This window comes from Amblyomma maculatum, chromosome 11 (assembly GCF_055883805.1).
Source record: "Amblyomma maculatum isolate TAMU_Amacu chromosome 11, ASM5588380v1, whole genome shotgun sequence".
In the NCBI taxonomy this organism is placed as follows: Eukaryota; Metazoa; Arthropoda; class Arachnida; order Ixodida; family Ixodidae; genus Amblyomma; species Amblyomma maculatum.
In genome coordinates this window covers 83,160,513-83,293,855 of record NC_139354.1, presented here as the reverse complement: position 1 = coordinate 83,293,855, position 133,343 = coordinate 83,160,513, and the positions used below count along the sequence as shown (strand labels likewise).

Here is a 133,343-nt window from a genome sequence, read left to right as displayed (position 1 = left end):
CTTCAGTACGCGCGGAAAGCAATTGACATCTACATGACAAACAGCGCTCGTTGTCTTCTACAAAAAGTAATTGCGCATGACCATTATATGTACAGAGTACCCTGATCATTTCCAGCCTGGGTGTATCGAATTCCGTACATGGTAATGGAAGATATTTAGAGAATTTCAAGAACTTTGAAAATGAAACAGGGCATTCCAAAATCAATGAAAGCAGATTCAACTGTTCCGGCATTTTTACACAACAGTTTAGCCATCGTGAGCGACTAACTGCTCGCTGTGTGGATACGCTGTGTGAATAGCCTCAAGCAGTTAAACTTGATTTCAATGATTTTGAGAGACCTGAAAATGTGTCCATAATTCTCCTTCATGAGGTCGCGAAAGGCTGTTGAGAAAAATTAAAGAAAACTAAAAACAGAAATAATGGTGAAAATAGATAAAAGTAAATTAAAAATCGCAAAAAAAAAATAAAGAGTGAAAGATAAAAAATTTATTGGAGAAATTAGGCGCGTCTACTCTCGCGACAGTAGCAGCAAGAAAGCCCGCTCATTCACATTTCTCTAGTGCAGGTTCCGCATTGCTCTCTAGCTTTAGCTGCTTTGTCCTCCAAACGTCTATGTGAACCAAGTAGAATCAAGAAAAGACTTTCACCGCCTTAGGTCTACATGAGAAGCGAAGACAGCAAGGGAAGGTCTAACAGCCCGAAGACTACTTTGTTCCCAAGAAGTGGTTCAAGATGGCACCGTTGTGGCCTCTCAATATTGGTCTAGTTGCCATTTTACCTTCTTAGTAGCAGGGCCAATTTAATGATTTTGTTTAAATGCAAACCGTACCAGGTGGAAAAAGATAAAATGGCAGTGTGGCGATAAAAGTATACCATAGAGAACTACACCCGCCTCTTATATCAAGCTAGGTGATCAGTTTCGGTACAATCTCACCGCGAAAATGGAAAAAGAACTTAGGCAAGCTTCAAAAATACATAACCGCCGATCTAGAATGCGTACGCGGTATACAAATTCGGTACGCGGTATACAAATGGAGCAGGTGTCAGACTCCGCATCGAATAGTAGACATGAGAATAAAGCCAATTTTCGAGCATCTTGCGAAAAATTAACTTCAAACAGGTCTGTCTATTCGGTGACGCTGCCTGCTTCTGCATGGAAAGGAGGACGCCACGCCACAAGAAATAACGAACGTTTTCCAGCGATAATTGTGCGTTAAGCAACAAATGAAGGAGAGAGAGAGAATAATGAGCACAAGAAATGTTGATAAATTGCCGTCCTGTAGTATTTTTGTGGGCTTTCGGCAGTACCAACACGGCTGGGTTGATTATCAATTTTGCAAAGAGAGCAGAACAGTATTTTTGAAATATTTAGTTTTACGTGAGTCTCCGAAAAAAAGCATGCCGAAGTATATGAGAATTTATTATCCAGAGTTCCAGAATTGTCACAAGCTTTGATGCTAACTGAAAGCCGTCACTCATGAAGGAGCAATTCTGAAGGAGCAAAGGTCAAATTATTATCGTTAGACGAATGTTACGAAGCCAATTAAAGTAAGGGGTAGCAATGCAATTATTATCCTCGATGGAAGAACAAAAAGTATGAAATTCAGACAACTTTACTTCTTCTATACAATCTTAATTTTATACAAATAAACCATTGCGGGCTTCCGCGCTGACGTAATAAAAACGTGCGCCGATTTTGTGACAATGCCCCTTCCTTAAAGAACATTGTCTTACAATATTCTCAATACAAACGAACATCAAGCGCACATACATGCGCTCGCAAACTCATGAGGCAAATGAAACATAACGCACATCAATTGCACAAGTTTCACAATCTAAACTAAATGTCTCAAAATATTGATATCAATACAATGATGTCCCTTAACGTAAGAGCTGACTGGTGTCACGATACACTTCAAGTCCCATCACAAATCGTGAACACGAACCCGATCTCACAAACTTGGACCAGATAAACAAAAGACATACTTTCGCCGATACTTCTCTGACCCAGTGTGATTTCCGGTTGGAGGTTCGACCCTAATATCTGGTGCGGCCAGTAGGACGCTTGCGAGAAGTAACGCTAGCATGCCTACTACAGATTCCAGTAGACCGTCTCATTTCTTCTAGGCCTATGCTGCTTTGTTTGCGCATGCGCTTCCAGTCTATCAGCCCCTTCTTCCTTTTCTTTCTTTGGGACATATCCCGGCCTGCTTAACCTCGCTTGGCAGGGCGGAACTCTTTTCTATTCATTTTACTCTCTTTCCACTGCTGGCCGAGGCACTTTTGCTACGGTTTCACTCGCATAATCAGAACATTGTTCTCTTGACGGAGCATCTCGCTGACAACCTCTTTGTTCTCCTTTAATTCATCCAATATTTTTTCTTTTCTTTACTACCTTCAGTCGTACCTTAGAACAGGGATCATTTCCTACTTGAGGTTCATTCTCCTCAATTTTAATCACTTATTGTTCCTTAAAATATTTCTTGAACTCTTTCATCGCAATGCAGTGCTCCATTTCCTCCATCTTTGAATTCTTTGTTTATGATCTGCATTGTTACCGTCATCCGAGCTTTCGCGCTCGCTGTTATTTTACAGCTCCTCTTCTAGCTCAGTAATGCACGCATATATGGTGCAATCTAACGTGAAACTGCCCTTCTTCGTCCTGCCCTAACGGGAATCCTGCCCTTCTTCGTCTCCAAACGAGGAGCACATGACTGATGTTTCTGACCTTCGCAGCTTCTGTGTAACCTGTCATCTCGGAAGGCACAGTGTTACCTGATCTGTTAAATTTCCAGAACGGTCTTCTCTTTTTGAAAGTTTTGTTGGAGAAACGGCATGTTCCACAATCTTACTCTGACCTCTGGAGCTAGTTCACTCTCTTCTGTGGTTATCAGGGAGTAAGGCGGAACATTTTCAAACGATATAGCCGCAGGCAGCGGCAGTTCCGCAGCCGGACTGTAAGCAGTAGAGCACTTTGCCACATTTTCTAGTTCGTCAACCTTGCTAGTCATGCAAATTTTTCTCCAAAGTCTGATAGTTGGAACTGCGTGTCGTGAGCCTTTCACTATTGTCTGCGTAGACATACGTAGTGTACACCATTCACCTGACAGAGTGTCTCCTGATTCGGGAGCGACCATCTCCTTAGCATCGCCGACGTCACAAATTTGGGATATTTTTGTTGATCCCGCTCCCTTGATGCTCACCGAGATGACGTCGATCAATACGTGTTGCATGCATAGCATATTCACAACGCCAATGAAGATCGGAGTTTTCACGTGCACTTTGGCTTAAGTAAACAGTGTAGCGGAGCCATCGAGGAATAGCACAGAAATCATTTCTACCGTAAATTCTTCATATAAAACCAATTCTCTTTTTATAAACAATGCAGTGCTTCCTGCGGTTGTCAGTACGAAAATTGATTTGCCTGGAATGTTCCCGGGGAGAACCGGCATTCCAGCACTCATGGACTCCGACGCGGAGCATGCAACTGTGCATAATGCTGGAGTTTTCTCTCAGCTTTTCTGCTTCACGTGGTCGGATCTGCTGTCTGCATCACAGCATTCGGATGGATAATTGTAGACACATGACGAATCTAGGCTTGGCTTCCATGGACAATGCACTTCTTTGTGTCCCTTACCATCAAAACTAAAATAATTATCCATTCCTTTGTTTGCAAAGTATTTACGGCAATCTGAGGCATAGTGGCCTAACAGCTTGAGCCTGTAGCATTTCACTGGGGCCGGAATAATCTTGCGCTGTTGCCCCTTTCTTTGGCTAGCGCTGTCGACTGCCCCTCCTCTTCTTTCGCGCTTCATTGACCTTCAAATGAAGCAATTTTTCCACTTGGTGAATTTTTTTTTCTTGCACCCTTTGATATTTTGCTGCTCTTCTTCGGGAGCCTTCATTTTCCTCTGTCCCAAAATGGGTTCTTTTGGTTAGTTCTTGGGCTCTTGCTCATTCTCTTGGCGCCCCTCCTTGGATTTCTGAGCAACTACTCGATAGTTTTCTGCCTTAAATATTAGCCTCTGTTTTTCATTTGCAGAGGCTTCTATATAAATTGGCCTTTGCCATTTATTTTCTCTTTGATGACTCTCTCTTTCCTTCTCAGCCTCTTCTCGAACGTCCTTTTTTTTTCGGTCCACCCATTTCCGCCGTTTTACTCCTTTCAGATCTTTCTGTATGTTTATCTCGATAACCTCAAGATTCGTCTTGAGCGAACTGCTCAAATGCTAACATATAGTAAGTACTACACATTGGATTCTACACAACCGCGTCGGCGCGGTAACTCTCGCTGTCATTCTGCTGTACAGAGTTTACTAACTGTTCGCAAACCCTTCCAACTCGTTCTCCGTCCTCTGAGCATGACTGCATCAAACGTCCTATCGTGGACACCAAAACTGTCAACCGTTAATAATTATGCTTTGTTAATGATGCGCCACTAATGGTGGGGATCGCTCTCCCGGTCTCAAAGGAGTTGCCCTCGACTTGCGTGGCACGCTCAGCCGGAAGTCAACAACATTGTAGGGATAAGTGGAGTGGCCGTTTGGTGCACAGCTTAGCCGGTTCAAGCCTTAGTGAGGGTCGGAGTCAGAAGTAACAAAAAGAACTTTATACACAGCAAGATGGGACACTGAGGAATTCATATTAACATTTAAAATACACAAACGAGAGGTTCACAAAAATCAGTGCTAAACATGCAACTAAAGAGCCATTCAATAACACAGAGGGGTTTACAAGACGGAACAATACACGAGAGAATCAGAACAAGTAACACCAAATTGTTCACCGGGCATTGTTTCTGACCGCCGCCTGGGGAGTCGCTATGTGGCCGCCATGAAGGATTAGCGTCGCTGCCTCGCCGTTCTATAGGTTTGCCAGCAGCAGGTGAACCCCGGGAGACGAGCCGTAGCACTTGCGAATTCGCCGCAATAATAGATGAAACGATAGCTGACTCACACTCCATAAACAGGGCGCGCCGCGTTTATCTGTTATGATGCGCCAAGGCTTGTTTATGCGTTGCCTTTTCTTTCCGCTTTTTCTCCCCGTGCATCGTCATTGGTTAGGCACGGCCGAAAATTCGAGGTGGGCTTGGTGGTGGGCTTGGTGGCTGTACCATGGCAAATACCACTAATCAGCTCCTCCTGACAATGCAGGTTGGTGCACAATATAGCCTATTCGCAAAGAAAACTAGTACCTACTTCTTAGTGCAGCTGCCAGGCCCACAGTGTCTGAGTGCTATCGTTGCCGATTTTGCCCGCTCCCTTCTGTTGTTGTGATCTGATGACATTGAAACTAACCCCGGTTCTGATTCTGACGCCATTCTTGCCGAGCTGCAAAAAATTTCAGCCAGTCAATCCCAATTCATCGCCGAGGTGGGCGAACTAAAAAAACCAACTGCTAACGACAGACCAAACCATCTCCAATCTGAACGAAAGAATGACCGACCTCGAGAACCACTACCAAACCCTAAAAACCTTACAAACGGAACTTCATACTGTCCGAACTAACACCGCCCAGACAGCCTGCTTAGTCTCTGAATTAGAAACACGTCTAGACGACGCTGAAAATCGATCGCGGCGGTACAATCTGATATCCTATGGCCTTGAAGACAGTAATACGACCGAAACTTAAGCTGCGGCTGAAGAAATAATCATTCTTCACTGCCAAGATCGTCTTAACACATCAGTCGACCATAATGAAATAAAACGCGCACATCGTCTTGGACGCCAGTCTGACGACGGCTATACCCGGATCATAGCCAAATTCACGTCCTACAAAACTAAAGACAATATTCTCTCAAGTGCCCGCAAACTAAAGAACACATCCTATAGTATCGGCGAAGATTTCTCTCGTTCTGTACAACCCGCGCGTAGTCACCTTGTAGCTGTCACCAAATCAAAAAACGTTAACTTTTCACTTCGCTACAAAACATTGCACATTGGTGCTAACAGTCATATGTACGATATCCCATCGCAGACCGTTAAAGAGATACCATAGCGGTCACTTCCCCCAAAAGTAATCAATACCCGTCCCCGTACTTTACCAAATAATCATCTGTCGTTCTCTGTAACCTTCACTAATATTCGCAGTTTTTTGCCGAAACGAGAACGCGTGTATAGCTTAGGCACATCATCTAACAGCAGTATGCTCTTGTTAACTGAAACCTGGCTTACTAATGATATCGCTGATGCAGCAGTTATTGCCGATTTGCCAAATTTTTCTGTTTATCGAAAGGATCACACAGATTCTCGAGGGCGTGTTGTACTGATCGCTGCTGCTGGACTGGAATTATCTCGTTCACCCATCGCCTACCATCTAACTTAGAGATACTGTGGCTTTTGTGCCGTACTTCACCGCATTCAGTCATAATCGGCCTGTGTTATAGGCCTCCGCATGCAAGCCCAAATGTTTCCTGCGAACTCAACAGTATGCTCAACCAGCTCATGACCTCTTATCCGAACGCGCATATTCTTCTATTTGGTGATTTTAATTATCCAGGAATAAACTGCCTCAACCGGTCTCATTCACAGCCAATCAGTGCAGAATCAAGAGATTTTCTAAATGTTTGCTTGAAACTTTAATCTTTACCAACTAGTAACGAGCCCAACACGCGTCGCAGGCGATTTGAGCAATATTTTAGATTTAATACTAAGCTCTCATCCTGACAATTTGTCATCCATTACATACTTAGAGCCCATTAGCGGCCATAAAGTCAATCAAGCAGATTTTTCCTTCCGCACCGAGCGCCATGAAATACAAAAGAAAACAATCACCCTCTATGATAACGGTAACTACAATGCCATTATTCATGAACTGAGCATTTTTTCCCACTATTCAAAGCCGGTTATAACCAGAGATCTGTTAACGGGAATTGGCTGATAATTAAAGATAAACTCCACGAAATAACATAAAAATTTATCCCTAGAATAATTTTTCGTGAAAATCGCTCTAAACCCTGGTTTTCTAAGACACTAAAAAGACTCTAGAATAAAAAGAAGCGGCTTTTTGGCGCTGCCAAATTCAAAAGCAGTTCCGAAGCGTGGGAGAAATATTTTTCAGCCGCAAAAGAATACTTGACTTCTGTCACCAATGCTAAACACGCATTTTTTAACCGCGACCTACCGCGCATGCTATGCGATAACCCCAAAAACGTTTGGCGCGTTATCAATCCTGCACCATCACACTCAATAACCCTCACTCATGTATCCGGTATTCAAGCCTTCGACACACAATGCGCTAACATCTTCAATACGGCATTCTCGTCAGTTTTCACCAAAGAGCGCCACCCGCCTCCAAGGATACCTCCTACTAATGCCACCTCATCGATGGACGCAATAACGTTTTCTTCAACTGGCATCGGGTCTTTAATTGAAAAAAGGAAACTTTCCTCGTTCGCCAACCTCGACGAGGTAAACACTAAACTACTGAAAAACACGAAGTGCACTAGTGCAGTGTGTCTAGAATTATTGTTCTCACAATCACTCTCTACAGGTCTGAATGTGGTTCCACTCTAAAAATCAGACAACAAAAATTCCGCCCTAAGCTACCATCCTATTTCTCTAACTAGCGTCCCCTGCAAGATCATGAAGCATGTCATATACTCGCATATAATTGACTTCTTAGACTCTAACAATTTTTCCCATCCATACCAACCCGCAAGGGGTATTCATGCGAAACACAACTAGCCATGTTCCTCAACGACTTACATGCTGACCTGCACGCTAACCTTCAAGTTGCCGCTATCTTTCTGGATTACGCTAAAGCATTTGATGAAGTTCCATACCAACGATTAATACAAAAGCTTTCTATTCTAAACTTACATCCTCACGTGCTAAAATGGATCAAGGCCTTCTTAACAAATCGTTTTCAGTCATTCATTGTAAACAACCACTCTTCCAACCCTCTCTCTGTAACATCCGGCGTCGTTCTTGCGCCCCTACTGTTTTTAATATATATTGCCGATCTCACACAGTATGTATCCTCCCAAATTCGAATGTTCGTTGACAACTGCGTAATTTGCCGCCAAGTAACAAACATAACTGATCAAGAAGCCCTCCAGCAGGACCTTAACCAAATTGAACAGTGGTGCGAAAATTGGCTTACTACCCTGAACCCTAGCAAATGCAAGCTTCTTTCCATTACCCGTCGCAAAAAGAGTCATGCCTTCCATTACAAAATCGCTAACGCGTCTATAGAATCTGTATCATATTTCAAGTACTTAGGCGACATTATCTAATGACCTAACATGGAATGCACATGTTGCTTACGTGATATCATCTGCTAACAAAACTGGATTTCTTAAACGTCACCTTCGCCTCACCTCGCATCACGGGAAATTGCTCGCCAACAAGTCACTCATTAGACCTAAACTTGAATATCCATCCGCCATAAGGGACCCGCATCATACTAACCTAATAAACGATCTAGAAGCCGTTCAAAACCAAGCTACAAGGTTCATTCTTTCTTCTTACTCGTACGACGTCAGTGTTTAAGCCCTAAAAGCTAAATCAGCACTATCGCCTCTTTCCGTTCATCATCGCATAGCCACGCTATCACTGTACCACAAGTTCTTTCACTCATCACTTAACCGTGCCCCCTAAATCATCTTACATTTCCCACCGCACTAGCCACACGCTTCAAGTTTTTTGCCCACGTGCCCGAACTGTTACTTTTTCAGCCTCCTGATTTCCACGTGCAGCTAAAGATTCGAACGGCTTTCCCTAGCATATCGTCGACTTCACCTGCCCTTTAGTTTGTTAGCAATCTAAACATTTTTTGTACATGATCACATATTGCATTATCTTGTACCTTTTCTGCTCATCCCACCCCTTATGTATTACTCCGCGAGGGGTCTTTAGGGTAATAAAATAAAATGAAATGAAAAGGCGAGAGAGAGAAAGCACTTTATTTGCACCGATTGGAGGGTATGGATGGTCGGGTGAGACGCAGCTCCCCTTTCACCATCTATCTCCCCCTTAGAGGTCGGCCGGAATCAGTTGGCTTAGTGGGCGGCCTGGGCTTGACGGATGACTTGTTTATGGATTTGTTCTTCCTGCCGTGAAGGAAGGATTCTCATGACTATTTATTTCCATGTATCTCGTTTAGCGCTAGGCACATACAGAGCATGTGATTTAGGGTAGCTATGCCTCCATAGCTTTTACATTTGGGAGAGTGCACCTAACGATGCCATTTGTGTAGGGTATACGGGTTTGGGAAGGTGCCCATCTGCAGGTTTTGCCAGTTTATTTCTTCCTTCTTTGTGAGAGATTTATGGGGGAGGGAGGGTTCTCCTCACCATTCTGTAGTGGATGCATGTGGATACAACATAATGGAAGAAACAGAAAAATTAACAAACTAGAAGCCTCGACCAAAGAAACATACAGGCTTCTCAAAACGATAGTAAACAAAAACGCGGAATTAAAGGAGGCGAACCTACTTAGGCTTTTCCACTCTCTCATCATTAGCCGAATCACCTACGCTATCCCATACTTATAGAAAACTAAAGCAGAAAGACAAGAAAGACCTCTTCATCAGCAAAGGTGTCAAAACATCCCTAGGTTTACCAGCAATGTACATCAAGCGAGAATATCCTCAAGCTAGGAGTGTCAAGCACCCTAGAGGAAATGTGCGAGGTGAAAGTCACAGCCCAATACGTCAGATTAACGGACAGCAAAATGGGCTACGAAAACCCAGAATCTTGATAGGAAGTAACCGCCATACCCCAAAAAATTGTCATCAAGTTAAGAATACCCCATCCCAAGGTACAATCACCCCATACACAATGAGCAACGAAGCAGAAGCAGAGTCCAAAGACTTCAACGCTCCCTCCTCAAAAACAAGGGGTAGCGTACACAATGCGGCAGAGTGCACATAATAGCACAGTAAACTTTGAGGGCTTCGCCCAGAAACGAAGAGTTCCCCGCGAGTCCACTGTCGCGGGGGAGATTCCCAAGAAGCGACAGGGTCAAGGGGCGGCTTGACGTTGGCTGATTTATGCGCAAGTGCCCGCTTTTCGGAAGTGATGCGAGAATACATTGCAGCGGCCGACGCTGCCGGTTCTGTCCGTCCCGATTCTCGGAAAAGTTGCGCTTCGACTGTGCCGCGAGGGAGGCAAAACAGTGCATTCAGAAAGCAGAGCGTAAGCGCAGTGGTTGTGGGTTCAGCGCTAACTGCTATGTCTCCCGGTTGGAGTGGAGAGGGCGTGGAGGCCATAAATCCTTAAACGCGGCGGAACACGGGCCTGGGAGAATGCGCTGCAGAGGAAGCCGCTATTGACATGTCTGCTCGGGAAGACGCCTGGACGTGCCTTTGAGTCCGCCACCCGCGCGCAACCGACCAGAAGCAGCGGGAATGTTTGTGCCTGAGGTTTGCGTGTATGCGTTTATATGTGCGTGTTTTCGGAAGTGTAACCGTCGACGCCGTTTGTCTTTGCGACTGCTTGGCGCCACTTGCGTCAACTAAGGGAAGACCTCGGGAGAGAGTGTAAATCGCAGATGTGTGCGTTTGCGTGTGCAACCACTAGCTGCCAAGTTCGTACGTTGTGTTCGTTTTACTTGACTATGCGTAGGAGAGGGGTATATGTGGCACAGTGATTACCCAGCTCATTTTGCAACACTGTATGTTATTGGCCACAGATTGACTAGTCGTTGATTGGTCAACGGACTAGACTCGAATTTGGGTATTGCTAAGGAAGGATGTTGAACAGTTAGGCTCGGAAAAGAGTTGGATCCGGACGAAAGTCGAGGGAACACTGACGGAGGTCTCAGGGAACTCCGGCCTAAAGTGTAGCAGAAGGCCAAGGCTTTATTCTGCTAGCCTCTGACCTCCGATCGTTCACCCATATGCAGTTAGCCTTCTATGTTTTTATGTCGCATCTGACGACGTTGAGGTAAAGAAGTTGTAAAAATATGTAAATAAACCTGCTCGGTCCATCAACTTTTCTCATACCGTTTGCGCCGAGGCTGAAACTCATCATCAGCCGCGCAGAAGAATCCTGTTTAACTGGCGCAGTCGAGACAGGACCGGGCCTTCGACTTCCCACGGAGTGGTGAGAGGTCGACACGCAGAGACTGATGTACACAGAGGGTGGCACACTTATCGGTGAGCCAAGGCTGACCAAGTAGAAGTTTGAAGTCGGGGTGCCCCGTGAATCGACGCTACCGAAGAAGAGAGGCAGCGACAGTGAGGCGATACCAAGCGAGAGGCCTCAGGAGCCAAGGCTTCATTCACGACAACGCCGGCGAGCAAGAAGCTGCCGAGAAAGTGTACGGAGCGCTGCGGCAACAATGCGACGGAACTTGTTCTGTGCGGCACCTACGTGTGGCACTTCGCAAGCTCCGTAATCGAAAGCCCGACAACTGAGTGAGTTTTTGCGCTCTCAATTTACTTGCCTCAGCGTTTGCGCATGAGCCCCAGGGTTAATGTAAAGTATCTCGCAATGGTTGCATTTTGTTTTTGGACGGAGTATGACGCTGTGCACGACGCTTGGTATGCGCCAATGTCAGCGTCTGAGCTAGCCAAGGAAAAAGAGGAAAAGGAGAGAAGCGAAGCGCACATCCTCCTGCGGCAGATAGCCATAGCCGAGTAAGAGCTCAGGCCTGAAAGGAAACGGTTTGAAGAAGAGCGCTCACGGAGAGTGGCGCGTGAGCTACCGGAGTCGGTGCAGATTCAGGCGCACACTAGCGTAAATTACCCTGATCAAACGCTGGTCGAGACAGTTGGTGAGGTTAGCAGCAGCAGCTGCATTAAATCCGTTCTTGCAGAGAACGTAAAAGAGAAATGCCAGATTCCTGCAGAAAGTGCTGTTATTTCCAGTGATCCGGACAGCGCAGTTGAAGTTTGCGTCGAGGAACCTCGGGTTGTACAAACAACCAATGGTGAGAGAGAGGAGCAGTCTCCTATCCCTGAGGTAGAGGTGTGCTTTTCGGAGGCGCCTGTCACATTGAATGTCATTGATCAAAATGTGCAGGCGGAGTCGTGAGAAGTAGCGGAAAGGGCTCACGATCCTAATGACGCCAAAGAGAGCAGAGATGCGAATTGTATGGCGGGCGCGAGTAGTGAACTTGTGTTCCTGACCGAAGTGGCAAAGTGTCAGGCAGGCTGTGTCGAGGGCGCCACAGTCCAGACAGTGATCGCGTCATTAAGAGTAGCATCTGAAGAGCCAGCCGCACAGCTGTTTAGATGAGGCGATCCCGAACCGGAAAACAGGGGTTCGTGTGAAGATATAGATGAGCGCAGTCAGAGGCATGGTCTGAGCGATGGCGACGAAAATTGCGTCCCACTCTTTGAAAACAGCAATGTGACATTGCCACAGGCAGCGATGGACCATGACCAGCGTTGGGACCTCAGTGCGCATCTGCGTAAAGGAAGGATCGCTAAGGCGGAGCTTCCTGAGAATGAGCGTTTTGAGACAGGCACGATAATCTCAGAGCCACCTTTTGGGTTCATTCTTGTTCGGGCTTCCGAAGAAGCGCGTGTGTCGTGCACGTAGGCAGCTAGTGCTTTGTGCGATGCAGGAAAGTGGCACAGCCAAAAAGCACGGCGCGTGCTATTATCTTGCATGCTGCGGCTCGTCTGTGCCGTGCGAGCAGTTAAGCCGTTTGATCCCGGTGGTTAGCGCTGAGTACTGTTCAGTCTTCATCCACTCTGCCACTGCCAGTTGTGCGAGGCATAAAGATCCCCTGTGGCTCGACCAAGAGCTGAGGCAGTGATTGGGAGTGGGAGAACGTTGACTGATCCAAGAGACTTAGAGCAGGGAGTGGGCAATCATCTCTGTGCGGAGCTATGTGACTTGTGTGGACTTCTGCTTAGTGCTTTATAATGCTGTGTTTATTACTTGGTTTGGTGTTTTGTATGTCAGGTTTTGTCGCCTTGTATGGCGTATGATTTATTTATCGTTTGAGAATGTTCACACGGAGCATTGTTGTCCAGGGCGCGTACGCCTCTGCACGGAGTGTAGCACTATCGTTTTGCATGCCGCGTCTGTTTCTGTTTGTTTGGTGTACGAGACACCACAATGCCCCCTCCCCCCCCCCCCCCCCACCGCTTTAGAGGAGTTTTATGTTGAGCGTACAGCAAGTGCACGCGCAACATTCTCGATGGGAAGAGCTGTGTTTGCGGGCTTCGCCCAGAAACAAAGAGTTCCCCGCGGGTCTAATTTCGCGGGGGAGATTCTGAAGGGGCGACAAGGTCAAGGATCAGCTTGACGCTGGCTGATTTTTGACGGTCGCGCAGGCGGCCGCTTTTCGGAAGTGATGCCAGAACACATGGCAGCGGGAGACGCTGCCGGTTCTGTCCGTCCCGATTCTCGGAAAAGTTGCGCGTCGACTGTGCCGCGAGGGAGGCAAAACAGTGCATTTAGAAAGCAGAGCGTAAGCGCAGTGATTGTGGGTTCAGCGCTAACTGCTATGTCTCCCGGTTGGAGTGGAGAGGGCGTGGAGGCCATAAATCCTTAAACGCGGCGGAACACGGGCCAGGGAGAATGCGCTGCAGAGGAAGCCGCTATTGACATGTCTGCTCGGGAAGACGCCTGGACGTCCCTTTGTATCCGCCGCCCGCGCGCAACCGACCAGAAGCAGCGGGAATGTTTGTGCCTGAGGTTTGTGTGTATGCGTTTATATGTGCGTGTTTTCGGAAGTGTAACCGTCGACGCCGTTTGTCTTAGCGACTGCTTGGCGCCACTTGCGTCAACTAAGGGAAGACCTCGGGAGAGAGTGTAAATCGCAGATGTGTGCGTTTGCGTGTGCAACCACTAGCTGCCAAGTTCGTACGTTGTGTTCGTTTTACTTGACTATGCGTAGGAGAGGGGTATATGTGGCACAGTGATTACCCAGCTCATTTTGCAACACTGTATGTTATTGGCCACAGATTGACTAGTCGTTGATTGGTCAACAGACTAGACTCGAATTTGGGTATTGCTAAGGAAGGATGTTGAACAGTTAGGCTCGGAAAAGAGTTGGATCCGGACGAAAGTCGAGGGAACACTGACGGAGGTCTCAGGGAACTCCGGCCTAAAGTGTAGCAGAAGGCCAAGGCTTTATTCTGCTAGCCTCTGACCTCCGATCGTTCACCCGTATGCAGTTAGCCTTCTATGTTTTTATGTCGCATCTGACGACGTTGAGGTAAAGAAGTTGTAAAAATATGTAAATAAACCTGCTCGGTCCATCAACTTTTCTCATACCGTTTGCGCCGAGGCTGAAACTCATCATCAGCCGCGCAGAAGAATCCTGTTTAACTGGCGCAGTCGAGACAGGACCGGGCCTTCGACTTCCCACGGAGTGGTGAGAGGTCGACACGCAGAGACTGATGTACACAGAGGGTGGCACACTTATCGGTGAGCCAAGGCTGACCAAGTAGAAGTTTGAAGTCGGGGTGCCCCGTGAATCGACGCTACCGAAGAAGAGAGGCAGCGACAGTGAGGCGATACCAAGCGCGAGGCCTCAGGAGCCAAGGCTTCATTCACGACAACGCCGGCGAGCAAGAAGCTGCCGAGAAAGTGTACGGAGCGCTGCGGCAACAATGCGACGGAACTTGTTCTGTGCGGCACCTACGTGTGGCACTTCGCAAGCTCCGTAATCGAAAGCCCGACAACTGAGTGAGTTTTTGCGCTCTCAATTTACTTGCCTCAGCGTTTGCGCATGAGCCCCAGGGTTAATGTAAAGTATCTCGCAATGGTTGCATTTTGTTTTTGGGCGGAGTATGACGCTGTGCACGACGCTTGGTATGCGCCAATGTCAGCGTCTGAGCTAGCCAAGGAAAAAGAGGAAAAGGAGAGAAGCGAAGCGCACATCCTCCTGCGGCAGATAGCCATAGCCGAGTAAGAGCTCAGGCCTGAAAGGAAACGGTTTGAAGAAGAGCGCTCACGGAGAGTGGCGCGTGAGCTACCGGAGTCGGTGCAGATTCAGGCGCACACTAGCGTAAATTACCCTGATCAAACGCTGGTGGAGACAGTTGGTGAGGTTAGCAGCAGCAGCTGCATTAAATCCGTTCTTGCAGAGAACGTAAAAGAGAAATGCCAGATTCCTGCAGAAAGTGCTGTTATTTCCAGTGATCCGGACAGCGCAGTTGAAGTTTGCGTCGAGGAACCTCGGGTTGTACAAACAACCAATGGTGAGAGAGAGGAGCAGTCTCCTATCCCTGAGGTAGAGGTGTGCTTTTCGGAGGCGCCTGTCACATTGAATGTCATTGATCAAAATGTGCAGGCGGAGTCGTGAGAAGTAGCGGAAAGGGCTCACGATCCTAATGACGCCAAAGAGAGCAGAGATGCGAATTGTATGGCGGGCGCGAGTAGTGAACTTGTGTTCCTGACCGAAGTGGCAAAGTGTCAGGCAGGCTGTGTCGAGGGCGCCACAGTCCAGACAGTGATCGCGTCATTAAGAGTAGCATCTGAAGAGCCAGCCGCACAGCTGTTTAGATGAGGCGATCCCGAACCGGAAAACAGGGGTTCGTGTGAAGATATAGATGAGCGCAGTCAGAGTCATGGTCTGAGCGATGGCGACGAAAATTGCGTCCCACTCTTTGAAAACAGCAATGTGACATTGCCACAGGCAGCGATGGACCATGACCAGCGTTGGGACCTCAGTGCGCATCTGCGTAAAGGAAGGATCGCTAAGGCGGAGCTTCCTGAGAATGAGCGTTTTGAGACAGGCACGATAATCTCAGAGCCACCTTTTGGGTTCATTCTTGTTCGGGCTTCCGAAGAAGCGCGTGTGTCGTGCACGTAGGCAGCTAGTGCTTTGTGCGATGCAGGAAAGTGGCACAGCCAAAAAGCACGGCGCGTGCTATTATCTTGCATGCTGCGGCTCGTCTGTGCCGTGCGAGCAGTTAAGCCGTTTGATCCCGGTGGTTAGCGCTGAGTACTGTTCAGTCTTCATCCACTCTGCCACTGCCAGTTGTGCGAGGCATAAAGATCCCCTGTGGCTCGACCAAGAGCTGAGGCAGTGATTGGGAGTGGGAGAACGTTGACTGATCCAAGAGACTTAGAGCAGGGAGTGGGCAATCATCTCTGTGCGGAGCTATGTGACTTGTGTGGACTTCTGCTTAGTGCTTTATAATGCTGTGTTTATTACTTGGTTTGGTGTTTTGTATGTCAGGTTTTGTCGCCTTGTATGGCGTATGATTTATTTATCGTTTGAGAATGTTCACACGGAGCATTGTTGTCCAGGGCGCGTACGCCTCTGCACGGAGTGTAGCACTATCGTTTTGCATGCCGCGTCTGTTTCTGTTTGTTTGGTGTACGAGACACCACAATGCCCCCTCCCCCCCCCCCCCCCCCCACCGCTTTAGAGGAGTTTTATGTTGAGCGTACAGCAAGTGCACGCGCAACATTCTCGATGGGAAGAGCTGTGTTTGCGGGCTTCGCCCAGAAACAAAGAGTTCCCCGCGGGTCTAATTTCGCGGGGGAGATTCTGAAGGGGCGACAAGGTCAAGGATCAGCTTGACGCTGGCTGATTTTTGACGGTCGCGCAGGCGGCCGCTTTTCGGAAGTGATGCCAGAACACATGGCAGCGGGAGACGCTGCCGGTTCTGTCCGTCCCGACTCTCGGAAAAGTTGCGCCTCGACCGTGCCGCGAGGGAGGCAAAATCGTGCATTTGGAAAGCACAGTGTAAGCGCAGGGTTTGTGGGTTCGGCGCTAACTGCGAAGTCTCCCGGTTGGAGTGGAGAGGGCGTGGAGGCCATAAATCCTTAAACGCGGCGGAACACGGGTCTGGGGGAATGTGCTGCGGAGGAAGCCGCTGGTGACATGTCTACTCGGGAAGACGCCTGGAAATCCGTTTGAATCCGCCGCCCGCGTGCAACCGACCAGGAGCAGCGATCGGAATGTTTCTGCCTGAGGTTTGCGTGTATGCGTTTATATGCGTGTGTTTTCGGAAGTGTAACCATCGACGCGGTCTGTCTTTGCGACTGCTTGGCGCCTCTTGCGTGAACTGAGGGAGGGCCTCGAGATAGAGTGTAAATCGCAGACGTTTGTGTTTGCGTGCGCAGCCACTTGCTGCTGAATTCTTGCGTTTTGTTTGTTTTCTTGACATGCGTAGGAGAGGGGTATATGAGGCACAGTGATTGGCCAGCTCATTTTGAAGCACTGCGTGTTATTGGCCACAGAGTGACTAGTCGTTGATTGGTCAAGGGACAAGACTCGAATTTGGCTAACTCTAAGGAAGGAGGTTGAACTGTTGGGCTCGGAGGAGAGTTGGGTCCGGACGAAAGTCAAGGGCAGACGGGTTGGTCGTGGAGCGCGGCTAGGCTGACGGCGGTCTCAAGGGACTCCAGCCTAAACTGTAGCAGATGGCCAAGGTCTGATTCTGCTAGCTTCTGACCTCCGGTCGTTGAAATATTTGCAGGTAGCCCTCTATGTTTTGATGTCGCATCTGACGACGTTGATGTAAATAAGTTATAAAAAGTGTAAATAAATGTGTGTAGTCTGAGAAGGGAAGTTCTCGTCTCCGCACCGCAATGTGTCCTTGAGCCACGGACGCAGCCGTGGTCACCAACACCACTTTGTACGAGCGAAGGCAGAAGAATATAGCAAAAATACATGCCGTATAGGGAAGCTCATCCATTCCCCACGCCTTCACTCGAATTGTTTATATGGCACTGCACTGCAGCAGCAGTCAGCGACTAAGGCGGGGCTAATCTCGAGCTGTAGAATAAGACACTCTTCATCAGAGAAGGCATAATGGCGGCTATGACCCTGGCAATCACAAATCCATCTAGCAGAACAATCATCTCCAATTCTAAAACTGCAATCAAAGCCTATTCCAACGGTAAGGTGACCAAAGTGGCCGGCGAAATTCTGCAAGCAGGCAAGGAGAACGTACCCAATGACCCAATTAAAATATTATGGGCACGCGCCCATAGTAGGCTCAGAGGGAACGAGATCGCCAACGAGGTCGCTTGAAATCCCTCAAACTGGGCCCCAGGGAGGGCAGAGTAATCCCTGTCCAAAAAGAAAAACTTAACCACATGCGAAGAAATTCTAGAACACTACAGAACGGCCAGGGGAACCCCCCCCCCCCCCATAGATCTCTCACAATCTGGCGAAAACTGCACAATCGCACCTTCCAAAACCCATATATTCTACACAAATGACATCCTGATGTGCACTCTTCCAAATACAAAACCTGTGAAGACATAGCGGCCCTTAATCAAATGCTCTGAATTTGCCCAGCGCTAAACGGGATACATCCAAATAAAGAGTCATGGGAATCCTCTCTTCACAGCCTGGACGAACAAACCTATAAAAAGTAATTCGTCAAGTCAGGCTGCCGCCGGAAGCCAACTTATTCCTGCCGACATCTAGGGGGAGAGCCGGTGAAAGGGGGAGCTGCATCTTACCTGATCATCCATACTCTAGAATGTTTGTAAATAAAGTGCTTGCTTTCTGTCTTTTATGAAATCTGAAGTTCCATTACCACTACATAAAATGATTGCAAAGAAACGTTCAAGTATACATAAAATCCTGTCGCTGCATGCTCCCTTTCAGTGCACTTGTTTATCCTAAAGTCGATGCAATATCAGATTTTGGCATTTTATTTTGCGAACAGTCATGGGAGAATTCATCATGTGTGTCGGTTCTTCGATCTCAGTTTTGATTCTACCCCGTACTCCCCATTTTCATTTTCTCACAGTATTACTAGTAGAAGGACGCCATGCGTCGTGATTTCTCACGGCCAGATGGCAATGTTTCACGTATTGCCTTTCTGTCGAATGCAACTTGTTCTACTGAAAGTGTCGAATGTCATTCTTAACTTTATTGGAATAGTTAACGATACGGTGTGAATTTTCTTAGCTAGGAATAACAGCCCTTTTCACGCTTCCAGTCTTAAATTTATCAATCTCACTTTGCGCAACATGCAATTGTTTAGAACAGTCATCTATTTATTCACCTCATTTACCAACTTCAGGCGATGGGCATACCTCCGCCATGAGATCATGAAATCACACTATTTAGCTTTAGGTATGCCTTTCCGTGCATTTTTGTGTGCAAATCACGAGGCAAAATTTTGGCTCGGGCCCTGCAGACTACTTTATACTTCTCCCGCGTACATTTTAGGCGTGTCCTCACCTACATTTTTGAATATTACTGGTATACTATTGGCCCTTGTAATTTACATGTCGCAAAAATTAACCTCATAGCATTTTTGCCGGCTAGCCTGTCTGGTTACTCGTTTTCTTTTAAAGAGCGAGATGGATGTTTACTGAAACCTTAACTAAACTTATCCCCACTGCATTGTAAAATTTTGTTTTCCTTTTTCTTTTTGCGCATGTTTTTTGTGTACTTGTACTGTATTTTTTCTTTAACATTGCTGTACTTTCATATACTTTTATGTATCCCGCTCCCCTCTGTAATGCCCCGGGCCTCGAGGGTAAATAAATAAATAAACCTTAATATGTGCACAGCCACAGTATGCGAATCTCTTCTATACAGTGGTTTACCACATTTTATTCTAATATTTTCACATTTAGTGACTGTCTACACGAAAGAGGTTTTAATAGCTTTTGTTCCTGCTGCTTGTATTCTCCCCTTGCATTTCGTATCCTGGGATATTTTGCAGCCTTACAGATTTGCCAAGCTTTCCCAACAGTTCATTTTGTTTTTGGCAGCAAATCTAGCATTCATTTTATTTTTAGCGGCATGGTTATTTTGCCTCTGTTCAAGTATCCAGTCTATGTTCCAAACTATACTCCTGAGCCTGCGACCTCTTGTCGGGCTGAGAAATTTATGAAATGATAATATTCTTGGATGTCATCGTTTTCGGCGGCGTAATAGTTACGAGACACAGTAAATGGTGAAAAGATAGTATAAAATCTAACTTTTGGTCAGCGGTGGTACACATGTGTAGAGTGCTGATTGCCCAAGAGGGCCACAACATCACAGTAACAAGACCGTACTCGAGAATGGGTTGGCACACACCGTGAATTTGGTGTGGAAAGAATATCCAAGTTTTTCAAGCAGGGGACGAGTCAGCTATTGTGTTATTATCCGGACACGCGGCCATCAAAGTGACACGAAGGGCTACTCTGTAGAATGGGCGGCATTGAATATTCATCTCTGCTATGCGGTCTTTCAGGGGAAATGGTACATGTTCTTGTGAAATTAGAATAGCCAAGATTGGTGCTTTAGCGTCATAGTGATAGGACGAAGATTCTGCCTAAGTCATTGTTTTTAAACATTTTAACTACTATGTATTCAAGATTGATGTCACCTTGTGCAAACGCAACGATATCTGTCCAGGCCTTACACATATAAATTCATTAAAAACAGGACATATTTTTCACTCTCTGTTATTGGTTTGCTTTGCGTCTGAAGTAAACTAAATCACGTGTTTCTGAGATGCCAGTTTTTGCTGTATCTCCTCTAATACACATCATGACAGTTTGAGGAGTTACATCTCATAGTTTTGTTTGTAATTCTGAAATGTATCATACGCTTCGGACGCGGGAACAGATACAGGCACCGGGAGAACAAGATATTTATATATTTCAGCTCCAGGTCAATCTAACTGCCGCCCCTCTTTCAGCAGCCGCTACTACAGATGCAACTTATTCTAGAGGGTTGCTGAACGCTGCCATCAATTGGCTGTGGGTGCCCGTCTCTGCGCCCGTTCCCAGAGTTGCAAGTTTTATGAAAGTCAAGAGTATAACGAACTGTAGGCAATCGGTGCACATAATCAAAGAGAACAGAAAAAGGCATGAGGAAGAGGTGCAGTTCGTCAGAAACGTTTCAACGAATCGAATGTTTTGGTTTCGCCCTGTCCAATGGATTAGACTTCCGCGTAGAATAAACGCGTCACACTAAACATCTTAGAAACTAGCCACCCACGATTCTCAACATTTCCAATGGCTGCACGTGTGTGGTGATTGTGGTGGTGGTGATGAGAGGTAGTATTTTAAAAGAGGGAGTTTATGAAGGTTGCCCTGCAGGGGTCGCGGTTAATTCGGTCCTAAAAAAACACAAGGTGGAGTCCCTAACACGGGACCCCAGTGTTCAGCTGTGGCCATTGCTGGTTTGGCAAATGCCTTTTGGGCATTAAAAGTCGGTGCAGGCGAACAGAGCCGTCCCCAATCCTCCCGGGTGGAGTTTGGGTTGGGTGTTAAGGCAGAGTTAGAAAAAGGTCATTCAACGGAGACATTTGAGACTGCTTACGAGACGTAATGCGAAGCGTGCTGATCATAATGAAAGTTTCGCGTTGGATGTCTCGAGAGCGTAAACTTTCTACTGCAATGGCATACCCTATGCATGTACCCTGGTCACCTTAACGCATCATACCCTCATGCTTGGTAGCAGTCAGGTTGGCAGAGGCAGCATGCGGTTCGTAGCATGCCCTAACCTGAGATATGGACACGGTGACCTGGCTGTCAATTTGCAGAAGCACAAAGCCAACAGTGAAGAAGCCTGATGTGCGTAAAGCAGCGTTCTCAATAATACCCACTTGGCGTAGTGTCTTCTGGTTTCAATTTTAGACTAGAAATCGCGTGCCCTTGGCCCCGACAAAACCATTAGGGCTTTGGCATATTCCCATTCCTTGACGTCTGATGCATTGCGATCTTCCCTTTTCTCATCCGCTTGCTGCTTGCGCCACACGGTCATTAAGGATGTCTTTCATTGTAATATGAAGCCCTAGCTGGATGTTTCTAGGATAGCCAATTTTGTAAGGTTCGTGGTCTCTAAACTGGAAGCGTCGAGCGGCATCCATGCCCTCTCGGTCTCGCCTGGACAAGTACATTGGCATCCGAGACAGTATCTCGTTCGAACGATACATCGGAGGCAACTTTTAAACAGCGCAGCTGACGCTTTCTCTCTTTATACTCAAGTTTGAGTAGGATTAACACTTGGCAGCCTTTAATGCTATAACGGTAATGCTTGGTTAAACAAAACGTTTGGCGTTAGCGTAGCGAGTGAAAATTCACTGCCATGGCTCTGGCTGCTTTTAGTTGGTGCCTGACATGGCCGGGCACTATTTCGATGCAGGGTTGTCTGACTTCACGCCACTACACGACACGGCTAATTTTGGAGCAACTGCAAAATAGGGCTTCTCCTTTCAGAAGGGCGCTTAAGGTGATAATCAGCCGTTCAACACCCGTACATTCTGAGTCTGGCATGCTATTCAAGGACTCGCTTAGGCGTTCATACGAAGTAGTTGCGCAGGGGGTTATATTTATGTCCATGCCATTTCACATACCATTCTATGGTAAAGGAATGCTTGAGATATGTGAGGAGAAAATGAAATGATTACTAATCAACCGAGTAGCTAATCTATGTCGGCGAACAATGATCCGCAAGACCAATTGGCGAACAGGAGCCTTTATCAAAATCGCATCACATTCTATATGACGGAGAATAAGTGCTCTTCCGAATTTCCCGTTACAGGCTCAGGATCACGACAACATGCCCTCTTTTGCGATAATGAGTAAAAAAACTACTATATTATATGAAAAAATATTCTGTTAGTTTTTTATATCTGTTAGTTTTTAGTATCAGGCTTTTCTGTACAACTTTTCTGCGGTTAAGCAGCTTTTCTGTACTTCTACAGTCTCTCGTTGTGTGTTACTTTTTTGATGTAACAATAGAAAATTCTGATATCAGTACTGAAATGCCTGCAGTCACACTAGGTTCCCTGTCGAAAATGGCACAAAAGTTCTGCTATTACAACAGAAGAGCTTATGTACGTTTTCTGACCGGGACAACGCTTTTGTCGTAATTAGCGCGTTCGCTCGAAGCGATAGTTACTGAACTCTATTCAATGCCTGCGAAGACAACCGTGCTTCTCTGAAATAGTACACAAGCGTATGTTTATTTTTTCAAGTTTGTATCCCCGTATAGGTAACAAAATGAGTTAAATTGATGCCAAGAAAGACTGGACACGTCGCAGCAGTAGATAAGATAGTTGAGCAAGTCGGTCTGCACAGAACACAGGTTACAAGCTCAAACACAGAAATTAAGGAACACAGAACAAGCGCCCACACGTGCTAAAATCTTTATTGCAGGAAACACATGTTCCACAACAGGCTTATAAGATACAAGAAAACACGAAGAGCAAAAAAAGACTCAGCATGCTACAGTCAGTAGATCCCTCCTGTAAAGCTTAAGACCAATGTTTCCAGCCTCTGAGCTTTGGGTCCGAACTACACTATGTAGCTCGTAGTTCTTCGGCTATGAACCAAAAGTTCCTGAAGTTAATACCCTCTTTGGCCCTGCTCTTCGTGATGGGTAACACTTCCATAAATAATAGACGTCACCCACCACTGGGCATAGAGTAGAACCTCTCGGAGTCTAAACGTTTTTAAAGTGCTGTACATATCCAGACAAATAATTATCAGCCCCACACACAGATGAGACGAGCGTCAGAGCTCTATGAGCTAGGAAGGTGGCCAGGGAAAAAATATTTACAAGTGTGCGTGCGGCATTTTCTGATTGTGACAAATGACAACTTTTCAGAACAACTGGTAATGGCACGCTCACGACAGAACAATATTGTGTCTAACTTGGATCAAGAGTTCTGGTTGTGACAGCGAGCCTACTTGCGAACTTAAACTGAAAACGATGATTTGCCTGTGATGGGTTCGCTTTATTGCGCATGATTTCAAAATATTGTGGTGCTTCTACAGATAACCTTTAACTTTAAAAATGGCTAAATGGCCAAAAAAAGGCTAAATAAAAATGACTACTGGCTACGTTTTTCACAATCACTGATCACTTTTATTGCGACCTATGTTTCATGGAATTCTAGCAGTATAAAGCACAACATATTCACTTCCTATTTTCTGCCATTGTCTGCTCTTTAGTCATCATATGAGGCCAATTACGCTTGATTTGCCGTGTCAGATGGAAATCGTCAGGTCTGTATTGAATATTCTCCTCAGTATTATTACAGTGACAACGGTATCAAAGATTACAAACTCAGCTGCAGTCATCTCACTTTCTGAACAAACACTTTCATCCGTTTAGTAATTTGCTGAATGTGTGTAGTGCGAACGCTGCAAAGTAGCTAAGGTTATGAGAGCAGCTGCAGTGAAGAGCTCCGAAAACGCGTACCCTCTGGAGACTTTGAAGACCTTTGATATCACACATTAGACGCGTGTCTTAGTTTTCCCTTTTATCATAGGCGGCCGCCACAGACTAGATGCAGGCTCATACTTGAGTTCAGTTGCCGCGAACCATTACCCCTGCGTCTCCCATTCATGGGTCACTTTTTTGGAGCGTAAAACCTCGTGATATGTACCAGAAGCCGGTGCTACTAATAATGATCATCAAAGGCATGAGCCGAAACTTCTGCAAAGAGGATCTGGAGGCCCAATCACAGTTTTTTCTTCCTCAACATCATAAGAGAACTTTGGAGTTGAAGGAACGAAGGGGTCGTAAGCACTAAGCTAAAACAGTAGCACCGTATCGTCGTCCGCCTTTTTCGTCTTGCGCTATCTGTCCGTCTTCGAGTCTTTCCAGTTTACCCGAAAAGAAATAACAGTATGCAGAAGGAAAATTTATTTAGGCCTCTTCAGAACATGGCATTCGTGACTCGTCCTTTTTTCTTTGCTCCCACATACGTGAATATTTTATTCACTGCGGTAATTTGAAGGTTTCTTCCTGCCCCCCAGACCAGTGGACTCGATCGCAGCTGCTATCCCACAACCGCTTCACTGAAACAATAAGGTGCTCTCCGTATTAGTTGCAGTTATTTGAAGGTTATACCGTGCAGCATGGCATCCACAGTGAAAATGTAGTTGGCGCTATTCCGAATAAATATGCATTGCACTAAAAGGTCATAAAACCGGGACTCAAGACTGCGTTAATTGCCGGTTGGCCAGGCTGCCCTCCGTGCTTTCTTCAGTCGTGATCATCATGAATTTGGCCTCACGACACTGGACCGCGAATAAGGTTGATAGACACAATCCGCTGACTCCCGACCGATATTAAGCAGCCAAACAAAAGAAGAAACGGAATCAAACGACCATACGCGCATGCACACAGCAACATGCTTATAAATAAGACAGGCCGCAATTGAAGGTAACAATAACTCAGACCAGTTTTTCTGTTACAGTACTATTGGGAGCAACTATTATGTGAACTGTAACGGTGCTGGATGGCAAACTCACATGATTAAGTTCAATAAAACCCTTTTTAGGGAGATGTGGATAACGTGAAAAAAAAGTACTGTTTCACGTTGAATACGCAGGCGTAAGTTCCATGGTTAAACTACTGCTGCACTAGTCGTAATTTCATGTCTTCCCCAGTTTCCTGTGCAAACGAATTGCAGCAAATAAATATTTTCTGCCTTTGTGCCTTTTTTAATATAGAGCAGTACGTGGCCTGCAGCTTGATTAGAGAGAACTTAAGATTCGGATACTCCCCCACGCTTCAGGCTTTTTGTATTACCTATTTGGGGTTTTTCAAGTCTATACAAATTGACCATAGTTTTGGGGCTAACCGAGACCCAATGCAGGATACTAACTTTGATAACTGCGGAAAATATATAATTTTGCACAAGAAAAACCGTTTTTTGCTGTATAGTATTTATAGCAAGAGTAATATTTGACCATTAATTTTCTTTTATAGTAATTATTGAATTGTCCAATGTCCATTTTTTTCTAATCTTGTTTCAAATGACGTCAGTAACGTAGTAGCAGCTGAAATTAAGTTACGCGGTTCACACTCTGTGAGAGATCCATTATTCTAAATTGTGTTTCTGTATTGACGTCCCCACCAGTTTATATCTCAAAAGCACCACCACATCACCAAAACTCAACTCACTAAACATAACGTCCTACACCGCTCAGCCAAAGCTGCCCTCTATTTACCTCGTCATACCAGTACGACTCGGCTTCTTCAATTAGACATACATAACAATGTTCAGAAGATAATAGAAGCGCAACCCTCCAGCCAGCAACTTCGACTCCGCACAACACCTACAGGCACCTATCTCCTGCGCTCAGTGGGCTACAATACTCCTAATCCCTCACCTCACACTCAAAAAGCCATCCCCCCCGCCTCAACGGAACCTCCTCGAGCTTAAGCCCCTCCCTCGAAATATGAATCTTGAACAACACAAATGCCATCACGCAGCCCGTGCCTAATATTTTGCCAAGCAGTACTCTACACTCCAGGACGTAATCTACCCGGATGCTTGTCACAACTGCACTGCTGTGTGCAAGACCATTCGCCCCTCAACGTTCATTGCCGCCTCCATCCAATGCACTAGCATCGCCAAGGCTCACTGCCTGGTCATTGCACTCGCTATTGCAGACATCAGTAGGTTGCAGACTCAACACAGCACGATATGCAGAGACTGCCAAACAGCCTACGGCTATATCCTGCCAAGACCCCCCCCCCCCCCAATCATCCGCTAGAATATAATCTATTCTACCTACCCCTCCCGATCCCATCGCCATCCCAAAGGTATGTACCTAGGCACCCTCTCCTCCTGGGTGGCTGCCCTCCTATCCGAAAACCCGCAGATCAGTTACAGCTGGTCGAGCTAACCTAGAACGAACAGCCAGAATCTCCTGGACTAAAGGGGTCCTCCTGGGAGTGTTTACATAATTTTATTTAAACAAAATTTCTCCCTCCTCCTTCTCCTCAAAGTCACCACCCTCTTCCTTACTATAAAATTCATTCTCAGAAATTCCTTGTGATTATTTCAGTGCGTTATGAACTCTCTATTTTAAAGCTTTCTCCTCAGCCTGTACGCATGGATTCAAACACGATAAATGAAAGATACGACTGTAAAACTGTACTATGATTATAAAATCGTTTATATTTTAACTGTATAAAATACGCAGACTGAGAATCCCCGCCTGAAAAGTTTCCAAGAAAATAAAATAATCGATATAATTGCGGTGAGCAAAACAGCTCTTTTCTCATCTTCCTGCTTTTGCAGCAAATTGAACTACTTCTGTGTGATCTCAGAAAAGCTGCAAATATATTCCCAGCATAAATGTTGCCGAGTTATGTAGAGCAGCATTTTGAAAGCAAATCCTAAGGGCGGGCTATGCGTGAAATATGACCAGACTCCCATATAAACGACCGCCTCCCCTTCGCATTCAGTACTCAATACGAGATGGCACGAGCGCTATAAGCCAGTAATCCACGTTACAAAGAAATAGTGTACACTAAGTTCGGTGTATATTTGAAGAATATAGTGAGGGTCTCAAATATAAAAACAACTACGGCGAGGGCCAACAATGCCACGAAAATGCGAAAAAACGATGCTAGCTCAATTAGCCGGAGGGGCTGCAGCTCCTTTCTTTGTTGCAGGTGAGGTCTGGCTGAAATGAAGTTCATCTCCTCTACAAGTCGACTGAAATGGGATCCTTCGAAAACTCTTCTGATGAAATCGCTTAAGGCTTCCAGGTGAGGGTAATTCTTCCTTACACCTATGGTAACAAAAAGGGTACATAGATGGTCTCGAGATTCGATGACATGGCGCCTCGCATTCGGTAAAAACCACGAAGGCAAAGCGAAGGTGTAGCAGATGCGATCAGTTCGGCGAGCACGACGTAGACAGTCCGGATAACTTTTAGTCAAAAGAGTTTTTTTTCACTATTTTTTTTAAATGCTGAGCTCAACTTGCTTCGTATTTGGCTGTCGAGATGAGTGCTAAGACGATGAGTATGCTGAAGCGTTCCTTTAACAACACAGGGGGCGACGCGGTTTTCATCGAGGGCATTCTCTAGCTTTTCGAGCGTGTCAAGCCCGGCCGGGGCAGCATAAATGGTCAGCCTCGATGTCAGCTCACTTCGAAAGTAGTTGGAAAATGGAAGTATACCCACCAACCAGAAGCCACAAACAATTCTACTAACCAAAACTGGTCTCAGATGAGGCACGGGCGATGATGAGCCAAAAAAAGAAGCTAGGAGAAACATGAGTATATCACCGGGTGTGCCTGGTGGCCGAGATGCGCGTTCTAGAAAGTCAGAGAGCAGTAAAAATAAGAAACAGCAGAAGATTGATGTGGCAACAAGAAGAAACCCTATCCTACCTTCATTCAAGATGTCCGAGAGAGACCATGGTTCAGGATAGTTGCGCTTGGCGTAAAATGTTTCGTGCCAGTACTCTAAAAGGCCGGGAATCGCAACATCCCTTGCCCCGAAAGGGCCCGCCACGGCCAGGTTTCCATGGACATCAACGTAACCGGAAAACATATCTTCAGCTAGGGTCGATGCTTGAGTATAAAATGTTTGAACAACAGTCACATTGTATAGTGAGATGGCACTCCAAATTATATCCATACGCCAAGAATTGCAGTTAGGTTTTTGGCCTCTTAGGTGCGGAATGTCAACGCAGGCGTTGTAGACGACACTGTTGCGTAGTGGTGACTGCCTCTTAAGAGTAGGACCACGTTCCCCGTTGTTCTCACTGCAGCCTCTCGAGAACAGTGAGAAGGAAGCCGAAGAAAGCTTTTCCTGTGTCCCATTTAGCACAAATGAGCTTTTAGGTAATTCACATGTGAAGCTTCTGATCGGGGATTCCGACACGGTGCGCGTTAGCAAAAGGTTTCCTTCCTCACTCTCTCCTATTAGTATCCAGTCAACTAAATACAATAAAATCCAGTGTTGTAGGGTTTCATTCAGGCATCCTGATGAGTGTTCTCCAAAACTCGGTATCAGCACATTCGTTTTAGTGCCAATTTCAGTGCTGTCTCTCACTAACTTCAATAGTGCGTGTATGCCTGGGTAGAGCATAGTAAACTGGGTGACAGGGCGCTCCAAATGTTGCATCAAGAAACGATCCGAAATATCCCAGTGTCCCTTGCACGTTATCAGTACCACTTCATCTCGATTTTTGATGTGTGAAGCCAAACTGCTGAATATGTGATCAGTTTGTCCTTTAAAGTGTGGCCTTGATTGCGTTGAACTGCTCAGAACACCATAAAGCACACACAGTAGTGATTTCACACGGAGAGCCATTTTTAAACCCTCCTGTTAGCACAGGTGTGCTTTGTTGCTTGTTAGAGAAAATATTCTGGTAAATAACAGGGTTTTATACAGCGGTAATATGCTTGTTTTAGATATAATGTGTCGGTTTAATGCTTTCAAGAATAAGGCCCTAAAGAAATAATAAACAAAAATGAGGTGTTGCCGCCAGATCATAAAGCAACGCAAACTTAAGTTTGAATATTTTCTATTATCTACGACCCGCAGTCTTTGATTATAGCTTTTAGATATTGGATTGAAAACCGATGTTCAAATGAGATATAAACGATATCTTGTTCTTTAAACAGAATACGGGCAGTTTCAACGAACGTGAAGTAGGTTACTCTAGGCTACAGCCAGTGAAAGCATGCTTAATCCGTCCAATTTCTTTTCTGAGTACGACAGCGAGATATCAGTACAAACAAGTAATCCACGAGAAGTAGAAGGTTGAAGGCGCCAGAGTCTTCTCAAATTCCAGTGGCGGAAAAGAACTGGCCCATAAGCGCTTGCGGGTGTGGTACGCCTCGATATGCCTGCACATTGCACATACCGGAATCACATATTGCATTGCACATACACACAGCAAATATGCTAAAAATAACTCAAATAAAATCAAACAACGTCATTTTGTTTTATGGTAGCGAGTTTTCTCACTTTAGAAATTTTCCGTAAATAGATGGTCGGGTCCTACACCTCCCCGACCATCTATTTACCCAACCGAGGCACACCGCAGGGCTCAGTCCTCTCACCCATCCTCTTTAACATCGCCCTAACTCCCTTAGCCCGGATACTCGAGACTATACCTGACCTTCAGCACGCAATATACGCAGACGACATCACACTATGGACTACTAAGGGTTGCCCTGGCCAAGTTGAACAAACTTTGCAATTCGCTACAGATGCCATCCACACATATACAAAGGCTATAGGTCTTGCGTGTGCACCGCAGAAATCTGAGCTCCTAGTCATCAAGCCTTCCCCACGTGCCCCAACCATCACCGTACTCCTTGACAACGCTCCGATTCCCAAAGTACCACGGCTCCGACTGCTAGGTCTCCACATTCAACAGGACACTAGAGCCACCTACACCATACACCTCCTGCAGCGCCAAATCAACCAGATAACACATCTCATTCGTCGCATTTCAAGCCGCAATCATGGCCTCAAGGAAAAAGACACTTTAAGACTCGTAGATGCCCTTATCGTTAGTCGACTAGCTTACCACCTCCCCTACCATCACATCACCAAAACCCAACTCAATAAACTTAACGTCCTACACCGCTCAGCCGTTAAAGCAGCCCTCCATTTACCTCGTCATACCAGTACAATTAGGCTCCTTCAATTAGGCATTCATAACAATGTTGAGGAGATCATAGAGGCGCACCTCTCCAGCCAGCAACGTCGACTCCGCACAACATCTACAGGCACTCATCTCTTGCGCTCAATGGGCTACAATACCCCTGATCCCTCACCTCATACTCATATACCCATCCCTCCGCATCTGCGGAGCCTCCTCGAGCTCAAACCCCTCCCACAAAATATGGATCCCGAACACCACAAAGGTCGTCGCGCAGCCCGTGCCTCATATTTTTCCAAACAGTACTCCACACGCCAAGACATCATCTACACGGATGCTTCACACAATCCGGACATTCCACACATCTGCACTGCTGTATTCACGGACATTCGCCGCTCAACATTCAATGCCGCCTCCATCCACTGCACTAGCATCGCCGAGGCCGAATGCTTGGCCATTACACTTGCAATTGCACACATCAGTCAGTTGCAGACTCAGCACACCACAATATGCACAGACTCCCAAACAGCATACAGATATCTACTGCGAGGAACCCTCCCACACTCATCTGCTAAAATATTATCTACTCTACCTACCCCTCCCGATACCATCACCATCACATGGGTTCCTGGGCATGAGGACATCCTCGGAAATGAGCGCGCTCATGCGTTTGCCCGAGAACTAAGCTTCCGGGCGCCGGTGGATGTCCTCCCCAAACCTTCATTATACACCACCATCGAACCTCTTGACTACACTACAATTGTTCAGTACTATCGTCGCTGCCGTGCCACGTTCCCGCCACCACATCCCACGCTTTCTCACATCGACAGCACGTACTGGCGACAACTCCAAACACATTCGTTTCCATCTCCTCAATTTGCCCACATATTTCACCCCACGGACTTCCCACCGTACTGCACCACATGCAACGCCACCCCACCCACTCTCTATCATTACTTATGGGAATGCCCACATCCAATCCGCGTTCCTCCCGTCAAAAACCCCACCCCCTCCTCCTGGGAGGCTGCCCTTCTAGCCACGCAACCTGCAGATCAGTTACGGCTGGTCGAGCGGGCTAAGCTAGAAGGAACAGCCAGAGGGCTCCTGGACTAAGAGGTCCTCCTGGGAGTGTTTACATTTTTTTTTAATAAAGTTTTTTCCTCCTCCTCCTCCTCCGTGTGATATCGAATGAAGATTGAAAGCTGTCCTGAAGGCATTGTTTTCTACCTGTATTTGGCGCTGTCTCATGTTCGCTGTTTTTACATTATAAAATTATTCATAACTTTCGAAGCGTAGCCTCAAGGGAATGTTTCGGAACTCTGTTTCTCTTCATAGTGCGGGACTTGGAGCAAATTGCAAGACACAAAAGCTGAACAAGGAAAATATTATTACCACGAACCTTATGCAACAACAGCGTTTCTTCGTACAGACGAATTTTTATTCGCGACGCAGTATTTTGGGGAGAATGCACAATACGGATTTTCGTTCTGCTGTTGTTGGTCAAGAATTGGTAATTTACTAGGCCTGCAAAAATAATTGAGCTCCAACACTATATCGGCACTACAGGCATGTCGCTTCAGATGTCAATACGAGATATTGTGGCAGTCGATCGATATTTTAGTATGAAAAGAATAAATAAAATTTGGTTATTGTCAGCGTGTTTACTGGCCCATGTGATGTTGTGGGTGGTGTTTTTCCTTGAGTTTTGATGCAAATTTTAAGCAATGTGTCACAAACAGGAGTGCTGCGGTAAAGGCTCCATGATGAAAATTTCAGGATTGCTAAACAACAGGCGCTTTTTATTATCAACTGGACGACATCATCGAGTGGTAGGAATAGTAGCACAAAACCAACTGCCCCAAGCTAAACTGCATGCGGGCTAACTCAGCGCGACGCCAAAAATGGAGCATAAAAATGGCGGCAAACATGTTCGGCGAGTTCAAGATTTTCCTATTCACTTAAGCGATAATATCACTTTTAGAGCAGAACTAGACACTGATCTATAGTGCCAATGCCAGTTTATCGCTGAAACCTGACCTTCATTCAACCTCGCGAGTAAAGGACAGCATCGGCACGTTTTACAGTTAAACTATTGTATCGCGTGTTGTGCCATTTTCACTAAGGGTCTACAAAATTTGCCTTTAGCCATTTACGGTTGTGCTGGAAACCTTAAATTTGCTTTTGGACACCAACCAGCGTATCTACACCAAATTGCTCCAAGTTGTGTGGCGCTCCTAAGCTCATCTTGCGCTCGGAGGCAGCGTAGTTTTGCATCTGTGGCATTACCGCGTCGCAAAACGTGTTCTTAACGCAGTGAAGGAGGAGGGCATAACTTTTATTGATGTACTAAATTATTTATGGTTGGGGTGCTTGGTGGCTGTTCCTATTCAGCAACATCATTACCCATCACAACTGCCTTTGGTCACTGGAGACGAGGCCACTGGGCCTGCAGGTCTGAGTTTAAAACGGCCTCTTAGTTGGCTGACTTAGAATTTAGGTATTTCTATTTTTCTGGCAGGCCCACACTATTTAGTAAACGGCAGAATGTTTCCTGCAGACTTTTCACCTACCCTATTTGGAGCAGTTAACTTGGCGCAACTCGGATCTGTGAAAACCGTTGGTGGATCCCGGGAGTGCACTCCTGCCGAGGCGTAAACCATTTGTACTCTCCGCACAAGCGGCTAGAGGGATTGTTATGATTGCCGCTGTAGAACCAGACCAACGTTGCGGGAGGACTGTGACTGTAGACTCCAAACTAAATTCTGTAGAACCAGGCAGTGACTCGCGATCATTAGTTGATGCGGGTGGAGTCCTTTGGCCTCCATTTTATCAATGTAGAGCCAGAGAATCGAGCGGAACCCCGGGAGAGGAACGCTCGGTCACCCGCATAAGCGGCCTTATTACCCTTCGCCCCATGGTGACCGAAATCTATAGAACCAGTTTTTTAATATTAGTCTAATCTGAAGCTCCCATCTGCCAATAATGTGCTATAGGCGGGGGTGTTATCCTTCCCCACGTGTAATTTCGGCAGGCGTGCTCAGAGTTCGACATTATGTACGCTGCTTCGGAGTGGCTACCGGCCAGTGCAATCGCCACTTCATCAAACATTAGCGCGTCTCTAGTTTCTGACGAGAGCCAGTTCACCTGCTTTCCCTCGAACACTATTGCAATTGCGCAGATGTCCTTCATGGTTAGAGCCGCTGCATCTATGTGATATGTGCCTTTGTTATTGTTATAGTACAGTCGTGTAACATTTCCCTTGCGGCACACCTCCCTTGATTATACCCCAAAATCGTGTTTTGGAGAGCCGCTTAACCGCAAGACACTGTTCCTCGCTTCCGTGATGTCCACTTTGAATTCGATTTTGAGATGTAGTGCGAGATTAGGGTCTCAGAGGACTTGCCTGCCTGCGCATGTCACCGACACCCTACCAACTAAGACATTCGGTTTGTTCTGTGATTTTCAATCAGGTACACTGCTGTGCTGCGGATCTCAATTTGGAGCAAGTACACTGTAGACTTAAGTAGAACCCTCTTGGTTAACCTGTACGTTTCAGCCCCATAGCTGAGTGCAGGTAAGATGCAACTGTTGTATACCTTTCTCTTGAGCGATACCGGTAAGCTGCTAGTCATGATCTGCGAGTGCTTGCCAAATGCTTTCCGTCCCAATAGTATTCTTCTTGTTATTTGCTTTTCATGGTCCGGATCTGCGGTTACAACCCGTCCCAAGTAGACATATTCGCCTACTACGTCCTGTGCTTCGCTACCTAACGTAAAATGCTGTTCCTTCCCGAGGCTGTTGAGCATTACCTTAGTCTTCTGCATATTGATTTTCAAGCCTACCGTTCTACTTTTCCTGTCAAGGTCAGCAATCATTATTTGCAGTTCATCCCCAGAGTTACTTAGCAAGGCAATGTCATCAGCAAATCGCAGGTTACTGAGGTATTCCTCATCTACCCTTATCACTAACTGCTCCCATTCCCAGACTTCAGTTGAGAACAACGCAGAGGGCTATGGAACGACAAACGGTAGGGGTAGCATTAGGAGATGGGAAGCGTCAAAGTGGGTCAGAGAAATAACTCAAGTTACTGACATTCTAGTGGAAATCAAGAAGAAATGGACATCGGTAGGGCATGTAGTGAGAAGAGAGGTTCACGATGGTCGCTCGGGGTAACAATGTGAATTCCAAGGGGAGGAAACTGTAGCACGGGGCGGCAGAACGTTAGGTGGGCGGATGAGGTTAATAAGTTCGCAGGGGTCAAGTGGATGCAGCTAGCACTGAAATGGGTTAATTGGAGAAATAAGGGAGACGCCTTCGCCCTGCAGTGGATATAGTCAGGCTGATGATAATGATGATGATGATAACGACACTGTAGACGCTCTGGATCTAGCGCTCTTTTTTCCTCAGCTTGAGGCAGGGCACCACGTACACCACAGGACTTGCGACAAAAGCCTGAACAAGGCGAACGGTTGCTTATTCGAGAAGTGTACCATGCTTGACCAGATATCCTGCCAATCCTGCTACCACTTTTCCCGTAGCTGGACTTTATTTTTGAGGCCATGGCATTGCTTCTTGCGTCTTTCTTTATAATTCTAATACCCGACGTGTGCTCCCCTGTATTGTCAGGCGGTTGTTAACGTAAATGAGTATGTTTGGTTGTAAGTGTTTTAAGTTTGTAACGTTCAAAAGTACTGATTTGTTCAGAGCGCTGTCACAGCGCTGTTCCAAGCTTAATTTTGTGCTGCCGCGGCAGCTTGCTGGAGGGTTCCTTTTCATCTGCCATACTTTGCACCGTGAACAGATGGTAATGTCATCTGCGTAGATTGTGTGGGATGAACGAGAAGGAAGACGAGATTTTGGATGCGGAGGCGCGCGGAAGAGACAGAGCCATTGACCATATTAAACAGCCGGCGGACAGCTGGTGAATAAACACGTTCAGAAGCATCCTGGTGCCTGCCCTTCTACATTTTATGGTGCCGAAATCCGGGATCGAACTAGGGATCTCGACCCTTCGAAATTAGAGGTGTTGATTTTGTCGAACCAATAATCGCTAAAGGCAGTCGCACGAGCATTGTGTGCATCGCATTGGTCACTTGAGCCGCGGTGAGAGCTGTTGAATTCGAACTCAAACTGTAAATGCGACCTGGTGTTTGCCCTGCTTCTTCTACATCAGGTACTCCATCTACGGCGCTGAGCATCTCTGGGAATGGGATGAGAGCAATGTTAAAAAGCAGCAGAGGGAGAACCGCTCCTTGAGGCGTCCCTCGGCGTGAGCCTACTGGTGCAAGACGCGAGTGCGATGGGTCTTGAATGTTTCATGTTTATCACTATGAATAATGCTATGGATGTTTACCAGTCCTTCGGTAGCACCAGCGACTCAAAGCATTCGTAATTGTAACTGGTAAAATCTTTTATAGCTTCATCATTGAGGTTTGCCAGGAGGCTGACTGTACCTCACTCAGCCTGATAAAGCCAAATGCAGACAGAACCGATACTTCTATGTAGTGCTCTATGTATTCAAAGCTACGGTTTCTAAGCAACTTGCCCTTGCCGACAAATAGATACTTATGAATGGTCGTAGTTGAAAACGAGAAATTTAGAAGGTATACTATAGTGAAAAACTCTCAATTGCACACGAAGTTTGAAGAAAGAGACATCGAAACCGCACTATTATTTATGAGGAGAAGAGCGGCACCAGGACTTTTAGAGCAATCAGGCAATTGCAGAGACACAACCTTCCATGAATGTCTGCATTCGGATTGTCGTCTGAGCAATCGTCCGTGTTTGTATACTCCGGAGAAAATAAGGATGTTTGAAGGAATGTTATCCCTGGCACAGCAGTATTTTTGGCATCGTGGAAGAGGAACGCTCTGGAGAGGACGCTCGGGGAGGAAAGAAGGCGGAATTTGTGTGTTGCGAAGGCTGCAATTCCACCAACAGCGCTGAAAGGATAAATTTTTGTGTCGCCTCTAGATGTGTGCATGACTGTGCTTATTGGTTGGCGTTTGCGGCAATCTCTAGCCGCCGATATGAGAAGCTGCGATGCGGATCTTCGTCATCGAGGTTTAGCGGCCGGGATTTGAACATGACGGCGTCGTCTGGTGATATTGAGCTCAGAGATAGATCGAAAACGAGGTTTTTCTCAGAAGATGCATCCTCAAACAACATCGATTGCTATCAACCGTACTCAACTATGCCTAAACAATAGCGAAATTATTAAAGGCCTTGGAGCCATTTGCTGTTCTTATATAAGCATGGTTCCTTTTTTTGCCTAGAAACCGGATTGTATCCGGCACGCGCTGCTGTCAACTGTAAATGAGCCCACTAGTGCTTAGAAGCAATGTTTGGCGTATATAATGAGCTCTGTACACTTTTCCGTGAATACACAAAGGTCAACATCTATTATCATTCATTTTCGAGTTAATACTCTATTACAAAATGAATTTTCTTCAAAAACAATCTTTTTTGTGCTCTTGTAAACACGAAGTAGGTAAAGCAATTATACCTGTATTACACTATAAACGTGGCTCTTGTCGTTAAATGTTATGCCTTGTCGTTTGATGATGTTCACGTTGTCGTCTCCTCAGATGCAATTATACGTCATTGCCTGTAAAAGAGAATTGACTTTGGCATCATATTATCATTTCTCCACTCGAGTACACGTGTTGGTGCAGCGGAGCGTTGAAGGCACGAGCGGTGCCTTCTGAACGTGTTTTTTTCCGGGATTTGACGCCAAGCGGGACACAACATACTTCGTATCGCTCTGAAGCCGCTCGCTATACATCCTCGCCCTATCAGCACCCCGCCATGGGTTATCTTTCTCGTTTTGAAGCACTGCCCCTTTCTTTTCTAATTAAAGCATTGCACTTTCATCAGCCTAAATCGCATGCTTTGCATCACAGTAACGTGCAATGTTGTACATTTGTAAAATATGTTTTTTTCTTGACATGCACGCAAACCGGCATTTTAATAAGACTAGCGGATTTGTGACACGGCGCTCAAGAACATAGATTGTGAACCCATAACCTAGAAAACGAGGCCCTCCATTAGTATCGAAATGTAATAGAATTCTCTGAGTTAGATATTCTCAAACACTGTTGATCCGGGTATCGGAAAACTGACATGAACTAAGGGGGGCCAAACCTGAGATCCGATTAAATGTAAAGGATTGGAGTGGAGCGATTTGAGCATCAGTTTCAAATCAGAGACCGACCTTTAGGGGGGGGGGGGGTTAGTCGAGAAATGGAAGCAGGCACAAAAATGTGAGGAACGTAATCATCAAATCTCTCAAACATATCAAAGAAGCATTGGACGCATACAAAGGTAGAAATTCCACGCGGTATCTGGCCGTCCTCTCCCTCAACGATGTACGTGGTTGGACCATCACGTTTTCCGGTTTATGGTAGGTCTGCTGCGTGAGCCAGTGAGGAACTGAGGCAATGGTTGTCTCTAACATTCGCCGCCGTGCCACAGTGCTGTACATTTTCGTGTGCACTTTCTCGTCTACTGCGCAAGCTGGCTTGTTTGCAGCGGTAACTTGAAACAGTCACTGTATTAAACTCAAAACGAAACAATAGAAAATACGGGTTTTAATTTAATATATTTCATTCAAACTTTCTCGTTTTCTGAAATGCGTTGAATGAAAGATTGCGTGCCGCCAAATGTCTGGACTGAGACTCAGAGGTATAGCGCTCAATAAGACTGGGAAGTGAAAAGAACGCGCTTTGAAGGTATGGGAGCAAAGGGCCGCTTTCGCGAAAACGGTGGCGCGGCGACGCAACTAGCTACTGGGGCGTCAGCCGGGTGGTCCTCCGCGTATGCGCGGTCTACAATGGGACGCAAGCCTTTCAAGATGTGCGTTCTTCTTTTCCCTTGAATCGTCTCAAGTTGTTGATCTCTCTTTTATGAATATAGGGTTAACAAGGCTCACTTGTGTTTTCATTCACATCATTTTCATTATGGGCGATCGGCAGCATCTCGGGAAAGCAACATGGCAGGACAGGAAATGAATACGAATTCAGAGTCCCATAGTGCGCTTCAGTCGCTCTTTGTAACATGGAAACATATATTGCTTGCTTCCGGACTCTCAAAGCACATACTTCTCACGTCGAATGCGCGTGTTTTGAAAAGAGCGCAGGGTGGAGTGTGGAGACAGGACGTACGAAAGAAAAAGATGCAATACGTGCGTTAGACCCCTTACTAATGTTGGCTATCTGCGCGCCCTTCTTTGACATTGCCCAGCATCTACGATCCTTTCTTTCACATGCAAATAATGCTCATTACGGTGCGTCCCCTATAGCCGCAAGAAAATCGGCATCAGCACGAATAAAATGTGGACTAGTTTGCTTGGAGTAGAGATTTTGGGATGTTAACCGAACGACACAACTTTAAGTGAACAAAACTAATGAGTAACTGAACACCCTGTGTCAGAAAAGGTGTTTTTCAAGGGAGAAAACGCGTCGCCAACAATGGAGCATATTGCAAAGCCCCACTAGAATTACGTGATAAACCAATGTAATGAAGGCTGCTGCCTGCTCTTGCCAAAACTAGAGCGTGTGTTACCAAACATGACGTATTTTTACAATGGGACGGATAACAATATAATGCAGGAAGAATGTATCATCACATACAAATTTGCATGACTCGAATGCCTAATCTAGCCTCACATTGGCGCAAAACGTGAAGGCCCGGGATGATTTCATGCGAGAGGACACGCCAAAACATATCTGCCCTGAAATTTTGCTGCACAGCTCCACAGCTGCAGAGGAAAAGCCGAGATAAATTACTTAGCCCTACATCAGTCCCTATCGTGCTACAGGAAAAGGTTCAATTTCACTGCAAAAAAACTGTCTCCACCAAGATGTAAATTTTATTGTAATTTACAGCATACAGTGTACATTGCGATGCTGTGGGAAAAAATCTGAAGTGATTCGTGCCGAACGTAAAATTACAGCTCCTAAACCTACATCTAACTTCAGCTTCAAGAACTCATCCCAGAAGTATCACTTCTCCAAATACTTGGCATGCGTTGTAATCTAACTGCAAGGTCACACGTGCCATTGAAATACTAAATAAATTGGCCACCTAAGTATCGCGCATGATACGGCGTGTTGCAAGAGGCCGCAGAAGAATCGAAGAAGAGAGCACAAGTTTTTTTGCAAGCGCTAATCATCAGCCGGGTTTCCTAGGCCTGCCTATCTTTCTTTTTCTCTTTCATCTTTATATATTTTTAATATTATCTCGGAAAAATGTTGGTGGCATCTGGGTTTTTAAGGGTGGCTTGTTCGGATCCATTACGAGGAGGCTATATTTTTAAGCTGTTCATCCTGATTTCAACATGTGAACATTTCAAAAGCTTGGAAGTGGTGTGCTCTATTAAGTATATCTTTAGATCCTATACGATGATCGAAAACGACTTTTTCTGCATGAAATAACTTTCCAAACACTAGAGCTGGCAATTACTACTATGCGACATCCCTATATAATTCGTATTTTAGGCAGATTGAGGTAGCCGCTATCAGTGTGTCTACAGTGCTGAAGGTAAGTTAACAGTAGAATTTTAAGTGCATTTGCATAAAGTACACTTGATGGGACATCATCTTCAAAAATTCACAACTCTTTGCAAAGGGGCTGCGATGACATTCACCATACTAACATGGAGATGCTACCAACTGCTCCGTTAGTTTAATCGCTGATTCGCAGGTGACCTGTCAGCTTCATTTGCCAGGCAGCCTTTCATAAAAACTTTTTCACGCTCCTCCAAGCCGCCAAGGATCGAACGGTCTTTTTAAGCACCATATCATTCCTACCCTGCCACACAAAAGATTGAAAGGAACCGAGATAGTCACCGATTTAGCTCGTGGTCACGCTAGCCAAGAGATTCAAGCCACAGTATCTCCCGACCACTCATTTCTTGTGATCTATGTCGACAATCTGCAATACTTGTCTCAATCACCAACGTAGCACATCCCAGCTCCTATCACACCCAAAAAGGCAAATTACTGCGCAGGTAGCCCGTAACTCGAGTCAGTTTCCCAAACCATATAAATAACAGATATCTTTCCAGAAAGATATCTACTTGTGTATGCGCGACGGTAACCCTCACTTATTTCATACTGCAACGGGTTGCATGGTGTCTTACATATACATTTTGAAACATTTCAAACGAACAAGCAGCGGGAGGCCTCTTTTTGCAGTTCTCAAATGACAACGCAATGCAACTCGGTACAACAGCCCAAAGCAGCTGCAGATGCCACAGGGACTATGTATGACTGCACAAAATGGTACTCAAATCATCGAAGGCTAATTTAGTTTTTGAAGTAAGCCTGTTACTAGCATTACTATTATCAGACATCCTAGGTAGGATATTGCGCCCCTTCGCCCTCAGAGTTTGTTCTCAGCTTGGCTCTGTTATTCTTACTTTCCTTTCCGATGTCACATTAGCTGGAATTTATATTGCTAAATGCGCCGCCCTCCCATTTAGCTGAAATTTAACCTTTTCTTTGTGTTGAAATGCTATCTGGCTAGGATTAATAGTTTATGGCATTTTGATTAGACTTCCGCATTTGGTTGCCTTGTGAGAAAAGACGAGTGAAGGGTTGCAAATTATTCTTATATTTAACAGTGCTAGTTCACGCTAATATGCATGAAGAAAGTACTAATTACCCAAAGTCATAGTATAAACCAAACAAATTGGACCCAAACTTTCAGTTTACATAAGTCTGCACCGTAGCATAACCGTTTCACGTTATCAATAGCGCAAAGACTGTTGGAGCTTCACTTAGTAAAAATACAATATATACATGATTGAAACGTGTCGCAAAAGCTCTTGAAACAAAAGCTACGGAAAAATGCCCCGTGTGGCTAGCTCAGCATGATAACAACATGATGAGAATAGAAGTCGCAAAAAAAGAATTATTCTCCGAATATACATAAGAGATCGGCGCTATAAATACTGGTCAGTACGCTAGGCTACAAAAAAATGCCGTGAACAGAAGTTATCCTTTCCTCTAATAACATAGTATCCCAAAAAGCAGCCAAGCAGCGCAACAGCCATATTGTGTTGTTTTCTGGACACACATAGTATTGTGCCGATATGGCTGGAAGTGAAAAAAGACAGGCTTCAGACTTTCCTGACCAAATTGATCAAATCGCTCAAACACTTGTATAAAGAACGCTTTTGGTTGAAAGTATGCGGTAAATGGGTGCTATACTTCCTAGAACCCTGGCGGGGAGCAGACATTATACAAGACGCAGCCAGTTTGGTGCACGCAGAACAGACCTAAACGTGCCTTTCCCGTTTCGACTTCCCTGCAGTACTTCTCTAGAAACAATGAGCTCAACATTCTGAGAATAGTCATGACCAATGAATTTGAAGTTTAATTATGAACCTTTATTCTGAATATTCTCATGTTTTTTGCAGTATTTTGTTTTGTTTTATTCTGATTTATCCTTCAGTGCCTATAGTACTTACTTTTTGTTCTTGCTTTTGCTGAATTGAATTATCAACGCCTGCCTAAGGCTTGGTAACAATGCTGGCAGTACCTGTAAACTAAATAAATAAACATTCTTTAGTCTGAGATTCAGAAAATAGAAACCTGTAATATCAACAGCGAGAACTGTAGAATGGCCAAACTTGAAAGCCCCGCCGGGGTGGTGCAGTGGTGAGACGCCCGACTACTGTCCGGAGTTCCCGGGTTCGAACCCGACCACGGCGGCGGCGTTTCGATGGAGGCGAAATGAAGTGGCGTCCGTGTGCTGTGCGATGTCAGCGCACGATAAAGATTCCCAGGTGGTCGAAATTACTCCGTAGCCCTCCTCTACGGCTCCCCTCTCTCTCTTTCCACTTTCACTCAAATCTTCATTCCTTCCCTTACGGCGCGGTTGAGGTGTCCACATAGCAAGTGTGACAGATACGGCGCCTTTCCCTTCCTGTGAACCAATTATTATTTTTATTATTATTACCTCGAAAGTTTTGCGGGGAATGCGGAAGGCTAGTTTATTGAAACTATTTGGCAGAAGTGGGTGAAAAATGTATTCTGTAAGCCTAATTCTGTAACAACAACTCCAAAGCAGAAACCCGACAAAAAAATATAAAGAACGATGTGCAAAAGAAAGAAGGCTGTAAAAGCATTAGCTCATCAAATTTAACATCGGCAACATAGGTGATCGTTTGTAATGGCAAATGACGTACAAACAGAAAACAAAAGATGCACGTGCAATTGAAACACCTACCTGCTTTGTTAGATTCCTCATGCGGGCACTAGTACCGGTAGTTGCCTTTAGAATACAGGCTTTTGTGTCAATACGTTTTGGAGCCGCAAATACCTTGTCCTAATAGCTTACGGCTAGGCTGCATCTTCGTGCACGCCGAATTAACCATAAAGCCGAATACCCTAATGTAGACAAAGAAATGGCTTCCGACTTTGAATCCGAGCTCACGCTACAAATTATGTGAAGGCCATCCTTCGTTCCAATCATGCTAAGGGAATGGAACTATGCTAAGGGAAAGACCGTTAATTCTACATATAGGGTGCGAACTACCGCCACGTTCCACCGCAAATTGGCAGCTCAGTTTATGTTATCTTTAAAAATGTTGCAATGAGGTTTGTCAGCCATTAAACATACAAACGCTGTATATGAAGCTACACATAAAATGAACACGTAATAGAAGCAGACAACGCGAGCCTTGAACTTCTGAGTGCACAATCTTGTCTGTCTGTCATCACGCATTTTTATGTACAGAAAGGTATGCTTCAGCTGTCTTGCCTTCATACTTTTGGGAAGGTATTTCAAGCCTAAGATGAGGAATTTGAATCCACTCGCTTATTTGATGGCGTTTAATTAGGTCCTATTAGGTGCTCAACTGATACCTCACTTACAATTCTGCTGCGATGTCCAGAAAAATGGTTCAATTCTTCGCTTTCATGTGGTATTATCCACCGAGAAACTTCACAAAAAGCAGGCAGACGATGTTGCCATTCAAAAATTCTAAAACCTTTTCTTCAATGCGCGGTTTGAGCACACGTGTTTCCAGACTATTATAGAAGCTCGAACACACCACCATAAGCGCATGCATAAGCGCATGCGCGCTTATGCTTCGCTGAGTCAGTGTCCACCGAGTAAAATTAAAGTGCAATGTTCCCATCAAGAAGTATTCGCAAAGTCACTGTGAAGCTTCGGAGTTTTGCAATGCTAATTGAGCTCTCTATTGTAGAAATTAAAATGGTATTAAGATGGTTTCTCTTTGAGGGCTGGCGTATATGTCGTTCAAGAGCTCACTATGCGATAATGTTGCAATTATTATTAATTTTGCATGAAGAGCCTTTCTCGAGGTTACTGGTAGAATTTCAGTATTCCCTTTTTCTTTGGTTCAAATTATCCTTCAAGTCAGTAGAAATTACCCATCAGTACCAAGATCAAATATTTATGTTTCCGCAAAGTGATATGTATGGCATATGTAGTACCCATATTGCAAGCTAAATGCTTAATGCGATGGAAACGAGAAATTCTGTGCTTCACTAACGCCTCGTATAATTCAGAGGTCATGTTTTTAAGCAACGTCTGTGTGGGGTAGTTAACTAAAGCTACAGAGCAAAGGCTTCGCAAGCGATGATGTGTGAACGTATCTGTATTTAACTTGTCCTTGCGGTGCCATCAATGCAATGTCAAATGCGCAATATCAAAAAATCAATATCCATTGTATCAATGTTCAAAATGTTGCTTAACTTACCAGATTTTTTTTGTGCACAATTCAAAACACATGAGCATAAAGGGGTCTTGCAGCAGGTGAGTAATTTCGCAAATTAGGCTCGTTGTCCCTGGCGCAGGGACGAAACAAGAACGTGCCCTGGAATTCTACGCCTTTATGCAGTGGCTTGTCGCACAAAAAAGTTTTAAACTGGTAAAAACTCTAAACTGTTAGTAACAAATTATGCATAACAAGTAACAAACTTTCACAAGTTGATAATCAGCATTACATCCTCTAGTCACCTTTCTCTCTGCTAAAAAGTTTATATTTACACGCCAAGTTGCACCACGTTTGAAACAAACTTGCTACTGGAACCGAAGCTAGATCACTCCTTATCTTGAGAAGCATTTAGTCTTGTTCATTTTATGTTATTGTCCAAAATCGACATCTGTCGTTTCCTGTGGAATAAGCGTTTCCTAGCACAGCTGCTCCAGGCGGAAAAGCAGTTCATTGCATAAATCGACATCTCGCTCGCAGTGCCGCGCAGTCTCTTATCAAACTGCCAAGCCGCAGAGACCTACAACGTGGACGCGATCCGCCTTTTAATGTACCAATACTAAAGTATCCTAAATTAGAGTCCTTCTAATGCAGATATCGATATACCAATCGCTGCCTTTTGATAATGTAGACCAAATGCAAGGGCAATGCAAAATCTCAGAAACGAGCGACGTGCATTATGGAAATTTTGAATAGTGAATTGTTTTTGCTAATAAAACTCAACTGCGCTTGTTTTGCCACCTAGTGACACCGATTTCCTGCTGAATAGAAGTTAAGCCGCCGCTTATCTCCAGGTGCTATTGCCTAAAAACTTCTCTACGGGCCTGTCCAAAAGCAAGATTTCCTATGCCCCGAGCAACAAGGCATCGTATCTGAAAGAAATTGATCCAGGCAGAGAACTAATCTTCATAAAAGACATGCCACACCCGACTACCATGTTATCGCATTCAGAAAGGGCGAAATAAAGTATGCATGTATAATGGAAATGAAGTGGCTTCTAATATCATCCTCAACTTTTAAAGTTAGTAATAGTTATATCACGCAGCGAAAAGCTTTTTCTGTGCTTTTTCAGCCCAGTGTTGCTGACGCAGTGAACATACCAAGTCTCGATAAAGGGCGATAAAGAACTTCAGCAAAATGAAGTTTTTTCGCCTTAAAAACTAACTGCGTGTTGTGCCGTCACCAGCGGCTCTTTTATTTTCTGAAAACACGAGCGCCCTCATTTCTCTTTAGGCGATTTTCTTGGAAAAAAAAACGTCCAGCAATATAAAAGAACAAGGCGTTTTGTTGCCTGGGCGTTGAGGCCGTTATCGGCATTTGGCCGTTTGGCATTTGGCTTGGTTGAACTGGAATACATAAATAAATGCGCAATCAGCGGCTCCAAGCTGGCTCAGTTCGAATTGCCTGCGGAAAGCGACGTGGAAAGTGATGTAGTCATGGCTCAATAAATCTGTAATTCTGATATTTGCGAAGTTAGTAATTATTCTATTAAAAAACTCGAAGTAGCAGTTCATTTTGTTTTGGCAGGGTGTAGCTTATGCATAGGTACAGTGAAGTGGCAAGATGACCACGTTTAACAGATTGATTGATTGATTGATTGATTGATTGATTGATTGATAACAGAATATACCGGGTTAAGTGGAGAGATACGGGAGAGGCCTTCGCCCTGCAGTGGGTATAATCAGGCTCATGATGATAATGATGATGAACAGGTTGATAGTTTTTTTACACTAACTGAAGTCAATATTTTAGACAGACAAGTGATATCCATTCTTCGTCTAAAGAAATTATTGCCACATCCTATGTTCATGACTTCTTACTAAAACCTTCTCCAGCCTTGTTCAAATGCAAGGTTTGCAATTGCCGGAATGCCGACATAGCGTTTCTGATAGAGGTTACTTCAGGCAAAATGGGGAGCTGTTCATTCTTCATTTAGAAGTTTTCAGCAGCCCTGGACTGCAGGTGGAAGCTATCTGGCTTCTAAGGTATAAAGAGCAATTGTTTATAGTTGGCACTTTTCTAGAAAAGAGCTCGAGTTTGGTGCAGTGCAGCACATGCAGTGACAATGCAGGCTATCAAAAAACATCGATATGTTAATTGAGCACATGTATTAAAATGAAATCGTTTTTAGTTTAGAAAAAAGTAGCCTGTGTCTGCGCTCTACCAACGAGTGACAAACATTTCCTCCTTGAACAGAACTACTGCATAGATCTCTTTCAGGGAAATTTACTTAAAAGCAACTTCATTATGCCCTGTTTGAAAATAAGCTTTTCACGCTTCCGCGACGAGACAGTTTGTTAGAGGAGGAGGAGGAGGAGGAGGAAAAACTTTATTCTGCGAAGCATTCGAGGCACGCAGGCCTCCTGGGTCTCCGCACGACCCCACTCCCGGTCTAAACGTTCATGTGATGTTGATCCATGACGTATGCGGCCCGGCTAACGACAATCTTCTGCCTAACCGAATGCACTGACCGAAGCAAAGTCTCCCAGTGTTGCCAGGTTCGAAGAGGCACCGCCCCGGCGGGGGAAAAGACGCCGGGCAGGATAAAAAAAAATATGAGTAAGGTTGGCCTTGGGGTGGGAACACAAAGTGCATATGGGGGATACCGGTTCAAATTTGGAAAGTAGAGCTGGTGTCGTCAGCGTTCGTGTCTGCAGGCGACGCCAGTTTGACTGTTCTCTGGTATTGGGGAAAGGATGGGCTAATGTATAGATGAGGCGCTCAGCGCGAGAGTTTGCAGTGACCTCAGCAAACGAGTGCATACGCTCCTTCGAGAAATCGCCCACGAGGTCCGCCTCTGCCCGGTTTCTAGACCCTCATGCTAAGGAGTTGGCGGCCTCATTGCATGGCGGGATTTCCCGAGTGCGCAGGCACCCAGATGAGCTCAACACGTCGGGAGAGGTGGGGGGTGTTTATATGCAGCAGGCGGTGCGCCGGAGCATGAACCCGGCTTCTGGCATATTCCAGGGCTCGCGAGCATAACGTACGTTACAAGATAAGTGTCATGTTTGGGAAGATGCTGACCCAATAGAGGAATATAACAAACTAGCCTGCAGAATAATACATAGTTGCCTTCTAAAGCATCACTCGCCAAGAGGGATGTGAATCCCGTACAGGGCTTACACGCAATTTAAACAAGTAAGAAGTGTGATATTGTTGACTCACAATATACCGTTTATTCACGCGGCGAATTGAAATTCAAGTTGCGAGAATGTATTTCAATCTTTACGCATGGAAATCTTATGATTTTAGAGTCAGTACTGGCCTCAAGGAGAAATTCTGCTTGAAGTGTCTCCCCTCAGAAAGTTTTCCTCTCGTCCCAATCAAACATTTTCAAACTGCAACACAACTGCCTGGATTTGATAGTACGGAGTGTTTTAGCCTCGAAGCTATCTTCCCTTTAGCCCCCGTACAGTAACGGTATCGTCTAAAAACTTTCCATTTTTCGCGATTGGACAAGTAGGTTATGATGTTGTGATCAAGTAGACCAATCAGGGTTCGGGCTTAACGACAGTTTTCAAGATCCTTGCTCATGTATGGTGTCCGTATGAGTGCCTTCGCGGAGTATTATTGGTTGCGAGCATATCATAAAACGAAATGTGTTTATTTTACAAATGCAAATTTTTCTGTGGTAGTATCAACAAATACAAATTTATTGTCTATCTTTTATTATTTTTTATTGTCTATATATTACTTGTCCCCATGTCCTTGGGCTAATATCTCCTACAGATTTGTCCAAAGGCACGTTGTTTTCATCTCTAGGATGCCTGACACCGTTTTTCTTTCAGAAGTTTCTTCGTGCCGAGTATGACGCAAACGCATATACTTAGATGTAATTAGTGGTGTCCTTCTCCCCGTCTGACAAAACTGACGTGTAAAATGGAAGCTTTCTGGCTTGTAAATATCAACTGCCAATGCATGAAGTTAGCAGCATTTGTAGTAATTTGCTGGAGCTACAAATTCCGACTTTACAGTGGCGTGCACGTCATGCAATGACAATACGAATTCTCGAGGGCTACGCATATGACACTCACTTGAGAGAGAGCAAATTCTGAATTCACTGTTTAAATCTGTGAATTCAAGAAAATATGTCTTCTTTTCTCCTGACTAGAACGTCTCGTGCAGTGCAGTTGTTGGATCTTTCCCTGCAGTAATATATGCCAGCATTAATTACAATACCCACCCGACAAATACTAAGAACTCCGAGCATAGAGTAGTTTCTTGGAGCAGAACATTTTCCCAGATATAACGACTATTCTTAGCCTGTCTTATGAAAATCATTTAAAAAACCAAAGCGCCTCCAACAGTCAGTCAATAATGAAGCGAATTACCAATTTTTTTCCAGCTGCCTTGACAATAAAACGCAACAAGCAAGAAGACCTCGAACAGAAATGGCAGTTTGGGAACGCTACTGGTTTTAAATCACAAACAGCTAATACACAGCATACCATTGCCTGCCCTTATGGAAGGCATAAAAACGGTCAACCAAATGAGTTCTATCGCTTCACCTTGTGCAAATACCTAACACTTAGTGAGTAACATTAGAAATTCCTCAAATAATAAAATGAGCAAAGACGTCTTTTTAACCTACGTTGAAACTCCCATACGGTTACCAAAAAAGCTGTTGCAGTAGGCATTCCGGAAAGCGCATCCGCTTTTAAGATAGCAGGTCAACAGAAAAGCTGTAAATATTCTTACTTCATGCACACGAGTGGCTGTGCGCTTTATTATTACCATCGATAGAGGTATCAATGTCTTCTGTCGAGTAATAATAAAAATGAGCAGTTCGCCGCTGTTGAACATGGGTATCGAGCATTAGTTGCATGCATGTGTGTTGTAAATAAGGTCACATGCTCATTATATCCGAAGTCACGTGGTATGCATGCGTATTCGTTATAACTGAGGTTAAGTGTTCACCTGGTATGCATGCATCTGCATTATGACAGGTTCGGACAGAGTTTCAACTGTCTTTGAATTATGTTTCACGAGCGTTAGGCATCAGCCGCTGCCGCTTCGATCTTGGATCGCTACTGTGCTTCGTAAGATTCTCCTCCACAGGCTAGTCTGGCTTCTCTTTGTTCGATTTTCTCTGCATCCTACCTGGTGCGGCTGCAGTCTCTGTCATTATCGAGATGGCGTATCTGTATGGCATATTTACGAAAGGTGGGGCGGCGCCCGTGCAACTTCCTGCCGATAACAATATTTAATGCATAGCGCGAAATGAAATGATTATGATGATAATTGTACAGCAAGAGATTTAACAATATGTGACGCACGAGCACAAGACGCAATCTTTGGAGTGTATTAGGCCAGGAATAAAGCGAAACTCTCCAACGAATACAGTAGAGCAAACGCTCTAAAATGTTCACTCGCCAAATACGGAAGCATATAGCTCCTCCAACTAGTCCTCAAATTAAGCATACACACATTCGTTAATGAAACCATATGCAGATATTTATGAATATAATAGACACGTTTTGCGCTTACTTGCAGAAACACATTCACGACAGCTTTGAAATGGAAGTTGACACATATATTCTGTGGAATACAAATCATGTACTGACATATTTAATTGCAACAATTCCGATGAGAAAAGCTTCCATCGCCTCTGGTTGTAATATGTATTACAGCAGCATTACATTCAGTTTTCAGTTTTCCGGCTTAGAAATCAGTTTTGTCTACACCACGCTGTTTAAACAAAATCAAAGACAAGAACCCACATGGTGCACCAAGCCAACAGATTGATAAAGAGGGTTTTATTTAGATTCAGGAAAAGAGGCGTATTGTTTGATCACAGAGCACAGAGAAGGCGATGTAGGTAAGGGCGCACTCAACGAGCTATATTTTTTGCAATTTTAAGAGTTACGGGTGCATTGCGGATAATATTTAACTTGTCCTGGTATGATAAAATTGGGGAGAAAAAAACGTTTGATCATACTTTTATCCTTTTTGCAGACCTGTACGATGGCTGTGGGCTACAAGAAGCAGTGTTAGCACAAGTTCTGAAATTATAAAAGAATATCCACAAATGTTTAAAATGTTCGCGAACCTCAGAGAACTGTTCCAGTGTTCGCTACAGCGACACACTGCGTCACCCTTGCCCTTAAAAAGGCAAATCGAAGCTTCAACCTTCTAGATGAACTGGCCGGGCGATTCACTCTGAGATGTATCCCTATTCGGGGCCTCTCCCTGCTGAATAAATTGGCTTCCACGTCTCATATTGCTGATGCACTTGCTTGTTGAATTTGTTTCGCGAATAAAAAATAATTCAAGCAAACATCGCGACCAACAACTTCGTTTTATGTTGTAGCGCCCCACCACGGAGAGCTGAAAGAGTGGAACAGGAAAATGCCTGTGCACTGGAAAAAAAAAAGGGAAAGCTCTATTCTACGTAAAAAACCGCTGGTATTGCGCTGCCGAAGAGGTTTTCGTATGTTAATTACGTACTATATGTGCAGAACATACATTATTTTCTGCGTACTTGGTAATGAGAGGTTTCATGTAGTAGTCCCAGAATGAGATTGTTTCTCCAAAGACAGGTGCTTAGGTTTCATTGTTTTTGGAAAGGCACGTAAATTGCGTATGACGAATTCTCTATGCTTGGTACTGAAGGGCTTCATATAGCATGCAATGGAGAAAATGTGTTTTTCTGGAGACAGGTGCTTCGGTTTTCTTAACACTGAAAATTTCATAGCGCGCATTTGTATTACCTGCGTAACAGTCATTTCAGCGGAAGCAGAAATGACCTGAATATTAATATGTTAACTACAACTATTTCTCACCAGTGAGTTATAAAATTTATTCATTCTGTGTAGCCACATATGTTAGGCATTATGAATAAGATATAGGATAGATTATAGACATGTATACAAAAAGACTTCAAATGCAGTCTGCCCAAAGCTTCATAACATGATCCAGTACTGTGGCAACATGGCATCAACAAATGACATGACCCACTAACGGACCAAGGTGCAGTGCACTTGCAAAAATGCAGGCTATTTCCGACCCAGCTCAAACAACTTTTTTACAGATGCAATTCACAAACACATTATGTAACCTTCAGTAACTATAAGCAGAAGAACGTGTCCCCACAAACGCTGCTGAGTGCATGCACACATCATATAAACGTGTTCTGTTTCCAATAATAACTTCCAAATCATGAATGGTTATAGGATAAATGTCACATGGTATATCAAAGGCCTGCACATAGAGAGCAACATGGTGAAATAACAAACGTCCTTATTTCTGAAGACGGCATGCAATAGATATGTATCGTGTCTTGTACTCTTCCAAATGGCCAGGCTAGAAAAGAGCAGAAATTATAGGAATATTACTGGCATCATTTCATAAAGGCAATGTAAAAGAGCGCAGTGATATCCAGTGCAATAAAAACCCAGCACATACAATTCACTTGGTATAGATCAAAGAGCCCTCAGTATATGAATGTTCAGTTACCTGTAACGCTTGTTTATGCCATCTATTTCAACATGGCTTGAAGGCAAATATGAATATTGCACGCATAAGTATAGTAGGGAGTGTGCAATTGTCTACACCAAGAGTGTACTGTTCGCAGAAAAGAGAGAAATTAATCCATGATAATAAGGCGTTATCTAAGCACATGCATCATAGATTTTCTGAAGTGAATCAGGAACATGGCTAACAGGTTTTACGAAATCAACGTAAAGAATATCAATCTACAATGAAAAACGCATGCGAAAACTTGTGAATTTAGAGTTGAATTTTTTTCACAAGCAGAATGGTAACTGCGAAAAGAAAAAGATAAGTTAGAATTATCATGGGAAGAGTTATGCAGATAGATGATATCCTGAAATTATCCATGCGAAATGCACGTTAAAGAAATATAACTGATGGATCGAACAGCTCTGAGCATTAATCGCACCACTTTGCATAGCTGCAAGGAGTCGTCAGAAAAAATAAAGATCGGCTGAAAATTAAAATTTAAAAAACATATTTTAGCCCTATTAAGCGGCTCAGGTTCATAATGACAGCCCACAATGCACGAGCTCGCATTTAGTTCATGAGCTTGGATATACCATGAAAAATATTAATCGCCAGCATCTGAGAACACGAGGCCTAGTCAATAAGTAATTATGCAAAGTTAGTTAAATCCATGAGCACATACAAATTAGGTATTCATTGAAGAGCTTGTCGGTCAGACGGAAATTAGAAACTAAAATGATTAGAGAAAGAAAAATACACATGAGTACATATCAGTGGTTAGCAGATACAAATATTTCGAGAGGTATGTCAAATTTTGGCTAGCATGTCCTGATGAATAAATTTTGTTGCAAAGCACAACAGTCAAAAATGTATTTTTAAAGCATCTGAGATAATCTTGTCATTACGGAACTTCCTTGCATGTTGGATGTTTAACCTTTATCCCTGATAGTGCTCACCACCCCTCTGCCTCAGCAGCGAGTTTCGACAGACGTCTCTGTTCCTGTTCTCTCAAACACTATTAATCCAAACCTCACGCCTAACCAACGCCAAGAACTGCTGATATTGCTTCGACATCACTAAGCCATTTTTGATGTCACTTCCCCACCACTGGGACGGACTAGTGTTGCACCCCACCGCATTTTTACTGAAGGTAAGTCTATCGCTCGCCGACGGCCTTATCGAGTTTCTCGCTCTGAAAGAAAGGTTATCGAAGAAAGTGTAAATGACATACTCCGTCGCAATATTATTCGTCCCTCAACAAGCGCATGGTCCTCTCCAGTAGTATTAATTGAAAAAAAGGACGGGGTGGTACGCTTTTGTGTTGACTACCGTGCACTCAACAAAATTACCAGCAAAGATGTATACCCGATGCCGCTAATTGATCACGCCCTTGACTCTCCAAGGCGCTGTATATTTCTCGACCTTTGACCTCCGCTCAGGTTTTTGGCAAATACCTATGCATGAGGGCGACAAAGAAAAAACCGCTTTCGCAGCTCCCGATGGCCTTTACGAGTTTGATGTTATGCCCTTCGGCCTGTATAACGCACCAGCGACATTTGAAAGAATGATCGAAACGGTACTTCGTGGCCTAAAATGAAGAACCTGTTTATGTTACCTGGACGACATTGTTATCTTTTCGGCAGCTCTTAACGACCATCTCACGCGCCTGAATGAAGTCCTGACGTGTCTTGCTTCAGCGGGCCTTCAGCTCAACACCAAAAATTGCCACTTTGACCAGAATGAAATTAAAATATTGGTACATCTGGTTAGTCATGATGGCCACACCGCTATACTGACGTATATTAATGCAAAAGCAATTCTTGCCTCGTGAGAGGCGTCATTAGAGCTTGTCAGCTGAGAGGGTTGTCATGAATTGAGATATAAGAACAAAATCATTTCCACAACTGAACACGAACCAGCATCACTCCGTATCCCAGCCGAGCACAACTACTACTCAACGAAGACGTTTTTCTTTATAGCCTGCCTATATAGGCAACACCACACAAATACGGAACTATATGTATACTGCGATTCATCAATGCCTATAATGAATACGGGTTGTTATTAAAATTTTTTCAGCCGTGCCAAGCGATCAAGAAAGCTCACTCACTCGGGAGGTTCGCTTTGAGCTTGATGCATTTCTCTCATATACAGAAGGTTTCCAATAAACTTTCAAAACAAGCTTAAAGCAATTTCACATTTACATGACGAACAGCGCCTGTTGTCTTCTAGAAAAAGTAATTGCACAGGACCATAATATGTATACGGAATGCCCTGATCATTTCCAGCCTGGATGTATCCAATTCGGTACAGGGCCATGGAAGATATTTAGGGAAGTTCTAGAACTTTGCAAATAAAATGAGGCCTTCCAAAATCACTGAAACCACATACAACTGTTCCGGCATTTTTACACGAGAGTTTGGCCATCGTGAGCGACTAACTGCTCGCTGTGTGAATTGACTGAAGTAGTTAAACTTGATTTTATTGACTTTTGGGAGACCTGAACATTTGTCCATAATTCTCTGTGTATAACATCAGGACGCGGAAGGCTGTTCAGAACATTAAAAAAAAAAACTAAAAACAGAGAGAATAGTAAAAATACACAAAAGTGAAATTAAAAATCATAAGAAAAGAAAACTAAACAGTGAAAGATGAAAAAATAATAAGCGCAATAAGACGCGTCTACTCTCGCGACATTAACAGCAAGAAATCCCGTTCATTCACATTTCTCTAGTGCAGGTTCCGCAGTGCTATCTACCTTTAGCTGCTTTATCCTGCAAACTTCTATGTGAAGCAAGTAGGATCAAGAAAATACTTTCACCGCCTTAAGTCTACATGAGAAGCGAAGAAAGCAAGGGAAGGTCTAACAGCCCGAAAAATACTTTGTTCCCAAGAAGTGGTTCAAGATGGCACCCTTGTGGACTCTGAATGTTGGTCTAGTTGCCATTTTACCTTCTTAGATAGCAGGGCCAATTTAATGATTTTGTAAAATGCAAACCGTACGAGATGGAAAAAAATAAAATGGCCGTGTGGCGATAAAAGTATGCCATAGAGAATTAAACCTGCCCCTTATATCTAGCTAGGTGATCAGTTTCGGTACAATCTCAGCGCGAAAATGGAAAAAGAACTTAGGCAAGCTTCAAAAAGACATAACCGCCGATCTAGAATGCGTACGCGGTATACAAATTCGAGGAATAGATCAGGTGTTAGACTCCGCATCGAATACCAGACACGAGAATAAAGCCAATTTTCGAGCAGCTTGCGAAAAATTAACTTCAAACAGATCTGAATATTCGGTGACGTTGCCTGCTTCTGCATGGAAAGGAGGCCGCCACGCCACAAGTAATAACGAACGTTTCGAAGCGATAATCGTACGTTAAGCAACAAATGAAGGAGAGAGAGAGAGAATAATGAGCACGAGAAATGTTGATAAAATGCCACCCTATAGTATTTTCTGGGCTTTCGGCAGTACCAACACGACTGGATTAATTATCGAATTTCCAAAAAGAGCGGAACAGTATTCTTGAAATATTTAGTTTTACGTGAGTCTCTGAAAAAAGCATGCCGAACTATCTTAGAATTTATTATCCAGAGTACCAGCATTGTAACGAAAGTGATGCTTACTGAAAGCCGTCACTAATGAAGGAGCAATTCTGATAGAGCATAGCTCAAATTATTATTGTTGGACGAATGTTACGAAGCCAATTAGAGTAAGGGGAACCAATGCAATTATTATCTTCGATGGAAGAACAAAAAAGTACGAAATTCATACAACTTTGCTTCTTCTACACAATCTAAATTCTATATAATTAAGCAAGCGCGGGCTTTCGTGCTGACTTAATAAAAACGTGCGCCGAATTTGTGACAATGCCCCTTCCTTAAAGATTATTGTCGTAGAATTCTCAATACACACGAACATCGCGTGCACATACATGCGCTCACAAATTCATGAGGCAAATGAAACAGAACGCACAAGTTTCACAAACTGAACGAAAAGTCTCAAAATATCCATATCAATACAATGATGTCCCTTAACGTAAGAGCTGACTGGTGTCACGATACACCTCAAGTCACATCACAAATCGTGAACACAAACATGATCTCACAAACTTGGTTCAAATACACGCAAGACATACCTTCGCCGATACTTCCATACACGACTAGCGCTTCCCGCTTGGAACACACTAGTTCCTCTCAACGTTTTTAGACCGCTAATTCACTTTCTCACGAAGCATTGGATCTTTCTGACGCTTGTCCCGAATCCTTTTCCTACACCCTTTGAGCTTTTCTTACGAGCGCGTTTCTCACTTGTCTTGCTACTCAGACCTTGGTGAGATTTCCGGTTGGAGGTTTGACCCTAATATCTGGTGCTGCCAGCAGGACGCTTGCGAGAAGTAACGCTTGCATGCCTAGTACAGATTCGTGCAGGCTGTCTCATTTCTTCTCGGCCTATGCTGCTTTGTTTGCGCATGCACTTCCAGTCTATCAGCCGCTTCTTCCTTTTCTTTCTTTGGGACATATCCCGGCCTGCTTAACCTCCCTTGGCAGGGCGGAACTCTTTTCTATTCATTTTCACTTTCTTTCCACTGCTGGTCGAGGCACGTTTGCTACGGTTTCACTCGCATAATGAGAACATTGTTCTCTTGATGGAGCATCTCGTTGAGAACCTCTTTATTCTCCATTAATTCTTTCAATTGTTTTTCTTTACTACCATCAGTCGTACCTTAGAACAGGGCTCATTTCCTACTGGAGGTTCATTCTCCTCACTTTTAATCCCTTATTCTTCCTTAAAATATTTCTTGGACTCTTTCATCGCATTGGAGTCCTCCATTTCTTCCATCTCTGAATTATTAATTTTGTGATATGCATTGTCACCATCATCCGAGCTTTAGAGCTCACTAATATTCGACAGCTCCTCATCTAGCTCAGTCATGCACACAGATATGGTGCAATCTAACGTGCGGCTAGAATCCTGCCATTCTTCATCTCCAAGCCTGACATGACTGAGGTTTTTGACCTTCGCAGCTTCTGTGCAACCTGCCATTTTGGAAGGCACCAGTGTCACCTTCCTGAGTAATTTTATATGCAGAACGTGCTTCTCTTTCTGAATTTTTTTTTTTTTGCAGAAACGGCATGTTCAACAATCTTACTCTGACCTCTGGAGCTAGTTCACCCTCTTCTGTGGTTATCAGGGAGTAAGGCGAAACATCTTCAAATAATATAGCCGCAGGCAGCGGCAGTTCTGCAGCCGGACCGTAAGCACTAGAGCACTTTGCCACATTTTCTAGTTCGTCAACCACGCTAGTCATGGAAATTTTTCTCCAAAGTCTGATAGTTGAAACTGCGTGTTGTGAGCCTTCACTATTTTCTGCGTAGACATACCTAGTGTACACCATTCACCTAACGGAGTGTCTTCTCCTTTGGGAGCGACCATCTCCTTAGCATCGCCGCCGTCACAAATGTCGGATATATTTGTTGATCCCGCGCCCTTGATGCTCACAGAGATGACGTCGTACAATAAGTGTTGCATGCATAACATATTCACAACGCCGGTGAAGATCGGAGGTTTCACGTGCACTTTGACTTAAGTAAGCAGTGTAGCGGAGCCATCGAGGAATAGCACAGAAACCATTTATGCCGTAAATTCTTCATAATAAACCAATTCTCTTTTTATAAACACTGCAGTGCTTCCTGCGGTTGTCAGTACGAAAATCGATTTGCCTGGAATTTTTCCGGTGAGAACCGGCATTCCAGCACTCATGGAGTCCGGCGCGGAGCATGCAACTGTGCATAATGCTGGAGTTTTCTCTTACCTTTTCTGCTTCACGTGGTCGGCTCTGCTGTCTGCATCAAAGCATTCTGATGGATAATTGTAGACACATGACGAATCTAGGGTTGGCTTCCACGGACAATGCACTGCTTTGTGTCCCTTACCATCACAACTAAAATAATTATCCATTCCTTTGTTTGCAAAGTATTTACGGCAATCTGAGGCATAGTGGCCTAACAACGTGCGCCTGTAGCATTTCACTGGGGCCGGAATAATCTTGCGCTGTTGTCCCTTTCTTTGGCTAGCGCTGTCGATTGCCCATCCTCTTCTTTCGCGCTTCCTTGACCTTCAAATGAAGCATTTTCTCCACTTGGTGAATTTTTTTTTCCTTGCAATCTTTGATATTTTGCTGCCCTTCTTCGGGCGCCTTCATTTTCCTCTCTCCTAAAATGGGTTCTTTTGGTTACTTCTTGGGCTTTTGCCCATTCTCTTGGCGCCCCTCCTTGAGTTTCTGAGCAACTACTCGAGAGTTTTCTGCCTTAAATATTAGCCTCTGTTTTTCATTTGCAGAGGCTTCTTTATAAATTGGCCTTTGCCATTCATTTACTTTTTGCTGACTCTCTCTTTCCTTCTCAGCCTCTTCTTGAACCTCCTTTTCTTTTCAGTCCACCCATTTCCAATATTTTACTCCTCTCAGACCTTTCCGTAGGCCCATCTCGATAACCTCGAGATTCGTCTTGAGTGAACTGCTCAAATGCTAACATATAGCACTACTCAGTGGACCCTACACAACCCCGTCCGCGCGGTAACTCTCGCTGTCGTTCTGCTGCTACACAGTTTACTAACTGTTCGCAAACCTTTCCAACTCGTTCTCCTTCCTCTGAGCTTGACTGCATCAAACGTCCTGTCGTGAACGCCAAAACTGTCAACTGTTAATAATTATGCTTCGTTAATGATGCGCCACTAATGGTGGGGGCGCTCTCCCGGCCTCAAAGGAGATGCCCTCGACTTGCTTGGCACGCTGAGCCGGAAGTCAACTACCTTGTATGGATAGGTGGGGTGGCCGTTTGGTGCATAGCGTTCAAGCCAAAGTAAGGGTCGGAGTCAGCAGCAACAAAAATTTTATACACAGCAAGATGAGACACAGAGGAATTCATAATAAACTTAAAATGCACGGACGAGAGGTTCACAAAAAATCAATGCCAAACACGCAACTAAAGAGCCATTCAGTACCACAGGGATTACAAGACTGAACAATACACGAGAAAGTAAAAAAAAAAAACTAACCAAATTGTTCAACAGGCACTGTTTCTGACCACCACCTAGGCAGTCGCTATGTGGCCGCCATGTAAGACAAGCGCCGCTCCCTCGCTGTTCTGTGGGCTTACCAGCAGCAGGTGAACCCCGGGAGCCGAGCCAAAGCACTTGTGAAATCGCCGCAATACAAGATCAAACAATGGCTGACTCACACAAGCGACGCGACTCAATAAATAGTGCGCGCCGCGTTTATCTGTTATGGTGCGCCAAGGCATTGTTATGCGTTGCCTTTTCTTCCCACCTTTTCTCTTCCCGTGCATCTTTATTGGTTAGGCACGGCCGAAAATTCGAGAAAAGGCGAGAGAGCGAAAGCACTATATTTGCACCCATCGGAGAGTATGGATGCTTGGGCGAGATGCAGCTGCCCCTTTCACCGTCTATCTCCCCCCTAGAGGTCGGCCGGGATCGGTTGGCTTCCGGCGGCGGCCTGGGCTTGAGGGGTGACTTGTTTATGGATTTGGTCTTCCTGCCGTGAAGGGAGGATTCCTACGACTCTTAATTTCCATGTATCACGTTTAGCGCTAGGCAAGCTCAGATCATGTGAGTTAGCGTTGCTATGCCTTCACAGCTTTTACATTTGGAGGAGTGCACCTCACGACGCCATTTGTGTAGGGTATACGGGTTTGGGAAGGTGCCCGTCTGCAGTTTTTGCTAGATTACTTCTTCCTTCTTTGTGAGAGATATATGGGGGGAGGAAGGGTTTGCCTGGCCATTCTGTAGTGGATGTATATGGATACAACAAAATGGAAGAAACAGAAAAAATCAACAAACTAGAAGCCTCGACCTACCAACCTTACAGGCTTCTCAAAAAGAAAGTAAACAAAACCGCGGAAATAAAGGATGCGAACTTACTTAGTCTTTTCCACTCTCTCATCCTTACCCGAATCCCCTACTCTATCCCCTACTTATAGACAACTAAAGCAGAGAGACCGCGTAAACATCTTCATCGGGAAAGTTGTCAAAATATCCCTAGGTTTACCAGCATGTACATCAACTGAGACGATCCTCAAGCTAGGAGTGTCAAACACCATACCAAAACCCGGAATCTTGATAGGCAGTAACCACTAAACAGGCAGCGGTGGCGTAGCGGTAGAACATCCGCCTCGCATGCAAGAGCACCGGGGTTCAAATCCCGATGCCGCGCAAATCTCCACCGGATGAAAATACAAAAAAAAAGAAAAAAAATCCGCGTGCCGATGGAAGTGCATAAACAGGTTTGGGGTGCGACCTGATGCCGGTGAACATCTCCGGCAACGCACTCCCTCACCACAACAGGAGTTGGCCACCCTGGTGCAGTAATTGGCCTCAACCTCTTATGATAAGCTCCACAAAATGCCGGCCTTCAGTCACCAGCGGCTGCGGAACAACTGACCACGGCGGCGGTCACACCTGTGACGCAGCAGGGGGTGCTAAGAATACCTGGCTCCGCTGGACAGGCCGCCTTTGGAAACTGACCCTAGCAACGTTTAATGCTAGAACCCTAGCTAGTGAAGCTAGTTTAGCAGGGCTGCTAGAGGAACTAGAGGGCATTAAATGGGATGTCATAGGGCTTAGTGAGGTTAGAAGGCCGAATGAGGCATATACTGTACTGAAGGACGGGCATGTACTGTGTTATCGAGGTTTACTTGTCAATAAGTATATAGCGGGTAATATAGATGAATTCTATAGTATTAATGAGAGGGTTGCAGGCATCGTAATTAGGTCTAATAAGCGGTATAAACTGAAGGTTCTACAGGCCTATGCACCTACATGTAGTTATGATGACCAGGCAGTTGAAGGCTTCTACGAAGATGTAGAATCTGCAATGCAAAAAATAAAGACGCAGTATACTGTACTAATGGGCGACTTCAATGCCATCATCATCATCATCATCATCAGCCTGATTATACCCACTGCAGGGCGAAGGCCTCTCCCATATTTCTCCACTTAACCCGGTTCTGTGCTAGCTGCATCCACTTGACCCCTGCGAACTTCTTAATCTCATCCGCCCACCTAACTTTCTGCCGCCCCCTGCTACGCATTCCTTCCCTTGGAATCCAGTTTGTTACCCTCAGCGACCATCAATGCCAAGGTAGGGAAAAAGCATGCAGGAGACAAGGCAGTAGGTGATTATGGCATTGGTTCTAGGAATAGCAGGGGGGAGTCACTAGTTGAGTTTGCAGAGCGCAATAACTTACACATCATGAATACCTTCTTCAGCAAACGGAAGAACCGGAAATGGACGTGGAAACGTCCTAACGGAGAGACTAAAAATGAAATCGACTTCATAATGTGTTCAGCCCCCGCCATTATACAAGATGTAGAGGTAATTGGGAAAGTGCGATGCAGTGACCACAAGATGGTGAGGTCCCGAATTAGCCTAAATCCGAAGAAGGAACGCAACAGATTAGTAAGAAGGAAACCCATGAACGAATTAGCGGTGAGGGGGAGGGCAGAAGACTTCAAGATCTCGCTACAGAATAGGTATTCAGCTCTAACTGAGGATGGCGACATTACTCTGGAGGCAAGGAACAATAATTTCATTGATATCATTACTGAGTGGGCGGTAGAAGTAGGCAGGACAGCTAGAGAGGATACCGGTAAGCTATCTAAGGAGACGAAAAATTTGATTAAGAAACGCCAGAGTAAGAATGCTTCCAATAACAGACCAGATCGAATTGGCCGAGTTATCAAAGCTAATCAATAAGCGCAAGGTGGCCGATATAAGGAAGTATAACATGGAGAAAATTAAGCATGCTGTAAAGAACGGGTGAAGCCTTAAAGCGGTAAAGAAGAAATTGGGCATAGGCAAAAACCAGATTATGCGATAAGGGACAAGGCGGGCAACGTCACCACCAATATGCACAAGATAGTGAAAGTAGCCGAGGCGTTCTATACAGATCTCTACAGTAGCCAAAGCAGTCAGGACCGTAATGAGATTGGCGGTAGAGAAAAATAGTCAGACGTTCCACCAGTGACGCAGGACGAGGTCAAGAAAGCATTAGCAACTATGAAAAGGGGGAATCAGCTGAAGATGATCAGATAACTGCAGATTTGCTGAAGGACGGGGGGGGGGGGGGGGGATATCGTGCTAGAAACACTCGCCACCCTGTATACGCAGTACATGGTGTTATCTACGGTACCGGAACCATGGAAGAATGCGAACATTATCCTCATTCATAAGAAAGGGGACTCTAAGGACCTTAAATATTACAGACCAATCAGCTTAATGTCTGTTACGTATAAGGTATTTAATAAGGTAATCGCCAATAGAATCAGGACAACCTTAGACTGCAATCAAGTGCTTTCTCTCTCTCTCTCATGAAATCTCTAATTCCATTACCACTACATAAAACGATTGCAAAGAAAGTTTCAAGTATACATAAAATCCTGTCGCTGCATGCTCCCTTTCAGTGCATTTGTTTATCTTAAAGTCGATGCAATATCGGATTTTTGCATTTTATTTTGCGATCTGTCATGGGAGAGTTCATCAAGTATGTGTAGCTTCTTCGATCTTATTTTTGATTCTAACCCATACTCCCCATTTCCATTTTTTCACAGTATTAATAGCAGAAGAACGCAATGAGTCGTGATTTTTCGCGGCCAGCTGGCAATCTTTCACTTAATGCCTTTCTGTCGAATGCAACTTGTTCTACTGAAATTGTCGTATGTCATTCTTAACTTTATTGGAATAGTTCACGATACGGTGTGAATTTTAGGAGCTAGGAATAACAACCCTTTTCACTCTTCCAGACTTAAGTTTAGCAATCTCACTTTGCACAATATGCAAATGTTTAGAATGGTCATCTATTTATTCTCTTCATTTACCAACTTCAGGCGATGGGCCTACCTCCGCCATACGACTATGAAAGCACACTATTTATCTTTATTTATCTACACGAAAAAATTTTTAATAGCTTTCGTTCCTGCTGCGTGTATTCTCTCCTTGCATTTCGTATCCTAACAGATTTTAATAATAATAATAATAGTAATGGAAAACAGGAAGGGAAAGGCGCAGTATCTGTCACACTTTCTATGTGGACACCTGAACCGCAAAGATTTTCCCAGCTTTCCTAACAGTTCATTTTGTTTTCGTTAGCAAATCCAGCATACATTTTATTTATAGTAACAATGATATTTTGCCTCTGTTCACGTATCCAGTCTACGTTCCAAAACTGTACTAATGAGCCTGCGACTTCTTGTCGCGCTGAAAAATTTATGAAATGATAATATTCTTGGATGTCGTCGTTTTCGGCGGCGCAATAGTTACGGAACACAGTTAACGGTCCAAACATGGCAAAAACTCCAACATTTAGTCAGCTGTGGTAGAAATGTGTAGACTACTGATTGCCCAAGAGGGTCACGGCATCACAGCAACAAAACCGTACTCGAGAATGTGTAAGCACTCACCGTGAATTTGGTGCTGAAAGAGTATCCAAGTCTTTCATGCAGAGGGCGAGTCAGCTATCGTATTGTTATGCAGACACACGGTCATCTAGGCAACAAAAAGTGCTACTCTATAGAATGGATGGATTTAAATATTTATCTCTGCTATGCGGTCTTCCAGGGGAAATGGTGCAATATTTGAAATTAGAATAGTCGACATTGGTGCTTTAGCATCATAGTGATAAGGCGAAGATTTTGTCCAGGTCATTGTTTTTAAACACTTTAACCAATATGTATTCAAGATTAATGTCATCTTGTGCAAACGCAACGATATCTGTCCAGGCCTTACGCATATAAATTCATTAAAAACAGGACAGAGGTTTCACACTCCGCTATTGGTTTACTATGCGTCTGAAGTAAATTGAAGCACGTGTTAATGGCATGCCAGTTTCTGCTGTATCTCCTCTAATACACGTCATGACAGTTTCAGGAACTACATCTAATAGTTTAGTTTGTAATTCTGAAATCTATCATACGCTTCGGACGCGGGAACAGAGACAGCACCGGGAGAACAAGATATTTATATATTTCAGCTCCAGGTCAATGTAACTGCTGCCCCTCTTTCAGCAGCCGCTACTACAGACACAACTTAATCTGGAGGGTTACGGAAAGCTGCCATCAATTGCCTGCGGGTGCCCGTCTCTACACCCGTTCCCAGAGTTCCATGTTTTATGAAGGTCAAGAGTATAACGACTTGTAGGCGATCAGCGCACACAATCAAAGAGAACAGAACAAGAGATGAGGAAGAGGTGCAGTCCGCCAGAAACGTTTCAACGAATCGAATGTTTTGGTCTTGCCCTGCCCAATGCGTTAGACTTCCGCGAAGGCTAAACGCGTCACACTATGCATCTTAGAAACTAGCCACTCACGATTCTCAACACTTCCAATGGCCGCACGTGTGTGGTGACTGTGGTGGTGGTGATGATAGGTAGTAGAAATGTTTATTGCCTTTTAAACGAGGGAGTTTATGAAGGTTGCCCTGGAGGGGTAAGGCTTTGTGTTCATTTTCAAAAAAACAAAAAGTGGAGTCCCTAACACGGTATCGCAGTGTTCATCTGCGGCCATTGCTGGTTTGGCAAATGCCTTTTTGGTATTCAAAGTCGGAGTAGGCGAATAGAGCCATCCCCAATCGTCTCGGGTGGGTTTTGGGTTAGGGGTAAAGGCAGGGTTAGAAAGAGGTCATTCAACGGAGACGTTTGAGGCTCCTTACGAGGTGTAATACGATGCATTGCAGACCATAATGAATGTTTCGCGCTTGATGTCTCGGAAGCGCAAACTTTCTACTGCAATGGCATACCCTATGCATGTACCCTGGTCACCTCAACGCATCATACCCTCATGCTTGGTAGCAGTCAGGTTGGCAGAGGCAGCATGCGGTTCGTAGCATGCCCTAACCTGAGATATGGACACGGTGACCTCGCAGTCAATTTCGAAAGGCACAAAGCCAACAGTGAAGAGAACTGATGTGCGGAAAGGAGCGCTCTCAATAATACCCGCTTGGCGTAGCGTCATCTGGTTCCAATTTTAGGCTAGAAATGGCGCGCCCTTGGGCCCGACAAAACCATTAGCACTTTGCCATGTTCCCGTCCCTTGACATCTAATGCATTACTATATTCCCTTTTCTCATCCGCTTGCTGTTTGCGCCCCACGGTCATTGAGGATGTCTTTCATTGTAATATGAAGCCCTAGCTGGATGTTTCTAGGATAGCCAATTGTGTAAAGTTTGCGGTCCACAAACTGGAAGCGCCGAACGGCATCCATGCCCTCTCGGTATCACGTCCGAACGGTATATCGGAGGCAACTTTTAAACACCGCAGCTGACGCTCTCTGTCTTTATACTCAAGTGTGAGTAGGATTAACACTTGGCAGCCTTTAATGCGATAGCGTTAAAAGCTTGGTTAAACGGAACCTTTGAGGTTAGCATTGTGAGTGAAAATTCACTGCCAGGGCTCTGGCTGCTTTTAGTTGGTGGCTGACATGGCCGCGCACTATTTGGATGTAGGATTGTCTTACATCATGCCCCTACACGACACGGCCAATTAGGCAGGAACTGCCAAATAGGGTTTCTCCTTTCAAAATGGCGCTTAAGGTTATAATCAGCCGTCCAACATCCGTAAATTCTGAATCTAGCATGCTATTCGAAGCCTCGCAGAGGCGTTCCATACGAAGTAGTTGCGCAGGGCTTTATATTTATATCCCAGAGCATTTCTCATACCATTATATGCTAAAGGCATGCTTGAGATAGGAGAGGAGGAAATTAAAGGATTACTAATCAACTGAGTAGCTAATCCATGTCAGCGAACAATGATCCGCAAGAACAATTGGAGAACAGAAGCTTTTATCAAAATTGCATCCCATTCTATATGACGGAGATTAAGTGCTCTTCCGAATTTCCGAATTTTTTGTTACAAGCTCTGGATCACGACAACATGCCCTCTTTTGCGATAATGAGTTAAAACACTACTCATATTATATGAAAACATATTCTGTTAGTTTTTTATAGTGTCAGGCTTTTCTGTACAACTTTTCTGCGGTTAAGTAGCTTTTCATTACTACCTTTCTACAGTCTCTTGTTGTGTGTTACTTTTTTGATGTAACAAAAGAAAATCCTGATAGCAGTACTGAAATGCCTGCAGTCACACTAAGTTCCCTGTCAAACATGCCACAAAATTTCTGCTATTACAACAAAAGAGCTTATGTATGTTTTCTGACCGGGACCACGCTTTCGCCGTAATTAGCGCGTTTGCTCGAACCGTTAGTAACTGAACTCTATTCAATGCCCGCGAAGACAACCTTGCTTCTCTGAGATGGTACACAAACATATGTTTATTTTTTCAAGTTTTTATCCCCGTATAGGTAACAAAATGAATTAAATTGCTGCCAATAAAGATTCGACACGTCGCAGGAGTAAATGAGATAGTTGAGCAAGTCGGTCTGAACAGAGCACAGGTTACCAGCTCAAACACAGAAATGAATTAACACAGAACAAGCGCCCACACGTGCTAAAATCTTTATTGCAGGAAACACATGTTCCACAACAGGCTTATAAGATACAAGAAAATACAAAGAGCAAAAAAGACTCAGCAGGCTACAGTGAGTAGATCGCTCCTGTAAAGCGTTTGACAAATGTTCACAGCCTCTGAGCTTTGGTTCCGAACTACACTATGTAGCTAGTAGTTCTTCCGCTATGAACCAAAAGTTCCTGAAGTTAATACTCTCTGTGGCCCTGCTCTTCGTGATGGGTAACACTTCCATAAATATTAGACGTGACCCACCATTGGGCAGAGAATAGAACCTCTCCTTGTCTAAACGTTTTTAACGTGCTGTACATATCCAGGCAAATAATTATCAGCCCCACACACAGAAGAGACGAGCGGCAGAGCTCTATGACCTAGGAAGGTAGCCAGGGATAAAAATATTTACAAGTGTGTGTGCGGCATTTTCTGCTTGAGACAGATGACAACGTTTCAGAACAACTGGTAGTGGCACGCACACGACAGAAAAATTATTGTGTCTAACTTGGATCAAGAGTTAGTGTTGTGACAGCGAGCCTACTTCCGAAATTAAACTGGAAAAGATGGTTTGCCTGTGATGGGTTAGCTTTATTGCGCATGAATTCAAACTATTGTGGTGTGGCTACAGATAACCTTTAAATTCAAAAATGGCTAAATGGCCAAAAAAAGGCCAAATAAAATTGACTACTGGCTAAAAGTGAAGAGAAAGCCTACATCGGCTTTTCACAATCACTGATCACTTTTATTGCGACCTATGTTTCATGGAATTCTAGCAGTATACAGCACAACATAACCCCTTCCTATTTTCTGCCATGTCCTACTCTTTAGTCATCATATGAGGCCAATTACGCTTGATTTGCCGTGTCAGATGGAAATCGTCAGGTCTGTATTGGATATTCTCCTCAGTGTTATGACAGTGACAACGGTAAGAAAGATTATAAACTCAGCTGCAGTCATCTCACTTTATGAACAAACATTTTCATCCGTTTAGTAATTTCCTGAATGTGTGTAGTGCGAACGCTGCAAAGTAGCTAAGGTTATGAGAGAAGTTGCAGTTAAGAACTCCGAAAACTCGTGCCCTCTGGAGACTTTGAAGGCCTTTGATATCACACATTAGACGCGTGTCTTAGTTTTCACTTGTATCATAGGCGGCCGTCACAGACTAGATGAAGGCTCATACTTGAGGTCAGTTGTCGCGAACCGTTACCCCTGCGTCTCCCGTTCATGGGTTACTTTTTTTGGAGAGCAAAACCTCGTGATGGCGGCACTCATGTACCAGAAGCCGGTGCTACTAATAATGATCATCAAAGGCATGAGCCGAAACTGCTGCAAAGAGGATCTGGTGGCCCAATCACAATTTTTTCTTCCTCAACAGCATACGAGTACTTTGGAGTTGAAGGAACGAGGGGTCGTACGCACTAAGCTATAAACAGAGCACCGTATCGTCGTCCGCCTTTTTCGTCTTGCGCTATCTGTCCGTCTTGAGTCTTTCCTCTTTACCCGAAAAGAAATAACAGTATGCAGAAGGATAATTTATTTATGCCTCTTCAGAACATGGCATTCGTGACTCGTCCTTTTTTCTTTGCTCCCACATACGTGAATACTTTATTCACTGCGGTAATTTGAAGGTTTCTTCCTGCCCCCCAGACCAGTGGACTCGATCGCAGCTGCTATCCCACAACCACTTCACTGAAACAATAAGGTGCTCTCCGTATTGGTTGCAGTTATTTGAATGTTATACCATGCAGCATGATATCTACAATGAAAATGTAGTTGGCGCTGTTCCGAATACATATGCATTGCACTAAAACGTCATAAAACCGGGACTCATGACTGCGTTAATTGCCGGTTGACCAGGCTGCCCTCCGTGCTTTCTTCAGTCGTGATCATCATGAATTTGGCCTCACGACACTGGACCGCGAATAAGGTTGATAGACACAATCCGCTGACTCCCGACCGATATTAAGCAGCCAAGCAAAACGAGAAAAAGAATCAGAAACGACCATACGCGCATGCACAGAGCAACATGCTTATAAATAAGACAGGCCGCAATTGAAGGTAACAATAACTCAGACCACATTTTCTGTTACAGTACTATTGGGAGCAACTATTATGTGAATTGTAACGGTGCTGGATGGCAAGCTCACATGATGAATTTCAATAAAACCCCTTGTAGGGAGATGTGGATAACTTGGAAACAAAGTACTGTTTCACGTTGAATACACAGGAGTATGTTCCATGATTAAACGACTGCTGCACTAGTCGTAACAGATTTTTTAATGTCGTGTCTTTCCTAGTTTCCTGTGCAAACGAATTGCAGCAAATAAATATTTTCTCTATTTGTGCCTTTTTCGATATAGAACAGTACGTGGCCTGCGGCTGGATTAGAGAGATATTATGATTCGGATAATTCCCCATGCTGCAGGCTTTTTGTATTACCTATTTGGGGTTTTTCATGTCTATACAACTTGACCATAGTTTTGGGGCCAACCGAGACCCAATGCAGGATACTGACCTTGATAACTGCCGAAAATATATAATTGTGCACAAGAAAAAACGTTTTTTGCTGTATCGTATTTATAGCAAGAGTAATCTTTGACCATTAATTTTCTTTTATAGTAATTATTGAAATATCCAATGGCCATTTTTACCAATAATTTTTCTGATCTTGTTTCAAATGACGTCAGTAACGTAGTAGCAGCTGCAATTTAGTTACTCGGTTCACACTCTGTGAGAGATTCATTATTCTAAATTGTGTTTCTAGATTGACGTCCCCACCAGTTCATATCTCAAAAGCCCCAACACATCACCAAAACTCAACTCACTAAACATAACGTCCTACACCGCTCAGCCAAAGCTGCCCTCTATTTACCTCGTCATACCAGTATGATTCGGCTTCTTCAAATAGGCACACATAATAACGTTCAGGAGATTATAGAGGCGCACCCCTCCAGCCAACAACTTCGACTCCGCACAACACCTACAGGCACCTATCTCCTGCGCTGAGTGGGCTACAATACTCCTGATCCCTCACCTCACACTCATATAGCCATCACCCCGCCTCAGCGGAACCTCCTCGAGCTCAAGCCCCTCCCTCGAAATATGGATCTTGAACACCACAAAGGCCATCACGCATCCCGTGCCTAATATTTTTCCAAGCAGTACTCTACACTCCAGGACATAATCTACACGGATGCTTCATGTAATCCGGACAATCATCACAACTGCACTGCTGTGTGCAAGGTCATTCGCCCCTCAACGTTCATTGCCGCCTCCACCCAATGCACTAGCATCGCCAAGGCTCACTGCCTGGCCGTTGCTCCCGCTATTGCAGACATCAGTCAGTTGCAGACTCAACTCATCAGACATCAGTCAGTTGCAGACGCTATATCCAGTCAGGACCCCCCCCCCCAATCATCCGCTAGAATATAATCTATTCTACCTACCCCTCCCGATCCCATCACCATCATAAAGGTATGTACCTAAGCACCCTCTCCTCCTGGGAAGCTGCCCTTCTGTCCGAAAACCCGCAGATCAGTTACAGCTGGTCGCGCGGGCTAAGCTAGAACGAACAGCCAGAATCTCCTGGACTAAAGGGGTCCTCCTGGGAGCGTGTACATAATTTTATTTAAACAAAATTTTTCCCTCCTCCTCCTCCTCAAAGTCACCGCCCTCTTCCTTACTATAAAGTTCATTCTCAGAAATTCCTATTGATTATTTCAGTGCGTTGTGAACTGTCTATTTTAAAGCTTTCTCCTCAGCCTCAACGTATGGATCCAAACACGATAAATTAAAGATACGACTGTAAAACTGCACTATGATTATAAAATGGTTCATATTTTACCTATATAAAATACGCAGACTGAGAATCCCCGCCTGAAAGGTCTCCAAGAATATAAAATTATAGATATAATTGCGGTGACCAAAACACCTCTTTTCTCATCTTCCTGTTTTTGCAGCAAATCGAATTACTTCAGAGTCGTCTCAGAAAAGCTTCGAGTATTTCCCAGTAGAAATGTTGCCGAGTTATGTAGAGCAGCATTTTGAAAGCAAATCCTAAGTGCGGGCTTTGCGTGAAATATGACCAGACTCCCATAAAAACGACCGCCTCCCCTTCGCATTCAATACTCAATACGAGACGGCACCTGAGCTATAAGCCAGTAATCTACATTACAAGGAAATTGTGCACACTCAGTTCGGTGTATATTTGAAGAATATAGTGAGGGTCTCAAATATGAAAACAACTACGGCGAGAGCCAACAATGCCACGAATATGCGAAAAAACGATGCTAGCTCATTTAGCCGGAGAGGCTGCAGCTCGTTTCTTTGTTGCAGGTCAGCTCTGGCTGAATTGTTGTTGGTGTCCTCTACACGTCGACGGAAATGGGATCCTTCGAAAACTCTTCTGATGAAATCGCTTAACGATTCCAGGTGAGGGTAATTCTTCCTTACACCTATAGTAATAAAAAGGGTACTTAGATGGTCTTGAGATTCGATGACATGGCGCCTCGCATTCGGTAAAAACCCCGGTGGCAAAGCGTAGGTATAGCAGATGCGATCAGTTCGGTGAGCACAACGTAGACAGTCCCGATAACTTTTAGTCAAAAGAGTTTCTCTTTCATCAATTTTTTGAAATGCTGAGCTCAACTTGCTTCGTAGTGGGCTCTCGAAATGAATGCTAGTAACAGTAGTAGTATGCTGAAACGTTCCTTTAACAACACAGGGGGCGACGCGGTTCTCGTCGAGGGCATTTTCTAGCTTTTCGAGCGTGTCAAGCCCGGCCGGGGCAGCATGAATGGTCAGCCTCGATGTCAGCTCACTTCTAAAGTAGTTGGAAAATGGAAGTATACACACCAACCAGAAGCCACAAACAATGCTACTAACCAGAAGTGGTCTCAGGTGAGGCACGGGCGATGATGAGGCAAAAAAAGAAGCTAGGAGAAACATGAATATATCACCGGGTGTGCCTGGTGGACGAGATGCCCGCTCTTTAAAGTCAGAGAGGAGTAAAAATAATAAACAGCAAAATAGTGCGGCGGCAACAAGAAGAAACCCTATCCTACCTTCATTCAAGATGTCCGAGAAGGAAACTGGTTCAGGATAGTGGCGCTTGGCGTAAAAGGTTTCGTGCCAGTACTCTAAAAGGCCGGGAATCGCAACAAACCTTGCCCCGGCAGGGCTCGCCACGGCCAGGTTTCCATGGACATCAACGTAACTGGAAAAAATATCTTCAGATAGGGTCGATGCTTGAGTATAAAAAGTTTGAACTACAGTCACATTGTATAGTGAGATGGCGCTCCAAATTATATCCATATGCCGAGAATTGCAGTTAGGTTTCTCGCCTCTTAGGTGCGGAATGTCAATGCAGGCGTTGTAGATGACACTGTTGCGTAGCGGTGACTGCCTCTTAAGAGTAGGACCACGTTCCCCGTTGTTCACACTGCAGCCTCTCGAGAACAGTGAGAAGGAAGCCGAAGAAAGCTTTTCCTGTGTCCCATTTAGCACAAATGTGCTTTTAGGGAAGTCACATGTGAAATTCCTGATCGGGGATTCCGACACGGTGCGCGTTAGCAAAAGGTTTCCTTCCTCACTCTCTCCTATTAGTATCCAGTCAACTAAATACAATAAAGTCATGTGTTGTAGGGTTGCATTCAGGCATCCTGATGAGTGTTCTCCAAAACTCGGTATCAGCACATTCGTTTTAGTGCCAATATCGGTGCTGTCTCTCACTAACTTCAATAGTCCGTGGATGCCTGGGTAGAGCATAGTCCACTGGGTGACAGGGCGCTCCAAATGCTGCATCAAGAAACGATCCGAACTATCCCAGTGTCCCTTGCACGTTATCAGTACCACTTCGTCTCGCTTTTTTATGTGTGAAGCCAAACTGCTGAATATATGATCAGTTTGTCCTTTAAAGAGTGGCCTTGATTGCATTGAACTGCTCAGAACGCCATAAAGCACACACAGTAGCGATTTCACACGAAGAGCCATTTTTAAACCCTCCTGTTAGCACAGGTATGCTTTGGTGCTAATTAGAGAAAATATTCTGATAAATAACAGGGTTTTATACAGCGGTAATATGATAGTTTTAGATTTAATGTGTCTGTTTAATGCGTTCAAGAATAAGGCCCTAAAGAAATAATAAACAAAAAGTGCGGTCTTGCTGCCAGATCATAAAGAAACATAAAGTTATGTTTGAATATTATCTATTATCTACGACCCGCAGTCGTTCATTATAGCTTTTAGATGGTGAAATGAAAACCGATATTCAAATGAGATATAAACGATATCTTGTTCTTTAAACAGAATACGGGCAGTTTCAATGAACGTGAAGTAGGTTACTCTAGGCTTTGCCCAGTGAAAACATGCCTTATCCGTCCAATTTCTGGATACAACCGCAAAATATCAGTACAAAACAAGTCTGCCACAAGAAGTAGAAGCTTGAAGGCGTCAGAGTCTTCTCAAATTTCAGTGGCGGAAAAGAGCTGGCCCACAAGCGCTTGCGAGTGTGGTATGCCTCGATATGCCTGCACATTGGACATGCAGGAATCACATATTGCATTGCACATATAACCAGCAATTATGCTAAACATAAGTCAAATAAAATAAAACGTAGCGAGTTTTCTCACGTTGGAAATTTTCCGTATTATATCGAATGAAGATTGCAAGCTTTCCTCAAGGCAACGTTTCCTACCCGTATTTGGCGCTGTCTCATGTTCGCCGTTTTTACATTATAAAAGTATGCTTAACTTTCCGAAGCGGAGCCTCAAGGGGATATTTTAGAACTCCGTTTCTCGTCATAGTGCGGGACTTGGAGGAAATTGCCAGACACAAAAGCTGAACAAGGGAAATATTATTACCAGGAACCTTAAGCAACAACAACTTTTTTTCCTAAAAACAAATTTTTTTAGCGACGCAGTATTTTGGGGCGAATGCACAACACGAATTTTCGTTCTGCTGCTGTTGGTAAGGAATTGGTATTTACTAGACCTGCAAAAAAATTGAGCTCCAACATTATATCGACATTACAGGCATGTAGCTTATGAGGTCAATACGAGATATTGTAGAAGTCGATCAATGCTTCTTTAGTATGAAAGGAATAAGTTAAATTTTGATATTCTCAGCGTGCATACTGGCCCAAGTGATGTGGTGGGAAGTGTTTTTCCTTAGGTTTTGATGCAAATTTTAGCAATGTGTCACAAACAGGAGTGCTGTGGTAAAGGCTCCGTAATCAAAAATTTCAGGATTGCTGAACAACACGCGCTTTTTATTTTCCACTGGACAGCATCATCGAGAGGTAGGAATAATAGCACAAAAACAACTGCCGCAAGCTAAACTGTATGTGGGCTTACTCAGCGCGACGAACAAAATGGAAAATGAAAATGGCGGCAAACACGTTGCGCAAGTTCAGGATTTTTTTATTCACTTGAGCGATAATATCACTTTTAGAGCAGAACTAGACACTCCGATCAAAAGTGCCAGCGCCAGCTTATTGCTGAAACGTGACCTTCATTCAACCTCGCGAGCCAAGCATAGCATCGGCATGTTTTAGAGCTGAACGATTGTTTCGCGTGTTGTACCATGTTCACTGAGGGTCTACAAAATTTGCCTTTAGCCATTTACTGTTGGCCAGGCAACTACCATACCTGCCTTTGGGCCCCAGAAAACTCACCTACACCACATTCCTCTCAATTGTGTGGGGCTGCTAAGCTCATCTTGGGCTCGGAAGCAGCGTAATGTCGCATATGTGGTTGTGGTGCTTGGTGGCAGTCCTATTCAGGAACATCACTACCCGTCACCGCTGCCCGAGCTCACTGGAGACGAGGTCACTGGGTCTGCAGGTCTGAGTTTAAAATGGCCGCCTTCCAGCCCTAATTAGTTGGCTGACTTAGAATTTCGGTATGAGTATTTTTCTGGTAGGCCAGCACTATGTAGTAAAAGGCAGCACGTTTCCGGCAGATTTTGCACCTACCCAATTTGGAGCAGTTAATGTGGCACTACTCGGATCTTTGAAAACCATTGGCGGGTCCCAGGAGTGCACTCCTGCCAATGCGTAAATCATTTGTAATCTTCGCGCAAGCGGCTAGAGGGATTGGTATAATTGCCGCTGTAGAACCAGTGAGCACCCACGATACATTATTTTTGCGGGAATAGTCTATCCTTGGACTCCATCTTACCTCATAACCAGAGAGTGACACGCGATACATTACTGATGTGGGCGGAGTCCGTCTTTGGAGTCCATCTTACTCAATGTAGAACCAGAGAATGGAGCGGATCGAACCCCGGGGGAGGAACACTCGGTCACCCGCATAAGCGGCCTTGTTCCCCTTCACCCCCTGGTGAACGAAAAGCTATAGAACCAGCTGTTTAATATTAGTCGAATCTGAAGCTCCCATGTGCCAATAATGTTCTATGGCGGGGGGGGGGGGGGGGGTTATCCTTCCCCGCATGTAATTTCGGCAGGCCTGCTCAGAATTCGAAATTATGTACGCTGCATAGGAATGTCTGCCGGCCAGTGCAATCGCCACTTCATCCAACGTTAGTGCGTCTCTAGTTTCTGCCGAGAGCCAGTTGACCTGCTCTCCCTCGAGCACAATAGCAATTGTGCAGATGCCCTCCATGGTTGGAGCCGCTGCATCCATGTAATATGTGCCTTTGTTATTGTTATAGTACAATCGTGTAACATTTGCCCTTCCTGCACACCTCCCCTGATTATAACCCAAAATCGTGTTTTGGAGAGCCGCAACCGTAAGACACTGTTCCTCGCCTCCGTGATGGCCACTTTGAATTCGGTTTTGAGATGTAGTACGAGATTAAGGTCTTAGAGGACTTGCCTGCCTGCGCATGTCACCGACAGCCTACCAACTTAGCAATTTGGTTTGTTCTGTGGTTTTTCAATCAGTTAGTCTACTGTGCTGCGGATCTCAATTTGGAGCAAGTACACTGTAGACGTTCTGGCCAAGAGTCCAATCGCCAGTTCGTTCGCCGCCCCAGTAATCGAATTAAGGATCTCGCGCTCTTTTGTCCTCAGCTATTAGCTTATCCAAGAAGTGTGCCATGCTTAACCAGATATCCTGCCAATCCTCCTACGGATTTTCCTGTAGCTTGAATTTATTTTTTGAGGCCGTGGCATTGCTTGTAGCGTCTTTCTTTATAATCTCAATACCCGAAGTGTGCCCGCCTCTATCGTCAGGGGGTCTTTAACGTAAATGTGTATGTTTGGTTGTAGTTTTTTTAAGTCTGTAATGTTGACAAGTACTGATTTATTTAGAGCGAAGTCAGACCACTGTTTCTAGCTTAATTTTGTACTTCCGCGACAGCTTTCTGGATGGCTCCTTTCATCTTCCCTACTTTGCCCCGTCACCACATGGTAATGTCATCCGCGTAAATTGTGTGGGGTGAACAAGAAGGAAGAGAAGCTTTTGGAAGCGGGGGCACGTGGAAGAGGCTGAGAGCAATTGACCATATTAAACAGCCGGCGAACAGCTTGGGATTCAACGCGCTCAGAGGCGTCCTGAAATATGCCCTTCTTCTATATTTTATAGTGCCGAACCCCGGGATCGAACTAGGAACCTCGATCCTTCGAAATTAAAGGTGTTGATTTTACAGCACCAATGTTCGCTAAAGACAATCGCACGAGGATTGTGGGCATCGCAGTGTTTACTTGAGCCGCAGTGAGGGCTGTTCAATATGAACGCAAAATGTAGATGCGATCTGGTGTTTGCCCTGCTTCTTCTACATTAGACACTCCATCTACGGCGCTGAGCATCCCTGGAAATGGCATGAGGGCAATGTAAAAAGCAGCAGAGGGGTAACTGCTCCTTGATGCGTCCCTTGGCTTGAGCCTACTGGGGCAAGACGCGAGTGCAATCGCTCTTGAATATTTCATGTTTATCGCTATCAACAATACTTTGGATGTTTACAGTCCTTCAATTGCACCAGCGACTCCCAGCGTTCGTAATTGTAGGTGGTAAAATCTTCTGTAGCTTCATCATTAAGATTGGCCAGGAGGCCGACTATTCTCAAGGACCTCACTGAGCCTGATAAGGACAAATTCAGACTGAACCGATACTTGTAGATAGTGCTCTATGCGTTCAAAGCTACGGATTCTAAGCAACTTGCCCTTGCCGGCAAATAGACACTTATAAGCAGCGCCAGGACGTTTAAGAGCAATGGAGCAGTTGCAGAGACACAACCTTAGATGAGTGTCGGCTTTTGGATCGTCGTCTCAGCAATCGTCCGTGTTTGTATACCACGGAGAAATAGCGATGTTTGAAGGAATGTTATCTCTGGCACGGCAGTAGTTTTGGCATCCTGGGGGTGAAAGAAGAAGGACTTTTGTGTTGCGATGGCTGCAACTCCACTAAACGCACTGAAAGGATAACGTTTTCTGTTGTCTCTAGATGTGTGCATGACTGTGCTTAATCGTTCGCGTTTGCGGCAATCTCTAGCCGCAGATTTGAGTAGCTGAGGTACGGATCTTCGCCATCGAGATTTAGGGGCCGGCCCTTGAACATGATAGCTTCGTCGGCTGATATTGAACTCAAAGACAGATCGAAAACAAGGTTATTCTCTGAAGATGTAAACTCAGACAACATCGATTGCTTAAGTCATACTCAACTGTGCCTAAACAATAGCGGAATTATTAGGGCTTTGGAGCCATGTGCTGTTCCTACATGAGCATAGTTCTTTCTTTGCCTAGTAACCGGATTGTATCCGGCACGCGCTGCTGTCAACTGTAAATGAGCCCCACTAGCATTTAGAAGTAATATTTTGCGTATAATATGAGATATGTACTTTTTTCCGTGAATACATAAAGATCAACATGTATTATCATTCATTTTCGGATTAATAATCTATTACAAAATGAATTTTTTTTCAAAAACAATCTTTTCGTGCTCTTGTTAACACAAAGAAAGCAAAGCAATAATACCTGTATTATACTATACCAGTGGCTCTGGCCGTTAAATGTCACGCCTTGCCGTTGATGATGTTCACGTTGTCGTCTCCTCAGATGCAATTATACGTCACCGCCTGTAAAAGAGAATTGACTTTGGCATCATTTTATCATTTCTCCACTCTAGTACACGGTGGTGAAGCGTATTGTTGAAGGGGCGAGCGGTACCTCCTGAACGTGTTTTTTCCGGGATTTGACGCCACGCGGGACGCAATGTACATTGTACCGCTCAGAAGCCGTTCGCTGTGTCACATCGCCCTATCCGCACCCCGTTATGTGCTATCTTGTTGTGTAGAAGCCCTGCCCCCTTTCTTTTGTAATCAAAGAGTTGCACTTTCATCAGCCTAAACCGCATGCTTTGCATCGCAGTGACCTGCAATGTTGTACCTTTGCAAAATGTTTTTTGTTGACATGCACATAAACCAGTGTTTTAATAAGACTAGCCGATTTGTAACTCGGCGCGCAAGAACATAGATTGTGAACCTATATTCTAGAAAACAAGGCACTCTATTCGTATCGAAATGTAATAGAATACTCTCAGTTAGATAAGCTCAAACACTGTTGGTCCGGATATTAGAAAATTGACATGAACCAAGTGGGGCCAAACCTGAGATCCGATTAAATGTAAAGGATTGGAGTGGAGCGAATTGAGCATCAGTTCCAAATCAGAGACCGACCTTTAGGGTGGGCATAGTCGAGAACTCGAAGCAGGCACTAAAATGTTAGCAACGGAATCATTATATCTCTCAAACTAAAAACCATATGAAAGGAGCAATGACCGAAAGGCAGAAATGCGACACGGTATCTTGCCGTCCTCTCCCTCCATCATGTACGTGGTGGGACCATCACGTTTTCCGGTTTACGGTAGCTCTGCTGCGTGGGCCAGTGAGGAACTGAGGCAATGGTTCTCTCTAACATTCGCCGCCGTGCCACAGTGCTGTACATTTCCGTGTGCACTTTCTCGTCTACTGCGCAAGCTGGCTTGTTTGCAGCGGGAACTTGAAACAGTCATTGTATTAAACTCAAAACGAAACAATAGAAAAAAAGGGTTTTAATTTAATCTATTTCATTCAAACCTTCTCGTTTTCTGAAATGCGTTGAATGAAAGATTGCGTGCCGCCAAATGCCATGGACTGAAACTCAGAGGTATAGCGCTCAATAAGACTGGGAAGTGAAAAGAACGCGCTTTGAAAGTATGGGAACAGAGGGCCGCTTTCGCAATGACGGTGGCGCGGCGACGCAACTAGCTACTGGGGCGTCAGCCGGGTTGCCGCCCGCGTATGCGCGCTCTACAATGCGACGCAAACCGCTCAAGATGTGCGTTCTTCTTTTCCCTTGCATCGTCTCAAATTTTTGACCTCTTTTTTATGAATATAGGGTTAACGAGGCTCACTTGTGTTTTCATTCATATATTTTTCATTATGGGCGATCGGCAGCATCTTGGGAAAGCAACATGGCAGGACAGGAGATAAATACGAATTCGGACTAACATAGCGCGCTTCGCTCGCTATTTGTAACATGGACACATTCATTGCTTGGTTCCGGATTCCCAAAGCACATACTTCTCATTTCGAATGTGCGTGTATTGAAAAGAGAGCATGGTGGAGTGTGGAGACAGGTCGTACGAAAGAAAAGATGCAATGCGTGCGTTCGAACGGTTATCAATGCTGGCTATCTGCGCACCCTTCTTTGACACTACCCAGCATGTACCTTCTTTGCCAAAAGTAACCAGGCTGCAGGATCTGCTTCTCAAACATGTGGTAGCGGATTCATGCCACTTTTGATGCTCTAAATCTGTACAATGTAAAGGTGAGCACCCGTCCTCACTTCTTAACTAGTTCTGATAGGGTGGGAATCAATATTGGCTTTATAATACAAGTTAGAAGCAAAACGTGCTGTCTGGTTACTTTTGGCAAAGGCGGTACGTTCCTTTCTTTCACATGTAAACAATGCTCACTACAGTGCGTCCCCTATAGCCGCAAAAAAATAGGCATCCAGCACGAATAAAATATGGACTAGCTTGCTTGGAGTAGCGATTGTGAGATGTTAATCGAATGACACACCTTCAAGTAAACAAAGGTAATGAGTAACTTAACACCCTGGGTCAGAAAAGGTGGGAGGGGTGGCAAGTAAAGATTTCAAGGGAGAAAACGTGCCGCCAACAATGGAGCATATTGCAAAGCCCCACTAGAATTACCTTATAAACCAATGTAATGAAGGCTGCTGGCTGCTCTTGCCAAAAATAGATCATGTGTTACCAAATTTGAGGTATTTCTGCCCTGAAATTTGTCTGCGCAGTTCCACAGGTGCAGAGGAAAAGCCGTGAGGGTTTACTTAGCTCAACATCCCTCCCTATCATGCTGCAGGAAAAGGTTCAATTTCACGGCAAAAAAACTATCTCCACCAAGATGTAAATTTTATTGTAATTTACCTCACACAGTGTACCTTGAGATGCTCTAGGAAAAATTCGGAAATGATTTGTGCCCAACGTAAAACTACAGCACTTAAGCCAACATCTAACTTCAGCTTCAAGAATTTATCCCAGAAGTATCACTTCTCCAAATACTTGGCATGTGCTGCAATCTAACTGCAAGGTCACACGTGCCATTGAAATACTAAATATACAGACCACCTAAGTATCGCGCATGATACGGCGTGTTGCAAGAGGCCGCAGAAGAATCGAAGAGAGCAGATTTTTCCAAACGCTATTCATAAGACGGGTTTCCTATGGCCTCCCTATCTTTCTTTCTCTCTTTCATCTTTCTTTATGTTTTAATATTTTCTTGGAAAAATGGTGGTGGCATCTTGGATTTTACAGGGTGGCTAGTTCGGATCCATTACTATGAGGCTATATTTCTAGACTGTTAATCTTGACTGCAACTTGTGACCATTTCAAAAGCTTGGGAAGTGGTGTGCTCTGATAAGTATATTTTTAGATCCTATACGATCTTCGAAAAGGACTTAATGCTGTATGAAATGACTTTCCAAACACTAGAGCAGGCAATTACTGCTGTGCGCCATCCCTAGATATTTCGTGTTTTAGGAAGATTGAGGTAGCCGCTATCAACGTGTCTACAGTGCTGAAGGTAACAGTAAGTGCATTTGCATAAAGTACACTTGATCTTCATCAAAAATTTACACCTTTTTACCAAGTGGCCGCGATGACATTCACCATACTAACATGGAGAGTCTGCACCGTAACATAACCTTTGCACGTTATCAATAGCGCAAAGACTGCTGGAGCTTCACTAAGTAAAAATATAATATATAAATGATTGAAACATGTCGCAAAAGCTCTTGAAAGAAAAAAGCTGCGGAAAATGCCCGCTAAGGCTCGCTCAGCATGATAACAGCATGATAAGAATAGAAGGCACAAAAAAAAAAGGATTATTCTCCGAATATACATAAGAGATCGCCACTACAAATACTGGTCGGTACGCTAGGCTATAAAGAAACGCTGTGAGCAGAAGTTATTCATTCCTCTAATATCATAGTATCCCAAAAAAAGCAGGCACGCAGCGCTACAGTCACATTGTGTTGTTTTCTGAACGCATATAGTGTCGTGCCGATATGGCTGGAAGTGAAAAAACACAGGCTTCAGACTTTCCTGATGGTATTGATCAAACCGTCTGTGAAGAACGCTTTTGAAATTATGCCGAGAAAATAGGTGCTATATTTCCTAAAACCCTGGCGGGCTGCAGACATTATACCAGACTCAGCTTGTTTGGTGCACGCAGAATAGACCTAACCGTGTATTTTTTTTCTCGCCTTCTCTGCAGTACTTCTCTAGAAACAATGAGCTAAAAACTCTGCAAATACTGTCATGACCAATGAATTTAAAATTTTATTTCGAATCTTTATTCTGAATATTCTCAAGTTTTTTGCAGTATTCTCTTGTGTTTTGTTCTGATTCATCTTTCAGTGCCTATAGTACTTATTTTCTGTTCTTGCTTTTGCAGCGGGAGCGCCAGCAGCAATTCCAACATTTGCAGGAACAGCAGCGGAACCGGAACCTGAACCAAGAGCGCCGAACCAGGTGGCTGAGCGCGGAGCGGGACCACGGCCGCTCCTTCAGCCAAGGCCGTAGCATAGCGCAAGATCGCCGCCAGAGCCGATCCAGGGATCACTCTTTCCCGCCGCTAAACTGGTCAACGGCCAAGCTGAAGCGGCAACAGCAGCAGTCGCAGAAGCAACAACAGAAGAAGGGCGGCGTTAAGGTGAGCTGGTGAGCGGGCCCTCCAGACTCACTGTTGACGCAATCGGATCAGAAGAATATTACGCGTAACCCAGAGGAGATTAAAGCTCCAAGAGAGGAGAATGCATCAGTTCAGTTCAGTCGTTCAGTCGTGTCCGACTCTTCATGACCTTATGGACAATGTCACAACACGCTTTCCGGTCTCTCACTCTCTTCCTAACATCATATAACTTTATCTGCAGCGCCTCGAGGATGCCATCTAACCATCGTGTTCGTTGCCTACGCCTTCTCCGGCGACCCTCAACTTTTCCCAGCATCAAATCTTTCTCCAGCGACTTCACTCTTCTCATCAGATGACCAAAGTAGCTGAGCTTTAACTTTAGAATTTGACCCTCCAATGAGCAGTCAGGGTTTATGGTCGACAATATCGACTGATTTGATCTTCTGGCCATCCAAGGAACTCACAAGTCTCCGCCAACACCACAATTTAAACGCGTCAATTTTTCGGCGGTCAGCCTTCTTCACGGTCCAACTCTCGCCTCCATACATCACAACTGGAAAGACTATAGCACGAGTTATATGGATCTTAGTTGGCAGACTAATGTCTCTGCTCTTTACTAGGTGGTCAATGCTAGCCATGGCTCTCTTTCCCAGAAGCAGGCGTCTACTAATTTAATGGCTGCAGTCTCCTTCCGGGGTAATCTCGGAGACCAAGAAGAGAAAATCGTCACAGCTTCCACTTCTTGTCCCTTGATGCTCCAGGACTTGAAAGGGAAAGACGCCATGATCTTTGTCTTTTTAATGTTCACTTTAAGCCCAAACTTTTAACTCTCTTGTACGCGCATCAGAAGTCTCTTGAGTTCCACTTCACTTTCTGCCATTAAAGTGATATCATCCGCATATCTAAGGTTGTTCATACGTGTTCCAGCAATCTTCACTCCAGCTGAAGACTCGTCCAGACCGGCCTTCCTCATGATGCACTCTGCATATAGGTTAAAAAGGCAGGGCGACAGTATGCAGCTTTGCCTCACTCCTTTCTCCATCGGAAACCAATCAGTAAGACCATGCCCAGTTCTGACTGTGGCCTCTTGCCCTTCATACAAGTTCCTGAGGAAACAGATGAGATGAATTGGAATTCCCATCTCTTGGACAGCTTGCCACAATCTGCTGTGATCTACGCAGTCAAACGCTTTCGCATAATCAATAGAGCAGAAGTAGATGGGTTTCTGGAACTCTCTTGATTTTTCCATGATCCAACGAAGGTTGGCAATTTGGTCCCTAGTTCCTCTGCCCTTGCGAAACTCAGCTTGCATGTCCGGAAGCTCCCAATCCACATACTGCTGCCGCCTACCTTCGAGGATTTTCAACATCACCTTGCTAGCATGCACAATAAGCGCTATCGTGCGGTAGTTGGAACAATCTTTGGCACTGCCTTTCTTTGGAATGGGGATGTAAACTGATCTCCTCCAAACCTGTGGCCACTGCAATGTTGTCCAAATATTCTGACAATGTATGCAGAATGTTAACAGCGTCATGGTTGAAGTTTTGAAGCAACGCATCTGAAATGCCATCAATTCCGCTAGCTTTGTTCTTAGCAAGGCTGGCTAAGGCCCATTTAACTTTCCTCTTCCGGATGCCCAGCTCGAGATCAGTAATCATAACCGTCGTATGTTGGGTAAAAACGTCGATGACCTCATTAGAAAGATGCAGGCTCAGAGAAGACGGTAGTTACCGTGGCTGCCGATCCCGCCGGTCGAAATGCAACCCCCGTCCCGCTTAGGCGTGAGCCCCGAGGGATTAAGAGCTTTCATGCAGCACGTGGAGGATTTCACGGTTCGCATCAGAGAACAGTTTCGCCAAACTCATGCAAGATTAGATGCTATGTATGTCAAAACCAACCTATTAGAACAGAAAGTCAGGTTAATACAGCAAAAAGTTGCGTGGCAGGACCACGTCAAAAGCCAAAATGCGCGACGAATAACAAAACGAAGCCCGAGACAGGCTCATACAAGAGCGCCGTTTCGGCACTGAAGGCTCCAATCTGAACAATTTCCAAAGCAATGGCTAAACAAACACCACTAGAAATCTGGCAATGGAACTGCGGGGGGTGCCGCCAAAAGCAGGGACTGCTAATGCAGTTTCTACACACGCAAGACTCCACACTCGATATAATAGCTTTACAGGAAACTAACACGACACCGACACTCAGGGGATATACGTGCTACGATACCGGACGCACGGCAACCCTGGGGAGCAAAACGTTGGTAACCATAGCCCATGACCCTATTCCCAACACAAAAATTGCACTTAGTGACAGAAATTGTTCCCAAAAAGAAGCATAGAAGAAACCTCTATAGCCCGCCAAGCCAGCGCGACGCGAATTTTCACAAACCTTTTCTAGGGGCCAGCAAACTTGCTAAAAGCAGCACGCTGCGCATTGTAGGCGACTTTACCGCTCGCGGACAGCAATGGAGATACCCCACAAATAATCAGAAAGGTATAGAAGTCGAGGATGCGGCGGAAGCGATCCAATATACCCTCTTAACAGACGAAACTCAACCCGCGCGCCTTGGCAATTCTGTCTGCCAGAATACGTGTCCGGACTTTACTTTTTCCAGGGCTCACCAAGCGCTGGAAGAAGCAGCGCTTTAACAGGAAACTGAAGCTGAAGATTGCAGAAGTCACCAAGATAGCGGAGGATTACGCAGCCCAACTGGCCAGGCAGAGCTGGCAGCAGTTCAGTACCTCGCTGGACGGCACTCTCAGCAAGGCCAAAACGTGGCGTATACTCAAGACCCTCCTCGACCCTATCCAAACCAGGGCCGAAAGCGGGAAAGCTATCTGCAGACTCATCCACACCTTCGAGGGTACGCAGGAGGAACTGCTAGATAAAGTAAAAGATAAATGCTGCGGCACGACCTTGCCTGCAGCATAGGCAAAACCATACCTGGGGAGACCGAACACCCACCTGGACAGGCCGATCAGCAGGGAAGAAGTGTTCGCTGCCATAAAGGTATGCACGCGCAACATTGCAGCGGATGCAGACAAGATCCAGAATGCACTCATACGCAACCTCAGTGACGAGGCAGTCGACCAATTGGCCACCTTCTTCAACGGGCACTGGGCCGCAGGAACGGTTCCTGAAGAGTGGAAGCATGCAGAAGTCGTAATGATCCCAAAACCGGGTAAGAAACTCCAGATCGAAAACATCCGACCTATCTCACTCACCTCCTGCCTAGGCAAGCCATACGAGCATGTCGTTACTCGGAGGCTCCAAAATTACATTCAGGACGAAGACCTGTACTCCCACAGCATGTTCGGCTTCCGAGCTCACCTCTCCACCCAGCACATCCTCATACAACTCAAAGAGGAAGTCCTCACCAATGTCCCGAGTGTAGGCGAGAACGCGATCATGGACCTCGATATTAAAGGGGCCGTTGACTACGTTAGCAACGCGGCTGTAATAGAAGGCCTCGACAACCTCCACTGGGGCGAGAAGATTCACAGCTATGTGAAGGCCTTTCTCTCCAACCGAACTGGAACGGTTGGGCTCGGAGACCTTCGCAGCGATAAATTTTCGACCCCCAACAAAGGCACACCTCAAGGGTGCGTCATCTCACCACTACTTTTCAACGTGGCTATGATCGGACTCGCTAGACAACTCGAGAAGATCGAAGGCATACAGCACGCCGTGTACGCTGACGACTTCACGGTATGGGTTACCTCCAGGTCGCTCGGCCAGAAAGAAGAACGACTGCAAGCAGCGGCTACCTGCGTGGAAGAATATGTCCGTGCACGAAATCTCGTCTGCTCCACAGATAAATCCGAACTTCTGCGAGTTCGCAAAGGGAAACACAAAGAAGGGACCCTCAAGGTCTCCCTCGAAGGACAGCTACTTCCCGAACAAGACAAGATACGAGTCTTAGGAATGTGGCTCCAGAGCAATCAGTGATGTGGCCATACGCTCGGGCTTCTCGAGCAATCTACCACTCAGGTGGCCAGGATGATCACGCGCGTGTCGCAAAGCGGAGCGGCGTGCAAAAGGGGGATACTCTGCGCCTCGTTCAGAGCCTGGTACTCAGTCGCGTGGGCTACGCCCTCCCGTATTTCAACTTCAACAAAAGAGAAGTGGAAAGTGCAGATATCATCATCCGCAAAGCTTACAATACAGCCCTGCACCTACCAATGAGCAGCTCCAACGCAAAATTACTAGCTCTTGGCGTTCACAACACCTTCTAAGAGATCAAACAAGCCCAACTGGTCACGTAGATAGCCAGGCTCCAGCAGACTCCTACGGAGCGCTCGCTTTTTAGGCGACTGGGACTAAGTGGAACTGCGGAAATCGAGAATCGTACTGCGAGCATACCGCATGCAATTCGCGAACCGCTAAACGTTAGCTCCCTTCCCTAGAACATGGACCCCAACTTGCATGTGGCCCGTAGGGAGCCCGCGCGAAGTATGTACAACAAAATCTAGCTACAGAATCCACAACGGTATACACGGACGCGGCTGCGTGTACAGGAAGCTGACATAACAGCGCAGTGGCGGTAGCTATTGATTCCAACCTAAAGGAAGTAGCTAGCGCCTCAGTCAGTGATTGCACGGTAACCGAAGGGGAGGAGCTGGGCGTTTCTCTTGCTGTGGTAGCCGGGTATCGAAGCAACACGTTCCTTACTATTCTTACAGATTCGAGAGAAGCGTGCCGTAACTACATGAACGCCCGCATAGGTCGCACCGCGCTCAGGCTCTTTCAGAGTGCGACCCCATCAAACGTCACACACAAAATCTACTTGGTGCCAGGACACACCGACATATAGCGGAGAACGAACGCGCCGACGAGGTGGCTCGAGGGTAAACGAACCTTGCTTCCTCCCAATCGGACGATCTACCCGAGCGAGTCGGCCCTACGTACTCAGACATTCTGAACTACTATAAGGTGGTACGAATCCGCTATCCGCCGCCTCATCGGGATCTAAAACAACTAGAGGCAGTGTACTGGCGAAGACTGCAGACAGAAACATTCCCAAACCTGCAAATCCTGAGCATGATTTACCAGTCGCAATATCGGGACACCTGCGCATGGTGTCGTAGCAAACCTTCCTTATACCACATCACGTGGGAATGTAGAAATAAGGATAGCTTTCGTAAAGACCCGAATGCGGAACAGTGGGAGAGCCGGCTCTTCTATGGCGATCTGGGTTGCCAACAAGGTATAATCCAGCACGCCCAGCGAGCAGCGAAGCTAGGCGGAGCCCTGGAATAGGGGCACCGACCCTGTGAGAAGACGGAAGATGTACCTGTTCTTCTACTGGCACGAGACCTTCCTAGAAAAAACGTATTTCCTATCCTATTTTATGTTCTTGCTTTTGCTTATTTGAATTATCCACACCTTCCTAAGGCTTGATAACAATGCTGGCAGTGCCTGTGAAATAAATAAATAAAAATTCTTTACTTTCAGATTCAGAAAAGAGAAACGCCTGATTTCTACGGCGGCAACTGTAGGATGGCGAAACTCGAAAGTTTTGCGGGGAACGCGGATGGCATGTTTATTGAAACCATTTGGCAGAAGTGGGTGAAAAATGTATTCTATGAACCTCTACTGTGCAAACAACTCCAAAGCCAAAACCCGATAAAACAAAAGGATAAAGAACAATCTGAAAAAAAAAAGGACGGCTAGAAAAGCATTAGCTTATAAAATTTAACGTCGGCAACCCAGGTGATCGTAGGTGATACAAAGAGGAAACAAAAGATGCAAGTGCCATTGAAAGAAACAGCCACCTTGATGCGTTAGAGATTCCTCACGCAATCACTAGTACGGGTAGTTGCCTTTCGGGTACATGCTTTTGTGTCAATACGTTTTGGAGCCGCATGCTTGAAATACTTTGTCGTAATAGCTTACGGATAGGCTGCATCTTAGTGCACGCCGCTTTACCCATAAAGCCGAATACCCTAGATTTAGACCAAGGAATGGCTTCTTACTTTAAATCCGAGCTCACGCAGCAAATTCATGTGAAGGTCCTCCTTCGTGGCAATCATGCTAAGGAAATTGAATTATGCTAAGGGAAAGACCGTTATTTCTACATAGGCGGTGTGAACTACCGGTACTTTGCACCGCGAATTGGCAGCTAAATTTGTCTTTTTTTTAATGCAATGAGGCTTGTCAGCCATTAAATATACAAACTTTGTAAATCAAGCTACACAGAATATGAACATATAATAGAAGCAGAGAAAGCACATCTCGCACGTTTGAGTGCACAATCTTGTCTGTCTGTCATCACGCATTTTTATGTACAGAAAGGTATGCCTCAGCTATCTCGCCACCATACTTTTGTGAAGTTATTTCAAGCTTAAGATGAGGAATTTGAATGAACTCGCTTATTTGATGGCGTTTTATTACGTCCTATTAAGTCCACAGGTTGCCCAACTGATACCTCGCAAATATATATGCTGCGATTTCAGAAAACGGTTCAATTCTTCGCTTTCATGTGTAATTATCCACCAAGAAACTTCACAAAAAGCCGGCAGACGATAGGGTCATTCAAACATTTTTAAAACGTTCCTTCAATGCGCGGTTTGAGCAAACGTGTTTCCAGACTATTATAAAAGCTCGATGGCATCACCTCCAGGCATGCGCGCGAATTCTTCGCCTGAGTCAGTGTCCACAGAGTAAGATAGAAGTACTTTTTCCCTCAAGAAGTATTCGCAAACTCACTGTGAAGCTTGGGAGTTTTAAAATGAAAATTTAACTCTCTACTGCAGAAATTAAAACGGTATTTACATGGTTTTTCTTTGAGGGCTGCCGTACATGTCATTAAAGAGCTCACTATGCCATATGTCGCAATGATTATTATTTTGCATCAAGAGCCTTTTCTCGAGGTTACTTAGTATTCCCATTTCCTTTGAATGAAATTCTCCAACAAGTCAGTATTTAACCTTCAGTACCAGTTCCAAATATATTTACGTTTCCACAAGGTCGTATGACATATGTAGGCCCCATAATGCAAGCTAAATACTTAATTAGATGTAAATGAGAAAATATAATTTTTTTCTGTGCTTCACTAACGCCTCGTATAATTCAGAGGTCATGTTTTAAGCAACTTCTGTGTGGTTTAGTTAACTAGTGCTACGGAGCAAAGGCTTGTCAAGCGATGATGGGTAAAGTTATCTATATTTAACTTGTCCTTGCGCTCGCATAATTGCAATGTCTAATGCGCAATTTAAAAAAAATTCAATATCCTTTGTACGAATGTTCAAAATGTTGCTTAACTTACCAGATTTCTTTCGTGCACAATTCAAAACACATGACCATAAAGGGGTCTTGCAGCAGGTGTGCGGATTTCGCAAATTAGGCTCGTTGTCCCTGGCGCAGGGACGAAACAAGTACGTGGCCTGGAACCCTACGGTTTTATGCAGTGGCTTGCCGCAAAAAATGTTTTAAACTGGTAAAACTCTAAACTGTTAGTAACAAATTATTCATAAGAAGTAACAACCTCTCATAGCCTGATAATCAGCATTACATCCTCTAGTCGCGTTCCTCTACGCTAAAAAGTTTATATTTACACGACAAGTTGCACCACGTGTGAAACAAATTTGCTACTGGAACCGAAGCTAGACCACTCCTTATCTTGAGAGGCTTTTATTATTGTTCATATCATGTTATTCTCCAAAATCGACATCATTCGTTTCCTGTGGAATCAGCGCTTCCTAGCACAGCTGCTCCAGGCGGAGAAGCAGTTCATTACATAAATCGACATCTCACTCGCAGTGCCGCGCAGTGCCGCGCAGTCTCCTATCAAACTGCAAAGCGGTAGCGACCTGCCAAGTGGACGCGATCCGGCTTTTAATGTACCTATACTAAAGTGTCCTATATTAGAGTCCTTCTAGTGCAGATATTGATATACCAAACACTGCCTTTTTTATAATGTAGACCAAATGAAAACTCAAGAAAGAGCGACGTGCATTATGGAAATTTCGAATAATGAAATGTTTTTGCTAATAAAATTCAACTGCGCTTGTTTTGCCACCTAGTGACACCGATTTCCTGCTGACTAGAAGTTAAGCCGCAGTTTATCTCCAGGTGCTGTTGCCTAAAAACTCTTTTACGGGCCTGTCCAAAAGCAAGATTTCCCATGCCCCGACCGACAAGGCATCGTATCTGAAAGAAATAGCTCCAGCAGAGAACTAATCTTCATAAAAGACATGCCATACCCGACTACAATGTTATCGCATTTAGAAAGGGCGAAATAAAATAGACATGTATAGTGGAAATGAAGTGGCTTCTAATATTATCCTGAACATTTAAAGCTAGTAATGATTATATCCCGCAGCGAAAAGTTTTTTCTCTGCTTTTTCAGCCCAGTGTTGCTGACGCAGTGAACATACCAAGCCTAGATAAAGGGCGATAAAGAGCTTCAGCAAAATGAAATTTTTTCGCTTTATTTACCAACTGCGTGTTGTGCCGTCACGAGCGGCTCTGTTGTTTTATGAAAACACGCGCGCCCTCATTTTTCTTTAGGCGATTTTGTTGAAAAAAAAAACGTGCAGCAATATCAAAGAGCAAGGCGTTTTGTTGTCTGGGCGATGAGGCCGTAATAGCCATTTGGCTACTCCAGACAGAGTTGAACTGGAATGCTTATATCAACGCACCATCAGCGGCGCCAAATTGGCTAAGTTCGAATTGTCTGCGGAAAGCGAAGCGGAAAGTGATATTGTCACGTAGTGGTGACGAGGTCGACGACACAAATGAAGGGTCGATGATTGCACTGAAGAAACTCTTTATTTGGGCTGACTTGCGCCCGCAAAAGAACTAAGCAACTCGGCGGCGGCGATAGCAACAAACGCGCTCGTCGGTCGTCGGACAAAGAATGCCCGTCACACTCGTCAACGCTCAATTTAAAGGGTGCACAGAACAATCTAGATAACGTCGCAAACAGCTACCAGCACAGGCTGGAACATTGTGGAAAGACACCCGAGTGGCCGGAACCTTCGAGACAGATCTCGGTGCATCTTGCGCTACAACGAAACTGATAAAGGTGTGACTCGTGACATCGAGCAATAAGAAACAAAGAATACAGAACTGATACGCGATCCGGAATCAGAGTGATAAGCCTGTATGCCGGCGGCTGTTAAAAAACAACGAATACTGTTTGAAGGTTTCGCGGCATTACTCCCCCCTAAAAAAAAAACATCGCCTCGATGTTCCAAAACAAAGAAACTTAAACATAAACACTACCACGGATTTTTTAACGCGCGTAATATGGCTTCAGTCGTACAACATGTACAATTTCTGGGCGTGCGCGTCGCCTTTGTGATGCTGACGTTCCGTCGGGAATGACTTCATAGTCCAGTGGTCCGACACGGCGAATGATTTTGTATGGCCCAAAGTATCGACGCAACAACTTTTCACTTAATCTGCGACGGCGAATTGGTGTCCAAACCCACACTTGGTCTCCTGGATTGTACTCTGCGTGGCGTCGTCGTAAATTGTATCGTCGTCTGTCGGTGCGCTGTTGGTCTTTAATACGCAGCCGTGCGAGTCGTCGGGCTTCCTCCGCACGCTGCAGGTAGGCGGCGACGTCAAGGTTGTCTTCGCTGGTTACGTGCGGCAGCATTGCGTCGAGCGTCGTCGTGGGCTCCCTGCCGTACACAAGCTTAAACGGGGTCGCTCTGGTCGTCTCCTGGACTGCCGTGTTATACGCGAAGATCACGTACGGCAAGATGGTGTCCCAGGTCTTGTGTTCAGCGTCGACGTACATAGCGATCATGTCCGCGATCGTTTTGTTCAGGCGCTCCGTGAGGCCATTGGTCTGGGGATGGTACGCAGTTGTTCGTGGATGGCTTGTGTGACTGTATTCCAGGATGGCTTGCGTCAACTCTGCCGTAAACGCCGTTCCCCTGTCCGTGATGAGCACTTCTGGGGCGCCGTGTCGCAAGAGAATTTGTTCGACAAAAAATTTGGCGACTTCTGCCGCGGTACCATTTGGTAGTGCTCTTGCTTCGGCGTAACGGGTAAGGTAGTCAGTGGCCACGATGATCCACTTGTTACCCATAGACGAAGATGGAAAGGGGCCGAGGAGATCCATCCCAATTTGCTGAAAGAGCAGGATTGGGGGCGGAATCGGGTTTAGTAGTCCTGCTGGTCTGATCGGTGGCGTCTTGCGTCGTTGGCACTCACGACACGTCTTCACGTAGTGGGCAACTTCGGCAGGCTGTCGTGGCCAGTAATACTTCTCTTGGATTCGACGCAACGTGCGCGCAAATCCGAGAGGCCTGCTGTGGGCTCATCGTGCAACGCCTGCAGAATTTCTTGCCGAAGGGTTTTAGGCACTACGAGAAGCTGCGCGGTCTTGTTGGGTGCGAAGTTCTTCTTCACGAGGAGGCCATTGCTTAACGTGAAGGATGATAAATGTCGCCTGAACACACCAGGAGGGTAAGCGGTCTTTCCTTCCAAGTAATCGGCTAGCGCTTTCAGCTCAGGGTCTGATCGCTGTTGTTCTGCGAAACTGCTGGCGCTTACCGGTCCCAAAAAGGCGTCGTCGTCATCGTCCTTCGGGGGAGCATCGACGGGAGCTCGGGATAAGCAGTCTGCGTCGGAATGCTTTCGGCCCGACTTATAGACTACAGTCATGTCAAATTCTTGAAGTCGTAGGCTCCATCTGGCAAGGCGGCCGGAAGGATCTTTCAAATTAGCCAGCCAGCAGAGCGCGTGATGGTCGCTTACCACCTTGAATGGTCGGCCGTATAGGTATGGACGAAACTTAGAAGTGGCCCAGATGATTGCAAGGCACTCCTTCTCGGTCGTCGAGTAATTGACTTCGGCTTTTGTGAGTGACCTGCTAGCATAGGCGATTACTTTCTCCTGTCCGGCACTCTTCTGGACGAGAACGGCTCCTAGGCCCACACTGCTCGCGTCGGTGTGAATTTCGGTCTCGGCGTTTTCATCAAAGTGGCCAAGTACAGGAGGGCATTGCAGGCGGCGCTTGAGTTCCTCGAAGGCTTCTCCTTGCGGTGCTTCCCATTTAAAAGGTACGTCAGCCTTTGTAAGCTGCGTCAACGGTTCGGCGATCCGCGAAAAGTTTCTGACAAATCGTCGTATAATAAGCGCACAGCTTTCTTGTCGGCAGGCGGTGGGAATTGTGCGATTGCAGCTGTTTTCTCCGGGTCTGGGCGAAAACCGTCCTTGCTAACGATGTGACCTAAGAACCGGAGTTCTTCGTAGGCGAAGTGACACTTCTCTGCTTTTAGCGTTAGTCCCGAGGACTTGATGGCTTCCAACACTGTCTGTAGTCGTTTTAGGTGGTCTTCAAAGTTTGACGAGAAGACAACAACGTCGTCCAAATATACCAAACAAATTTGCCACTTCAACCCTGCCAGGACTGTGTCCATTACGCGTTGAAACGTGGCTGGTGCGGAGCAGAGGCCAAATGGCATCACCTTGAACTCATAAAGGCCGTCCGGTGTGATGAATGCGGTCTTCTCGCGATCTCTTTCGTCGACCTCAATTTGCCAATATCCGCTCTTCAGGTCCATCGATGAGAAGTACCTTGCATTGCAGAGTCGGTCGAGAGTGTCGTCGATGCGGGGAAGCGGGTAGACATCCTTCTTCGTTATGCTATTCAAGAGGCGGTAATCAACGCAGAAGCGAAGTGTGCTGTCTTTCTTCTTGACCAAAACGACTGGTGCCGCCCAGGGGCTGTTCGATGGCTGAATTACGTCATCACGCAGCATTTCCTCAACTTGATCGCGAATGGCCTGCCGTTCTCGGGGCGATACACGATAAGGGCTTTGGCGCAGAGGTCGGGCGTGTTCGTCCGTTATAATGCGGTGCTTGGCCAGTGGTGTTTGTCGTACCTTCGATGATGACGAGAAGCACTCCCCGTAGCTTCGAAGAAGACTGAGAATCAGGTCTTTCCTGCTGTAGGTCAATGCCGGGTTGATGTCAAATTTGGGCTGACGGAATTGGTCCGGTGCGTCTTCCAGCGTTTGGTCGTGGAGGGCGAATACATCTCTGAGGTCGGCTAATTCGTCGAGAAAAGCGATCGTCGTGCCCTTGTTGAGATGCCGGTATTCTTCGGTGAAGTTTGTTACCAGTACCTGAGCTTGACCTCTCCGGAATTTCGCGATGCCTCTTGCGATGCCGACCCCTCGTTCTAAGAGCAATTGGATATTTCCTTCGACGATGCCTTCAGCGGTTTCGATGTTTGCTCTACCTACACAGACTGCGATGCTTGATCGGGGCGGGACGGTCAATTCTTCATCGAGGACGTTTAGAGCGATGTGTTGCATCGACGTCGTCGTAGCAGGAATGGCTTTGTCTGCAGAGAGCTTGATGAGCTTGGATCGCAGGTCGATGATAGCTCTATGTTCATTTAGGAAGTCTATACCTAAAATCACGTCGCGGGAGCACTGCTGCAAGACCACAAAGTTGGTGGGGTAAGTACGCCCATTTACGGTTATTCTTGCAGTGCATCGTCCCGATGGAGTAATCAGGTTGCCACCTGCGGTGCGAATCAGCGGGCCATCCCAAGCGGTGGTAACTTTTCTGAGCTGAGAGGCTAACGGTCCACTAATGACTGAATAGTCAGCTCCGGTGTCTACTAGGGCAGTGACTCTGCGACCGTCGATATCAACTTCAAGGTCACTTGTTCGCGTCCTCGCATTGCACGTGGGCCTTAGTGTCCGATCTCGGCTCCGTCGTTTCTTCAGGTCATGGCCGGGGCATACCGTTGTTACTTCGCTGGGCGGCGGTGTTTGCTTGCAGTCTGGTCGTGTTGTCGTCGATGACGTCATGTGGAGCGGCAGTGAAATGGCTGCGTCGTCGTTAGTGGTCGTCGGCGGCGGAGGATGTTCGTCTTTTCGCCGTTGAGCAACCTCACCTCCAAAGGTTGCTTTGTTTAGTTTCCCCTGCGCGGGCTTGGGGACCTTCCGCGCATACTCTCATCATAGGTACGGCCTGGCGACACAAAGCGGGCCCTGTACGGCGATGGAGATCTGAACCGACGGCTTGGTGGCGCAATCTCACCGCTACGCAGGTAGTTGTCAATTTCTTGTGGTCGTTCACCTGGGCGTGGTCGTGGAGCGTCGACTGCAAATCCGCGGAGACCGATTCGTCGGTACGGGCAGTGGCGCAGAATGTGGCCGGCCTCACCGCAGTGGAAGCATAATGGCCGGTTGTTTGCAGTCCTCCAGGCGTCGCACTTCCTGGGGTTTGGGGGTCGTTGGTAGGCTTGGCGGGCGGGGGCCAAGGGGCGGTTTTCAGGAACAGGACGGTAGCAGCGAGAGCTGGGGAAGTCATCACGTCGGGGCGGAGGGCGACGTAATGCACCAGCGTAGTTCATCGCTGTCGCTTCTTGTGCTGGAACAGTCGCAGCCGACGCTTCAGGAACGCCTAGCGCCTGCTGAACTTCTTCACGGACGACGTCCGTGAGCGTCGCCACCTGGGGTTGTTGCGATGATGGCAGCATTCGGCGGAGCTCCTCTCGCACGATCTCCCGTATGAGGGCCCGAAGGTTCTCTCCACTCGCAGATGCGCTGGGGTAGTGGGTTGAGCAGTCCGGCTGAAGTGGTCGCTCGTAGTGGCTCATCCGGGTATCCAACGTCTTCTCGATGGTCGATGCTTCACTCTCAAATTCTTCCACAGTTTTCGGCGGGTTCCGGACAAGCCCCGCAAAAAGCGGCTCTTTAATGCCTCGCATTAAGAATTTCACTCTGTCATTTTCGGTCATGTTAGGGTCGGCGCGGCGAAACAGGCGTTTCATCTCCTCTACGTAGGCCAGGACGGGCTCGTTTGGTAGTTGAATTCTTGATTGGAGGAGGGCCTGAGCTCTTTCTTTTCTGACAGAACTTGTAAAGGCCATCAAGAACTGTGCTTTGAATATCTCCCAATCCTTGAAAGAAGTCTCGTGATTTTCAAACCAAACTCGGGCATGTCCTTGAAGAACGAAGTAGACCTGCCTGAGTTTCGCAGCGTCGTTCCAACCGTTGAATTCTGCCACACGGTCGAAAAGGTCCATCCAGTCACCCGCATCTTCATCCGATCGTCCATGGAAGCAGGGGGGCTCACGAGGTTGGACGAAAACAACCGGTGCTGTAGGCTGGGCCATTGTCAGCGTCGATGCCTTCCGAGATCGAATGGAGTCAGGCAGCAGACCGTGTTCGGGTTGTAGGCCTTGAAGTCGGCGGCTGGCTTGGTGACCTGTAGGCTGGTCTTCCAGGGCGTCAGGAACACGGCTTGGGTCTTCGCTTGAAGGATCAAAGGCAGCACCTCCACCAGACGTCACGTAGTGGTGACGAGGTCGACGACACAAATGAAGGGTCGATGATTGCACTGAAGAAACTCTTTATTTGGGCTGACTTGCGCCCGCAAAAGAACTAAGCAACTCGGCGGCGGCGATAGCAACAAACGCGCTCGTCGGTCGTCGGACAAAGAATGCCCGTCACACTCGTCAACGCTCAATTTAAAGGGTGCACAGAACAATCTAGATAACGTCGCAAACAGCTACCAGCACGGGCTGGAACATTGTGGAAAGACACCCGAGTGGCCGGAACCTTCGAGACAGATCTCGGTGCATCTTGCGCTACAACGAAACTGATAAAGGTGTGACTCGTGACATCGAGCAATAAGAAACAAAGAATACAGAACTGATACGCGATCCGGAATCAGAGTGATAAGCCTGTATGCCGGCGGCTGTTAAAAAACAACGAATACTGTTTGAAGGTTTTGCGGCAATATAGTTATGGCTCATTAATTATGCAATTCGGATATTTGCCAAGTTAGTAATTATTCTACAACAAAGCTCGAAGTAGCAGTTAATTTTGTTTTAGTAGAGTGCAGCTTATGCATAGGTACAGTGAAGTGGCAAGATGACCACGCTTAACAGATTAATAGCTTTTTTACACAAACTGAAGTCCGTATTTTAGGTAGACAATTGATACACATTTTTTATCTGAGCAAGGAATTGCCACATCCGATGTTCATAATTTCTTACAAAACTCTTCTCCAGCCGTGTTGAAATGCAAAATTGGCAACTGCCTGAACGCCGACATGGTGTTTCTGATAGAGGTTACTTCAGGCAAAATGGGGTGCTGTTCATTCTTCATTTCGAAGTTTTCAGCAGAACTGGACTACATGTCGAAACTATCTGGCTGCTAATGTCATCATTATCATCATCAGCCGTACTATGCCCACTGCAGGGTGAAGGCCTCTCCCATATTTCTCCACTTAACCCGGTTCTGCGCTAGCTGCATTCACTTGACCCCTGCGAACTTCTTAATCTCATCCGCCCACCTAACTTTTTGCCGCCCCCTGCTACGCTTTCCTTCCCTTGGAATCCAGTTTGTTACCCTAAGCGACCATCGGTTATCCTCTCTTCGCACTACATGTCCTGCCCATGTCCATTTCTTCTTCTTATTTCCACTAGAATGTCGGTAACTTGAGTTATCTCTGTGACCCACTCTGCACGCTCCCTATCTCTTAATGTTACGCCTACCATTTTTCGTTCCATAGCCCTCTGGATTGTCCTCAACTTAAGTAGAACTCTCTTGGTTAGCCTCCACGTTTCAGCGCCATAGGTGAGTACAGGTAAGATGCAACTGTTATATACTTTCCTCTTTAGCGATACCGGTAAGCTGCTAGACATAATCTGCGAGTGCTTGCCAAATGCGCTCCATCCCAATCTTATTCTTCTTGTTATTTCCTTTTCATGGTCCGGATCTGCGGTTACTACCTGTCCTAAGTAGACATATTCGCCTACTACTTCCAGTACTTCGCTACCTAATGTACACTGCTGTTCCTTCCCGAGGCTGTTGAACATTACCTTAGTCTTGTGCATATTGATTTTCAAGCCCACCTTTCTGCTTTTCCTGTCTAGGTCATCAAGCATTTTTTGCAGTTCATCTCCCGAGTTGCTGAGCAAGGCAATGTCATCAGGAAATCGCAGATTACTGAGGTATTCTCCATCTACCCTTATCCCTAACTGCTCCCATTCCAAGTCACTGAATACTTCCTCTAAGCAAGCTGTGAATAGTGTGTCTCCTTGCCTAACACCTTGCTTTATGGGAATTGTGTTACTTTCTTTATGCAGAACTATGGTATAAAAAGCAATTGGTTATAGTTGGCACTTTTCTCGAAAAGAGCTCGAGTTTGGTGCCGGGCAGCACATACAGTAGCAATGCAGGCTTTAAAAAAAATATCGATGTTAATTGAACACATTTATTAAAATGAAATCATTTTTCGTTTAGACAAAATGTAGCCTGTGCGTGCGCTCTACCGACAAGTGATAAACATTTCCTCCTTGAACAGACCTGCTGCATTGCTTTTTTTGGCTGTCCTCTCTTAAAGATTCGCCCGGCCGTGTCGCACGACGGGCCCTCCGCCTTCATGAATTTGACATCCGCGTTATATATCGCTGTGGCCGTAAACACATGGACGCCGACGCTCTGTCCTGTCTCGTTCTTCCCTCTCCAACGAACCTGCGTGCTCCACGGCGGCTTATCCCGTCCTCTCGTCTCTAACCATCGTTGATATGCCTGCGGAGCAGCGCAAAGACCCGCGGCTCGCATCTCTTATCGACATCGTGTCCACTTCTAACGCTGCTGCGCCTTCTCGAACTTTACGCCGTCAAGCACCTCACTTTCAATACGAGACGGTCTTCTCTACCGCCGCTGTTCTGTGCCTGATGGTCGACGGTGGCTTCTCGTCATTCCCCGCCATTTACGACATGAAATTTGCGCCTCGTTCCATGCCGACCCTCAGTGTGCCCATCCTGATGTAGTCAAGGCGTTTCAAAGAATTTCTCAAAGCTACTATTGGCGCGGGATGTACGGTTATATTCGCAAATACGTCCGCTCCTGCATCGCCTGTCACCGCCGCAAGTCATTCACACCTCGTGCTTCTGGCCCCTTACAACCCCTCCCATGCCCGGCCCGCCCTTTTTATCACGTTGGCGTTGATCTTTACGGGCCACTTCCCTGCACGGTCTCTGGGAACCGCTTTATTATCGTCGTCATCGACCATTCTGTGGAATACTGCGCTACTTGATAGACAGAGACAAATGGAAGACGACACACGAATGAAGCGCAAACTTACAACTATTTATTTTTAGCGACAAAACACGTGCATATATACATATAGCATTCTTGTCAAATCACAAACACATCATTCATGCGTGTGATCACGCACGTTATCATTTCGACCACAACTCCGCATCTGCACAGCTATCATATCTAGCTCCTCTTTTGTGAGGGCCACAGAAGATGTACTAACGCACGCATCTTTTCCTGCTGACTCGATTAGGAAGGCTTCTACGATTTCTCTTTCAATTCTTTCCTTTTGTTTACCTACAATTTCAGTCCTGTGGAATAATGGTTTGCAGCCAGTTTCGCATCGCAAGCAATGTTGCGCAAGATTTCCAGGGTGGCTAATTTTCCCACAGTCATTATGACGTTCCAGGAGCCTCTTATTAACACATCTTCCCGTTTGTTCCCGGTTGTTTTCCCGCGGAAAACAATACATCGGACAAACGGGAAGATGTGGTAATAAGAGGCTCCTGGAACATCATAATGACTGTGGGAAAATTAGCCACCCTGGAAATCTTGCGCAACATTGCTTGCGATGCGAAACTGGCTGCAAACCATTATTCCACAGGACTGAAATTGTAGGTAAACAAAAGGAAAGAATTGAAAGAGAAATCGTAGAAGCCTTCCTAATCGAGTCAGCAGGAAAAGATGCGTGCGTTAGTACATCTTCTGTGGCTCTCACAAAAGAGGAGCTAGATATGATAGCTGTGCAGATGCGGAGTTGTGGTCGAAATGATAACGTGCGTGATCACACGCATGAATGATGTGTTTGTGATTTGACAAGAATGCTATATGTATATATGTACGTGTTTTGTCGATAAAAATAAATAGTTGTAAGTTTGCGCTTCATTCGTGTGTCGTCTTCCATTTGTCTCTGTCTATCAAGTAGCGCAGTATTCCACAGAATGATCAACCAACTGGCCCCCGTGTTTGCATTGTTGTCATCGACCACCTCACCCGATATGCGGAGACCACCGCCCTACCTGCCGCTGCTATCCGTGAAGTTGCCCAGTTTTTGCTTCATCATTTTGTTCTTCGCCACTGCGCACCGCGTGAGCTATTGAGTGACAGAGGCCGAGTCTTCCTTTCCAACGTCGTTGAAGCTCTACTGGCCGAATGTGGCATCATACATCGGACCACCACAGCCTATCACCATGGCGGAAGTAGAATGGTGGCGAAGGCTGGGCCAAAAAGCGGTTCAGCGGTACCGCAGCATAGCCACAGGTCGGAGGGCCAACCACTCAGATTAAGAAATTACACTACAACAAATTAAAATGTATCATTCAACCTAAAAATAATAGGCATTTTGATAACTTCGCTTGGGAATGAGGTAAGGCATTTTATAAATACATTCTTAATTTTTTTTTTAAATCTTGCAACACTCTTATCGCCCCACTCCCTTGATGTTGCATCGGTCAGGAGGCCCTGCCAGAGGTAACCAAGGTAACGGAGATAACCAAGCTGACGAAGCACGAGACAGTTTCTTATCGCTGTCTGCTCCTCGTCTGCTGTGGTGCGGGCCTTGGTGCGCCCGGGAAAGCGTAATTTAGTTCGCAAGTTTGAAAATGTCCCTTTTGCGAAGATTTCGACGTCCTTGGTGGTCACTGGTCTGTTACCGTTTGGTGAGATTTAATATCCCCCTGCAGCAGTGTTTTTTTTTTGTTTCGTCCCCTTCGTCGTGCGGGCAGTGCGAAGTCTTTTTGCAGCATTGTATTGCGCTTAGCGTTTTATCGCAATATGAGCCCGCACAAAGTGAGGAAGCGGTGCTCTGTGGCACGTTGCGACAGCGTGGACGTAACCGTCTGTGTCTTACCGCTTCCCGGCTGACTTTCACCGGTGAGCAGATCTGGAGGTTGCACACAAACTCAGTGTATGCTCTAATGCTCCTGTGTTAAGCACGTTTGTTGATTATAAAGCTGCCTGGACTGATGCAACCTTGAAATTTCCTTGAAAACTGTTGTATACTTTCTGCCGAAGAATTTAAATGTGAAGAGTGATCCCAGTGCTCTATGCTCCACGTATGTTTTGATGCACCTACTGATTCATGACATTTTTATTTCAATTGCAGCTTTCTTTTCTGTATATGCATGTTTCTTATCTGGTGATGTTTTGTGGCAGGCACTTCAAGCCTTTTCCGTGCCTCGGGGCTGTGATCACTGAGATGATTAGCCCGCTTAGACAGCGCTACTGTTTGCGGCATGCATTTTTATTGTTGTGATTTGTTGCTGTATTCTATTGGTTGATGCAAAAAAACCATGAATATGAAAACCATAATTGTTCACTTGGTACCCTCTGTTGCGAACTGGGCACGACTGCCCCGTTGCACCAGTGTTTCTGTACCGCACCTTACTGTGCAAAGTAAATGGCCAAAGTAGTTGCAGGACTTACAGCAGTATTTGTATTATGAATTTGCATGCGTGGTCTCTATTTGGAAATGTTGCTGCCTTGCTATGCCGCCACCTTTGCCAACCACTTTCATTGTGCTGGAACAACTGCTTATAAACAAGGGCGTAAACAACAGAAGCTCGAGTTCTTTTAGATGGCAAAGGTTGGCGCGCGCTGAAAGGCAACAACCTTCAAAAGATTCAGGCTCGTCAATGCAACGAGGCGGTTTTTTTTTTTTCAAACTTGTTTATAATTCGCGCTAAAGTGAATATGCGTGACGTCATTTGACGTCATGGCCACCCAATTTTCATTGGTCGCTGGAACCCATGAGCCGCCATGTTTTGTACGTATGGGCGTCTATGGAGCCTTCGCTACCATAGTACATATACCTTGCTATCACCCTCAAACTAACGGGCTGACTGAGCGCTTCAATCGTACTCTCGGAAATATGTTCACGATGTACGTTGCCGCCGATCAGACTAACTGGACGCTGTTCTTTCTTTCGTGACGTACGCTTACAACACCACCACGCAGTCAACTACCGGATTTAGCCCTTTCTTCCCCCGCACCTCCACCTAGTGAAAGGGATTTTACTGATGGTTTAACACGGAATATAGCCCTCTGTCAGCTGCACGGCGAACAGCACAAGCACACAGTCCGTCAACGCACAAAACCAGAGAGCTCGAGCAGCGCAGCGGCACTTCGTCGTCCTCTTCCTCGTCTTCATGAATCCGCTCTTCGTTCACTACAATTTGTTTCAGGGCAATTTACTTAAAAACAACGTAATTATGTACTGTTTGAAAGCAAGATTTTTCACTGCTTTAGCGACGAGAGTTTGTTTATTAAAATCCTGTGGGCGTTTCAGGGCTCGCAAGCATAATCTACATTCCACGATTAGTGTCATGTTTGGTAAGATGCTGACCCAATAGAGGGTTATAACAAAATGACATGCAGTATAAAACATAGTTTCCTTCTAAAGCGGCACTCACTAACGAGGGATGTGAATTCCGTACAGGGCTTTAACGTAGTTCAAACAAATAGGAAGTGTGATATCGTTGGCTCACAATATACAGTTTATTCACACGGCGACTTGAAATTCAAGGTGCGAGAATGTATTGCAATCTTCACGCAGGGCACTCTTACGACTTTAGAGTCCGTACTGGCCTCAATGAGAAATTCTGTTCGAAATTTCTTCCCTCAGAAAGTTTTCTTCTCGTCCCAGTCCAGCATATGCAAACTGCAACATTACTGGTTGGGTTTGATAGCATGGAGTGTTTTAGCCTCAAACCCATCTTCCCTTTAACCTCTTTACAGCGATGGTATCGTCTGAGAACTTTCCATTTTTCGCGATAGGGCAAGTAGATTGTGATGTCGTGATCGGGTAGGACAATCAGCGTTCTGGCTTAACGACAGTTCTCAAGGTCCTTGCTCGTGTATGGTTTCCGTATCAGTGCCTTCGTGCAGCTTTATTGCTAAAGAGCATGTCATCAAATGATATGTGTTTATTTTGACAAATGCAACTGTTTGTGTTGTAGTATCAACAAATGCATAATTATAGTCTGTTTTATTATTATTTATAGTCTATCTATGACTTGTCTCCATGTCCTTTGGCTAAAATCACCTACAGTTTTATCCAAAGGCACGATGTTTTCCTCTCTAGCATGCCCTGACACCGTTTTTCTTTGAGAGGTTTCTCCATGCTGAGTATGACACAAGCGCATATACATACATGTAATTAGTGGTGTCCTTCTCCCCGTCTGACAAAACTGACGTTAAAGTAGAAGCGTCCTGGCTTGTAATGTATCAATTGCCAATGCATCAAGTTATCTGCATTTGTAGTACTTTGCTGGAGCTACGAATCACTACTTTATAGTAGAGTGCACATCATGCAATGACAATGCGAATTCTCGATAGTTACGCATGTGACGCTCACTCGAGGGAGAGCAACTGCTGAATTAACTGTTTAAATCTGTGAATTCAACGAAATGATAAGTATTCTTTTCTCCTGAATAGTAACGTCTCGTGCAGTGCAGTTGTTGGACATGTTCCAGCAGTAAGTATACTACTCTCCCGACATCTGGTAAGACTCCCGGCATATAACAGTTTCTTGGAGCAGAACCCTGCCCTAGTCATAACGACTGCGGTTAGCCTGTCTTATAAAATTTTTTTCAAGCACAAAGCGCCTCCAACAAGCAAAGTCTTTAATGATCCGAATTGCCAATTCTTTTCCAGATGCATTGACAATAAAATACAACAAGCAAGAAGGGCTTGGCAAGACCACGAACAGAAATGGCAGCATGGGAACGCTACTTGATTAAAATCACAAACAGCTTATAAACAGCACACCATTGCTTGCCCTTATGAAAGGTATGAAAACGGCCAACCAAAAAAGTTCTGTCACTTCACCTTGTGCAAATACCTAAAGTTTAGTGAGTAAAATTATAAATTCCTCAAATAATAAAATGAGCAAGGACGTCTTTTTAACCTACGTTGAAAATCACATACGGTTTATAGAAAAACTGTTGCAGCAGGCATTCCGGAAAGGGCATCCGCTTTCAAGATAGCAGGCCAACAGAAAAGCTGTAAATATTCTTAAGTCATCGTCGCCCGTTAATAATTAGGAAGTATTATTAACGATGCACCCTTAACGGTGCGCACATACCCAGACACTCCTAGAGCGAGTGGGGGTAGCTGTTCCGGTCGTAAAGGAGATGCCCTCGGCCTGCGTGGCAAGCTCAGCCGGAATTCAACTACCTTGTAGTGGCAGAAGGGGGTGGCCGTTTGGTGCCCAGCTGTCGCCGGCTCAAGTCAGAGTAAGGGTTGGAGTCAGAAGTAACAAACAGATCAAACTTTATACACAACAAGAGACAATACAGAGGAATACACAAGAACACTTGAAATGCACAGACGAGAGGTTCACAGAATACAATCGCTAAGCATTCAACTACAGAGGTATTCAATATAACACATAGGCTTTACAACACACATGAAACACGAGAGAGTCACATAAACAAACACCAAATTGTTGACCGCGCACTGCTGCAGTCCGAAGCCTCGAGAGTCACGATGTGGCCGCCATACAAGACGAGCGCCGCTCCCTCGCAGGTCCGTGGGCTTGCCAGCAGCGGGTGATCCCCGAGAGTCCAGTTGTCGCACTTGCGAGCACAACGCAACCACTGACTGAGTGACTGACTGACTACACAAGCGGCGCGGCCTCAATAAATAGGGCGCGCCGTGTCTGTCTGTTAAGGCGCGCTAAGGCCTGCGCGCACACGCACTTAGCTTCGCTGGTTAGAGCGCTCTCTTCTCCTCCCGTCGAGCCGAGCGTCGTCATTGGCTAACTCCCATAGAATGTTCTGGAGTTTTCTGGCATATTCCAGACTGATGAGTCAGCTTCATCGCCTGGTGATGAGAAAGAGGGTGAGGCTTTTTCTCGAACTTTGCGGAAGAAACCATGCGGGGCCGCACGGGCCCCGCGCCGCGCCGACTGGATAAAAATGTGCGCCGATTTCGTGACACTGCTCCTTCCTTAAAGAATATTGTCCTACAATATTCACAACAACCACGAACATCGCACGCACATGCCTACGCTCACAAACTACATTGGGCAAATGTCCACGTCACACACAGACATTGCACAAATTTCACAAATTGCAATCACAAATTACGATGCAGACATCAGAAGTCTCACAAGTTTCTCAGACTCTGAGGACAAAGTTTTTTTTACACATCCCTACATGATGTTCACAAACATAGCAACACACTGTTGTCGGATACACATAGGAATCAACAACACAGAAACACAGCTTTTCAAATGCGAAGCGCACAAACCTAAATTTTCGAGCGTAATTTCAACCTGCGATCAGTGCGTGAAACGCTTCTGTCCGCCAGGGATTCTGCCTTCGCTCTAGGCTATCGCATTTGAGGTGCTTCCATGTTCCCCAGATCGGGCTACTGCAAATTCCTTAGGGCCAGACTCATAGTCACTTTGCAAATCACACAATCAATGTGTGCCGATAGATGCCCCTAAAACCAGTAGCGCCGACGGATACACGGAAACCTGTGCCAACGCGCACAGACCATCAAAAAGAATCACTGTAATAGTGTTCTTTCCTAGGGTGCACCGGTATTCCTTCCGCTGAAGGTGAAATATTCCAAGTAATGGCTCCATAAGCAGGAGAAACACTTGGGCTACCTGCATCAACGACGGCCTAGGCATTTCTGACTATTTCCTGTGTCGTCTCTTTCTTTTTGGTTTCCTCCTGAGGTGTTTCTTTTTCTTTATTCTTTTCTCGGGGCTTTTCCTCCGGCTTCTCATGGCCTTGCTTTCCTCGCCTTCTCCTTTTTTTTTAGGTTCACGGCAGCGCACAGGCGCGGAACTTCGATCAGGATTCTCAGGAAATGTTGCGCCCTGGATATTTCCCGACACCAAATCGTAGATAGGGCGTTCGATGCGCAGGGCTATCAGTTTTCCATACTAATATGGCGTTTGCGCATCAAATTTTGCCTCAGGTAGCAACTGAATTGAGCCGTCAATTAGCCTTACAGGGCACTTCTCACTAGTCAGGTGATTCTCCTGAATTAAACTTCGTGTAACAATTACGCCACTGCTACCTGTATCTCGTAGTACCGAAACTGATTTTCCTCGCATTTTTCCCTTCGAAACCGGCATCCGATTCACCGCAGGTCCAGGTTCCGCATGTATTACGGAGTTCCCCACCCGGATTTTCTCGTTGTTGTTGTCCAAAAACTTATGGCACATACCCACAGAGGGGGATCGGCTAAGGATTGGGTAGCAAAAAAAAGAAATTTTTTTGAAGTATACTTGCATAAAAAAAATGACTTCAGGGGTAGAGTAAAGGAAACAAAACGGGATATAAGTGAAATATAAAATGAAAGGTGGCAACACTCACGGGAGATTGATACTGCAATTGTAGGACAAGTGATGTTTAAATATTTAGCGAGGCAAACGATTTGAGTCCTGTAAAAAATAATGCATGGCGGTAAACACAGACCAGTGACTGTGCCCAAGGATGGTGGCGCCAAATGATAACAATGTCGGGCTGCTTAAACTAAGGCCAAGCTGTTGCAATGGCTTTTCTATCAACTGTCTTCTGAACGTAGTGAAGCGGCGGCAAAACAATAAAAAGTGATCTAATGTTTCTTGTTCACCGCAAAATGCGCAGACGGGAGACAGTGCCAAACCAGACCTGTAAAGATAGAAATTTAAAGGTGGGATACGGCATCGCAGCCTTGTTAGAGAAATCTCAACTTGCCGTGAATGACATAATTTTCTATTCCAAGAATAATTTAGATACAGGTAGTCATCAGATCTTAAAAGATTTCCATTTTTTATATTTAATAGAAAGTTTCTCCGAAACCTCGCTGCGGTGATGTACGCTGTCGCCGGAAGGATGGATAATACGGGTCCATTGAGGGACTCTTTTGCCAAACTGTCAGCAGATTCATTTAAAGTCACATTGCTGTGGCCTGGTACCCATACCATATGTGCAATTTTCAAATGTCTAGGGATCAGGGAGACAAAGGTTTTTACTATTACTCAATCCACCGACGAAGAGAGGGATGAACACAATGATAGAGCTTCAGTAAACCAAGCTTTTGGCGAGTTGGTAGCTTACATTCGACATAGCCGCAGCGAAAAAAACACAATCACAGAAGGAAGACACGTACAACTTGGTCCTTGTGTACGTGTCTTCCTTCTGTGATTGTGTTTTTTTCGCTGCGGCTATGTCGAACAATGATAGAGAGTCGGAAGTTACAGCCACTTGAGTAAAAGAGGAGTCTAATTTCCGTAAAGCGGGTACCACCACCAGAAACTCCACTTCAAAAATTGGGGTGAAGTCCGGAAGCCGGACAGAAAAAGACCAGTCTAAATGCGGACAATATATACCCACACCCGCCTTTTCATTAGATTGAGATGCGTCAGTAGCTACTACTAAACTAGCAGAAAGGCTTTTTAAATGATCTTCTAATAATTCGTTTCGAATAACGGATGATAAGTCTTTAGCATTATTCGGGACAATTTCAACAGATGAACCGATGGTTTGTATGGGTAGAATACTAGGAAGGGAAACATTTAAAGGGTCCAGCAAATTTTTGACCATAACAACCTGCGGGGTGTGAAATTTAGGCCAATGGATACTGAAAAAGGAGGTCGGTTGACAGCAAAAAATAGACATAGATTGGTGAATCTCTGATTCATATATCCTAAGGTACGTCTGAACAGTTAGAATTTGTAATCTATATATTAAGGGAGGCATCCGGGCTTCAAGGTAAAGCACATTGTTGGCAACAATTTTTGGAAGTCCAAGGCACAACCAAAGTGCTTCTCGCTCCAAGAGAACAAGCGGTCGAATTTTATAAGCTTCTGAACCAGAAAACAAGACTGAACCGAACTCTAAAATTTGACGCACATACATAACATAAATCATAAAAAGCACATCTCTCCGCATTCCAGACCGGGAACGACTAAAACTGCGCAACATTCCCACGGCCCGAGCCCCTTTCGTAGAAATATGGTTAATGTGGGGCTGCCATGAAAGATTACCATCATAAGTTACCCCTAAATACTTTAATTATTGTGGTATTATTTACTGTTGATACATTACGGATAGACTTACAGAATCTTTTATATTTAATACGAGGATCACGCTTTTGTTCACATTTAATATAAGACGCAATCCACACAACCAATTCCCAATAGAGTTTAGGTACGTTTGCAAGCGGAGATAAAGCGATTGAATATCCGATGCAGTTGCAAAAAACGCAATATCATCTGCATATACGTAAGTGCGAACGTCATTATTACCTGGTATTGAGCTGAGTAGTATGTTGAAAAGGACTGGTTGAAAAGGCACTCCCCTGGTTTGCTTATATCTGCCAGAATGAACGCCATTTAAGGCACAGCAAAACTCTCGGTTTTGGAGGAATTCAGATATCCAGGCTACTAAACAATTTGGAAACTGGAGAGATTTTAATGTTTGTAATAGAATATTATGTTCAACGCTATCATAGGCTTTGGCTATATATAGCGTTATCAAGGCAGCGTGCATTTTTTGGCGCCGTGCTAAAAGAACTCGAATCTCTAGGTCAGCATGCGTATTCCAGATGGAACACTTTTGACGGAAACCAATTTGGCAAGAACTGAGGATATTTTCTTTATTCATGAAGTCCGAAATACGTATGAGTATAACTCTTTTAATTAATTTTACAATGTTTGATGTTAATGCAATTGGTCTAATATTATCAATGGACAAGGCACCGACTTTTTCTTAAGTAAAGGAATTATTTTGGCAAGTTTCCATTCTGGGTGTATCCAGTCCTGAACTTTTTACGAAACCCATCCGTCGTAAATCTAAACCTTTAAATAATGCAGCTTTCACCTTGTTATAACTACCCGCATCCTCAGGAGGAAGTCTTCCAAATACGCTTAATGCTTCGCCACTAAGGCAGGTGCTCAAGATGGTAGCACATTCACTGTCTGTCCAATTGGCATTTATGGCGATCCTTTCGAAGCGCAAGAGGAACGCGTCGAGATCGTCTCTTCTCTCGTCGTACTTCGGGATCAATTTATTTGCGTCTATCCGCAAGCTGCTATGTCCTTCACAGGGGCTATGCAGTTCAGCTAAACTGCTGTTGTTCCCCGAGTTTTGGAGCTAAAGTTTCATAGTAAGTTTTTCCTTTTCCCGCTGAAATGCCTCTTCTCGCACCTTTCGAGCCCTCTCGCTTTCTTCCTCGGCTTCCTTTCGAACCCTCTCTCGTTAGTTCTCGGCTTATTTTCGAGCCCTCATTTGTTCTTCCTCGGCTTCCTTTCGAGTATTCTCTCTTTCTTCTCTCTCTCTCTCTTTCCTCCTTTTCTCTCTGACTAATCCATTTGCGCAGTTCGGCACCGGACAACCCCAGCTGAGTGCCAGCCTCAATCAGCTCTTTCAGATTCATATCTGAAGCGCGAACCTTTTGGGTGTAGCCCAAAGTCTGCTTAGCGAACCTCGCCTAAACGCTTCTGCGCGACACTACTTCTCGCTATCGCTCTGCTGCTACACAGTTTACGACCTATTCGTAAACTCTTCCAACTCGTTCTCCATCCTCTGAGCTTGAGTGCACCAAACGTCCTGTCGCGGACGCCAGAATAATTGTCACCAATTATTAATTAGGAGGTATTATTAACGATGCGCCTTTAACGGTGCGCAGACTCCCAGACACCCTTAGATTGAGGGGGGGTAGCTGTTCCGGCCGCAAAGGAAATGCCCTCGGCCTGTGTGGCAAGCTCAGCCGGAATTCAACTACCTTGTAGTGAAAGAAGGGGGTGGTCGTTTGGTACCCAGCTGTCGCCGGTTCAAGTCAGAGTAAGGGTTGGAGTGAGAAGTAACAAGCAAAACAAACTTGATACACAACAAGAGACGATAGAGAGGAATACACAAACACAAAAATTGAGCAGACGAGAGGTTCACAAAATAACAAATGCTAAGCATGCAACTGCAGAAGTATTCAATAACACAGAGGATTTACAAAACAAATCAAACACGAGAGAATCACATAAACAAACACCAAATTGTTAACCGGGCACTGTTGGAGTCCGACGCCTCGAGAGTCACGATGTGGCCGCCATACAGAACGAGCACCGCTCCCTCCGAAGCAGACAATTTATACTTCACAGCTTCCCCGAACCAAAACCTGATCATTGTGGGCACGTCTTGCATCCATGCGGCAGACAGACTGGTCGGCGACTTGCAATCCGAACGCAAGGGCAAGACCTCTATCTGCGTGGACACGTAAAGCAAAGTGACACACGGACAACGTGGTACACGGAGTCATCACTGTGGCCAATCTGGAGTCCACCGAATCCCTGCGAGGGAAGGTGAGAAGCTTTCGCGGAGAGAGCAAAATCCTGGAGATCCGAAAGTTCGGCACCTCAAACAAAGCAAGGGTAATCTTCGAAGGGAAGTACAAGCTCAGAGCTGTGCTGTATAACGCGGAAGTTATACCGGTAGCCACGTACCGTCGCACCATACCAGCGTGTAACCTGTGTGGCATGGTGGGATATAGGGCAGACGCCTGCCCGACACCGAGGCAAGAAAACTGCGGACTGTGCGGAACGCAAGCTCCGTTTGTGGAGGGGGTGCGGGCCCCTTACGAGTGCAATCCAAAATGTGTGGTATTTGGCGGCGAACACGCCACGAACTCTAAAAGACTGCACTGCGAAATTCCGAAGGAACGAGCAGCAACAATACACTAACAAGAACAAGAAAAAGACAAGAAGGAGCGAGAATCTCCCGCCCTCTTCGATTAACATGGAGCCAAATTCTAAACAAAACAATCAAGAGAGGAACTGGGCCAGCATGGTCAAGAACGGGAAGCAGCCGGTGAGTGGGGTTGCCCCTCCTCCTCCCAATACTACCTCTCCACCTGCACCAAATTTGGTAGAATTTGAATTAGGAAAACAGATAACAGCCCGAAAAGCTCACAAAAAAGCTACTCCCAGGCAGCACACCAACATCGCACCAAACCCGGTCCAACGTCGACAAAAATTGGTACCAACATTGGCGTAATACTGGTATTTTGAGAAATTACTACATTGTTATATATTGGTCCGACTTACCTGTCTTGGCACTGCCAATTAGGCTATCAGCTGGCCATTCCCCTAGTGTCACGTATTGGCATGCCACTAGTATTCAATGGCATATGTGTCATTGGCAATAAACCGGCCGTGCCGCTAGTATCACATATTGGTATTTATTGGCATGCAACAAGTATTCATTGGCACACGTGGCATTGGCACTGCCACAGTTAAGCCACCTTTAGCCTTGCAGTTATTTCACCCTTGCTCTTACTGCTGCCATTTGCTTAACTGTCACTCTGACAATTGTGGTTTTCTTATGCAGTCATTTCCCAATACCACTTTGCATGTCGTCTACCTAAGGAGCCATAAAAGCCATGTAATTAAATGAGGCAAGCAAAATATTTTCCGAAAACATTTTATTGAGAGCTCATATACACCTACATGCCACAAGGACATCAGAGGGCCATAATGTAGTGCAGGAGGCATTGGGTACAGGGTTAATATGGGAGAGGCTAGTAGGTGTAATTGGAAACAGGGCACTAAGCAGCACATGACCAGGTAGTGCAGCTAGAGGTGATGGGCTGCAGTGTGCATTGGTCATGATGGAAGGGGCTGGACATGTTGAGCAGGGTTGATGCACTATAGCCTTGTAGTGCGAGAGGTGTTGCAGGAATAGGAGGCTCAGCATGGGTGCATTCCATGGCAGTGTCCACCATGGATGGAAAATGGCAGTGGAGTACATTGAGCATGATAGTTGGCAGTGAAGGGTGAATGGATCAAGTGCTGAGGTTGAGGGGGTGGGGGAAACGCATGGCCCAGGTAGCAAGCTGGGCACCCCGCAGGAAACAATGATTCAGGAACAGTTTGTTGAGGAGATTGACCCGTGGGTCTTACAAATGAAATCTGCACAGAAGACAAGCGTATATCACCGTAACATCTAAACTCACATTCTCAACATTTATCCAAACACATATTTGAAGAATGGGTGCTCTATACGATTGAGTACAAAATACAGAACCCCGCTATAGTAAAACCTCTGATATAGTAAAGTGAAACTGAAGTCCCAGTTCATCTTCCATAGGCAACTGCACATTTTCCCCCTTTATAGCAAAGATGTTTTTGGTAAAAATCGGTTAAAGTGCTTCTGGCCATGGCGACGACTCCCGCGCACTACCTAGAGTCGCGAGGCCAAGGCTTTTTGCATTTGCAACAGAACCATAACCCCGAGTGTTTGTTTAGGTGGCTCTACTACTAGCCGCAGCTGCAGTCAGAAGAAGCCTACTTTACAAAAGCCTTGGAGCCGTGAGGGAAAGCGCGCAGCGCGAAGAAGAGAAAAGTAAACTGTCTACAAACATAGCAAGGAGGTGGTGTGTTCCATTCAGAAAGTAAAAGAGTAAAACTGCAGCACGAAATAGGGAAGGGAAAGAAATGGGTCAACATTCACTGCAATGTGCAGTACAAATCATGAGGCAGTGGTGGCAGAAAGTGGAGGTACAGCGAGTAAGGTCTTACAGCACTTGAGTGCCATGCGAATTTATCATTTATTGCCCTTTAAAAGACAGAACGAGAAAAAAGGGATATCATTTTCATGCAAGGCTTTAGTTTTTACATGAAATCGAACTTGGTTGCATTCGTAATCACGTCTTCATGCTTTAGAGGTACTTCCACAAGATGTAGAGAAATTTTACAATGAAAAAATCACACAAAGAGATGATAAAATCGAAATGGAAAGTATTTAGGTTTTTTTTCGTTAAGCAACAAAACGTGTTCAGTAAATGCCTATTTAACTAATAGATAGCACTTTCAGGACCATGTCATCAAAGACCACTAATACAGTAAAGACCATGATATAGTAAATATTATCGCTGGCCTCAGTGGGTTTACTATAAAAAGGTTCTACTCTATATATTCAAGGCCCATTGCCACACAATCTTCTTTTAGAGCACTTTGCAACAGGTTTCTGGGACTGCAAGGGCATGCAGCATCTAATGACGAAGGGATGATAAACATATATGCAAAATAATATCCATTCCAGATACAAAAGAATGACATTTGGAAGGAACAAACCTGCTTCCGGCAAACCGATAACTTCAGGCGGATGCTTGGTGTTCATATAGAATTACAGTTCCTCAAAATATGACGGTTCAGCTCCCGAAATTTCAATTTTTAAAAAATTCTTGAACATTCCTGCGATAGACAATATGTATTACTAAGCATGCAAAACTGGATGATATTAAACAATCCATTAAAGAATATTTTTCTGCAGTACACCAGTTACAGGCACGCATACATTACTGCGGCCAGAATAAAGAGATAATTGCCCTGACAGAATCAATCATTAGGAAAATAAAACCGCAGCAGACACAGGACGGAGGCTGAAGACAACAGCCTCCGTCCTGTGTCTGCTGCGGTTTTATTTTCCTAATGTCTCACCAACTGGCCTACACATCTACCCTGCTAAGAATCAATCAAGCTGTCTTCAATCAGCTAACTGAGGGAGATGTGTTCGTCGCAGATATTCTCAAGGCTGTGTACGCATATAATATTCTCAAGATAACCGTACCATTTCAAGTTCCAGCTTTTTAGTTTTCACAGCTTTATTGGTTGCTGCATTCTACAATAAACAATTGCTTACTTGTAATGTACTAAGGAATAGTTTTCATACAGTACTCATTAAAAATAAACACACCAGAACCACATGCACACAAACAAGAAAAGAAGAACGGGACAGAGCGCCATTCACAACTGATTTATTGTGCAGAATAAAGTACATATATATCTCACTGCCAGCATATGCGCAAGGAACCCATTCAGCATCATGTAGTTTAAGATATGTTCAAGAAGCCCATGCCTCATACCACAGCCTCTTTCTCTGAGAAAGCATTTCTTGAACACAGCTTATATTAAACTACATGATGCTGAATATTATGTAGCTGAATGCGTGCCTTGTGCATGTGCCGGCAGTGAGATATATATGTACTTTGTTCTGCACATTAAATCAGTTGTGAGTGAAACTCTGTCCCGTTCTTTTCTTGTGTGCGTGCATTTTTTTGGCGCCTTCCGTTTATAATAAATAAACACGAGCAAGCCCAACAAGAAGTTTTAGTAATCATAAAGTGCATGCTTGTTCAGCTAAAATTATTACAGTCAGCCTGCAATGAGCAATTGAGCAAGTACTAGAAATTTACTTTGCATAGGCAGGAAAATGTTATGCTAGATCTGTGTACAATAATATCGTACTTCCTTATCCCCTGGCAGCCTACCAGGTATGCATTTTCCCTCATCACAGCTAATCATATGGCCACACCATCGGCAACCTTCCAAGTGCAAGATTATATTCAGTTAGGCATACATGGGTGATTTTATGTCCAGGTACTAGGTGTGGTGTTCGTGCATCTGATTTCTTCAAACCAGTTCATAGTAGTTGTTGGTATAGAGAATAGTAATCTGCCTGAATATCTGAGGCCAAATATTATTTTCATTGCTTAACCACACCTTAATATACAATGCTTGATGTGACTATGGGATCATAAAAAGCTATGCATCTAGCATGACAGTGATTTTTCACTTTCACCCTATCACAAGTTCCTTGAAAAACCAGTTAAATCCTTAGCTGAAAAGTTGTTTCACACACATTTTATATATCAATATCTATAAAATGTTGCTATTTTGTGAATATATTTCAAAATCAAAATTTCTTAACAGCCTCACAAATTATTATTTTTTTTTTCAAAAATGGACAATATTTTGTACTCAAATTAAAAATAAGATTGTGTCTGGAGAAATAGTATTGTTTGCAGAACAAAACAGCACATACGCAAAAAAGCACCAATATCGCTCAAATTTATTGTGCAATACACGAACTGAGAGTTCACCTGAAATTACATGGACTCACATGAAATTACATGAAATTACATGGACTCACATGTAATTACATGGACTCGACAGCACCGGGTTGAATCAGCGTTGTGTAAGCAAGGTCATCATTCTCGACCCGGCTGATGACTACATGAACTCGCTTTCTAGTGAGTATGTATCGTAGCAGAGCGTAGCATCGAGATTCGAAGTTATTGTGAAAGTTCTTACTCGTATTTGATCCCATTTCCTTTTACAGTCGAGAGCTTCGATTATGTTGTATCGTTGATGAGCGCTAAAAAGCACTCATTTCGAGTGACGCTCGTCGCCGCTCCAGAAGCTTTTTCATATAACAGAGTTCCCCATAACTAGACTCCCTGACTGGACAGCGTCTACATGCCTTCAGATAAGCGGGTCAAACGAATTAACCTACCCCCTGCAAGCGAGTTAACGCGACCCGCTCCGCCGCCTATTTTACTCGACCCGACTGTGTATACATGAACCCCACAACTGATATTTCACTCGACAGACGTACTCGACCCAATTCTGCCGAGTTCATGTATACAGGGGTGGAACGCACGTGTACCAAGTAACAATGCTGCTAAGAATCCAATCTGCTTTCTTTTAGCTCATCCGGTTTTCTAAAAAATATAGCTTGTCTGACAAAGGAGGATATTTGGATTTAAGCAGCTAAGCAACACAAGATCCATATGCTTGCTTTAACGCATGACTCCTCAGTGCACTTACAGTTGCAATTTGCTTGGTCATGTGGCAGTTCACTGAACCGTCTGTCTAGACATGACAATAAAAAAAAAATCGGGGATCATTTCTACTTTTATTAAGACATGCAAAAGCTTTTTGTTGTTGACATAGCATTCACAGACTGCGGGAGTTTGGCAGTTTTATACATCTTATTTCGTTTTCCAGTTGCAAGGGGATGTAGAAAAAGAAATATGAGTAGGGAATATAAGGGGTGACAACATCCCGAAATGAAACTAATGCACCAATGATGCACACTGCGTATCTTAAATGGCGTCACTGGTAACATCAAACACAGAAAATCGTCCTTGGGTATGACAAATTTGAAGCCCAGGAGGTGAGTTGGTTGTCGGCAGGTAGTTGGAAAAGGGCAGTCCCCCTGAGAGGTAGACGGAAAGATCGGGGAAAGCCCTGGCAAGCATGCAGGCAAAGGTATATATAAGAGCAATAAATGCACAAGGAATGCACTAGGAATGAGCAGCTGCACTAGTAATTTCCTTTTGTTTAGCAGCCCACACCTCCTGCACTGTAAGCAAGTCTGCTCTGTTTTCCGAACGCAGAACCATATGCAATAACAAACAGAATGTACTCTAAAATTTACAAAATTTGAACGAGTATTGCATGATGATCTCCTTTTTGCAAATATCTTGCTCTAGGGTTACAGAATAAATTCATTGCAGCTGCAAATAAAGCGAGTTGGGAGCTAATGGCGAATCTCAATGGCTTGGGGAGAGAATTATTTATAATTGTCGCTTTGAGCAAAGTAAATAGCCTGGTTTAGATCAAAGTAATATTACATCTACATGGCTGAAGCCAGTGTAGGCAACCAGAAATCTACAAGCAGTCAGTAACTGCATGTCTGTATGAACAAATACATACAATGCAGGCAGCAGTAATGAAGGGAGAGTGGAAGGCAAATAATATGAGCAATATTGAATGGCTTTCTTCGCTGCAACCTCAATACAGGCTTCCTGCGAATTCTTGTAATGCAAGCATAATCAAGTATGCTAAATATTCCATCACTTAAAGCACCTGGACTCCCGTGTTACGCAAATGACAACTACTTCGTCATTTCAACAAGCTATGTCTGTTATTGTGCTATTACACCACAGGTTCACTCAATCATGCCTCAACTTGAAATAGTCACATACTGTTGACATAAAGCAATGAAATATAGCACCAGGTATTAACGCACTGCCAGGGACATGAAGGATATTATTTTCTGCATACTGGTGGGCAAGACTTTTGAGCAAGTAAATCTTGAACTAAAAACCCAGAAAAAGTCATATAGCATGCAAACATATAGCAAAACGTCAGCAGAGCATTAGAAGCCTTTATATAATGCCAAACAAAGGCAATGTTTCATACCTACCGAGGCAATGTTTCCTTACACACAGCATGTTTCATGGCAAGGCTCCCACAGTTGCTGAGAGGTTTGCAGCACCAAAATGTTGGTGATGTTGTCTGCCTCACATTCAGGCAGCACCCCTTTGATGGCAGATGATTGCTTGTGCAAAAGCAGTGCGATGATACAAGTGGAGCAGCTGGACTGAAGGCGTTATAGAGCAAAGAGTCCTATATGCAAATTAAGAAAGTCTCCATTAAATCGATGCCTCTAAATCATGATAACAGCATACCACGGCTCTTCTCTGTTTAGTTAATCTATAATTTCAATTAAAAGCTGTCCTAAAAAATGGACTAATTGCAAATCTATGTTACGCATGGTATAACATAGCTGTGCCAGGGCGGTGGGGCGATCAGATAGCATAACGACCGGAAAATGCCTACTGATGTTTCATGCAGTCTTGATGCTGGAGCAAAGTGTCATGGTGCGAAGAACAAAATTAAAAGCAGGCACGGGCGCCAAACGTGTGCTACACAACCGACGCGACTGGAGGTGTGCACGGGCATAAATTTTGAGCCCGACCCGGGCCTCATGCTACAAACCCGAACCCGGCCTGGAACTGAAATTACCTGAGCCCACCCAGCGCTCACACTGAAGGCGCCAGCCCTGCTGGACACGCTACAACAAACCAGTTGCAAAACTTACAAGTCGGCTTCCCTTTGAGGCAGGAATTCGTGCACAGTGGCGACCGAACCTGATTCAGGAATAATAGTTAGGTGCAGTACATGCATCTACCACAGTCCACGCTGCTTGGGATGCAGTTCCCCACGCACAGGCCATTGTCAGAGAAAGGTTTTCGGGCATTCTTAACACTGTAATAAAGGAGGGAGCTCTGTCACCCTAGTGGTGAAGAAAGAAAATTTAGAAAAGGGACACTAACCGGAGAGGGTAATAGTGGGGCGACAATGCGCACGCGAATAATACTGTGACGAATAGGCAAGAGGTGCGGCAATTACCCTACCCGTCAGGCGATGTGCTAGCACTGTACCCACCTATTACACCAAAGTCTATGCCGCCATTATGCAGGAATGTCTGCCGCACCGGGAAGCTGCCGTGTAGTTTTTGCAACTGATCTATTTCAGCTGAAGCAACGATACAAAAAGAAAAAATAGGTGACAATCCCTGGCGATGCATCGCGCGACGACGACGCCAAAGACTGTCGCTGCCGCTGGTGCACATCGCACAGAGCTAAGGACCTCAGCGACAGAGACGCGTTTTCAGCCTTGCTTTGTTAGCGCCAAAAGCGCCAACCAAAATGTTGATGATGTCTGCCTCACATTCAGGCAGCACCCCTTTGATGGCAGATGATTGCTTGTGCAAAAGCAGTGCGATGATACAAGTGGAGCAGCTGGACTGAAGGCGTTATAGAGCAAAGAGTCCTATATGCAAATTAAAAAAGTCTCCATTAAATCGATGCCTCTAAATCATGATAACAGCATACCACGGTTCTTCTTTGTTTAGTTAATCTATAATTTCAATTGAAAGCTGTCCTAAAAAATGGACTAATTGCAAATCTATGTTACGCATGGTATAACATAGCTGTGCCAGGGCGGTGGGGCGATCAGATAGCATAACGCCTTCGATAGCATAACGCCTTAGCATAATGCCTCTTCGTTTGGTAAGTGAGTACAGTTACGCTATATCCAGTTTCTTGCACTAAACAGCAACACTGATGAAATTTCTTGAAAAGCGTCGAGCCCCCCCCCCCCCCCCCAAAAAAAAAAAAATGGCCCCAGCGCAGCGGCGTGCTACTATTTCTGCGATGCAGACATGATTGAAAGCAGTGGCTTTTTTCTGCAACTTTCGAAAATTAGCAATATCTAGCCACACTAGCCTTTTTTTGTTTTGCAATATTACCCTACCAAGCTTTTACTAAACCGTCTCGATGCGCTCATATATGCACAGTTCAGACGAAATGAGCGTCTACAGGATTTTCGCTCATACCGGACCAGGGAAACAAATTTTGCATGCAAAAAAACAAAAATAAACAACGAAGGTGAGTACCCCAAAGATTTGCGATTGGCTGAATCGCGAGCTGGTTCCAGCATCGTGAGCGATTTTCTAAAAAGCCAGAACCTGGGCGACAGCGCCGAGCGGCAATGCTTTAGCGGTCCTCAGCGCACTGCGCATCGTGCTGCCGCGCGACTCATGCGGTTGGCGTTTTATCGCACCAGACACGAGAAAATATGCTTTTGCCCGGACTCCGCCGACTCCGCTCGAGGTCACCCGAGCAGCCGAGCCACGCGACGGCTATACGCCGTTCCAGCCACTGTAACGCCGTGAATATCCGAAGTTGGCTATTAGGGCTACGATGCCACGCAGTTGTTTACTTTATGAAATTAGTACTCTGCAAAACAGTAACGGTTTAACTAGAAATAAGCTGCAAAATGATCGGTATCAAGTCGCGCACACTTGAGAACCACTTTTGAAAAGTAAGCAACGTAAGAAATATGCTAAAAAAAGACAAATCTGCCTAGCACATGGCTTATGCAGCCTGCAGCAACAATGAAATGTAAGACGACGCTTGTAATTTAAAAAATGCTCAATCTAAGAGGCTAATATTTTGCTCCAATATACACAAACGCTTTATGAAATATGAATGAAAAAATTTGGAAACTTACACGGAATATTTCTTGAAGAAAGAAGCGTTTTCCGTGCGCGGTGCCACCAAACGTCGAGCCGAGCGAGCTAGTGGCCGTTGGATGGACGAAATAACGGAGCGCCCTCTTTGAAACGAAATACAACTGTCACCGTCATGCCGGCTAAGCGATTGTCGCGTCATCCTTCGAGCTTTTTAGTAATCGCTTTTTCAGCAGCTCGATGGTCCGGTTTTTGTACCCTCCGTTTAGCAAGCGTTTCCTAGATGACAGGACTTGAACCAACATTGAACGATGCGCTGGTGCTGCTGCTCATCTATGTAGGGCTCTGTGCCAGCAGCGAAGCGCGTCGTCGCCCTGGAGAGGCGCCTTGCTGTTTTGTTTACAACACCCAAACCTGTTCAAGTTGTATTTTGTGAATGCTGTGTTCTACTAGAAATATTTTGCTCACTTTTAGCATACGAACGAAAATGCTTTCATACAATAGTGCTCAATCGAGTGGAATATTTCAATCACCCTGAAATGAGGATTTGAAGCAATATTGTTGAAAATTACTGAGCTAAGCATCTCAGTACCACGACTTCCCACCTCTTTGTAAGCTAGTTGCATACGATGCTTACATGTTTCCTCATATATCCGCACCGTCAGCATCATTCTATCTGCTAGATTAGTCGTTTGTTGGCCCGATTCATTAGGAGCTTGTTTCTTTCTCACAGTTTAGTTTCTTGAGTATATTTTATTGGCCAAGAAAATGCGGTAAAAGCACATTTCTCTATGCAACCTGTTATGAGAGCCCGGGAATGTTTGAAAGAAGTCTCCAGTCTGTTAGCGTTCGTCTTTTTATTACTGCGCAATTCCTTGCCCTGGGTGGCGGCCGCCCCTTGGACCCTGAGTGGTGCGTAACCCGTCCACCGCTTTGGCGCACCTGCGTGGATTTCGACGCGCGCAAGCAACTTCGGACCTTGCTCGCATCGCATGCGGTGAGAGAGTGCTTTCCGGGGAATTACAGGAGTGCGAAGTGCGCGAGGACGGGATTGAGCGGTGCGTGAGCACGGAGAGCTGGCGCTGGAAAACTGTGCGAACGTTCGTGTGCGAAACAAAGATGTGTCATTGTAATCCAGTTGTTAATATGCCCATTGTACCTTTTCATATTTTATTTGTGTTTCCAGTCTTTTCTTTCACATTTTTTTTCGTTCTAATGCTAACAAGTCACTGTACATGTGGGTATCTTCTCTCCATACAAAATATTTGTAGAAAAAAAACCTACCTTCCCCGCGCACGCCTGTAACTGTTCCACCACGGAGGTATAGAGAATAAATAAACTTTGATGCCGAATTAAGCTTAATTGTAAAACAACGACTGCTTTATTTAGTTTTTGAACTCTACATTTATTCCTTCTTGACATATGTAGCGCAAGCATTGTATTGCAGTGAACGACAACGGAATCGCGAAATTGGGGGTGTGAATAAAAGCGGAGAAACGTTACACACTTCTGTTTTTCGCACTTATGCGAAAAAAAGAATAAATAAACCAGAAATTCTGAAATTATGCTATCTATGCACTTGGCATGGCGTCGAATCAAATGTTGTTCTGCTGAGCTGCCGCTCTTGTATACTGGCCGTTACACGAAGCAATTTTGTGTTCCTATGAAATTCACTGTGACAAAGCACCACGCGGATATATTTCGCGTTTCAAGTTGTTGTGAAATGTGGAAGCCGGCCCGCCGCCGTGCCGTGGGCGACTCTAGCTGGCTCTGCGATCATTTTTGCCACTGCAGTTATTTGAATATTCGCGGCTTGTTTAGCAAATAGCTGGCGTACTCGTTTGCCGAATGAGTGTTTCAAGATAATCATAGAGCATTTACCAGAAATGTATGTGTGCGATATTCCATCAGTGATTAATGCGCCATGGTCATTGCAGTCGTACTTTTGATTATACACGTATGGAATGGTCTACTCTTGCAAAGCCTAAGACGTAAGTTACGCTAGCTCTACGTATGTCAAATAGGTATATGAAAGAAATAGAGCCTTAAAGGATAGCGGCTGACGCATTGCGTCGTAAATTCCCGCAAGCGCGGCGGCCGTGTGCACATTGAACCACACTTGGAGCGTCCGGTCCTGCGTCTTGGATTGCATCGCGCAGCGTGTAACCCGACAACCACACCTGCAGAGCGCATCCACACGGGCAAGTCGGCGCCGCTGTTGCTGGCGCCGTGCCTCCATGTTTTCCTTCCTTTGTTTGTAATGTTTTCAATGCACCTAGCAAGCAGCGAACAGAACGTCCATATTTAGGCGCGATTGAGTGCCTTCAGGGGACTGGAACAGAAGTGCGCGGTGTGTCGGGAACAAGAGCGGATGCTTGAGAAAAAACAAATGAGCGAAGGAGTGCGACGAAGAAAAGTGAAACTGTAACCCAGTTATTTATTTCAGCATAACCTCAATATTATTTATACTGAGATTGTACGTGCGGTGTTTTCTCTCCATTTTTTTCTAATACTTCACTTCTTAAAGCGACAACGATGCAGGAAGCGTCGATACGATTTGCCATATGTGGGAACGTCCATGCATGTGCGAACCGACGTTTAATTTACCGCTCAATAACCCAGCTTTATTTAGATCACCTTTGTTAAATCATTTGAGCGAATGTATGTGCTGCGATGCTTAGTATTTGGATAGCTTAAACCGCCTAGTGTATTTTTAAAGTGTATTTCGATGGAAGCGCGCTCGCCATAGTCGACCTGAGTCACGTACGGGCCTTAATAGGCCGACGCTTATCGCTCATTAATTGCATCGCACTGCATGCGTGTCCTGCGGTAATCGTCTGTTTGAAGCCACTGTTGTTAAAACTAACAAACTCGGGGAAAATAAATTTGCTAAAACTTTTGGAATTCTCTTCACCCAGAGCAGCAGGAATCGCAACGGGAGCAGCCACGGAAGAACCTAGACCATTGCCGAATAGAATACAAAAATAGCAAACATTGCCTATGCACGATATATGACATGTTTTGATTCTTTCTAATCTCTCGGTCGGCGTGGAGCTATTCATCGCCAGCAAACGGTGGTGAACTTATTGATATTTGACGCCGTTGATCGATCGTCGGTCTCATCCAAATTCGTCACAGTATACATGTGGATTGATTACAGTGGCAGCTTAAGTCAATGAAGATCTAGTGTAAAAGAGCATGGTGTAATCCCAAGCAACATCAACAACAGCTAGGCGGGATTAAAGCAAACACGACGGAAACTAGCACCGCGGAACTATAACTATTTAGACAGATTTCCGAAGCATTTAAAATTGCAAAGGTAACTTGAAAACATCGATTATAACAGCACAGTTAACGACTCCAAGTATTAAATGAGCCTGCCAACCGCAAAAGCACGCTAATGCGGTTTCCCACGGAATATTTCCAGCCACGTGCTAATTTGCATCTAATATTCACCAGTAGGTGAAATAGACTAGACAATGCTGACTAAAGTGTATGCCAATGCATCTGGCGGGACATGGTAACAGAACTGACAGTATTGTCCAGCATAAGCCATATATTAGCCAACGTCAGTGGAGTAATGACTAATGCTGTTCGATATAGCCATCCTTATGAAAGGGCAATGCCAATGCCGTTGATATGTAAGTTATGCCAATGTAGAGCTAACATTGGCGGGCCTTTGTAACAGTGCTCACATTATTGTCCAGCATATGTCGAATATTGGCCAACATCAGTGGGCTGATGGCTAATGCTGTCCGTTATAGCCATCCTTATCTCATGGCAGCGCCAACACCGGTGATACGCCGGATATCCCGGCCTATCATTGCCATCCTCTTATAATGGTACCACCGATATTGTGAGGGCATCGGATATGACGTGCCAATGTTGTAAAGATGTACGAACAATATTGGTTACCAATAGAATCCTCAGGGCCAGTGTTGGACGTGTAATAGAATGGCACAACCAATACCGGCTATAAGATGGCAGCGCAGGGCCTACATAGGGCTGATCTCTGCCAACTCACTGACAATATTGGCCCGGGCTCTTGTGCTGCCTGGGTAACCAGCAAACTAGAAACTGCACTAGCTAAATCTCAGCCGCCTCAGCAAGAGGAGGCGATGGAAAGCGACGCAGAGCCTAGCATGTAAAACAAATAGAAGGTATGATGAGGAAGATACAGGAATCCATTCCCTCCATAGTATCACGACAGATAGCGAAAGCGATGACGATTCGCAAGTATGCTAACATAAGGAGACCCACGAATCCCGTAACTCACAAGATGCGTAGGGTGATCAGTGATGGTGAGAAGCTGCAGCAGCTCCCCCTCCAGAAAAGCAATCTCCAGGCACAACATGGCGGGACGAACTAAGGAGGATCCTATAATTTTAACACAGTGGAATAGTCGAGGCTTTAAATCAAAGACTAACAGAGCGGACCATAGGATGCACCTTTCCGCGTACGAGCATACTCCGGCAGTGGTGGCCGTACAGGAGCCAGGCGGGAACGCGAGCCTCACAAACTACAAAACGTTCCAACTCGACCCCCTAACATGCATCTTCGTGCACAAAAGTTTCACAGCAAATCTGATAGATCTGGAATCACAAGCCAGCTTTTCATATGTGATGGTGACTCTCCTGCCCATAAAAAAGGATGATCCGCCGCTCCACACCCTGAACGTGAACTGCCCACCTAAACCAAATAATGTAACCTTCTCCATACTCCTGAGTAGGGCTGTCAGGGAAGCGGGACGAGATCCGTTACTAGTGTTTGGAGTACTAGTTACTAGTTACTAGTAGTTCAATGCGCAGAGCCTCTCATGGGGCTACAACCGAGAGGACATACGAGGACGGAAGCTAGCGGAGGCAGTGTCCACATTAGGCCTAACCCTACACACCGACCCGGCGTACCCCACGCGAATTGGGAACTCGACGCAGAGGGACACTTGTCCGGACTTAACTTTTTCAAAAAACGCGAGGCGAGTGGAGTGGACAAATACGGAGGAAACAATCGGTAGTGGCCACTGTCTGATCAGCATAACGATCCGCACTAAACCCCTTACCAGACCGACGGGGCAGACTAGGATGCCGGGCTGGGCAAAATTTAGAAAAAAATATAATTTTACTTCTATCCAGGAGCAGGGATACCAAGCCTGGACCAAACAGCTGCTGACCAGTCTCCGTTCGACGGAAACGCTGGTAAAGCTCTCTGAGGCGTTGACAGATGTGGACACCCACCTCCTCCACCTCTGGGAAGCCAGACGCAGCATGGTTAAAAGATGGCGCAGGCAGAAACATAAACGCAAGCTAAAAACCCGGATCGCGGCGATAACAAAACAGGCGGCCGAATACGCGGCGCAACTCGCGAACGCTAACTGGGTAGAGAGGTGCAACGCGGCAGCTAGGCAGATGTCTGGCAAAAACACATGGCGTCTCTTCCGAGCTCTCATATATCCAAACCAGACGCGCACCGAGTCGCAGAAACATCTGCAGAGAGAAATACACGCGTTTCAAGGAAATACGACCCAGTTAGCTCTGAAGCTCTGAGACCAGTACTTGAGCACGACCCAAGACCCAAGGGCAGAAGCTTACAGGTAGAGTGGAGACGAAAATGTTGAGCTAGATGAACCTATCAAACTATACGAGTTCAAGGCAGCCCTAGCGAGAATGAAACGCGGGACCGCGCCAGGAAGGAATGGGATCACGGTAAAACTCCTAGCAAACTTACCAGACAACGGGTACCAATCCTTGCTAGAACACTTCAATTCGATCTGGAATGGCGAAGTTCCTGTTCCCACCGAATGGAAGACGGCACTCATAACTTTCATCCCAAAGGCAGGCAAAGCCATAGATAAGGACAACCCCAGGCCTATTTCTTTCACGTCGTGCGTAGGCAAATTGATGAAAACAATGGTCAGAGACAGACTTTCCGAGTATCTTGAAAATAAGCGAGTCTTTGCCGACTCGATGTATGGCTTCAGGCCAAATAAATCGGCTCAAGACGTCCTGCTACAGCTTAGCAGAGAAATAATAAATCCAATAGAACATCCGTACGGGGATAAGATAGTGCTGGCCCTAGATCTGAAGGGAGCCTTCGATAATGTGAAGCACGAGGCCATCCTGACACACCTTTCGGAGGCGGGCTGTGGAAAGAACGCGTTCGAGTATATAAAACGCTTCCTCTGAGACAGACAGGCCTACGTGAGGATCCAGAACGCAGAACACGGTCCCTTTCTATTAGGCACGAGAGGTACACCTCAGGGAGCGGTGCTATCCCCACTTCTTTTCAATATGGCAATGAAAAATCTCCCGGTCCACCTGGAGAAAGTCACGGGTGTGCAGTACGCGCTGTATGCGGACGACATCTGCATATGGGCCACGCAGGGCTCTCTCGGAGAAATGAAGGCCAGCTTGCAGGAGGCAGCCACCACTGTAGATGAGTACGCGAAAAAATGCGGCCTTCAGTGCTCACCAAAGAAATCCGAATTCGTCCATATTCGTCCCTCCAAAAAATGCACAGACAAGATAGAATTGCGACTTGGATCACAACGAATACCGGAGAAAAAGAAAATTAGAGTACTGGGCCTTTTCATCCACCAGCGTAAGCTAGCGACGACCACGCTCGACACGCTAAAAAAGGTGGGAGACCAGGTGGGCCGAATAGTCCGCAGTCTCAAACAAGAAAGGGGGACTGAGAAGCAAAGATGCTCTACGGCTGGCCAATGCCTTTGTAACAAGCAGAATCATGTACTCGACCCCCTATCTCCACCTCAAGAAACACGACGGGCACATCCTCGAGGTGATCACGCGCAAAATAGCGAAGAAGGCCTTAAACCTCCCAATAACCACGTCAAACCTGAGACTCCAAGGTCTGTGTATGACGAACTCGTTCGAGAAGCTGAGAGAAGCCCACCTCACGAGGTAATACACGCGACTATCGCAGACACCGTCGGGGCGTCGGCTAATAACCCGTCTAAACATACAACACACGACTGTAACCGAGGAAAGAGTAAGGCTTCCCCAGGAGTGGCAATACGCCCTTCACGTGAAACCACTTCCCACTAATATGTCCAAGGACGACCATAAGGGTAGGCGCATGGCCAGGGCAGAGGCCTTAGCTTATCACAACGAAGGGAAACCCGGAGTGTACTGTGTGGATGCGTCCGGCCCGCACCAAGGCGGGTGGTACCCGGCGGCAGTAGTCCACGAGTCCAAAACGGTAAACGGGCTCACATTTAAAGCCCGAAGCGTAACACAGGCAGAGGAGGTCGCCATCGCGTTAGCAGCAACACACTCTGATTCCAAAACAATCACAACGGACTCGCGAGGGGCGTATAGGAACTTTCAACAGGGCTGAGTTTCATACCTGGCCTACCGGCTACTAAAAAACAGCTCGGACCTGGCCTACCAACTACTGCAAAACAACTCGTACGTGGAAAGTCCATCCCACCGCTTCATAGTCTGGGCTCCGGCCCATTCTGGGCTAGAAGGAAACGAGGCAGCAGATGCCGCCGCCCGCGCGCTTTCTTAGCGGGCAACCTCGTCTCCTTCCTCCTCAGAAGAATTTACACCAGCCTACACTTTCAGAGAAATTACGCAGCTGTACCAAAACAGACACAATATTTACCCCCACCCGTGTAAAGGGTTAGCAAGAGCGGAGGAACGCGTGTTTCTTCGCCTCCTTACGAATACCATGATGTGCCCGGCGTCACTTAAACACTTTGACAGTGCCTTCTCCGGGGAGTGCCCGCACTGCGGGGAAATGTCCTCGGACCTTTTCCACATGGTGTGGGCGTGCCCCTCCAACCCTGCCTTTGCACCTAACCAAAACACCACCCGGGAGGACTGGGAGGCGACCCTACTCGCCTGCTCCGGCCTGAAAGCCCAAAAGGCCTTGGTCAAAAGAGCAATGGCGGCAGCGGAAGCCACTAGTGTTTGTAAGGGGAAGGGCACTAAGCCTGACCCCAGAGCAAGCTTCATGTAACTCCATATTTTAATAAACGTTTTCACCACCACCACCACACTCGCAGGTCCGTGGGCTTGCCAGCAGCGGGTGATTCCCAGGAGTCCAGTTGTCGCACTTGTGAACACGACGCAACCACTGACTGAGTGACTGACTGACTGTCTACACAAGCGGCGCGGCCTCAATGTTAAGACGCGCTAAGGCTAGCGCGCACACACACTTAGCTTCGCTGGTTAGAGCGCTCCTTTCTCCCGTCGAGCCGCGCGTCGTCATTGGCTAACTCCCATTTAATATTCTGGAGGTTTCTGGCATATTCCAGACTGATGAGTAAGCTTCATCGCCGGGGGATAAGAAAGAGGGCGACAGCGACGCGCTCTCTCGCGCGGGGGAGGAGGTTTTTTCTCGAACTTTGTGGAAGAAACCATGCGGCGCCGCACGGGCCCCGCGCCGCGCCTACCGGATAAAAATGTGCGCCGATTGCGTGACAGTAATGCACATGAGTGGTAGTGCGCTCTCTTATTACTCTTGATAGAGGTATCAATGCCTTCTGTCAAATGATCGGGTATAGCGCATTAGTTGCATACATATGTGTTGTAACTAAGGTCACATGTTCAGTATATCCGAAGTCACGTGATATGCATGCATCTTCTTTATAACTGAGGTTACGTGTTCACCTTGTATACATGCATCTGCATTACGCAGAGTTTCGAGCTCAGTTTCAACTGTCCTTGACTCATGTTTCACGAGTGTTAGCCATCAGCCGCGATTGCAGCTGCCCCTTCTATCTTGGATCGCTACCGCGCTTCGTAAGATTTCGTCCAAAGGCTACTCTGGCTTCTCTATGTTTAATGTTCTCAGCAACCTCCCTGGTGCGGCTGCAGTCTCTGTCATTATTGGGAAGACGTATCTGTATGGCATATTTACCAATGTGAAATGGAGGAGCGGCGCCTGTGCAACTTCTTACGGACAACAATATTCATTGCATAGCGCGAAATGCTTTTAGACTTGCAACTTCAAGATGATTATGATTTTAATTGAACTGCAAGAGAGGAAACAATATGCGACGCACGAGTACGTGATGAAACCTTTGGAGTGTATTAGGCCAGGAATAACGCGAAACTCAAACGAACACAGTAGAGCAAACGCTCTAAAATTTTCACTCGTAAAATAGGGCAGCGTATCACTCCTCCGACCAGTCCTCAAATTAAGCGTATACGTATTCATTCATGAAATTATCTGAAGATATTTATGAATGTAATGGACACTATTTGCGCTTACATGCGGAAACACGTTCACGACCGTTCTGAATCGGAAGTTGATACATGAATTCTGTGGGAAACAAGTCATGTACCGACATATTTAATTATAACAATGCCAATGAGAAAAGCTTCCATCGCCTCTGGTCGTATTATCTATCGCAGCAGCATTACATTCAGGTTTCAGTCTTACGGTTTAGAAATCAGTTTTCTCTATACCACGCTGTTTGAGCAAATTCAGAGAAAGAACCTACTTCGTGCATAATGCCAACAGATTGATAAAGAGGGTTTGATTGAGATTCAGGAAACAATGCGAATTGTTTGATCACAGAACACAGAGAAGGCGATATGGGCATGGGCGCCGTCAATGAGTTCTATTTTTGCAATGCTAAAAGTTACGGGTCGATTGCGGATGATATTTTACTAGCCCTGGTATGACAAAATTGGAGCAAAACAAGAATTTGAGCATGCTTTTATCTTTTTTTGCAGACCTGTACGATAGCTGTGGGCTAGATGAAGAAGTGTGAGCACAAGTGCTCAACTTATAAAAGAATGTGCACAAATTTTACAAATATTTGCGAACTTCAGGGCACTTTTGCAGTGTTCGCCAAATCGACACGCACTGCGTAACCCTTGCCGATAAAGGCAAATCGAAGCTTCGACTTTACAGAGGAAATGGCCGGGCAATTCACTCTGACGTGTAACTCTATTCGGCGGCTCTCCCTGCTGATTTACTGAATGGCTTCCACATCTCATATTGCTTATGCGCTTGCTTGTTTGATTTGATTCGCTAATTAACAATATTTCAAGCAAACATCACCCCCAACGACTTCTTTTTATAATGTAACGAAGGCTACACTAGGCTAGCGCAAGCGAGATTCACCGTGCCTCTCCAAAGCCACACCTGCGCATGTGCCGTAACCCTGCAAGCCAGCTGCGCCCGTACACAGATGTTGCTCCGCTGCGCCCAACTGTTACGTCATGTTCCTCGTTATGCAGGCTCGCTGCGCATGCGAACACCGTTCTTGGGCCGCCCAGCGACTCGTCAGGTACGTGGTGCTAACCAATGAGACGATGCGTATAGAGGCATCCTAGCAGATGGGTGCACCGGTGCGGAGAGAAGGGCTGTTACTGCACCCCACATGAGCGAGCTGCCGCGGAGAGCTGACCGAGTGGAACAAGAAAATGCCTGTGCCCTGTAAAAATGTCTACTTTACGTTAAAAACCGCTGATTGTCCCTAGTTATAATCATAATGATTATTACCGATACGCTCTTAACGGTGCGCACACTCCCAGACCGTTAGAGTGAGGGGGGTAGATGTTCCGGTCGCACAAGAGATGCCCTTGACTTGCGTGGCAAGCTCCGCAGGAATTCAACTACCTTGCAGTGACGGAAGGGGGTGGCCGTTTGGTGCCCAGCTTTCGCCGGTTCAAGCCGGAGTAAAGGTCGGAGTTTGAGGTAACAAACAAGACAAATTTTATACGCAGCAAGAGACGATACAGAGGAATACACATGAACACTAAAAATACACAGACGAGAGGTTCACAGAAAACAACGTTAACATGCAGCTAAAGAAGTATTCAATAACAAAGTGGCTTACAATACAAAAAAAATACACGAGAGATTAAAATGAAGAAACACCAAATTGTCCACCGGGCACTGTGCAGTCCGACGCCTCGAGAGTCACGATGTGAGCGCCATGCAAGACGAGCGACGCTCCCTCGCAGGTCCGTGGGCTTGCCAGCAGCGGGTGATCACCGGGAGTACAGCAGAAGCCCTTGCGAACACGCCGCAATCACTGACTTCCGGACTCACAAAAGCGCCGCGCCCTCCTTTAATAGGGCGCGCCGCGTCTGTCTGTTATTACACGCGAATGATAGCGCGCACAAACACTTAGCTTTGCTTGTTGAAGCGTTCCCTTTTCCTCCCTTCAAGCCACGCGTTGGCATTGGTCAGATGCCGTGAAACGTTCTGGAGACAGGTGGTTCAGTTTCGTTGTTCTTGGAAAGGTACGTAGACCTCATATGACGATTTTTCTATGCTTGGTACTAAAGAGCTTCGTATAGCATGCAAATAAAATTCTGGAGATCGGTGCTTCAGTTTTCTTGTAACTGACGATTTCATAATGCGCATGTCTATTACCTGCGTAACCGTCATTTGAGCTGAAGCAGAAATGACCTGAATATTAACATGTTCACTAAAACTACACAGTTGATCACAAGTGAGTTACGAAATTTATTCATGCTGTGTAGCCACAAATGTTGGGCATTATGTAATTCAGATATAGGAGAGTTTATAGCGATGTATACAAAAAGAACTCAAATACAATCTACCCAAAGCTTCATCACATTATCCAGTATTGTGACAACATGGCATCAATAAATGGCATGACCCACCAATGGAGCAAGATGCAGTGCAAATGCTAAAATGCAGGCTGTGTCTGGCCCAGATCAAATCGCTTCTTTACAGGTGCGATGGCATACACATTATCTAACCTCCAGTAAGTAAGCAAAAGCACCTGTGCCCACAAAATCTTCTGAGCGCATGCACACATGATATAAAAGTGTGCTGTTTCCAAGAATACCTTTCAAATCATAAATGTTTATAGGATAAATGTCCCATGGCACATCGAAAGGAATGCACATAGGGAACAACATGGTGAAATAACAAACCTCCTTATTTCTGAAGACGGCATGCAATAGATTTGTGTCGTCTCTTGTACTGTTCCAAATGACCAAGCTAAAAAAGACCAGAAATAATGCGTTCGTTAGTTGCATCATTTCATAAATGCATTGTAAAAAGAGTGCAGAGATATTATGCAGTGCAATAAAAACGAGCACGTATAATTGACTTGGCATAGATGAAAGAGCCAAGACTATATGACCGTTCAGTTACCTTTAGCATTTGTTTATACCATCCATTTGAACATGGCTTGAAGGCAAATATGAATATTCCATGAATAACTATAGTAGAGAGTATGCAATTATCAACACCAGGGGTGTACTATTAGCAGACAATGAGAGAAATGAATCCATGACAATAATGCCTGATCAAAGCACATGCATCACAGCTTAGCCTAAGGGAACCAAGAACATGGCTAAAAGGTTTTGCGAAATCAATGCAAAATCATATCAATCTACAATGAAAAAACAGGGGAAAAACTTACGAATTCACAGTTGATTTTTTTTTCACAAGCAGGATGAAAACTGCTAAAAGAAAAACGAAGTAAACTAAAAATATAATGGGAAGAGTCATGCAGATAGATTATATCCTTAAATTTCCCGTACAAAACGCGTGTTAAAATATAACTTAGGGATCCGAACAGCACTAAGCAATAATGTCACCACTTTGCCTAGCTTCAAGGAGTCGAAGGGAAAAATATTATGACCGGTTGAAAATTAAAATTTGGCTAACATATTTTAGCCCTTTTAAGCAGTTCAGGTTTATAATGAGAGCGCATAATGCATGAGCTCGCATTTAGTTCATGCGTTTGCAGATGCCATGAAAGTAATAATCACCAGCATCTGAAAACACTAGGCCTAGTTAATAAGTAATCATGCAAACTTAGTTAAACTTATGAGCACGTATTCATTTTAGAGCTTGTCGGTCAGACGGAAATTGAAAACTAAAATGAGTAGCGAAAAAAAATGCAAATGAGTGCATATCAGCGATTAGCAGATCCAAGAACTTTGAGAGATATGTCAGATCCCACTGAGCACAGAATATCTTGTAGCTGTCTTGATATGTCTATATTGGTCACATATATCTTGAGCTATCAAAGACATCTACAAGACGTCGCTTGGTGCTAGTCTAGAAGACATCATCGGCAAGATGTCTGGAATCTGTCTTGTGAAGAATTTTTATGTCTTCAGCTACGCAAGACAGTTATTAGCTGGCTTACGCAAGATGTCTTCTAGAGTTCTGCTTCAGAAGTCTACCATACTTCCTCACAAGACGTTTCATGGTCACATATGGGCCTGTAGTGCAATATGTACACAATTTAACTGGACGGCACTGTTCTGCATATTCTAAGTATAAATTGTCGAAGGTTTGTTCTAGCAATTTTTAAGCTTGCAAAATGCTGTATCCAAAGTGCCTGCGCTTTTGAATTAAGCATGCAATCTGGGCTGTTTCCAGCATGCAGGACCAATATGGCATCAAGAAATGCTGTTTAGGCGATGGGTATCTGAACATAATGTACAAAAGTCGCTGACACCTTCATTTCTGCATCGTTTAATTGGTGCAGCCACACCTGTGTTCGACCTCGCTGGGCGCAGTCCAGCCCGCCGGAAGACTCCAAACTCCGAGTGTTCACTACGACAAAGTAAGCTAGCGATGTATCCGTGTGGGATAAAAGCCAGTAGTTCGCACAGAGGAACGATTTGCTGCGCCGATGTTAATACGGAACGCCAGCTATGCACGACCCGCCATTTCCAAACTTCGCGCGTCGAGGCCTTTTTGCACCCCTCCTCTTTACAGCGAGATAGAAAATAGTTCGCCAAAATACTTACGCAATACGCAGGTTGTATTTACCGTTTTGAAACAAATACGTCATAAGCAACAGTTACATTGTACTTGTATAGCTTGTTTTATGAAATATATTTCAGATCTTTATTGTTTTTAAAGTTATTGTATCAATGCGCTGCTCGGCCGCCGGCCATTTCGGCGTGTCTAGTCGTGTCTGCACGTTAGGCCGTTGGTTTGTGACTGCGTTGAAAATGTATCCCGCACAGCGGCTGCTACTTCTGGCTGCAAGGCAAGCTTCGCTGGGTGAGTAAGAAATTGGTTCTTCTAAATGAGTCACTTAATGGAGCAGTAAAGTGACTGAGTGTTTTCTTTTTCCGATAAAAATGCTGCAAGGACCGTTGTGTGCATCCGCCGGCGCAGGCTGTATGGGCAAGCAAGATGCGCGCGCGGGCCGTTTAGTCAGTACGAAAGGCGGTGTTTTATGGCACATCTATAGTTGTGTGCATGCAGGAAGGTTTTGCGCTTGTAATTACACTCGCCGCGTTTCGTGAACTGCCATTGGCGGCGGAACCTCGCGATGTAATTCTTCAAAATGAGCTTGGCGATCCGACGTCTTTCGTTGATTGCCGCTGGTTCTAACACTTTCCCAGGAAACGCAACTGAGCACGAAAGTCTGCATGCTTAGTGTGGCCTTCACTCTGCAGCAAGATACAGAAAATACGCACCGTCGAGTGGAAGCCGTGCATTGTTTATGGCAGCCTGCAGAGCTCTATACGCGCTAAGTTATGCCGCGGTTGCGAAAAAGAAAAAGAACGATCTCAATAAGCCGCCTTAGAGGGGAGGGTAAGGTGCATTCTGGCCACAGCGACTCTCCCAACTGCTAGCAAAATACTCTCGGCCTGTTCACAGGCACAAGTTGAAACACAT

General features: G+C 45.3%; 1 protein-coding gene and 2 long non-coding RNA genes across 3 annotated transcripts in view; 2 read left to right on the top strand and 1 right to left on the bottom strand.

The window, feature by feature from the left end:
• Positions 1-26,389: 26,389 nt before the first annotated feature.
• On the bottom strand, positions 26,390-43,342 carry LOC146174282 (uncharacterized). Its single transcript, XR_014702275.1, has 3 exons — positions 43,089-43,342; positions 36,713-36,814; positions 26,390-29,443 (listed from the first exon to the last, which is right to left on the bottom strand). It is a non-coding gene; the product is annotated as an uncharacterized LOC146174282 (long non-coding RNA).
• Positions 43,343-52,290: 8,948 nt separating this feature from the next.
• On the top strand, positions 52,291-103,022 carry LOC146174281 (uncharacterized). The gene is made up of 3 exons (XM_084584057.1): positions 52,291-52,565; positions 80,858-81,115; positions 102,787-103,022. Exons 1-3 carry the CDS (start codon positions 52,506-52,508, stop codon positions 102,793-102,795), a joined length of 327 nt encoding a protein of 108 aa, XP_084440183.1. The 5' UTR covers positions 52,291-52,505; the 3' UTR covers positions 102,796-103,022.
• A 29,600-nt stretch (positions 103,023-132,622) lies between these two features.
• Positions 132,623-133,343, top strand: part of LOC146174280 (uncharacterized) — a 3,844-nt gene continuing 3,123 nt past the window's right edge. Inside the window, exon 1 of the long non-coding RNA XR_014702273.1 lies at positions 132,623-132,719. This is a non-coding gene — a long non-coding RNA (uncharacterized LOC146174280). The remainder of the gene's footprint in view (positions 132,720-133,343) is intronic.

Bases quoted from the DNA above. Each gene is read 5' to 3' on its own strand.
- LOC146174281 (XM_084584057.1), top strand. From the start codon at position 52,506: ATGTCACTTCCCCACCACTGGGACGGACTAGTGTTGCACCCCACCGCA. The intron at 52,566-80,857 runs GTAAGTCTATCG...TTGCTTTTGCAG, and splicing joins CCACCGCATTTTTACTGAAG to CGGGAGCGCCAGCAGCAATT.